Source organism: Labeo rohita, chromosome 17, assembly GCF_022985175.1.
Source record: "Labeo rohita strain BAU-BD-2019 chromosome 17, IGBB_LRoh.1.0, whole genome shotgun sequence".
Lineage (NCBI taxonomy): Eukaryota > Metazoa > Chordata > Actinopteri > Cypriniformes > Cyprinidae > Labeo > Labeo rohita.
The window spans coordinates 30,575,476-30,717,111 of NC_066885.1; the positions used below are offsets into that span (position 1 = coordinate 30,575,476).

Genomic DNA, 141,636 nt, shown 5'->3' on the forward strand with positions numbered 1-141,636 from the left:
CTATATGTCATAACAAAATCATAACATAAATAGCATCATAACAAGAAATAGTTTAATAGCTATGATACTGGGTTTGAAATCAAATGTTTGCATAGTTATGACAGAAAACACTAGCATCTAACAATGCCTTGGGAAAAACAATCTTAAGAAATAAAGTTTAGGCATAAACCCAAATAGGAAATAAAACAGTTATTGAATAAGCATGTGTCCTATACTGTGTCCTAAACTCCTGAAACATTGGTGTCTCATTTTAGAGCAGTCAATGCAATTTATGAAGGAAAGTCAATTAAATCTGTAAGTGGGAGTGGGTGTGTGTGGAAAAATTCAGATGTAATCCCCTTTGTAATCACTGGCATTTTTCAAAAGTAACTGTAATTTAATTACACATTTTTTCTCAGTAACTGTAACTAATTACAATTATATTTATTTTGTAATTAAATTATGTAATTCTGTTACATGTAACTAGTTACTCCCCAACACTGATCATTAGTCAGTTAGCTGATGATACTTGTCTTTTTCTTAAAAATGAAAGTTTCACAAGTTGCCTTAAATTAACTTAATTTTTTTTCCAAAGGTTTAGTAGTAAGCTCCAACAAAAGTGAAATTTTGTATGTACACGATTCAAACTGTTTATGGTATGAAAGTTAAATGTCATGTAAAATATAGGGGTTGATATCTGCAGATCAGATTCAGATGGTCTCCATCATAATTTTCAGCCAAGGCATAATATTAAAAAGATTTTATGTTGCTGGCTGCAGAGAGACATGACAATTTATGGGAGAATCCTGTTAACTAAGGCAGAGGGCATATCACGCCTAGTTTATCCTGCTTTTTTCCTTTATGTTGATCCAAAAACTATTAAATCTATTAACTCTCGGCTATTCCGCTTTATTTGGGAAAATAAGTCAGAATGTGTTCAAAGGAAAGTTATGATAAGAAATTATAAGGATGGTGGTCTTAACACATTAGATCTTGAAGCCATTAACTAGACTTTCAAAATGAACTGGTTTAAGCATTGTTTATCTAATAATGAGTTACCCTGGTTTTGGATTCCTAACCTTATCTTCAAATGTGGCCTTAAATTGATATTGTCCTGTAAGTGTAGTAAGTTACCTATCAAACTCTCAAATTTTCATAAACAAGCCCTAGAATCCTGGAAGATTGCTTTTAAACACAACTTCTCCCTGCACATGTGTATTATTTGGAACAATGAAAATACATTGTCTGGTAACAAATCGCTTTTTTTAATTGATTGGGTGAATCTTTTTTTTTTTTTTTTTTTTCTGATTTATTCAGTGCTCATGGGGCCCTTCTTTCCTTTCCTGAATTTGTGTTTATAAAAGGTGTAACAATCAGAGATTTTAATAAGGTGATTAAAAGTATACCTGTCAGTTTGAAAACTTTGTTTAGAGCTCATTTATGTTATGGCTGTGTAAACAACCATTTGCATTCAGTGGAGTTCATGTATTAGATAAAAATGCAATAATGTGTTTAACAGAAATGCCCTTTCTTCAACTCCAGGATGCCCCACTAAAGCACAATCTAAATGGAGAATGTGTTATCTGGACTATGATTTGAAAAAAATTATGGACCTTTCCTCACTTTTTATTGCAAGTAAAATTAAAGAACTCCATTTCAAAATTGTTCATAGATACTACCCTTGTAATTTATTCTTCATTGTGCTCATTTTGTAATACTGATGAAGAATCTATTCTACATCTGTTTTGTCATTGCCCATTTTCCAAGTCTTTTTGGTCAAGAGTTACCATATTAATATCTTTCTGCTGTAACAAAATGATAGAAATGAAAGAATCCTTTTTTTTTTTTTTTTTTTTTTTTTTTTTTTTGTCTGACTTTCATTCTAAAGAAAGTAATCTTGAACATACTGTATTATTGCTTTGACTTCAGGTTAAATTTCACCTTCATAAAGCCAGAACCTTTCATTGTAAACCTAACTTTAGATTGTTTTTATCTGATTTAAAGTCTCTTTTTGCTTCTTTTAGGAATGTGCCCAAACATTTGAACCTTTTAACATTCTTGAGTCTGCTGTACAGCATCTTTGAGGCGTTTCATTTCCCCTTATTTATAATATATTAGGTTTCGTGAAGCTCTCATAACTGCATGTGATGGTGTCCGTATGCCCCCTGTTACATCTTTACTACTGTAATATTTGAATTTGCAATAAAAAAAAAATAAAAAAGCAGGTCGCGCACATCCGCCATGTTTGTAGTTTTTAACGGTTTAGTCGTGTTTGTAGTTCTGGGCTGAATTCTTCGCCAAAGCGCAATGGATTGTGGGCAACGTTAGAGTGTGCACGGATCCACACTTTTGACCTGAAATAGTAGACCATCCGGGGACTTTTGGCATACTCTTTTCAGGGTTGGTGTTTCAGTATTAGTGTGCAAACTTTATAGTCCTGATATGAAACAGGTGATAGCTAAAAACGAGTTCCTAGGCAGAGGGAACCTGGGAAATGGAGTAAGGGAAATGGGTGAGCGGTAGGTAATAGGAATGGAGTGCCCTCTAGCGGAACACTCAAGCTGGTGATCGTAACAATAGCGAATGCCCAACTCTAAAATAGGAGCTTCTTAGGCGCGTTTGTAGTTAAATTTATGCAAGAAAAAAGTAACTAAAATGTATAACTAGAGCATGAATATAATAGGCTAAGAAACAATGAAAAAAAAATAAATAAATAAATAAAAATAAAAAAGGAAACATTAGGACATGTTATCTGTACAACTGGGAGAGTCTATATATATATATATATATATATATATATATATAGGTTTTTTTTCTGTTGATACATGTAGTATGTAGTGCAGTTGTGCAGATAACATTTATCAGTCCTCACTTTCTAGAGCAGTAGAGCAACACAAATATTCGACTTAAGCTGCTCTTTAACCTCATTGTCTTCGTGCAATAGGTCAAAGGTCGAACTAATGTTTATTCTGTTCCTCATTGCTTAAGGTAATAAAAAAAATACATTTGCCAACAACTCGACAGGTTTTACTTCACTTTGAACTTCAGAAGCAAAGTATCAAATCTTTTAGGTATTAATAACAACGATTCGACATATGTCCACCATTTCCAACATTATCATTTCAATCAGACTTTTCCTGACATTTTATTTATTTATATTAATTTATTTACACAAAACTACCAATGTCTTGTCTATTAAGATCGTGGTTCACTGTCGAGGACAAAGAAAATATTAACTGAATTATATTTTCCAGTGTCTTCTAAATTGTTCATACCATGTTACATTAAGTCACGTATCATGTAACATTCTTATTGCTTTCTATTTAGAAATAACAACGCGTTTAGTATTGTAAATTTAATACTGTGTGTTAACAAGGGCCCCTAATTGTTAAATATATGTATTAGATTGTAAGCGGAGTTTGCCAAACATAGCACTTGTCATTTGTTATACAAATTACTTAGTTTGTCTAAGGGATTTAAATTCTGTAGAATTAAAGATTTTTATGTAATGTCAAAAGATAAAACACTTTTCTGCTTACCTACATTCACTTAATCTAGATTGGCTGATTCCATAAAAAGTTAACATAAATCACACAGTACAAAACCACTGTTGAAAAAGGTTCACATTTTATTCTGTTATCTAACTGTTATCTTTAATCCAGTGCTGTTGTGCTTGATGGAGTACTACACTGGATAGGGTGGCCAGTTAATTTACATCCAACATCCAGTGGAAAGCTGGAAGATGATATCACTGTTTTCTTAGAGCTGCCTTATAGATGAATTTAAATAATTTCATAATTGGTGGACTTCATATATTTTTCAGACCGAACTGAATCAACAATGAACTGATTTCAGCTGAATAATGACTGTTTACTATTATCTTTTTAGAGGTGCTTTACAGCAGAATTTAATTTTGTTTGCATCGCCGAAGCACTATTTTCTTTATTTTTGTGTGTATAACTGTAAAGATTCTTTTAAACTATCTTTATTGTATAATGTGCTATATAAATAAAGGTCTTGACAACTATTTTCTATTGAATGAGTGTTCACACTGGTCACTGAGTACAAGAGAGGTGAGGGGGTGGAAAGAGATTATCTGTTCAAGAATGCAAGTCAGTTTTTGTGCTGAGTGCAGACTTTGTCTATGCTGCATTTTGGGCATTAGGAAAATAAATACATTTTTATGACTGGAGTTTAACAGTTACAAAAAATATAACAGCAGCTTAATGAATTTAATAAGCAATTTAATAACTTGTAGTCTAGTGACTAAGCCTCGAGCACAAATCTATGTTATTCGTATAAGTGCTTTATAGTGTTCGATTTATTTATTTATTTATTCACTGACAAAAAAAAAAAAATACATTTGCCAACAACTCAACGACAGGTTTTTACTTTACTTTGAACTTCAGAAGCAAAGTATCAAATCTTTTAGGTCTTAATGCCCACGATTCGACATATGTCCACCATTTCCAACATTATCATATCAATCACACTTTTCCTGACATTTAATCTTTAACCTTTTAAAAATCTGACGAAACACAGGTCTGATGTGTATCTTCCAGCCTTGACACGTCATCACAAGTCTCGGCCAATAGAAATGTAGGCGTGAGAGTGTTCACGCATCCGATTGGTCAAAAGTTTCTGTTTCAACACGGACGCAATATAAATGTCAACATTGACGTTGTAAGCATGAATAAGAAACTCAAATAAGAGAAGACAGGAGACTCATTTAAGTCCGGAAGACGAACAGTTCACGTGGCGTGGTAATTCAATATGGTGGACAGTGTTTACCGTACACGCTCTCTCGGTGTAGGTGTAGTTGGTCTTCCTGATCAGTATGCCGACGGTAAAGCAGCGAAAGTGTGGCAGCTGTACATCGGAGACACTCGGAGCAGGACAGAGGAGTACAAGAGCTGGGTGCTGTCCCTGTTAAGAAAACATGAGGTTCAGAAAGTGCTGGATGTAGCCTGCGGAACAGGGTATGATCTAAATTAAATAATAATTATAGTAATAACTTCTAAGATTCAAAGATTTTTATGGCTGCACAAATAATTTAGCCTTATGGAGTTTAGTCCAGACTGGTTGCTTTGTGGTTCACCTAACGCCACCTCTCAGAAATCTGAGTCATGTGGTTGGTCTGAGTCATTGTAGCTGAACTGCACAAAAGCTGTGTTGCAGCAAGAGTTATGTCTGCTTGTGTTATTTGTGTCTGGCAGGGTGTGTGTGTGTGTGTGTGTGTGTGTGTGTGTGTGTGTGTGTAGACAGATAGATAGATAGATAGATAGATAGATAGATAGATAGATACTGGCATTTATATTTGACTGCCAAAAATCTGTGTACCGTCATGATTTTATTTTAAAAATATGTTTTGTATGGCATAAAGAGGTAATAAGTCATACCTCTGCAAAAAATAAATAAATGGATAAAAACTGGATTTATTTGTGGTGAGGTAGTGACAGACAGTTCAGATTTTTGTACAATATATGACCCACTTAAACATCTGCTCCCTGCCAATGAAACATGGACACACTAACTTGTCTAATAATATCTGCTGCTGCTGGCCAGTGCTGTGTAGTAGCTGTATTTGGGGGAGTGTCTTTATGCACAATTGTTAACTCGGCATAACTAACAAGACCTGTTTTCCATTTAGATGAACTCCAACCCAGACATTTTATTTTCCACACAGGGATGTCTGTAGCAGATATTTAACCACACACCAATTTAAACAGTAAATTATATGTTTAAAGTCAGCATGAAATGAACTTATCCGACTTTTCTTCTCTAATGCGATGTATATCCAAATTAAAAGATCTTCTAGTACAAGAAATATAGGTCGGGACCTTATTTATTGAATTTAAAAAAGTTGTTTTGCAAACTAAATGGAGGCAGATCTGAATGCAAGTTTGCAGTTAGATGTGGAGTAAGAAGTTGCTGGAGGGGAGGGACTGAAACTCATCTAGCCATTGGACGTTCTTATTTCCCAGCCTTCACACCAGTATATATGTCAGAAAATAAATTTTGTTACAAGGGGAATACAAGAGAACGTAAAAAAAAAAAAAAAAAAGAAGAAGAAAACAAGAAAAGAAAAATATTTCTTTGAATAAATTATAATAAATACTGCAACATTCTATTAAAAATGCCTATTATGATTTAATGGTGTCAGTACTCTTTCAGTGAAAAACTGCAAAGCTCAATATGTGTAACAGAAGAGAAAGACTTGACAAATACATGCATCAATCTGTTTTCTGCTTTTATTAAATGTATGCTTTAAATTAAAACTTTTTTTTTTTGCATGCAATTTAATGTAAAATGTAGAACTGCCAAGGATTGTGAGTTTCCTTAAAATTGATTAAATATTCCCACCATTATATATATTTAGCTTTATTCCATTTTGTCATTATAACTGTGTCATTCTGTTCTCTTTATTTCAGTTATCCCTACAGCCCTGACAGCCCTAAAAAGTAGAATAAATAAATAAATAAATAAACCTGACTCTAAATAAATCTCTGCATCTAGGTGTGCTGAAAGTTGTCAAGTTATAATAGGTAGAACAAAAACATTGTTATTTAGGCAATTCATGAAAGTGCTTTAGAGCATTTAGAGCAGGGGTTCTCAAATAGTTTAGATAGAATGGAATAGATTATAGATTAGTCAATAGATTAGAGTATGTGAATATTAAAGCACAAAAAGACTGCTATCTGAATTTCTCTGTGTGAATGAATGGCACAGTTTCTCTACTACACATACTGAAGTATACGTGATACTCATGAAGTTTTTAGCATTTGCTGTGTCACTATATAAGGACATGAACATCATCTCCAGAGCTGCTCTGAGAGTCACTTCACTAGCATTTCACCATTTCATTTGATAAAGCACTTGTATAATTGTATCACAAAGAATTTCAAATGTGTGCATGACAACCTGTCAAAATAATAAAATGTTTTACTATAGTACAGTAGAATGCTCAAGTTAATAAAGTTAATAAATAAATAAATAATACAATTATTAAAATGATACTTTAAAGAAATAATTAACATAATAATTTTTCTTTTGTTTTGCCAAAAAATAAAGTATAATGGACCCTTTTTACATTTCTGTGTTTCTCAGAAGCAGAAGTCATCATAGTTGGATTAACTTCTGTAGAGGTGAACAGGAGACTACATCCAATATATAGTTTTTGCATATCCATTTGATCAAATAGCAAAAGAAAAACACACAGCTTTCAAAAAGAGTTAAAAATAGAGAGAGATTGATATAAGAACAATGTAAAATATAGTCACTCCCAAAGCTGCTGTATTAGAAACACCCTTAGAGTAGCTTTAACTATTTGTTTGTAGTTTCATCCAAAGGTAATATAATATGGAGTATAGTGTTATAAGTGTATAAGTGTGATTATTATTATTATTATTATTATTATTATTATTATTATTTTTTTTTTTTTTTTTTTTTTTTAAATGGAAAAAAAAAATAAAAGCTTGTACAAACAGGATCTACGATACTGGTTATCTTTAAAATGCATGAACACAGTCTGTGCAAAGGGTCTAGTGATAAATTTTGATTTGATTACCACTGTTTTTATAATAAATTTGTATTAAATCATAAATGTAAAGAAAAAATGAATTTAAATTATAAAACAAAATTTCAAAAAATGAAACATTTCATAGATGTAAAAATTATCAATTGTTAAGTAGGTAAAATTGTATGAATTAAATTAATTAGCCATGCTTTTTGGTTTACTTGGAAGAAAAAAAAGTGGAACAAAAGTGGAGCAACCAGTATTTACAAACAACCAACAGTTCCAGCATTGAACTCCATTCAGTTTAGTGTTTCTCAAATACACTTGCTTGTACATTGATGAAATTACTGCATTAACGTTTTTAATGTATTAGTTGCCTCAGAAATCAGAAATTCTTAAGAATCTAGTCAGTAATGGTGTAGTGTTTCACTGAATGCAAGGTTGCCCTGTATAAATAAATAAATAAATATTAAAATACAAAACTTAAAAAAAGTACTTATGATCGACAATACTCTTTTGAGCAACTAAGCATCTGGTGGTTAAACCATGGCATTACATATGGATATTATTTTTCTAGCCACCAGATGCCTCTAATTTTCTTCTTTGCATTGGAATTCATAAAACCTTTTTTTTCTGTATTTTAACCTTAAATACTACATTAATTGTAGTATAAATAATAAACATGTTAGAAAAAAAATGTCTTAAATGGCCATTAATGGATCAGAATTATTGCCTAAATATTATTTCAAACCAAAACTCTTTTCATAATAATAAATAAATATATAATTGATCTAAAATACAATACATTTATTTAGTTAATAAAATATTACACGTAAGGTGTCTGGTCATCTTTGACCACCAAGGAGTTGTGTGACCCAAGTAAGGAATACCTGTGGGTTAAACTCAAAAAGAAAAAAAAAAAAAAAAAAAAAAAACATTTTATTGTTGTCTCTTTATCACTCCTCAGAATAAAATGCTAAAGAGTTGTAATCAATACACATTAAGATTTTTCCAGAAATTGCTGCATATAGATCCCCATATGCAAATAAACAGGTTGTTTTTTATATATATATATATATAATTACTCTGGTCAATACCACCAAGAAAGACCAATATATTCCTCTAATATGAGTTGTTGTTTTTTTGTTTGTTTGTTTTTTATAAGGGTGGATTCCATCATGTTGGTAGAAGAGGGATTCAAGGTGGTTAGTGTGGATGCCAGTGACAAAATGCTCAAATATGCTCTTAAAGAGAGATGGGAGAGGAGAAAAGAACCCGCCTTCGATAACTGGGGTAAGGGGAGATTTTACTGTTATGCGAGAATCAGCTAAATGTTTCTTCATGGTCTGGTCTTTTTATTTCAGTAATTGAGGAGGCCAACTGGCTAACATTACCAGATGATGTTAAAAAACCTGGAGATGGGTTTGATGCAGTGATCTGTCTGGGCAATTCGTTTGCTCATTTACCAGACTTCAAAGGTAAGAATACCAAAGCAAAATAGCTTATTTCTACGAATTTATCAATTAAACTACTTTCTCATATCTCACAGGGGACCAGAGTGATCAGAAGCTTGCCTTACAAAACATAGCCAGCATGGTGAAACCTGGAGGGATCCTAATCATTGACCACCGTAATTATGATTACATCCTTGAGACTGGCCAAGCACCCCAAGGAAAGAATATTTACTATAAGGTAGTTATAGGCCCACTGAGGTGTGCTGACCTAATTTGCAGTGAAACAGAAAGTTGAGGCAAGACATGTTGCGTGTGTTACCCTTTTGTAAAAATAGCCAATAGTGTTTCATTTACATTACAGCCACAGTTTGAAAAATGTGTTTAATAGATTACTCCTTTAGGCCCTGTTTACATCTGGTATTAATTTTTTTGTCGATCTGACCACTAGTGTTGTTTTTGGCAGCCTGTTTTAATTTTAGTTTTAGTCTAGTCTTTGTATAAAGCTGTCATTTTAGTTTTTATTAGTTTTAGTCACGTTCATACTCTTTTATTTTCGTCTAGTTTTAGTCGAGGAAAACTGATGACATTTTAGTCTAGTTTTAGTCGACAAAAACTGATGACATTATTCTAGTTTTAGTCAATGAAAATTGTATTTTAGTCTATTTTTAGTAATGCACTTCTATTTAACCCAGTCAATATAGTATAAGTACCTAGTAGTATAGTCAAGATACAAATATGCGCACGTGATTGGTGTGTGTCAGACGGTGAACACAAAACTTTCCCTGGAGTCTGCCATTGCAAAGCAATTTCCCTGAAGCATTGGCTCTGATCTGTCATATGGCCTATCAGGGCTTAAACGGATCGCAGTCGATCCGTGATGCGTACGGACCAGGTCAAAACCCCACCGTTCAGCATGTGATTTCGCAGGTTAATTTGCCAATTTACACGTTCAAGCTATTTAAAACCACAAGAAGAATTAACGAAACAGAACTCGATTCGTTACTTGCCCGCTGTTCTCGCATACACCCGAAGCAAACACAACGACGTGTTTCAGACAGAGCGGCATACCGAGTTGATTCCTCTTTCACCTCTCCCTGCGTTTAAGATGCATACGCATGGGAGTTTGCGGTTACGTCGCTATATTGGAAGTATTTCTGTTTTAAACCATGAAGGCGAGCCAATGGATATCAAACTTTGTGCAATAGTTATGCCGGTGAACGTCTTAACTTCAGTTTTAACTTTACAATTCACTATATAGAAAGTGAAAGTAAAAAATAACTGACAGAGTTTTCTAACACTGCAATACGGCGCATATTCTCTCAGACACGAATCTACTTCAACATGTGCTGATAACGGTACATAACTGTCTAATAGTCTTAATAATTGTAATTTCAGGCCTATAATCCCCCCGGTTCGCGAGTGGGGCTTGAGGAAGTGACGTCGCCTGCGTCTGCGCAGTGCGACTTGATGCAACCCACTTCAGAAATACTGCAAAATAATAATAATAATAACGCGACTAAACAAACCGAAATAACGTTATAACATTTCGTTTCGTCTCGTTTTGGTCAACGAAAATAAAGAGACATTTTAGCATAGTTTTTATTTTGTAAACCACATTTAGTCTCGTTTTTATTGCATTATACATTTAATTATAGTCATCGGCTGCGTCCGAAAGCCTAGTCAGCTGACTTGCTGCCTCGGTGCCTTATCAGGCAGTGACTTCGAAGGCTGCGAAGGAAACTCTAGAAACAGTTTCAGACAGACTTCAGAGGCAGCAGAACGTGACGCCGTTGCTAGGTTACCTAACCGTTAAGTTGTAGATTTTGTAGAGAAACAATCTTATACAGCTATATATAAATGCTTAAATAATACATGAAGACCTCAATGTCATTACCCAACGAAGGTCTGTGTGTCGGAGAGGACGACTGAGAATGCCAGCTACTTTTTGCTTGAAAAAATAAAAGCACTGATGCAAGTAATATTGCAGAACAGGTCATTGTTATTAGTGGCTGTTTCGTTATTATTGGTAGTATATTTTAAATATTATTCTTATTCACTACTCATTTGAACCCTTTTAACATTTTACTAAATACTATTATTACAAAAAAATATTATTATGCTTTTTACACTATTACGATTCATAAAGTATATCATGGTCAAGATCTCATCTATTATTTAAAGTAACAAGTTTAATTTCACCAGAATATCTTTATTTATATAGCCTATATGGCGCACACGCACAGGATTGTGGGAAATCGAAGGCAGCGAAGGATACATCTATGCTGCCTTCAAAATTCCATCAGAAGAAGGTACCTCCGGAGACAGGAAGTGAAGCAGAATTAGAATTCAGACATGCCTTGATGCCTTCCTGCCTTGGAATGCAGCATTTTAGAGCTTTCGGACGCAGCCGTCACACGACCAGCATTTACGTTGCGTCTCGTCTTGTTTTCGTCTCGTGATAAAGGTTCGTTGACGACGATATTTAGTCACAATTTTCGTTGACGAAAGCAACACTACTGACCACAAGTGGGCAACACTAAAGACAGGTGTAAATGCATTAGACCAGATTGCTTTAGTAGTCTACACACTCATATGGTCATGTGTTCGAACAGCCATTAAAGTTGACGTTCTCTTGATTTGTGCCTGTGTCAAAGTCTAGAAATTATGATGAAATATGAAAAAAATCAGGGCTTGTTTTTCAGAGTGACCTGAAACAGGACATCTCCACTTCAGTGCTGTGGGTTAATAGCAAGCCTCATATGATCACACTGGACTACACTCTGGTACTGCCTCAACCAGAGGACGTTCAGACTCCGCCTGATACAAGGTACTGTGACCGCCTGATACAAGGTACTCTGGTGGGGTCAACTTTTGAGTAGTGATTAGGATGTAATTATAGATTACTCTATAGATTATTAACTAGAACATGGATGTACAAAAAATCAGAAGGGGGCAAACACTTTTTCACCGTACTGTATGTTAGGGTTATCACGATACCATACAGCACTATACCAGGATAAGTATTGCGATACAAAAAGATATTACAGTACTGTCCTGAATAAACTATTTCACACAACAGGAGTTTATATATACTCTACAAGACAAAATAATAACTGAATGTATAAAATTTACCCTGTTAAAAAATGTCCATACCCCTGAATCTTAATATTTCTTAATGAAAATAACATGCAATTTTCATGATTCCTCTTATTTTGTTAAAATATTAACATTTTGCATGTTCGGCAAGGGGTATGTAAACTTATGAGCACAACTGTGTGTGTGTGTGTGTGTGTGTGTGTGTTTAACTATAGTTGTGCAGTAAAATTTACTTTTCTCAGGGGGTCAGTAACAAATGTAGCAGTCTGTATCTGGTGTGACCACTAGACTACAGTGTATTTCATCCTCATGGACTCCACCAGATTAGTCGGTTCTTGCTTTAAGATGTTACCCCACTCTTCCACCAAGACACAGCTGCCCTTCCTGTATCCCTGTATCACTGTCTTAGGCATCTTACTTTATATACATCAAAGTTTATTGTTTAAGATCCTGGACATTTTATTCTGGTCAGCAGAAAGTTCCCTTTACTGTCCTACTGGCCTGTTTAATTAAATTAACACTTCATTATTTTTTTCATTTCATTCTTTAACATTAGATAGCTTGGTAATATTAATTTTTAAATACATTTTTATTTATTTATTTTTCTCAGAATGTTTGCATGATTCAGTATTTCGTTCTTTTTTTTTTAATAATTTAACTTGTCCACTTGTGTAACCACAACATGATTTTTGTAACCTTTTCTTTCTTAACCATCTGGTTAAAGAAATCTCTGTTCCAAGTGTGAGGTCCGCTCAAAAAGGCAAAAATGCATTCTGTGTGAATAGTCTCTCAGGACTAGCAATGACGGTAGGGCTTGGATTTGATTCCATCAAGGAGAAGCGATCCAGTAAGGAGCTAATAGTGTTTGGAAACTTGCTTCATTTCTGCGAATAGGTTCATAAGTTTCAGTGAACTGGTTTCAGAAATGATTCAGCAGGGTTTTTTTGCTGTTGTTTTTTTTTTGTTGTTTTTGTTTTTTTTTAACTCATGTAATGATATTCACCACATCACTTAGAGTACATTTCTAATAACTCAGTGTTATGGTATGTCATGCTGAAGCATTCAGATATTGCCACATGTGAACTAATAGCTGATTCTCACGTTCACTGATTCAGTGGTGTTTGTTGTCACCATTTTATTCTGTTGTCCTGCATGTTGAACTCGACCAAAATGTAGGCTTCTGACACATATTGTGTATACAATATTGGACAAATTTCCTAAATGAAGGCACACATTAGAATTATTGGTCTAAAAAAGTAATTTGGTGTTACATGGTGAAAATGATATGCTGTACACAGTGAAAACTTTTGAGTGGCACTTAAACTACACAAAGAGATAAAAGATGCATGGTGTGGCCTCTCAGTTGAAAGATTTAGGTACAAAATGACAATACTAGGTCATTTTGTGCATATGGTTAGTCCAACACCTCACTGATGCCTATGTTCCATTCCAATTTTCCAGTATCTCATACTCACACAAGAAGGGAATAAATTTATAATTTATAAATTTCTACTTTAATCTTAATTAAATCATTTTAAATCTCATAAGAATAAATATTAAGAAGTTTTTGATTAAAGATCAAAGATTAAAGATTCATAAAGATTTTTTTTTTGTTTGTTTTTTGCGGTGCGGGTACAGGTCTGGGAATCACTAGGCATAGACGGATTGCAGGTCCAATAGTTAAGACTATATAGACTCAATTCAATACCCACTGATAGGCTGTTTTCAAATGCTCTCAGCATGTTTGTGTTCATGCTCTGTAGTCTGAAGACTGTAAAAAAAAAGGTTTCTATTTGCAACGCGATGTGCAGCATTGTAGCCAATTGCGTTACATCTGAAGTAAATGACAGCTTGATCATAAAGGAAGCATTCCCTGATGTCTGTATATAATCTGTTCACATTTTGAGTAAAAGTGTATTTACAATTTTTAATAAAAGTTTTGTTTTTCATTCTGCTAGGAGGACCAGCTGCCGCATATACAGCTTAGAGTGAATGTGCTAAAATGACTGATGTAGTAGATTTAATGTGTGTGCGGTTATAGTCTTTGTCAAACTGGCCAGGTCAGGTACAGAATTAAATTAGTGCTGCTGTCGGATAAGGGGATGGGTGTTCTGCAAGTGCAGGTTTACCACATGGGACTTGTGCAGGACTCTGCTCTAAAAAAACCCGAAGAAAGATGCCTATGGTCCCTACTTACCTATACTTACATATAGCAACGCTGTACCACAGTGGAATTGACATAACGTATTTCGCCATTGGGATTTTTTATAGATAGTGGCATCAATAATATGATTGCAGTTATTTATTTATTTGAAGCGTTTATTGTAGTATAGTTGTATTTATGTATAAACAACCCATTATTATTTCTATACAGCAGTATTCTACAGAAAGGCCAATAGGAAGAGTGCTGAAGTACAGGGGTTGGACATTGAAACTGAAACACTGGACAATATATATTATCGGCCGATAATCCCTTGGGGATGTTTGATCGGCGTCTCTAAAAAGGCTGATCTCATAAACCGATCTAAAGCTGATTACGCACCTGCCGTGAGAGGTTTGGTACGAGATGCAGTGGCATGCTCAGGCACTGTTCAGCACGGGTAAAACAATTATAATGCTGAAGGTGAGGTACAATTCATATTTCTTCATTAAAATAACTTAAGTAATTCGAAAACCTTATGTGAGCTGTAATTTCACAAACAGCGCAAGTGAATGACCGCCCAATATACTGTTTGAGGTTTTATGGCTATATTTGTGCAGCCTGGTGGCTAATCTTCACTGATTGCACATTCTGCCAGTAAGAGCAGAGTGTGAAGTTTGACTATGTGCACCCAATGGTTCAAACATTGTACCCGAAGGAGGTGCCATGTATCAGGATGATAATGCACTAATACACACAGCAAGACTGGTGACAGAGTGGTTTGATGAACATGAAACTGAAGTTGAACATCTCCCATGGCCTGCACAGTCACCAGATCTGAATATTATTTAGCCACTTTGGGGTGTTTTGGAGGAGCGAGTCAGGAAACAGCAACAGCATAATGTAGTGACCTGGCCACTGTTCTGCAAGAGGAGAATGGCTCAAAATCCCTCTGGCTACTGTGCAGGACTTGTATTTGTTATTTCCAAGACAAAATGTTGTTGTATTGGCCGCAAAAGGAGGCGCAACACCATACTAATTGTGTTCTAAAAACAGGTGTTTCAGTTTCATTGTATGCGTTAGCCTTCAGTGAAGGTTAAATGATAGGGATCTACTTAGTTTTGGATTGCATGAGTTCAGAGTATACAAATCTAATGTAAAAAAAAAAAATAATAAATAAAAAAATAGAAAAATTAAATAGAAAAGAAAATAATAAAATCTGTTTTGTTTTGTATTATGTAAGTAAGTGTTCATGTAATAACTTATTTGAAAAAATATTTCATGGTTAGAACATACCATAGAGGGGTGTATATATAATATATATATATATATATATATATATATATAGATATATGTGTGTATGTGTATACATATATATATATATATATATATATATATATATATATATATATATATATATATATATATATATATATATATATATACATACATACACTACCGGGGTCAGTTTGGGGTCAGTACATTTTTTTTTTTTTTTTTTTTTTTTTTTAAGAAATTAATACTTTTATTCACCAAGGATGTATTAAGTTAATAATTAAAAGTTTATTAAAAGTTAATAATAAATAATTTACATTGTTATAAAATATTTATATTTTGAATAAACACTGTACTTTTTAAACTTGTTATTCATGAAAGAATCCTGAAAAAAAAATCACAGGTTCCAAAAAATATTTGGCAGCACAACTGTTGATATTATCCAACATTGATCATTCTAATAATAAATCCGCATATTAGAATGATTTCTGAAGGATCATGTGACACTTAAGACTGGAGTAACAGCTGATAAAAATTCAGCTTTTTATCACAGGAATAAATTCTATTTTAAGGTATGTTAAAATAAGAAACATTTTATATTGTAAAAACATTTTGCAATATTACTGTTTTTTTTCTATATTTTTAATCAAATAAATGCAGCCTTGATGAGCATAAGAGACTTCTTTAAAGACTATCACAAGTCTTACTGACCCCAAACTTTTGAACGGTAGTGTATATATATATATATATATATATATATATATATATATATATATATATTATGTATATATTTATGTATATGTATGCATGTATGTGTGTATATGTATGTGTATATATATATATATATATATATATATATATATATATATATATATATGTATATGTATGTGTGTGTGTGAATCTCACAATGAATCTTTTATTTACTTTGCATCTACACTTAATAATGAGATGATTTGTGCTGAGCACAACACCTGAACAAAATCTCTGGTGATTTGAGCAGTGAGTGGATTCTAACATAAATGACTCTGAATAGCTGTTGGGTTCAAGAAATCAACAAATGCGTCTGTGATTAGCTCCATCGCTCTACGCTGAAAAACACATTGAAATAGCAATCAATCTGAAGAGTGCAAACCATAATGTACTAAATAGTTTGCCAAGTCTGCAATTAAATGATATCATTACAGCTTTAACTGAGGGTGCTATTGATTTTGTTTAGTGAAGTTTTGTTTAGTGAAGTGGGAAAAAAAGAAGTGCTTGTACTCCATGCCCCAATTAACATGCTGACACTTTGACTCTGAGTACTGGCAACATGTCAGAAGTGCCGGTACGCACGAAAAAGTGCCAGTACGCAGAACGCTAAAATACAGAAGTGCCAGTACTGCGTACTGGTGCGTACCGGCCCACTTCAAGCACTGATTTCGTTTAAAAAAGTTTGCTTCCAGAACAAAAATTTACAGATAATTTACTCACCCCCTTGTCATCCAAGATATTCATGTCTTTCTTTCTTCAGTCGATAAGAAATTATGTTTCTTGAGGAAAACATTTCAGAAATTATCTCCATTTAGTGGACTTCAATGGTGCCCCAAAGTTTGAACTTCTAAAATGCAGTTTAAATGCAGCTTCAAATGGCTCTTAACAATCCCAGCCGAGGAAGAAGGGTCTTATCCTGCAAAACAGTCTGTCATTTTAGAAACAAATTGACAATTTATATACTTTTTAACTTCAAAAGCTCGTCTTTTCTAAGTCAGTTTTTTTCTGGTTCAAAATGGTCAATACAGTTAGGGTATGTCCCATCTCATTTTCTTCCCCAACATCAAAATCGCCGTACATCGCTACAGAAGTACTGACCCAGTGTTTACAAAGTGAAGATACAAAGAAGATCAAACTCCCTCTACAAAAAAAAAAAAAGGTAAAACAGCGATGTAGGACGATTTTGACATTGAAGAAGAAAACGAGATGGGAGTTTTCCGACATACCCTAACTGTATTGACCTGGATTGCACAGATTATGCATGTGCATTGCAGAGACAAGACACAATGAGCATTTGAGGTTAAAAAGTACATAAATTGTCAATTTGTTTAGAAAATGACTGATTGTTTCACTAGATAAGACCTTTCTTCCTCAGCTGGGATCATTTAGAGCGATTTGAAGCTGCATTTAAACTGCATTTTGGAAGTTCACACTTCGGGGTACCAACCATTGAAGTCCACTATATGGAGAACATTCCTAAAAATGTTTTCCTCAAGAAACATACAGTACAGTGCAAAAGTTTTAGGCCACTAGTATTTTCACCAGCTTAAAAATGGTTTAAAGTAAGTTATTTCTATCTTTTGCTGTAGCGTGTCAGTAAAAAATATCGGTTTACATTTCCAAACATTCTGTTTGCCATTAATTGTAATAATCTAGTGAGATTTTTGTTTGCACAAGGAGTCTGACGACAGCCAGTGCTCCACACTGATCTAATCTCATCATCATCCAGTCTTCCTGGAATGACATGAAGACACAGAACAAACTGAAACAGAGTAAATCCAGAAGAACTGTGGCAACGTCTCCAAGATGCTTCAAACGACCTTTCTGCAAAGCTACCTGAAAAAATTTGCGCAAGTGCACCTAGGGCAAAAGCTGCTGTAAACGCAAAGAATGGTCGCACCAAATGTTGATTTTATTTAGTTAATAGAAGGTAATTGATAAAGAAAATCTATTTATGACAGCATCCTCATTTTACAGCATTTTTACACAAGTGCCTACAACTTTTAACAGTGCTGCAGCTTTGCAGGTAGGTTTCTTGAAGCATCCTGGAGACTTTGTCACAGTTCTTCTGGATTTAGTCTGTCTGAGTTTGTTCTGTTTCTCCATGTCATTCCAGACAGACTGGATGATGATGAGATCAGATCTCTGTGCAGAGCACTCGCTGTTGTCAGACTCCTTGTGCAAACAAAAATCTCACTGGATTATTACGATTAATGGCAAAATGAATGTTTGGAAATGTAATCTGATATTTCCTGCTGACACACAATACAGCAAAAGACCGATTTTAACTGACTTTAAACCATTTTTTAGCTGATGAAAATACTAGTGGCCTAAGACTTTTGCACAGTACTGTAGTTCTTATTGACTAAAGAAATAAAGACATGAATGACCTCCCAATATATTGTTTGAGGTTTCATGGCTATATTTGTGCAGCCTGGTGGTTAATCTTCACTGATTGCACATTCTGCCAGTAAGAGCAGAGTGTGAAGTTTGACTGTGTGCACCCAATGGTTCAAACATTGAACCCCAAAGGAGGTGCCATGTATCAGGATGATAATGCACTAACATGAACACCTTGAATGACCAGGGGGTGAGTAAATTATCTGTACATTTTTGTTCTGGAAGTGAACTTCTTCTTTAAGGGTGCTTAGCACCCTTTAGCACATCTGTAGAACCGGGGCTTATCAGAAGAAGAAGAATATTAAATCGCATAAATAGCATTTCAGTATTTTTCAAGCCAACATCATAATAAAAAGATAAAGCCTTAAATTTATAAACAATTTGTTCGATGACTAATCAGATTTTGTGTGCTATGGGGCCACTAGTATGTGTAAAATAGTCTGTAGTTATAATACTTGTGGATTTGTAATTAATATGTTGCCCACCCAGTACACCCAGAATCATGACTTATTAGATGTTAGACACAACTAGATGCTTAACGGTTCTATTGATACCCACTACTTGAGTTTTTTTTTTTATTATTATTATTGAACTCTTGCTATTTTAAATGAAATAAGTGTTGTGGGTGTGTAGGTGTGTATGTGTGTATCAGGAATTGATTATACATGATGTTATTAAGATGTTTTCTTTTCTGTCTTGTAGTAAATTCCGCCTGTCATACTACCCCCATCGTTTGGACAGTTTTAAGGAGATTTTAAGAGCATCGTTTTTTGGAAAATGCGAGCACAATGTGTATGGAGACTTCAAGCAATACACCCCAGGGCAAGGAGAGGTTCCCTGTTATTTCATTCATGTGGTTAAAAAGACTACCTAAAGTCACATTGTGTTCTGCCATTTTATTTCATCTTCACATGGAAAATTGATTGGGGAAATTGGTCTGTGCAAACAACTTGACTAGGGCTTGCATGACAATACAAATGCAGGGAGTTCTTTTAGTTCTTTTGCTTTATTTTTTTTTTATTTTTATTTTTTCCCCTTAGGTGGGGGATTTCATACATAATGTATCTTATTTGAACTGGTACATGCTCTTCTTCTAATTATTTCCCTCTGCTTAAATTGAATGAATATATTTTCTCTTTTTATTTACTCTTTCATATTACACATTGTTAAGCATGAACATTTTACATGTACATTGTGTTTGAGTTCACAGAGCACACAAAATGTGTTTTTGTGTTCCACTCTGCTGCTTCATTTGTTTTTGTTTTTTCTATGTAAACATGCACTAGAAAGATGTCTTTGTCCATTGACCCACAAGTCAAAATAAAAAGTAATGCATAAACAATCTCTTTATCAACCCTGAATAAAGCATTGTGGAATATGCTATGTATTATAAACAGATAAGTAAGGAATATAGCAATGGTTATGACACAAATCCGCAGGTACAGCTATTCTATTCAGAGTAACAGCACTAATAGCACAAACTAGCACTAATGAATCGCTCGTTTTTCTAAAGTAAAACTGTCCAACAGCAACATCAAGTAAAGTTACAGCGAGAGCGCGCGTCTCTCTTGCTATTGCCTAAGGCAATAAATAAAATGTATTATTTAAATGGTTACCACCTTGAGTTATTATTTTGGAATAAATGTAAAAAGCTTAAAAACACTAAACTGGTGAGATTTATATATGTGACCCTGGACGACAAAACCAGTCTTAAGTGGCTGGGGTATATTTGTAGCAATAGCCAAACATACATTGTATGGGTCAAAATTATTGATTTTTCTTTTATGGCAAAAATCATTAGGAAATTAACTAAAGATCATGTTCCATGAAGATATTTTGTGAAATTCCTACTGTAAATATATGAAAAAAACTGACCCTTATGACTGGTTTTGTGATCCAGGGTCACATATGGTTTCAATAAATAGAATAACCTATTATTACTTTTTAAATTTAAAATACAGTGGTGGCCAAAATTATTATAACACTAGCATTTTCACCAGCTAAAAAATGGTTTTAAATCAGTTATTACTTTCGTTTGCTGTAGTGTGTCTAAACTGATGAGATTTATATTTGGTTTTAATAAACAGAATAACCTTTTATTACATTGTCAATGTAAATATACAGTGGTGGCCAAAATTATTAGAACACTAGTATTTTCACCAGTTAAAAATAGTTTTAAATCAGTTATTTCTATCTTTTGCTGTAGTGTGTCAGTAGGAAATGTCAGTTTACATTTCCAAACATTAATTTTGCCATTAATTGTAATAATGCAGTTAGATTTTTGTTTGCACAAGGAGTCTGAAAACAACCAGTGCTCCACACAGAGATCTGATCGCATAATCATCCAGGGGTGCGTTTCCCAAAACCAACTATGGTTGCAAGTTCTGTCGTTACCAATAGAGTTCAATGGACCTAACCACCATAGTTAGCTAACCATGCTTTTGGGAAACGCACCCCAGGCTGTCTGTAATGACATGAAGAATCAGAACAAACTGAGACAGACTAAGTCCAGAAGAACTGTGGCAACGTCTGCAAGATGCTTCAAGAGACCTATTTGCAAAACTACCTAAAAACTATGTGCAAGTGTACCTAGGGCAAAAGCTGCAGGTAGGTTTCTTCAAGCATCTTGGAGAAGTTGCCACAGCTCTTCTGGATTTAATCTGTTTCAGTTTGTTCTGTTTATTTAGTGTTAGAGAGTCAAATGTTTTTTGTTTTTTCTAAATAAATAAAAAAGAAAACAAATAGATAAAAAGTATTAGAATAGAGAGGGCTAGAGTTAGAGGGTCAAATAAAGATATAAAGATGAAAGAGATGTGTCGTTTTTGTCATATTTTGAAGATGGCTGAGATGACTTGGATTGAGTTGATTATATATATATATATATATATTAGGGCTAGTAAGCGATTAAATTTAAAGGCTTATATAAAACCTTTTATAAACTACAATAACATTAAACTTATTTCATATTTTCTCTAAACCTTCTTGGATAATTAGATTTGGCCAAATTAAAGATTTGTTGTATGTTGTGTGCTGCTACTGAAAAAAAAATGTAGGAACACCTTCTGATCAAATTAACCTTCCCTTTATAAGGCGATTTCTGACTTCTTGAATTTTTTTTTTTTGTTTGTTTTTTACTTTTGTTGTGCCATTTTTACATTAAAATAATATGATACAATCAGGAAGAATAAGTTACCAGTCAAATGAAATCAGCATCAACATTTCATCTTTGCATGTCACAGAAGAGCACAAATGTGGCATTAAGGAATATTTACATATTTTTTTACAAGATTCAGAGTTGGCATTAATGCATAATGTTATTAGATTAATGACACTTGTCTTAGTTCATCGCGACAGTGCCGGCCTGTAGGCCCTATGGTGAATGAAAATGGGACCCACTAGTGTAAAAAACTGTCATAGAAATTTGATGACTGAAGAGAAAGCACATAAAATTACTGTTTCAATATGTAAGTGTGAATGTGTATTAACTGTAACACATTCAACAAACATATATTTAAAAATATTTAAACAAATTATAAAAAAAAAACATAGGAGCACAAGTGAGCTTGAATAAATAGATACACGTGAAACAAATAAATGAAATATAAATGAAGTATACACAAAAACTAAATGGAATAAACAGAGCATAAACAAAATAAACATAGGCCTACTAATATTTATAAATGTTAAGAAATGTAGGCTATTCTGCTTGTTCTTAAGGACTGATTGATGATCACAAGAAAAATTTGCATTAGACATTGGATCCAGGTCTGTAATTATAACATTGTAACATGCTAAATGTGGCTATTTTTTTTTTCCTTATATGACTCTATGAGTCTGTCTGTGATCATGGGCATCATTGCATGTATAAAACAAGCATTAAATATTATGTATATAGCAGTCAAAACATCTTTTTTTCCAGCTAATGAAAGATATTGGGTCCCACTTTATATTAGGTGGCCTTAACGCTATGTACTTACATTTACATTAATCTTTTGATAAAATGCACTTATTGTGTACATAAATGTTGTTACATTGTACTTATATTTTTTTTAAAATACCTGCATGTAATTAAATCTGTAATTAATTTCTGTAATTACATTTATTAATTACACTGTTGACCCATCCCTTACACCTTAACCCACCCTTAAACCTACCCATACCACCAAACCTGTCCCTAACCTCTTACCCGAACCCCACCTCAGTAGCAGCAAAAATGTTTTGCAATACAACATGAAAACAATAAGTACATAGTAGTTATAATTTTATGTAAATACATAATAGTTAACGCCACCTAATATAAGGTGTGACCAGATATTGTTTGGATTCCATTTCTACCACAACTTCACTTTAATCTCCCTATCATTCTTTCATTTCAAATAATTTAAAAATAGCATTAATGTGTAACAAGACTTCATTTCAAGAGACTATTCTGAGTGGCAATATTAAGTGAATTCCAAAATCTGAACCGTAACAACAAAATCTAAACTGTAACAAGAAAGGATCTGACTAGCTTTGTCTTTATTTACCAAAAATGATAAAGAACACTAAGTTTGTTGTGCCTGTTTGTAGGGCTGCACAATTTGGCCAAAATGTCATTATCAATTAGGGCTGGGCGATATGGCCAAAAAATTATCACAATATTTTTTAAAGGCAGATTTTTGCTACAATGTGAAAGTTGTCAAAAACTAGATGGTTAAATTTGGCTTTAAAATATTCTTTATGGTCAGAACATGACAAACACATATTTTTATTTAATTCTTCACACTTTTTCCAGTCATTTTTCCTTAACAAAATAAATAAATTAAATATATATAAAACTGAAAAAAAGATTTATGTTCATTAGCAAAATCAGTAATATCTGTAAAAACTGTAGCAACCTCATTTTTATATGGTGAAATTTAATTATTCTGACTGTTTGTGTTTTTTTTTTTTTAATTAACCATTGCTCTACCATAATATCATCCATAGATCATGATAATAACAGTTAAAACCACAATAATACCAAAACATTCTAAATACATTTAGTATAAATGCATAAACGCTATTTCATCACAAAAAATACTTTTACTTATACAATACATTTAATACATGTCTACATTAATAATGTAATAAATTCGACACAAATACTGTGCAGTTAGTGCTACTATAATAAATCTATGGTAAATGATGGCGATTTGTTGATTAAAAAGCCTTCTGACTGAATCGTTGCGCACAGTGTTTTTCCTGTTTGTCAGTGTTGTTTCATCTGGCTATAAACCAAGTCATTTATGCTCTTCACTGATTTAAGCGCTTCACATTGGCACTGTTTAGAGTTGTTGCTAATGTAGCTAAATAAAAACATTAGACACAACATAATGATCATTATTGATATATTTTACAGAAAACTGCAGCATGGCCTGTTAACATGCAGGAGGCCGAACTATAAATGTTTAGAAAGGTATAAGGATTTATTATAAATTATGATAAAAAAAAATATTTGACAAAACAAATAATAATAAAAAAAAAAATCTTATGTTTTGTCAGAAAATTTTATGCATTCACTACACTGGAGGAAAAACTTAGAGAGAAGTAGTATTATTAAGCGTCATATTATTCAAGATGGAAAGAAAAGCATAAATAATTAACTGAATAATAAATAACTGAATTCAACCTCATGATAAACATAGGGTATGTAATATGTTAAACTGCCATCACACAACAGCCAACAGCGTTTCCCAGTTTTTCAGTCAAGTTGTTTAACATTTAACCGCTAGAGGTCGCTGTACATCTGAAAACGCCAACAGGCAGGCCATGGGCATCGCTAGACCTAATTTGCTGGGGCACGTGCCACAGTAAAAATCTGCTGTAAATCAAGTGTAAGTTATAATTTACTTTATTTGTCAGTGTATTCATTTAGATTGATAATCCCGAAATAAAGAAATTAATCTATATGTAACAACTGAATCAACGCTTGTAAAAGCAACGCAGTTTAACCGAAGACAAACTGGCCCATGCTCGCAGAAAATGCAGAAGTGTTAGCATGCAGTTGAGGTGGGCTATGAAAAAAATGACAAAACCAGTGTTCGAACGCGGGCTGGTACGCACCTGTACGCCGTAGTAGCACTTTTATTTCTCATGCTGCCCTGTGCCCTGCCAATTTCCCCCCAGCCCCTGAACGCCATTTCCCTCGCGCATCGGGCCACTGAGCAAAGGTACGTCCAAACTACGTCATTTCAACGTCTTTGAAATGACATCCCCTGAAAAGCCACTTTTAAAAATAAAGGTGCTTTAAAAGGTTCTTCACAGCGATGCCATAGAAGAACCATTTGTGGTTCCAAAAAGAAACATTCAGTCAAAGGTAACCCATGTGCTAGTGGACAGGGCTCCATACAGCAGAGAGTCTGGTGAGGCAGGTGGAACTGGAACAGATACAACATCTGTTTCTCTGTTTTCACGAACTGCCCTGAAAACCCAATTGAAATATGAAAAATGATTATAAATACAGCTTTACAATCCTCATGTTGGCCTCTGTGGTGAACATATAATCAGAAAATACCGCCAGACTGATATTTAGTCTTTAGTGAATCATTTCAAAGAGTGTTTTAAAAAAATATTTTTAATTTTTAGCCACTTAATTTCACAGGCTCGCGTGAGGGTCTGGGATCCACGACAAAGTCTAATTTACTATAAAAACAAACACTTCACACAAGATGAAGTTGTGAAACTCACATTATTGTGAAGTTTTAGTGACGAATTTAAACAACTAAAAGGGGTCAACATAAATTTACCCTTAGACTAACTTGGACCACCTCATGTGCAAATTAACCAACAGGGAGATATCTACCTTATTTTTCCCATAAGAGTGGGTGCAGCCATTTGTAATTTTTTGTGTCTGGCTTACGGTCTCATCCATTCCAGCTATATTTAGCTGCACAAAAAGCTTGTTTTGCTGCTTGATATTGCAAACTGGTGTGTCTTACCATATTATTTTAATGTATTATCTTAATTATGAACACACTGGTTTGTAGTGCAAACTGTTTTACCATTTACAAAAATCACCCATAGACATCAATTGAAGACTATAAAAATATTGATTTTTGTTACATAATTTGTCCGTAAATCTGAAGGGGTGACACCACAGCACATTCACGATGGAGGAAAAATAGACACGACCCCCACCCCCAACGCCCCCCAAACCCATAAAACATATTCATAAGAAATGAAAAATTTACATGAGTGGCTCTCTCTTACATAATATGTCAAATAAAAATCAGCTACAACATAGAACACACACCGAAATGATGGAGGGACACCACAGCACATCCACAATGGAGAATAAATGCAAACATACATATATACACACACTAATACACACATATAACACCACATGCAGGTTTGACTGTAATCGTGTCATAATTGCAAAAAATGCTATTTCAGTACAAAAAAAATGCTAAACTTTGACAAAGAGTCACTGTATATTATTGAAATAATGATTTTGTAGTCTTAACAGAGTTGCACTTGGATCAACCATTATTGGACTTGGATGCTGATCAACATCTTAGCCTCTTGGATTCTGCCTGGCTTAAGGTAGCTAATGCTACTGCTCCCCTGAAACCTCATAAGCAGAAATCAAAATCTGAACTGTGGAAAAATTCGGAGACCCATCTTTTAAGACAAATCTGTAGAAAGGCAGAACGAAAATGGAAAAAGGACAGGTTGCATATTTCCTTTCTATTATTTAAAGATTCTCTTACTTCTTACCAGTCTGCTGCTAAAAATACTGAACAGGACAGGAGACAAATAGAAGAGCCAAAATGCTTTACATTTCTTGAAATAATAATTTCTGGATTATTACATTCAAGGAGAGATGGCGAATGATTTGCAGATCCTGAAGAAGTTTCAATGCCCCGCATTAGAGGTCTTCACGGGTCCAAAAATTCATACCCGAACCCGAAGAGACCCGTAAATTTGTTGCACGGAACCGACCCGGACCCGTATTTAATTTGAAAGTGGGACCTGAACCCGTGCAGACCCGAGAAATGCCTTAAATTTACTACCCGGACCTGACGCAGACCCGATGGTTATTCGTAAATTGGACCCGAACCCGGCTGGGAAGACAGAGACCCGACTGCACCCGGTCGGCACATATTACACAGCAAAATGCTAACAAGTCAGTGAACAAGTTGCGAAAAAACTTTTTGACTTTGGGTGATCAATCCTCCTTGACACTAACATTTTCGTCCATGTTAGGCTGTTCCTGTCTCTTGCCGTTTGAAAGAATCTTCTTAATTTATATATTATTGCAGCTTGGAGCAGTTTTTTTTTTTTTTTTTTTTTTAAAAAGCGCACAGAACAAGAAGTGCATTACACTTTACTGCGTGAGCAGTGGTGTAGTGGTGTCTGGAGAAGTATACTCTTAATTTATTCAAGGTATTGTTTTCGTTATAATGTATTTATTCAAATTAGTAATCAACAATTAATTATCATGTTACCACTCTCGAGTTACATGCTCTCCCGCATGCAGGCGGCATTTGCTGTCACGAAGCAGGACGAAGCGGGCGCGGGCGCAATCATATTTCAAAGGAAGCCGGCGCCACGGTCTTGCTTTTATTGAGTATTTGCATTTATTCACGTGCAATTGGATAAGATATTATGTGGTCGACTGTCATGATGTTGGCTAATGCAATACACTACCGAATGATGCGCATCAGAGTGGATTTAGAAGTGGGTTGCACAAAGCCGACTTCACTGCACCGTCGTGCGTGTTCAATAGGTGCGTCTCTTCTTCAGTAAAAGAAAACAATGCAAAACATATGCTTAAAGCTCCACCTAGCTAATCTTATGAAGCTTAAAGGAGGAATTCACATGAGACAGCTTGGTACCGTCTCCTTGCAGTACTAGCGTTAACTTCGCGTCACGCATGTTTTTTTTTTTCCCACCTTATTTCCCGCTCACACTTTTCTCGTCCTAATTTGTTAAGTTGCAAGTTACAAAACACACGCAAAGTGCTGACCGACACTGATCACTGGCGGGTGCCGTGTTCTCCGATCGATTCGGGTATTACACACAAATGTTAAACAGACCCGGGACCCGAGGTAATAGACTGGGACCCGACCCGGACCCGACTGACCATTTAAAATATAGACCCGAACCCGTACGGGTCCCGGGTCGGGTCCCGGGTCCTCGGGTCTCGGGTCCTCCGTGAAGACCTCTACCCCGCATATTAATAGCAGTGTCCTGATGCTCGCAATTTATATACAGCATAATTACCCAATGATATAACTGTGAGAGAAAGTTTTATTTTTAGTTATGTATTGTATTTTCCTCCCATCTCATATTTATTCCCTTAGGAGTTCTGTAGATCACATCATTTTCTTTCCAAACATGGTATTGTGATGCGGCGGATTGCAGTGGGGAAAGGGGGAGAGCAATCACAATGCCGCCTCAACATCATGATGTCTATCAGTCATTGATGATGGAAGATGGCATCGTCTAACGGCCCAAGCCTAGTGGAAGAATTTAGATCATATTGAGTCCAAGCAAAGGATAATGGGAAATGTAGTCCATAGCTGCGTTTCCATTACCCTTTAAATTGGGCTAATATTAGTGTAGATGCCACTCTTCTTAGGATGCACTGAGTACATCGGGTGTTATGTGTTATGTTAAGTGTTCCTGGTTCTGGTTGACCTAATTAATGCAACCTAACAATCCTTTAATGGGTTTGAATTATAGAAATATGTTGGTGTGTTATGTGTAAGACAGGTTAAAGAGATGGGTCTTTAATCTAGATTTAAACTGACAGAGTGTGTCTGCGTCCCGAACAGTGTTAGGTAGATTGGTCCAGAGTTTGGGTGCTAAATGAAAAAATGATCTGCTGCCCGCGGTTGATTTTGATATTCTAGGTATTATCAAATTGCCAGAGTTTTGGGAACGCAGTGACGTGAGGGACTATAATGTGATAAGAGCTCGCTCAGGTACTGAGGAACTAAACCATTTAGGGCTTTATAAGTAATTAGCAAGATTTTAAAATCTATATGTCACGATTTAGCTCAAAGGGAAATGTATATAAATAATTACAATTAGTTATGCTCTTAGACTGTTACAATATACATAACTTTTTCAGTTCATGCTGTTATATTGGAACCTATGTTTAACCTTTTATAAATTTGTAATACAACAATACTTTTTATAAATTTGTAATCCAACAATTCCCCCTTTGAGAGTTCTAATAACTCTCACATAATACAAATTTAAACCTCCATAAATCCATTCTATAGCATATGTTTGTTAACATCAAGCCTCATCTTCCATTCATGTAACTTGAAATAGTTACAGGCACATATATCTTATTCTGTGGCTTGTCCTAGATTTAATTAGGTGTTACAGTTCTTCAGGCCTGTTGCACTTCGGTTCTTCCCTGGGCTACTCACTGGTCTGTGTGTGTCCTAGTCTGTCCCTGTAGTTGGTGTGCGAACAATCACTCCATCCTCTAATCAAACATCAGTCATAGCAAACATCATAACCCATAGAGGATAGGTGAGTGACTGGAGTGAGCTGTAGTATTGTTTTTGGCTGTGAGTGTATTTAACCAGAGTCCCCCATTGGGAGGAAGTCAACTTCCTTTTGTTCTATTTACAAAGAATCTTTTCATCTTTGTTGTAGATTACTGGGGTAATTAAGAACTCACAGCCTTAATAGTTAGCACCTCAGCAAGCTGCCGCACGAGTTTGGTGTAGTGGGAAGGGTCTGCTTCAGAGTTGCAAGCAGACTGAGTATGAGCTGATTTACACTGTTCAATTCTCTTACATTTTGTTTTTCCTACACTTTTTCATCCAGTGTCCAAGTTTACCACAGTATTTACAACTGCCCTCCCTCTTAGGACATTTACGTTTCTGTTGGTTCTTTGTGTTAACCTGAAAGGATGCTGCTGCAATCTTTACTCTTGCCTTGACAACAGAGTCTCTTTCCCAAGTAGCTAATGTGTCTAGGTTACTTCTGAGAGTTTTGTTAGACCAAGTTAGATCTAGGAATGGCAAGGCTTTTCTGTACTCAGCATCTGACCAGATGCGGAATAGCGGTCCTTTATCATCCAGTACCTTCTCTGGAGTGTCAGTTATTCCACTGTATGCTTCAGCTGACTGGCAAAATCTTTCAGTGTACTCATTTACAGTTTCATCTTTCTTCTGCATACAACTCGCAACCTTTGACCAATCCACTTTTGGTCCAACAATGTTCTTTAATTCTCTCAGAACTCCCTCTCTCAATTCATCTTTACTACCTTGTTTAAACTCAGAAGCATTTACTGCATTTTCAAAATCACTGAATTCAGACTCGGTCAAGATTTGGGATATTAGCTGGGTGACTTCAGTTAGAGACATATCATACAACCTCATCTTTTTAGACAACTCTCTCCTGAATTGAGAAAAATTTACATGCACTGATGGCAAACTCTCAGCAAGTCGTTCTATGGCTTCAGGGCTTAAGGTTGTACTGACCACTTGGACCTGCAGTATGGGGGTTGCCGACGAAACAGTGTTAACCCCTTCTGCCCTACTCTGAGCCTTTTGTCTTGCTCCACACACTTCAACTGCTATACATTTTTATCTCTTAATCCAGTATTGCTATTGTTCTCTAGTCTACAAAAAGACTGTAAGTCAGGATAGCTTTCATCTGACTATTGGTCTTTTGAATTACTTTTGGTTGAGGCCTTGTTATGACCCACCTTTTTAGTGAGACAGGACACTCTAGTTTGTAGTTGTTTGTTGTGTTCTTTTAATTTAGCAATACACTGAGCTTGTTCTTGTGCTAAGGATAAATTCTCTGTGGCAGCAGATAATGCCTTTAATGTTTTTCTTTCTGATACATGCCCCAAGTACCTTTTTGCATTCTTCAACTGACCATACTTTTTCTGGATCAATACCAAATGTCTTTGTTAAATCCATTCTGACTGACTCTGTCACTATTGAGTCCATGTGCTCTCCTAACAATGATTTGAACTCATTGTCTGTCCATAAAGGGCTAGCTAGTCCACCTTTCTCAGTTGTTGGAATCAACCTAGCATTCCTTCTCAACATTTTGTAATGTCTTTCTGACACAATACAGTTCTAACACCTCCCTGGCAAGCAGAGGATAAATTTGTTAACACAGAACAACTGTTGTTAACCTTCTCTGGCAAAGCAGAGGAAAACCTATTTAATACATATTATCATGTATTCAACCTTCTCTGGCAACGCAGAGGACAACATAAACTACTAGCACTTTACTCTAATCTTCTCTGCCTAAACAGAGGGTAACTGATATTAGCACATAATGCTAATCTTCTCTACCTGAATAGAGGATAACTAGTCTGTTAACCAAACCCTGTTTGTTAACACTTCTCTGGCAGCGCAGAGGGTAACCACATGTACTGGTCTATAGTGGTTCTTTGAATAGAGTAACACTCACCAAATCGTTGTTGAGCTAAAAAAAAGTTTCTGGAATTCAGTCTGGAACGATGTCTGGCAAGAAGCTCTATCCGGGTCACAGCACCAAAACTGTTGTAAATTTTTTTCTTAGAGACCAGGAGACGTTTTGGATATCTTGAAGCAGAGGTTTCTCTTTATTCAGATACTCGCTGCGTGGCGCTGCACAGTAGAGTATATAGGTTTCGAGGGGGAGGAGTACATAGAGGTGGAATCAATCTAAACAAAGCATGCAAATGCAGTATAGGAAATCAGCCCAGTAAAAGATTTTAAACCTGCCAGATGTTCAGGAACTGCATAAAGACAAAAGGTTACTGTCTCAGGGCCTGGGCTGCCTGCTCTTAGACTGTCACAATATGCATAACTTTTTCAGTTCATGTTGTTATATTGGAACCTAGCATAGGATCAACATATTTTAAACAGATTCTTAAAATTGTAATCCCACACCATACTGCACTTGTGATCGATATGATACCTCTTCATTCACTGCCACAGTAGATTCGATGGTCTGTAATTAATTAATTTGTTGGAGTCAATTTGTGTTTTTTTAATTAGAGGCTTCATAGCAACCAGTTTGAAGGTTTTTGGGACATATCCTAATGACAGTGACGAATTAATAATATTCAGAAGAGGACCTATGACATCTGGAAGCGAGTCTTTTAGTAGCCTAGATGGAATAGTGTCTAGCATACATGATGTTGGTTTAGATGAGTTTATACAATTCTTCCTCTCCTATAGTAGAGAAAGAGTGGAATTGTTCTATAGCGCACTATCTGATGCGATACTGTAATTGATGGCTGCATGGTGACAATTTTATCTCTAATAGTATCGATCTTGGAAGTGAAGTAGTTCATAAAGTCATTACTGCTATGTTGAAGAGCACAGTCAAAGCCTGTTGGTTCTTTATTTTTCGTTAACTTAGCCACTGTATTAAATAAATACCAAGGATTATGTTTGTTTTCTTCTAAAAGAGTCGAAAAGTAAGAAGATCTTGCAGTTTTTAACACTTTTCTATAGGATAGGGTACATTCACGCCAGGCGGTACGAAAAACCTCTAGTTTTTAATGCTTAGAAGCGGCCCTTTGCGCTCCAATACTGTAAAGATACACGCATACGCCTCCTTCAATTAAATATAATTAAGTACAAAATCTGTCAAAATACCACCAAAACCCGTTGCCATGCTCGCTGCAAAAATTACATAAGCAGGTAGACAAGGCAGGGCAGAAGACCACCGGCTCAGAGGAGGGAGCCGGAAGCCAGGGCGGAGCTGGCAAAAAAGGGAGCCAGGGTGGAGCCAAAGACCTCCAGGTCGGAGCTGAAGACCACCAGGGTGGAGAAGATGACCACCCGAGCAAAGCAGGCGAAAACCAAGGCAAAGGTGAAGACCACCAGGGTGGAGCTGAAGACCACCACAGCAGAGCAGATGGGTCCGTAGATCCCCATGGTGGTGCAGATGTCTACCAGGGTGGAGCTGATGGAGCTGAGGACCACTTCAGTGGAGTTGATGGTGCAGGAAACCACCAAGGCAGATCAGGCAGGACTGGAACAGAGAGCACAGAGAGGTTAACAATGGGATAACTTGACTGCACAGCATCTGAAATGGTGGTTTGGTCGTTCTAAAATGCCTGAGCAAAGTCTGTCATCAAAGCATTTCTGTATAATTGTCTCATACAACTGCGTTACCAAACAGTAGACATCCACCCCTGAAAGCAATGACAGCAGTTATCGTGTTTCATCTGCTCACTCTAAGGCGCAAGTAATTTATCATATATGAATTATATTTGCTTCTACTTTTCTTATCGATATTTAGTGCCATTTTATCAGGAAGTGATGATTTTGTTTTCTTTGACTAGTTCGATGGAAACAGTGCTTTATTTGCAAATGTTTTATGCAAATATTCCAGTTTTCGCATAAGTTAGATTTGCATCTTTGGATGGAAACATACCTATTGCAAGTCACCTTTATTTATATAGCACTTTTAACAATACAGATTCTGTCAAAGCAGCTTTACAGTATTAAACAGGAAAATAGTGTGTAATAATGCAAAATGACAACAGTAAACATTTAGACATTTACATTTAGACATTTAGCCATTTAGCTTTTAAGCGACTTATAAAAGAGGACAATGGAAGCAATCACAATCAAACAAAAGAGTAATAACATTTAAGTGCTATGACAAATCTCAGTAAGCCTAACACAGTACACAGTTCGGATTAGGTTGCACAGGTCATTCCACCAGGAGGGTACATTTAAAACAAAGTAAACACTCAATTTTCAGGTAAAGTTATTCATAATTGGTTCAGCGAAGTCATCATCCAGCTCAGTTCAGATCAAATAGAATCTGTGCAATCAAGTTAAAGATATCACTGGAAAATATGTGTCCCTAGCTAAGCAAGACAGAAGCAACTGCGGCAAGGGACCAAAACTCCATCGCTAACAGAAATGGAATTCCCATGTTTCATTTCACCTATTATGGATTCACCTGTAGCCAATCACACACACTATTTAACACCCACTCAAATCCTTCTCAGATCGTCGAGTACTGTTGCGTTTATCTCTCTCTTACCGATACTACTTTATGGAGCCTATTCCCTGTCCTAGTTTTGTCTAGTTCCTAGCTCTAGTCCTGTCTAGTCACGTTATGTTGCCCTACTGCCCGTTTCTTCTTTTCCTGATCTTCTGTCTGTCTTGGATTTATCTCTCGTCATGTCGTTTGGACTCTGTCTGCTCCTTGCCTGGATTAGTTTTGAATTGTCCAGTTAAAGCCATTTCTGAGTCCTCTGCCATGTCTGTCACAACTAAAGAGACTAATTCAAAACTGTGTGAATTCCCTACCTCGACCCTTGGGGCAATAGATTCTCTGTCTGTGTTTTAGCTCTGTCTGCTCCGCCGTGGAGGTTTTCTGCTCCGTGCTGGTGCCTCTGCTCTGTCTGCTCTGCCGTGTAGGTCTTTTGCTCTGTCTGCTCTGCCCTGGTGGGCTCCTGTTCCATCTGCTCTGCCCTGGTGGGCTTCTGCTCCATCTGCTCTGCCGTGGATATCTTCTGCTCCGTCTGCTTCACTGTGGTGGTCTTCTGCTCCATCTGCTCTGCCGTGGTGGTCTTCTGCTCCGTCTGCTCCGCCGTGGTGATCTTCGGCCTGGTGGTCTTCTGCTCCGTCTGCTCCACTGTGGTGGTAAAGTGCACACTCAATGTCTTCCTGGTGCTTGCGTTCTCTATTTTTCTGCGCAGATACCTGCAATTCTGAAGGACGGTGAGAGCGTCGGCGCAGTCGTCCTGCACACAGGGGTGAACGATATCAAGCTGCAGCAGATGGAGGTTCTGAAGAGGGACTTCAGCAGCCTGATCAAGGCGGTTCACAGCACGTTGTCCGCGATAAGGATCATCGTGTCAGGATCGCTTCCCACATATCGACGTGGCCACGAAAGGTTCAGTAGACTTCTTGCTCTAAATGAATGGTTATTGACATGGTGTAAAGAACAGAAATTGCTCTTTGTTAATAATTGAAATCTTTTCTGGGAACGTCCTAGGCTTTTCCGTGCTGATGGCCTGCACCCCAGCAGAGTCGGAGCAGAACTCCTGTAGGACAACATCTCCAGGACGCTATGCTCCATTTGACTAGTAAGCGAATTCTCAAATAACTACTATGACGGCTTTTGTTCTGAACCCTTAAATGATAGTACTTGCACTGTCCAATCTATAAAGACTGTGTCTGTTCCTTGAATAGTGAGGTCAAAACATAAACCTAATGAAGGATCTAGAAAAAATCTGATCGTGATTAAACCAGAAAAATGCAAAATAAATGAATAAAAACCATTTTTAAAGCTTGGGTTCCTGAACATTAGATCACTTGGACCCAAAGCAGTTATTGTGAATGAAATGATCACAGATAATAGTTTTGATGTACTCTGCTTAACTGAAACCTGGCTAAAACCTAATGATTATATTGGTCTAAATGGGTCTACTCCACCAAACTACTGTTACAAGCATTAGCCCCGTTAGATTGGTCGTGGCGGTGGTGTTGCAACAATATATAGTGATATTCTCAATGTAACTCAGAAAACAGGGTACAGTTCATTTGAAATGCTTTCGCTTAATGTTACTCTATCAGATATGCAAAAGAAATCTCTCCTATCTCTCGTTTTAGCTACTGTGTATAGACCTCCAGGGCCGTATACAGATTTCCTAAAAGAATTTGCAGAATTCCTTTCAGAAAATTTTGATAAAGCACTAATTGTCGATTTTAACATTCATGTTGATAATACAAATGATGTGTTAGGACTTGCATTTACTGGCATAATAAACTCTTTTGGAGTCAAGCAAAATGTCACCGGACCCACTCATCATTTTAATCATATGCTAGATATAATTATATTGCATGGAATTGATCTTACTGATATAGATATCGTACCTCAAAGCAATGATGTTTCTGACCATTTCCTTGTATTCCTTGTGTTGGGGAGTAACTAGTTACATGTAACGGAATTATGCAATTTAATTACAAAATAAATGTAATTGTAATTAGTTACAGTTACTGAGAAAAAATGTGTAATGAAATTACAGTTACTTTTGAAAATATAAATGATTACAAAGGGGGTTACTTCTGAACCTTTTCACATACACACACTTCTTTCATAAATTGCATTGACTGCTCTAAAATGAGACACCAGTGCTTCAGGAGTTTAGGACAGAATAGGACACATGCTTATTCAATATGTTTTAATTCCTATTTGGGTTGATGCATATACTTTAGTTTTTAAGATTGTTTTTTTCCAAGGCATTGTTAGATGCCAGTGTTTCCTGTCATAACTATCCAAACATTTGATTTTAAAACCAGTATCATAGCTATTAAACTATTTCTTATTATTTTAAATCAGTATTTAACCCCCGAATGATCTCAACGTAAATAAGAAGTGTTAAGTCTGAATTTGTGGTGGGTTTGCTTTAAATTAAATTATTACATGGCTCTGTGGAACACTTGATTCTGATTGGTCAGTCATGACATTCCAAGGTATGTTATTCCCTGATAACAACTGGTAAAAGCTAACACAGACTCATCCGGGCAACTTAAGTCGGCGGTACCTGCTTGATATTTTTTTCTTGGTGGAAGCTTTGCGTTTGGTTAGCTAATAAATTATTAAATCTCAATTCAATGTTATGTGTACAGTTTCTTGATTCTGTCAACTTACGGCTTGCTAGCAACTGATTTCTTTATGGAAGTTTTGCGTTCAAATATTTCAACTCAGATCAGTGTTTCGTGTCTAATTACTTTTGTGGCAATCAGCTGTGTAATAAGTGGGATAATGTACATCCATCCAGTTGTTATCGCAAAATATAGATGTATATTATCCCTTACTTATTATAATCTTAATTCAAGTGATGAAGGATTTTGAAAGTCTGACAGTAATCAGCGTTGAGTGCTACTGTAAGGTTAACTCTGCCTGGTTTAAATGTTTTAAAATGATTAACAGTTGAAAATATTAGAAATTTAGAAAAGTAATCAAATGTGATGTTACATTGTAATCTGTAACTAATACATTTCTAAAGTAACCTTCCCAACACTGTCTTTATCTTCATATTACAGACTCTCCTGATATTAAACATGCTTACAGATGTTTTTCTTTTTTTTTTCTAGTGATGTGATACCTGCACCACAGATGAATGCTACATGAATGCCACATGAAGACTGCCACCTGGACTACTGATGATGATTATTGTTTCTTGAATCCATGGAAAGAAGCAGCAATCACTTAAATATCAGGTATAATTTACTTGTTTCACTTGTTGAACAGAATCCAGAAAACAGTTTTCAGGAATGACACAAAGTCTGTTCACGTCTCTGTACATGTAACATGAACGTAGTCAATAATGTGTTTTTGACCTTCATTATGTATGTTTTGATTATACTGTGTTGTAAAATAAATAATCTATACAAATAATCTAAAACTCCATTCGTTGAATCTTCTACATTGTTTCTACCTGACAGTCCAGTCTCACTGATGGGCCATTAGAGGAGGGACTTTTGTCTCTCAGGTGTGAATCACTAAATATTCATGGCCGTTGTCACTCCCTCGCATATTCCCTTTCGATCACAAAACATGCCTTAGAAAATTTTAATCAATATATTGTTTTCTGTAAACACGTGAATGAGATGATTTTCAGATCATCCTGTAGAAAAAACTCTAGCCTACCACATTCAGTTCTCAAAAGTCTTGTGAACTAATGTTCTATATGTGTTTCATGGCCTTATTTCAGTGACTTAAAATTTTTGGTTTTTCACTAACCACGCATAACTGTTGTTTTCTCAAAAACACAAACATGTACATTAATGTTGCTTGCATATTATTGTAGCCAGGTTTGTGTTGATTACAATGTAATCAGACTTTAGCCATTAATATGTTTTTATGATACTGAAAAAAGCACAAATGTCAGGGCATGTCAAAACACCCTCAGACCCCAGAGGGTTAACTCTCTTACAAACCCTGACTGTTTGCCTCTACCCAGAATTGATGACTGTGTAGATCATGTGGGTTCTGCATGGTTTGTCAGTAAGTTTGATCTCCTGGAAGGGGATTGGCAAGTGCCTTTGACTTCCCGTGCTAAGGAACTATCTGATTTTGTTACACCTGATAATTTTTTTTACAGTATACTGTTATGCCCTTCGGAGTTCAAAATGCTCCTGCTACATTTCAGCAGTTAGTTAATAGAGTGTTGTCTGGGTTGACCGGATGTGAAGCTTACTTGGATGATATTGTTCTATACAGTTCTTCTTGGTCTGAACACCATGCACAAATTAGCGAACTTTTTGAGCGTTTGGTTAAGGTGAATTTAACTGTAAATCTTGCCAAAAAAGTGCAAATTTGGCAAGGCTACAGTGACGTATTTAGGGAAGGTGGTTGGTGGAGCGTGCGTAAAATCTAACAACGCAAAAGTTGAAGCTATCTGTAGTTTTCCCACTCCCACTACTTGGTGTGGGTTGCAATGCTTTCTTGGGATGGTGGGATACTATAGAGGGTTTTGTCGAAACTTTGCGGATGTAGTTTCCCCTCTAACGGATTTGTTGAGCCCAAAAAGGCCATTTGAATGGTCACAGCAGTGTCAGTGTGCCTTCGATAATGCTAAATCTCTTTTAGTGAATGCTCCCTTGTTGATGGCACCAAACTTTGAAAAATCATTCTTGCTTGCAGTTGATGCTAGCGCTTATGGTGCTGGAACTGTCCTTTTGCAAGAAGACAGTGGTGTTGGGTATATCTTCTTTACCTACTCTCTCTCTCTTCTTTAGTTATTGTTGTTTTGGGTTTTTTTTTTTTTTCCCTCAATCTCCCTCCTTTTCTCTCTAGTTTTTCTCTCTGATATCCTAGGGCCCAGGAGTCTGAGCGGGATTTATGGAGATGAGTATTAATGTTATTCTAAATTACAATATGGTATTATATTTAAATGGTTGTTTTTGTTGGTGTATACGTTTTCCTTGTTTTGTTTTGTTGGTTCTTTAGATAACCTCCTTTGGAGTGGGAGGTGTGATGACCCTGAAGTTTGTACAGATCCTATTGGGCAGAATGTGGCCGTTTCCAATTGGTCTATCCTATGTTAATTGTTAATTCGTAGCATATATAAGAGTGTGTGTGTTAACTGGGAGAAGACTCTGTGGAGATGGAGTCTCAGGAGTGGTTTGTGGTTCAATATGTAGCCTTTTGTTGACTCTCTAACTTTTGTGTTTTTCCTGTGCATTTCTTATAATATGTAGATCAAGTTTTTGTTGTGGTTATATTTATTTTGTTTATTTCTTTATTATCCCTAGACTTATTATTATTACTGACTGTTGTATTCGTTTAATTAAATAAAATAATCTGCATTGATTATTTTGGTTTGACCCCTTTTATGTTGCGGCTTCAAACGAGCAGGTCGTAACAGCGCTATAAAAATACATTTGAATTGAATTGAATTTTGTCCTGCTCAGGTGGTCTTCTGTAGAGCCCTGCACGGCCTTGTCTGACAGCTTATCAGAATTCTCAGCCCGAGTCTGACCCGAGCCCGTCTTTTTTCCCCCTTCTCCCAAAACAGCTTATACTACTGTTTTTAGCTATTAAAATAGTTCAGTTTTGAAAATAATGGCAAAGTGATTATATTTTGTTTAGTTTTTTATTAAGTTAATTTAGAAAAACATTTGAAACGTTTTATTAATTTTGCCTTAAAATAAAATCTATAGATATAAAACAGTTCAAGTATGAAACAATGTTAGTTTAAACGTTGGACCTAGGTAAATTAGGTGCATATCCAAACATTTGCGCGAAGAGTGAAAGCTAAAGTCACTTTGCGGGACAAGGAGGTGCCATCGCGATCACCTGCATTTTTTTCAGTGGAAACAATTTTAAATATTCTTTCATTTTGCTCATAAAGGTAAGAGTAATGCATCAATTGGAACTGCAAAGGACCTCAATCAGAACTCTATTTTTATTTGTGTGCACTCACAATATCAATGAAACATTGCAAACAGTGCTTTTATAACATAAAGAAAACAAACATGATGCGTTTTCTGTCATCTCAACAGGAGCGCTTGACAAAAATGAACTGAAACTCTGCGAATACATACCTCACAGACATGATAAATATATCTATAGAACGATTAAAAATATTTAATGAAATAAAACAAATCGAAAACAAAAAGTCTATCATTATATAATCTGTAAAATGCATTTCTCTCTAAAGGCGTGTCCAAAGAGGAGATGGCGAGTCAGGATCAGCAACTTCATCCCTGCAACACTGACTCAGAAAACACTAGTTTATTATTAAATAATTTAAAAATCCTTTACTAATCCCATACTTTTTCCTCCCCGACACATTCATGGTAATAACTTCTGCCTGTGCTTTGCAGCAAGGTTTAGCCTATTGTGTGCACTTGAACGCGGACCTGTTCCAGCTGCACTGAAGGTGTACTTGCTGCTACTGCTGCTGCTGCTGCTGCTGCTGGAGACACCAAATGCCTTCCGAACCAGTATCGAAAGTGAAAGTCGGTTTAGACGGTCGGTTTAGCTTCCTGACTGGGCCGCAGTTAGTCAAGTACAAACTCTGACTGTGCCATATTTCTAGAGAGAAGAGCAGCACCACCCCTGGAGGGATGAAGACCATCTTATTTCAACAGGTCAGGTCTGCCCCAAAAACTCTTCCAATTGTCTAGGAAACCCATGTTATTCTGTAGGCACCACTTAGACATCCAGCCATTGAGTGACCTCTGGAGGATCTAATGGGCAATCTCGCTGGAGATCTTGACAAAAGCATTAAAGGGCTATCAAAACTGCTAAATAACAGATTGGAGATTAAAATAAAAACAGATTTGTCTCATTTTAAATAAACACTGAAAACTGAGATGAAAAATTTACTTCAGCCATAAATTTACTTTTGCTACAGTTACATAAATGTTCAGCGACATCTTCAAAAGATTTTTGAATTTTGGCTGGGTTTTTTTTATATATAGTGTTGACATGGTAACTAGTAAATACTGTCATTTTTGTTATGCTAGCTAGCATTTCCTTTTTTCTCAATCTCCCTCCTTTTCTCTCTAGTTTTTCTCTCTGATATCCTAGGGCCCAGGAGTCTGAGAGTGAAGTGGAGCGGGATTTATGGAGATGAGTATTAATGTTATTCTAAATTACAATGTGTTATATAAATGTATATAAAATCATTGCTGTTTACAAATGCTTGCAAATAATTAAATGCATCTTGACCTGATGCAAACAACTGAAAGCACTGGAGTACCCTGCATGTTGAAATGTGACACTAAATGGGTTCCCTCTGCATTGAATAGCGATGTCAAGTGGCCCTGACCAAGCATCAATATGTGACGAGCTGGGAAAGAGAAAGTTGGCACAGAAGGCATCACAATCTTTGTCAAAATTTCCTGATACTTAAAATAAACCGTTATGGAAATTAGGGAAAAGGAAAGAGAAAAAAGGATGAAAATTACATAAATTTCAATGCTTTCAGAGCATTGCTTTCACAATCTGGACCCTGCCTGACTACGAATCTGCCATCTTAATAAAGCTTCATTTGGATCCTCAACTTGTTGTCAGTGTTACAGAATCATCAGCCACACCCGAATACAGCGGCATTATTCAGCAACCCATAACAAACATGAACCCAACTGACCAGCTACTACATCTGTGGCAAGGAGGCCTATCTATTGAGGAGTATGTTCATTAGTTCTGTGAGTTGTCATATCAAGTACCACTGTATGATGAAATTTTGTTTAAGGACTTGTTCCGCTTTTTCCGAACTTCTGTTGCAGAACCTCTCACAGTGGAAATATCCCCTCCAATTCCTTCCGAGACTGTGGCAGCAATCTTCCCCAAACTCTGTTTTGAACTCTCCCTGATTCCTGATGCCGTTGTTACGGCCGTGAGTGCCGTCTTTAAACTCTCTGTATCTATTAATGCTCCTGTTGCTACTGCTGCTACTGCTGCAGAACCTCCAGAGGTGGCAACATTCGCTGCAGAACCTCCGGTGGTGGTGGCATATGCTGCAGAACCTCCAGAGGTGGTGGCATTCGCTGCAGAACCTCCAGTGGTGGTGGTGTTGTCCGGTTCCACGCCTTTTAAGAGGGGGGTGCTCCCTTGTGAACGCTTTGTCAGTTCTGAGAAGGTCATGGAGATCATCAGTGGATCCCCTGTCATACCAGTCTCGGTCCTAGAAGCCAGTCTTTAACTCTTAGCCCTGCCTGTTACAGTCACTAAGACTGCCTCTGAATTCACTCATTACCCTGTCCCGGTCAAAGAGACCATTCCTGAATGCACCGTTTGCTCATTCCTGAATCCCCCGTTAGCCCTGTCATGGCTATGGTGGCTGTTGGTGAACACTCTGTCTGTCCTGTTATGGCTAAGAAGGCCAATTCTGAACTCTGTGATTGTCCTGTCCTGGCCAAGGAGGCATTTCCTGAACTCTTTATTTGCCCTGCTACAGCCAATAAGGCCGATCCCAAGTTCTCTGATTACCCTGTCATTTCCAAGGAGACTGAGCTCTTCACCTGTATCGTTATGGTTAGGAAGACCGTTTCTGAACTCTTAGTTTTTCTTGTCACAGCCATAAGGGCTGCCCCTGAAATTTCGTCCTGTCCTGAACTGACCTTGGAGTTCATCCTTGACCCAGCCACAGAAGCCGTCTGCGAACTCTATGACTGTTCTGTTACGGTCAAGGAGGTGCGGAGTGTGTTAGCTGAACAGTAACGCACTCACTGCATGACAGATGGTGGCAAATCTGTTAAGACTCCACGTTTATTTGTGTGCACTCACAATAACAACAAAACATTGTGCTTTTGTAAAATAACAGGATGCGCTTTCTGCCATCTCTGTGAACCTGGGCATGGAACTCCGAAGCTCAAGACTATAGCCTACTTTCCTTACAGATATGAAAACATATATAAAGAGAGCAAATTGTCTACTTTAAAATGAATAAAATCAAATGGAAAACAAATATTCTCAGATTATGTAATCCCTATTAAACGAGTCAGTGTCCCTAAATGTTTCCTAATTTCCTTGTGTTCCTTGTTTTTGACCTTAGATTATTTCCTTGTTTTTGATTGTTTTCTGCCTGTCCTTACCTTTGCCTGTTTATCGGATTACTCTTTTGGATTTGCCTTAGATATTACTGTTTTTCTGGTGTTTGACCCCGCCTGTCTGACTACGATCTTAATAAAAGCTGCATTTGGATCCTCAACTCTGTTGTCGTCACTCTTCTGATGTTACAATCATGGGCCACGGAAGCAAAATAAATGTGGGTGGGTCCTCCCCCCAAAATAATTAATAAACGGAATAGGCCACCTTGCTGGCAGGGGTTTTGTATATTACCTCTGCACACTAACATGACAACATTACAAAAGGCGACTGTTTAAACACGTTTCCAGTGGTGTAAATGGTTAGGTAAGTGAGTAACTAGTAACTAGTGTCGCAGCAGACCCAAGCTCTTCTTTTCACATCTCATTTTACATCCAAAAGACATTTGTTTTCAATAAATATAAACTTGAAGGAAATAATTGAAAAGATTGAATAAAGTATCAGGTTGGGTTAGGTGTATCTGAGCAGCAGATATGCTCAGATGCTTTGTTTACTTTGCTGTGTTTCGGGAGTGCAGCAAGCATTAATAACTAGTAAAAACACAAAATGGAGTTTAATTAACATGCAGTGTTGTAGTGCAGGGTATACCCAAGTATACTGCGTATACCCACTTCTTTATCAGTCAGCTTTGCGTATACCCACTTCTAAATCCCCTATGATGCACATCGTACAGTAGTATCCTGTATTAGCCAAAATCATAACAGTCCACCAGTACCTAATCAAATCACATGTGAATAAATGCAAATATTCCCTAAACACAACCATTAAAGAAAGCGATGCGGTCAGGACCGTGGCGCCCGCTTCCTTTTAAATATGTTTAATGATTGCGCCTGAAGCGCCTGATGCGCCAGCACCCACTCTGTCCAATCCTTCACCCCAGATGCTGCCTGTTTTTATGCATGAGCATAGAGCTTAATCTATTAGCACATTCGTAATGTGGAATGGATTTGACTGATGGCGCTCTAAAAAGTGCAGACATATTCATGGGTGGGTATGATATCATTGGTCTTCAAAAGTGGGTAGGTCCTGTCCCACCCACATTCAATGGTTTAGATGTCCATGGTTACAATTACATGTTTTCAGCACTTTTTATGTTTTTTTGTTGGTTCCAAGACATCTACGTTTAATTTAAAGTCATTTATAAAATGTGAAAAATTGGTTTACATTGATTCTACTTATGTATATGGTATTTAAAATAAACAAAGGTACAATATGCTGTTCTTTACAATTCAAATTTTCATTTTCTGTATAAAAAAGCACATTAAATATACACATTTCTGCCATACACTCCTGTTTTCTATTTATATAAAGTTCCAAATCCTTCCAAAATAGTCTTGAGTAAATACAGTGAAAAAGTGAAGCAAAATAGTTTATTTTTCTTGACCACAAAATTCACAGGTATATGAAATATTTAGCTTAAATCTTTCAAAAACATGCTTAGATAAATTCTATACTATCTAAGTATTTTGTAAGACAAAGTTTTAATTAATTTTGTTATTGATACAAAACTTATTTGGCAGTTTCCGTGCTTTAACCCAAGAGGGTCTATTTAAATCTCGCTGCAGGTAAGGACACAGAACAAAGAACATTCCTTATAATCTTGTTGCTACACTGTTGTTTTAAAACAAACATTATCAATATTTTTTTTTCCACAAGGATTATTCATGTTGATTTCCTCTAAAATACAGTTATTTAAAAGTAACATCACACTCTTTGGAATTGTGTCAAGAACAAAAGCAAATTCTCTTGGTTTAACTGGTTAATTTGAATTTTTGGAGAAATTCAGTATATGACAACAAATACCCGTGGGAATTAACTAATTATCTTACTAAAGTAACACCTTCATTGAACCAAGTATGATAAAATAAATATTTGTTTTTAAATAATATGTCATTGTTATTCTATATGATCAAATGACAATGTAAAAAAAAAAAATTAAAAATAATAATAATAAAACTTTAAAAATTAAATGCAGCAAGAACAAGAGGTATTACATATTCATGATCAAATTAACAGAGGAAAAAAAAGAAAAAAGATCAGCATGACATCAGAGCAACTTATTCTTTCAAACATACTGTTATTATTATTGTTGTTGTTGTTGTTGTTGTTATTATTAGTATAATTATTATTATTATTATTATTATTATTCAGAAGTGTAGTGCATTCAAACCGATCATTCAAATCGCGTTCCCATCATTTTTGTCCATTCTGGCACCTCATACAAATGATGCTCTAACATGATGTTTTAGTTCCGTGGTTTGGGAGCCTATCACTTCTTCGTCAATGGAGGACACGGTGTTTTAACACGACAACGTTATTATTCACATTAACCCCTTTTAGTATATTATTATTCATTGCTAAATACAGGGATTTTAATGTCCGTGGCAAATGCAAAACAGACGTTTCTCAATCCGGTAAGTCGTTTGGTTTATGAATTTATGACGAACAGATACAGATGAGCATACGATAATTACATGGGAAAACTGTTTTAATTTTTAAGCATTCTGTTTCGCTCATTATAACCTAGCTTGACAAATAATGCTGATGAATTGTGTTTTGAATGTTATGAACGTGATTTTTTTATTTTTATTTTTTTATCATTTTCATTAGACAATCCCCTTCACTGAGATTATACCGGGTGGTCTTCACCCAGGAGAGATGATTGTTATACAGGGATGTGTACATAATGATGCGGACAGGTAAAATCCACTAAATGCATCCTTTGGTTTATTCTCACGAAGTACATAAATGCATTATCAAGGTTGTATGTCCTTCTGTGACCCAGTGTGATTTGATGTTCATTGTAGTGAATACTGTTTGCCTGCTGCTTAAGGAACTGTCTGAATTTTCCACCCACACTTTAAAAACGTAAGAGCAGTCCAGTCATTCATTCAAATAAGTTTTAACATACAAAATCACTATAATTCACCTAAATGGTATATTATCATTTTAAAGGTTGTAGTAGGTTTTAGTGACTACATTAACTTACTACAGATGAGAATTTGCAGTACTTGATTATTTTAGGGGGGGAAAAATCTAATCAGTATAATTCAACTAAATGTTTTTTCATATTTCAAAGGTTGTCATCAACTTACTGCAGATAATATTTTTCTATTTATTCACATACCATACTACATTATTAGAGAATAATGGAAAGGAATGTCAATGTTATGACATTCTAGTTGCTGTAGTAAGAGCTAAACTAATCCTGCCTTCACAGCATGTCGTAATTACAGTAATTCTGAGATGACAACATGTGAAATTTTACTCATAGCTTTCCATGTTGTCGAACTCAAAGGTAGCACCTAAGTAGCACCAAAATTAACCTGGCGGTGGTCACGTGGTACATCTGTCACTGGTCCAAGTTGTAACTCTCAGAACATTCCAGTTCAGGAGCACATGAGGGCATTTGGCATTGATAGTGTTGCCATAGAAACACATTATTTAAGGTGTGTTCGACTTAACACAGTGCTGCGCAGATAGATAATATTCTGACTTGAAGCAGTGCATGCCGGTTAGAAATTTTGTCTGACTTGAGGCGTCACATGATTGTCACGTGTGATAGCGATTCAAGAGCAGCCGGCTGACTCAGTCGCTGCAGTTTCTCCAGTGCCAGAGATTTTCTTGCTATAGAGAGATGAGAGGGTTTTTATTACTTACTATTGGAGAAAGTGTAACGGCTTGGATCTTGGATCACGTGTCCCTTAATAACCAATCACATTACAGCCTTGACATCATTGAATTTCAGTCATAGTTGTGCGACATTCAATCGCCACGGGGCAAACCAAGATGGCAGCCTAAGTTTTGAATGCTTGCACTAAGTTTCTTTGTAGATGTTGCTAATACATTTGGTTATTACGATTTGGTGAATGCAAATGTTGATGTCTCGTCTCAGCCAAACAATTTACAATTTAATTAACAATTTAAAACACATTAAGCTGATTAACTGTCGCTCGGATACGATTGAGCAAAAAAATCTCAGACTTGAATAAAAAAAGTGGATGCTATGACGTCTGAGCTTAAGTCTGGCAGCAAAGGTGACGTGCCTAGATCAGCGTGTGGATCAACTTGAACAACCGATTAGCCAGATGCAAAGAAGAATGGATGGTCTAGAAACCTGCATGAGACGGAACAACCTGAAGCTCATAAGAATTCTAGAGGTGGCTGATGAAAACATCCGTCTTGAAGTCATCAGGATTTGTCAGGCTGTGTTTCCCAGCGAAAAGGAAAAACGTCCAGAATTCGTCAGTGTTGTTCATCATCTCGGAAAACCACAACAGGGCAGCAATGGTGGTAGGCCTAGAGATACCATAATCCAGTTTTCTATGCGCACCTACAGAGATGCCATTTGGAAGGCAGCCAAAAATTCTTCTTATCTACATGATAACTGTCTGCAATTTAGGGAGGACTTCTCGAAAGGAGACTGTGAAAGAAGAATGAAGTTATGCAGGTTCAAGAGGCTCGAGAGGCTGGAAAGATGTCTTATTTTGTCGGAGCCAGAGCCTTTGTACAAAGGGAAGTTGAAATTACTCTCACCAGCTGATTTAAAAGCATATGCCATTGTTTGCTTCATTCTGATCTGACTTTTAATCACTTGGAGCGTTAAGTTACGTGTTTATGTAACATGACAATTTTGCTGACTTTGTTTTGGTGGATGGAGCAGAAGCTTTATTGGTGTTACCAATAATATATGTTATTCTCTTTGGGTAAAGAGAAGCTTATTTGCACTCAGAAGACTTTATATGGAGCTACATCACATTGTTGACCTTTTTGCCAAACTCAGTTTCACATAACTACTTGTTTAAAATAGGTTATAAGTTTTTTATTGTTTTAGAGTTAGCTGTTTATGTCACTTTCTATTATTTCTTTGAATACCAGGAGTTTAAGAGAAAATGTTAAACTTAAGGCCTTGTTTTTGTTTACTCATTGGCTGAAATATTGATTAAAGGAAAGTTTGGGTATTGCCCAATAAATATCTCATTAAGAATAAAATAAAACAAAATTTAATTTAAGATACTGCACAATTTTTACCCTGCTTAACATTTTCGTACCAGATTTATTGAAGGTATAGATGTAAGTCGTTACATTCTGTTCATTATACCCAGAAACAGTACTTATATTTTATGGCCTTCCAATATACTATGAGACTATGGTGGGAGGTTTCTAGATTTATAAATGACAAAGTGATGTCCAACTTTCTTTAACTGTATGAACATGTAATATTTGGCTTTTTGAACTATGACAAGAAGTTGGAAAATGAGGCTTACATTATCAGTCTTTTGATCATACGTGAAGTTTCATATTCACCATTGTAAATTCAGAAACCTCTTTTTTTCTGTGGTACTTAAAGAATTATATATATATATATATATATATATATAGTTACGGTTGCTGGTGCTGGATGGAAGACAGGATACAACGTACGAAACAAATCTTATTTTAATTACTTTCAAGAGGAACAGGCAGGAACACAGAGCGATATCCACACACACTGAAACCTAAATCAACAATAAAGACCGACAGGGAACTCATGACAAAGATTTATAAAGGCAAACTAATAATGACAGACAGGTGAACCAGATAACGTTAACAAGGACTAAACCAAAGTAGACAGATCGACGGGGGGAGACAATGGGAGAAACCAAGAATACAAACAGACGGAACTGTGACATTACGCCCCCCTCCGAATAGGCGCGTCCTCGCACCGTAGAAAACAAAACAAAACAGACAAGAGGGGCGAAAAAACAGCAGAAAGACAGAGTTCATGTGGGAGGAGGCTTCGGCGGAGGACGGAACCCCGGGAGGGGGACAAAAAACAGAGAAATAAGGGCAAAAAACAAAGTCCAAGGCGGTGACGATGGTGGGAGGAGCCAGGGAGGAAACAGGAGGGACCCAGAGCAGGAGGAACCTAGCAGGACCCAGAACGCAGCCATGATGACCCACAGTGGAGCCGATGGAGGGAGGAGCCATGGTGGAAGAAGGGCTGACGACTCCATGGGGCCGACCGACGGAGGCGGAGCCGCTGGCGGAGGAGCCCGAGGCGGAGATGGAGAGCCGAAGATCCAGGGCGACACCGAGGATCCGGAGGGCCAAGGCGGAGCCCTAGGCTCTGGCGACCAAGCCGTAGGCGGAGATCCGGAGGTCCGCTGCGGAGCCGGAGCGACAGAGGATGGAGGCTGTGCCGGAGGGAGGGAGGAGTCCTTAGGAGCCGGTGGGACGGAGTGACGAGGCGCAGCCGGAGGAACAGAGTCCTGAGGTGACGGAGGGTTGACGACCGACCAGAGCGGAGCCGGAAAGACGAGGGAGCCCGGTGGAGCTGGTGGACCGATGGGCGACGATGGAGACGAGGGTGCTGAGAGCCGTGGTGGAGCCGCAGGGTCGGAGGGCCGAGGCGGAGTTCTGGACTCTGAGGCTGGAGGCGGAGATGAGGGATCCTCCAGCCCTGACACCGATGGAAGCTGGCAGACCCGCGGCGAGCCCACTGCACAGGTGGTGGGCTGAGGGTGAGCAGAGGGGCTGTCAGGGGACAGCGGTGAGCAGACAGACGTTGACATAGGCAGAAGAGGGAGGGTGGGTGGGGATTCCATACAGGCATGCATAACGTGACAGGTAGATATTTCTGTAAAGAAGTCTATTAAATCCCCAGAGTCATTTTCTAGAACTTCCATAGAAAAATCAATTAAGTCCCCAGAGTTTTCTTCCAGCTCACCCCCAGCGGTGGTGCAGTGGGCAGGGCTCTCCATAGCCCTCTCTTGCTCCACGCAGCACTCCACCGTCACGAATGTAGTGGCCGGCTCTCGCACCTGGTCAGATGTGTTAGGCTCTGGCTCTGTCGCTCTTGGCTCTGGCTCTTCATCTGCGGTGGGCTCGGGCTCAAACTCCGCTTGTCGGGGTGATGGTTGGCTGGGTTCTGGGTCTGGAGTGGGGATGACGTCCTCCTCGATGATGTCGATGGTCCACGACGATCCACAGGACGCCAGCACCCACTCGATGTACTCCGGCAGGCTCTCTTGAGGACCCTCCTCAGATAGCAGCGCCTTGGTGGTGGTGTTAAGTCCAATGTAGTAGAACTTGCATAGGCTGCTATCCGGAAAGTGGGAGTGTTCTGCCAGGAAGATGTAATCACGGGTGTGATCCTCAAGAGAGCGTTCCCCCTGCTTCAGGAGGATGAGGAGAACGGTAGGATCCATAAATATAAACAAAAAACAAAAACACTGAGGGAAAAACGGAAAAATAAACACAGGGGAAGATGCCGGGAAAAAACTGTATAGGTCGGTCTTTCTGTTACGGTTGCTGGTGCTGGATGGAAGACAGGATACAACATACGAAACAAATCTTATTTTAATTACTTTCAAGAGGAACAGGCAGGAACACAGAGCGATATCCACACACACTGAAACCTAAATCAACAATATAGACCGACCAGGAACTCATGACGAAGACAGATTTATAAAGGCAAACTAATAATGACAGACAGGTGAACCAGATAACGTTAACAAGGACTAAACCAAAGTAGACAGATCGACGGGGGGAGACAATGGGAGAAACCAAGAATACAAACAGACAGAACTGTGACATATATGTGTGTGTAAGCATCATTAAGGATATTACAAACAAAAAAGCTATAAAAAACTGTGTATTTGTTTGGTACATTTAAGTTATTGTGATTTAGCAAGGCCTTTCATTATTTTATTATATATATATTATTTTAAACAGCATAATCTTTTGGTTTCACAGGAATGTAATTTTTTTAAGGAATTCTAAGTATGATAAAAGCAAACCATGTTCATTAAGCAACTGACTAATGGTAAATATTCCATTGTCATAGCATGACTGATTAAAGATAGATTTTGTTTGTACAAGATATCTCTATTATTCCACAGAAAATACAGATGTGGTGTGAAATTGTGCTTACAGATTAACTGCCAAGCCAGTAGAGCCTGCTTATGAAAACTAGTCAATTTGATTGGGATTTTATCAACAGATAAATTACATTTTAAAGAAAATAAAGTAAATTAATACCACCTAAAGAACTAAACAATAAAATTGGGCAATATATGCCACATATTATCTTTATGTTTAATGTACTCAATTATCCATTTTATCTTAAATACCTCATTGAGGTCTGTAAAATTTAACACTTCAAGGTCCCCGAATTCTTTACTATTATTTAAAATATCCTTTTGTAAGTAGTGAGCTTTTTTTTCCAAATTAAATAATTGAGTATCTTATCCAAATCCTTAACAATATTCTTTGGAACTTCCATTGACATTGATACAGATCTTGAAATCCCTTCTACCTTTGACAGTAAAATACATCCAAATAAGGACAAATCTCTCATTAACCACATATTATATCTGTTTTTAATCTTCTCAACAATAGGCACCCTTGTCTTATCCCACAGCCCATATTAAATCTCAGACAAGTGCCATGAAACAATTGGACTGAACTATTACAACCATTATAAAGAGTTTGAATTGCTTTTTGAAAAAAACATACCAAAGCCAAATATATATATATATAACTTTGAACATAAAATAATGCTAAATAGTATCAAAGGCTTTATAACATTTGATAAATAATATTAAACTATCATCTGAAATCAAATGTCTGTAGTCAATTAAATCAAGAAATAATCTAATATTTTTTCCAATATAGCGTCCTTTCAAAAAACCTGATTGTTCTTCATCAGTTATCATATTTAAACCTTTTTTAAGTCTTTTTGCAAAAATATGTGAATAAATTTTAGTCTCATTGTTTAACAAACTAATTTTCTAAGGTCTCCAATTTTCTAAGTAAAATTTATCTTTGGTAGGTTTTGGTGTAAGTGTAATTACTCCTTTTTTTTTAGTGATGCCGGAAGTTCTTTAAAATCAACTGATTCTTTAAAAAGAACAAGTAAAAAGGGTGCAAGAACATTACAAAAAGTTTTATAAAACTCTGTCAACCTGTCTTTTCCAAGAGACTTAAATCACATGAATTTCTGAAATCTGTAGTGATCTTATTAATATTGTCAGATAAGTTGCTAAGAAATAACTCTATTAGTGGGTTGATACAGAGAGCTATATAATTTGCTGTAGAATTGAAATACAAAGTTAGATACATCCTTAGGGTTCTCATTAGTAGCACCATTTATTACTAATTTGTTTACAGAGGTTATTTCCTGATCTCTTTTTTCTAAACTGAAAATTTTTTGTTTTTTTCTCCTACTTCCATCCATTTTTGTCTCGACCTAACAAATGCTCCTCTAGCTTTCTATTCATAAATGTTGTCTAAATCATTCTGTAATGTTGTGAGTTTTAATAAATCATTGCTTGACATATTTTGGTTATTTCTGCATGTAATAGAGATAATCTCACTAATTATCTTGTTCTCATTTTCTTTTTTTTTTTCTTGTAATAGATTTTTCACAGGATATCGCCAGTTTTCATATTTCATATTTCATATTTTTGATTTGAGCACAAAAATTATCATGTTTCAACAAACTATTATTTAATTTCCAATATCCTCTCTTAAACTTATTTTTCTGACTACCGAGAAAGTTTACTTTAATTGATATGCATTTGTGATCAGTTAAAATAGACGGTTCAATAGTCACAAATTGTACTTTATCTTTTATATGCTCTGAAATAAGCCAGAAATCAATGTGATTGCAGAGATTTGTCCCTATTACTCCAAGTATACGTAAGAGAATATATATCCAAATGTCAATTAAATTTAACCTTAAACCAGCGTTGCTTAATTCATTTATGTTGTTGTCAACTTTAGAGGGCCATCTATCCTGTTTTCTGTCAGAAACAGTGTTGAAGTCGCCACCCCAAATTACTTCAGCAGAAGTGAATTTTGAGTGTAAATGATTAATATGACTCTCAATATCTTGAAAGTTTAGTCCATTCATTTTTTGTTTTTTGTTTTTTTTATTGTTGGTGGTGTAAATGTTTATGATGATAAATCTCACCTGACTTATTACCTTCCCTGAAAACTTATCCTTTAAAATAGCGACACCTGCTGTTCTATTTGAAACACCAAAAGAAAACCAAATGTCACAACCCCACTGACTTTTCCAAAAAGATACATCATCTTTGCAGGCATGAGTTTCTTGAATGTAACAAAAATTGGCTTCTTTACCTTTACAAAACAGAAACAGAGCTTTTCTTTTTAGCATGTCTCATATACCCCTGGCATTAACGGAAAATATTGTTATTGACATAAACAATAGAACAATAGAGAACAAAAACCTTAATAGAACACTTAAGTGAACAGTGATGGAATTAAGGTTGAAAGTGTTGAGAGTGTATAAAGATCAAAGATCAGTCACAGTCCTGAGATCCTATTTGCTTTAATTTAAGTAAGAAAATAAAATGAAAATGTCTCATAGGCCTAATATCACATAATACTTGGATAGCCTATTATTAATGAAGAGGATGAGAAAAGAAAAAAAAATACTTTTCACATTTTAAAAGAATTATAATCTAGTAAAACAAATAGAATTTCTGTGTTACAGTAATTTCGGATTCACAACCCATATTAGAAAAAACAGTGACTTAAGTCTTGATTTCTTTACCAACAACTATTGCCTTGATTCCAACAAGGAAGGCCCTTTTGCTTTCTTTCCATGTTTGTCGATTGATGGCCGAAAGAGATTCCGCAGAATTCCAATTCAGAAATGCACTTCTGGTTTGCTTCATTTTTGCTTTTTAAAATCTTCGTTCTCCTTCTGGATGTCGAAAATTTCTGAATGCACCACTTCCAGCGCTTCCTTTAACAAGTTGATGCTTTTCGAATTCTCTTTTACCATGTCTTTTATTTCTTCGGATGACTGTCTGATTATTTGAATGATGCTTTGCTGTACCTGGCTTAATGTCAAGTCATCCATTGCATCACCGTTGGCATGCTTTTTCAGCGGAGGTGCTTTGGATGGTGTATTTGGAGTTGAGTCTGAACAAAACTCCAGGTTTTAGCAATGACTATTCTGAACACCTCTGATTGACCACTGCATTCCAAACTCAACAGAGTTGTCTGTGATTGGTTATAATGGTTCATAATCCGGTTCATAATCCACCATAGGGAAATAACGAGAAGAATATCGGAGTGCAGTAAATGGTAAAACAGTTTGCACTACAAACCAGTGTGTTCATAGTTAAGATAATACATTAAAATAAAATGGTAAGACACAACAGTTTGCAATATTAAGCAGCAAAACAAGCTTTTTGTGCAGCTAAAAATAGCTGGAAGTGGATGAGACCGGAAGCCAGACACCAAAAATTTACAAACGGCTGCACCCACTCTTATGGGAAAAATAAGGTGGATATAGGCTACATTACGTTTCGCACTGTTTTTTCACCCTTGTTTATCTGTTAACTAAATCAAATATATTTCAAGTATTTATTCCTTGTGTGTATGTATGTACTGCAGATACCATAGAGTTTCCTGTAATGCAGAGCTGGAGAGCTGCTGTAAATAACAATAGCATCATTATTTAGCTCGATAATTTTAAGTTTAACTTTAAGTACGAGTCTTTAAGTGTCTCTTTATGTGAGTATTAATATATGTAATGTGTTAAAATAGACAATATTGTCCCTCTATTTTAACTGGACAGTAATAACATTCAGTTATGTCTAGCAACTTGACAAATGTTTTTTTTACAGTTTTTCTCGATTGCTAACACACAAATCATAAAACAATTCCCAATTTTCTCACAACTATAAACACAATCTCAAAACTACACACCAGCTTGTGCAAACTTCAAACCTCCAGGTCAAAGTCAAACATTTTAGTCAAAAACACATTCTCTTTTGTCAGACTCAAACTTTGGCTGCCTGTTACAGTATGTAGCATAAATAGAGAGGTGCAGATACAGTAAAATTCAGCAATATACTTTAAGAAAAGTTTACTTTCATTACACTACTGTAAAGTGATCTCACAGCATATGACAAGCACTAGAAGAGAAAAGTTCAAAGACCAAACAACTGAATATACAGTAAACACACAATGAAATATACTGTCAGTTACTGTACAGCAATAAATAAAATAAAATAAATTAAATAAACAAATAAATAAATATATACATACATACTGTACATAAATTCAGCATCCTCTGGCAAGTTACGTTACAGTATTGATAATATCCTTATTTGTTGTACTTTAGCAGTTTCTTAGTCTTTAACAAAAGACTTCTCTGCCACCCCTAGACAGTCGGCTCTCAGTTCTGCACAAATACAGTATATGTAAGGACTACTTGGCTACAAATCAGTTGAACAGTTATGAGTTTGAGGGTGTGTGCTTCAATATTTACAGTACAGACAACAGTAAAAGTTCTATCATCTGAAGTACTGCTACTATGTACTGTACACTTAAAGAGTTATTTAGTATAATTTTGCCAGAAAAAGTTTTAGAATTTTTTATCATATGTTAATGTAAAAAATCTTGTGTTTGTTTGCTGGTTTTTATTGCATTTGCTATACTTGTTTTTTAAATTGTTTTTGTCATGAAAATAGCCTAAGATGCTGACATGGCATTAAATAAAAATATACTACTACTGCTTAGGGATGTAACGGTATGAACATTTCTGATCACGATTACAGTGACCAAAATTATCGGTTATCAGTATTAACACAGTATTGTTAAAATGTACTGGAAATGTTCAAAAAGTACTGACACATAATCACTTCAAGTTTTATATTTAAAATCAACAAACAACAAATAAAATGACTTTGTATGCATAATCACTAAAACAACAACAGTAGCCTACAAATTATGTCCAGCTTTTAAATGACAACATAACTTACAACAGTTTAACTAATAGTATGTTCAAATATTGAATGTAAATTTTCAAATAAAGCTGTAACAATTTTATAAAAAGATAAACCTCACACTTCAGCCTTTAAATATTGCAAAGTGAAACATACAGACTGCAAATACATTAGTTACCAAGTAATACACACATTCTTTCTGTGAGGGTTGCTAAATAAAATGATTTAATAAATACCTGTTTACAATAAGCACTTATTTATGCGTACACAGGACAATGTTGAGTGAGGGCGCACACGTAATATCTGAGGGAGCGCAGACCCTCTCACACAATAGTGCACTCTTGACATTTACCATGTAAATAACGACAAAAACTACATCAAATGAACTATGAAAACGACAATGAAGTCGTAAAAGCTGTAGTGCATGTCCTGTAGGTACATCATTAAAAATGAAAATGTGAACAAAATCTGATCTATCTAATGCACTTTGGGAGTTAAAAATTAAGAGCTCCAACCCATGTTCTTATCTAAGAAATCTACTAAGAAAAAGACAGGGAATTGACTTGCACCTAAACTTTAAAAGCGTACTCAACCCTCTTTTTTTTGTGATATACTGTGTCGGTCTAAATTACATTCATACTGTTGTTTTAGGAACCCAAACAATATAGAATATATTATTATTTTTGCTTTACACTACAGTAAGGAAATTACAATACTTCTTTCCTAATTTCTACACTTGAAAGAGATATTTTGAATCTTCAGACTGTGCTGACACAAAGTTATGGATTTTGTGTTGATAGACAAAACCATTTTTGTATAGCAATGCAAATTTGAGCCATGTCTCTGAGACTTTATCTTTGCAAAGCTTTAACATATGGATGCCAAGCTTTGTGTGTGCCATTGTCACCTCACAATGAATATACCACATCAAATTGACAACAGTGCCACCTATTGGTCAAAAGTGATAACCTATTAAATCTAGCTAATTACTAACAGTTGTTTTTATGATTTTTCACCCATTGTGACTAAAATTATATTAAAATGGCCTCAATTACTCATTGCTTCAGTTGCTCTGATGTTTGCTGCCTTACTTGCCTAGTGCTTGGCCCCGTAATTATTACAGCTATATTAATTTTAATTATTATACCTACCCTTTAATGTTGTTTTGCACTATTCTCATTTTATCAAATGCTTTGACTGTACAGAGAACACAACATACACACAAACACAGAGGGAAGAAGGGAGGGAGGGATAGAGACAACACAACAAGAGACAGAGAAGACAGAGTAGAGAACTTCCCAGCAAGTTTTAAGTAGTTCCATATCCTGTGGAGTTAACGTCAACATTGCTCATTTGCTGAGCCAGAGTAGTGGTGCGATGAGTAGTGGTTAGTGGATATGAATTATTATTATTTTTATTTATTTATTTATTTTTTTTTTTTTTTTGCTGGATTCGCTTGACCATTAGTAGGGTGAAATTCCATCCTGTTGTAACATCCTGAACAAGTGATTTTTGCTTCTGTCTACATGCAACTTGCTGTTCCATTAACTCCTGAGCGTTTAAAGGACTATGCTAAAAGTGCCCGACAATCATGCAGCATTTGGCTAGAGCACTTTCAAATTTACTGCTGAGAATGAAAACCATGACATTTTGTTGTAATATGTGGGCTGTGCAGAGCAGGTGTTTAAATGGAAATAGTCTTGTGGCAGCAACCTATCCAAATAACTAAAATAACTAAATAATCGTTATCTTATCACTTATAGATCTAGTTATTTTCCCACAAATAACACACCTCTGTAATTTACATTGTTGAGGCCCTGTAGAGTGTTTCAGTAGAGTGTTTTACTTTTAAGTGATATGTCAAATAGTAATAATAATGATAATAACAATAATAAAATGTTTTATATAGCACCTTTCAAACATAAAATGCAACTCAAAGTGCTTTACAACAATAAAAAAAAAAAAACATATATAGTGTTACAAGTGAGGCTTCAACACCAGAGGGAACCCTCACCATTTAAGGGTATTGACTAAGTCTAGAACTTCAATTGGAGCTGCCATGTCGCAAAGAGGGAAAAACATAGAGCGGATTCACTGAATTATCCATTTAGATAGATAACCTTATTATTGATCACTTATATGCTTCAGCCTCTGCGACTAATTATGGACCCATGCAGCTCGGATATACTCATTTAACACCTGAAGAACAAGAACAACGATTGCAACATCATCTCTGCATGTACTGTGGAAAGCCGGCCATCTCAAAACATTATGCCCCATTCATCCACCCAAACCGAATCCTAGATCGGTGAGTTCTTGTTCTCATTTCATCCAATCTAACTTTAGTTTCAGGATTCCTATAATTCTAACCATCAGAGATAAAAAGATTTTCACAACTGCCTTGGTAGATTCAGGAGCTGCTGGTAATTTCATTTTTGCTGAATTCCCTCAACAACATGATTTAAAGTTAGCTCATTGTGACTCTCGTTTGGCAGTAGAAGCGTTAGATGGCTGACTCCTTGGAAGGGGTAAAATTGCCCACATTATGGAAGAAATCTATCTGCAGATGGGAGCACTGCATCACCAGAAAATCAGATTCTATATTATCCTTTCACCCAGTCTTACCTTGGCTATGCAATCACAACCCTCAGATCTCCTGGAGGGAAGGACAAATCACTCGTTGGGATGACACTTGTCACGAGTGTCTGTCTAACTCCTATCACTCACCTTCCATTACAATCAGTCATCCTCACTTAACAGAACCCAGATATTCCAGGCCTACCCAAGGAATACTCCAACCTCACTGAAGTCAAAGCTTCTCAGTTACCACCTCATTGCTCTAGTGACTGCTCATTCGAACTACTTTCGGGTATCAAACCCCCTAATGGTAGAATTTTCCCATTATCTCAGCCTAAATCAGAAACTATGAAAGCCTACATTAAGGAAGAGTTAGATAAAGGTTTCATCAGACCTTCAACCTCACCAGCCTCAGCCGGATTCTTCTTTGCGAAGAGGGATGGATGTCTTCGACCCTGTATTGATTACCGCGGACTCAATGATATAACTGTCAAGTTCAGGTACCCTTTACCTTTAGTAAACAGCTCCATCAGGCCAAATACTTCACTAAGCTTGACTTGCGCAATTCCTACAACTTGATCCGAATTAAAGAGGGAGATGAATGGAAAACAGCATTTTCTATTTTCACTGGCCACTATGAGTACTTAGTTATGCCCTTTTGGCCTCTCCAACAGTCCTTCAGTCTTTCAATGGTTCATCAGCGATGTGTTCCGTGACATGCTGGACCAATTGGTAATTGTTTACATCAGCGATATTTTGATCTATTCCAACACTCTACAGGAGCACATTCAACACATGAGAAGTACTGCCAGTACTGCAATGACAAAGCGCCCCAGCTCTCGTCTCTTCTGGACCTCTGAAGCTCTACAGGCTTTTCAAGAACTCAAGGAAAGATTTACATCAGCACCTACTCTTCATCATCCAGATCCCAGTATCCCATTCATCGTGGAGGTTGACGCCTCTAGCACAGGCATCGGAGCAGTACTATCCCAATGTCAAGGTGATCTGGCAAAAATGTTCCCATGTGCCTTCTATTCTAGATAACTGTCCTCAGCTGAACGGAATTACGATGTAGGCAATCTGTGGTCAATAAACTGCACATAGATCCTTACTCCACAGACTAGTCATTACATATACAACAATACAACACATTCAATAAAACTGTTTTTTTTTTTTCAGTGTTACCTACCCGAAGGCCAAGTTAAAACAATAAGTTTTCAACTTCCTTTTAAAAATAATGTGTGCTAGCTTCCCTAATATGTAAAGGTAATGTGTTCCATAGTTTTGGAAAATAATTTACAAAGGCTGCATTACCATTTTGAACTAGGAACCTCTAGTAAACCTGTGTTGGAAGATCTTAAAGTTCTTGATGGACTTGTAGTGGACAGCACATTCCAGGGCCCAGTTTATGGCAGGGGCCCTCCCTGACCACCATAGTGGACAGAGGTTTGCTACATTTTGATTGGATCTTGGGGAACTAACATAAGCAAACTGTCCAACGCCATCAGATAAAGATGCCAGGACAGCAGCCAGACATCTCTTAGAGCACAAGAAGACCACCTTTGGTACAAAGCCCGGGAAGGACAGGAAGGACAACTTCCTATTGGTCAAAATGCAGTTTGTGCCCTTCACCCACCTTGAGACTGATTCCTAAGGGTTTGGCCTGTGACCGACCATAAAAATTCCTTAGGACCTCCAGATGCAGCAGCAGTGGGTGAAATAAAGAGAGATCATTGAGATCCATCCAAATCCATTCATAACTGTTTTCAAACCTTAAAACTGATGCACACTACAACACACACATCTTATACTTATTCAGAGAAATAAGTATTCTATGTGACAGCTACGTGTAGTGCAACATCTTACACAAACTTACTGTTAATGGACGAATTAATGCATGCATGACAGTTCAATCTTTTCCCATCATTTAATTTAATGTGTTCGTAACATTGCCAAATGCATTCTGGTTATGGTTTGGAAAGTGATAAATGCACCGGTGAAACTTTAGTGACACTTTTCTAGCTTTGTGTTTGGACTATAAAAATAAATTCCACAGAAGGACAGAAGGGTGGGCCACCACGTGTCCCCCCACTCTGATGGAACCAGCCAATCACAGCATGGAAATGGAGAAGTGCCAAATTGCAATCTCCTCCTCATCGGAAAGGGATAAAGGTACCCTTCCAAAAGACACTCCTTGTTCTGAGTCTCAGTCCTGTAAGGGAAGAGACAGAAACAGATCAACCTTCGTTCTGAGTCTGCGGCCTGTCGAGGAAACACAAAGTTCTGAGTCTTCGGCCTGTCGATGAAACACACGTTCTGAGTCTGCCGCCCGTTAAGGAAAGGATTGTAACAGAACAACAACGAGTCTCCAGCCTGTTACAAGGAAGGCAGCAACAGAAACCAGTTCTGAGTCTGCCGCCCGTCAGGGTGAGACAATAGCAGATCACCTACGTTCTGAGTCTCCAGCCTGCAAAGGTGAGACAATAACAGATACCAAGTCCAAGTCTCCAGCTTATGAGTTTATGAGCTTATGAGTCTCTAGCCCAGAGAGGCAGAAGGCACACAGACATTCGCAACAAGGTTAGGCTCCGGCGAGCAAACCTTCACTTCAGGTACTTTTGCTTGCATGTTCCAAGCTAAGGACCTTCAGCACCTACTCCAGGGCCACATCTGCGTGTTCCAGATCTTAGGACCCTTGGTGCTCCAGGAGATCAGCATCTTACAGTGCTTCATCTTCAAGGCTGTCGAAACGGATTACTGCTCCTTTCCCCACTGTACTGCCACCAGCGCAACCAGTGGAAGAAGACGCCGCCACCGGACTGCTCATCAACCACAGCGAACATAAATATAATTTCCAAACCTCTTCCAGAGACTTTGGCATTGTTGTATATTATCAGTATATGATTTTCTAATTTACATTAGACATTATATAGCTGACGGCAGTTGATAACAAATCTTACACATATTTGTTTGATGCATAATAAGGTTCTTCACCTTATTTGTTTCAGAGTAACAACAGTTTATTTTTCCAGATGACGTAGCTCTCATAGCAACACCCAACATAATCACTTGCATTTTATGCATCTTATGCACTTTATTCATTTTTCATTCATGGTATTCATCTAGTAGTTGTTGATTATTCTTGTCTATCTTTTGTTAATAAAATTTATTTTATTACAAATTGTGTCTTCCTTGTGTTGATAATACAGAAGAGGTTCTACAAGTTAGAGATCCCATCAATCTTTCTTATGTGATGTACTTATAACCACACATTAATTGACGCGATCCAAGAATCATAACGTCAGCTGTGACATGAGTACCCATCACTACCCTATTTCACCTCCCTAGGTTGGCGAAAGTTAAATTCACTACCTTAATTGGCGTCCCTAGGTTGGCGAAAGCGAAATTTATTACAGAGTATAATTAACAAGATAACTAGCAATTTAATTAGGTCCATGCCCATTACAGGCTTTTTATGCACATAGGACTTTATAATCTATTCTAAATTTTATTGGAAGGCAATAAAATGTAGCTAGAACTGGTGTTAATTGCTCTCTTTTTTTTAGTTCTACTCAATAGCCAAGCTGTTTGGATAATCTGTAGTCGATTAATTGATTTTTGTGGAAGACCAGTAAAAAGTAAATTACAGTAGTCAAGTCTATTTGAAAAGGCATGATTTTTTTTTTTCTGCATCTTTCCGGTTTAAAAGAGGTTGAATTTTAACAGTGTTCCTTAAATGGAAAAATTATGATTTTATTACTTTATTAATGTGAGAATTAAAATCAGAGTTTAAAATTACATCAAGACTTGTGACCACTGGGAGAACCCAAGAAGTCAATTTAACTAAATTCTTATACACCATTTTTCTTTTTGTCTTAGGGCCCGCCAACAGATTATCAGTTTTAGCCTTGTTTAATTAAAAAAAAAATAATAAAAATAATTATTACTCATCCAATTATTCACTGACATAAGGTACGTTGTAATGTCATTTGGCTCCCATGTAATTTGGCTCAGCAGAAATATATAGCTGTATATCATCAGCATAACTGTGAAAACTTACATTGTGTTCCCTGATAATGTCACCAAGTGGCAGCATGTATAATGAAAATAATAAAGGACCAGACAGCTTCCTTGTGGAACTCCATAATGGCATTTATGTTTCTCAGACACATAATCTTCTAGCTGAACAGTGAAATCTTTCCCCTTAATAAAAGGATTCAAGGAATGATTTTATTCGTGTTGCAACCACCTTTACAAGTACTTTACTAATAAATGGAAGATTAGATATCGGTCTATAATTAGCCAGGACATTACTGTCCAAATTAGGCTTCTTCAGTACAGGTCTTACCACAGCAGTTTTAAAACCATCAAGAAAATAACCAATCTGCAAAGATGTATTTATGGTATATAAAACATGACTTGAGACACAATCAAACACCAGTTTAAAGAAAGCTGTAGGTACACCGTCGATTAATGGAGTAATTACATTCGTTAACAACTTTCTAAAGTTATGTTAATGTTATACAAGTAAATTGTCCCATAGTCACATCTCTTTTCCTGTTCATAACAGGACTTATCAAACATGTGAAGTTTGGGGCACATCAGGCATTTATACACACGATTCAGGCACACAGTGTCCGATCTCCACCTAAATTCTCATGTTTGGCAAGAGTCCTGTCCTAAACACATATCCAGGCATGCACATATTCAATCACAGTCATAACGCCGCCTGACAACAGGAAGTGACATGTTTTGCGCTGTAATGATATATGTGGAAGATATGCGTGTTGAGTGTGAGGGTGGGTGAGAGAGAGAGCTAGAGAGAGAGCGAGGGTCTATTTAAACTCTTTATGGTTTAAAGGTCTATTTATTTATATCTGTGTGAATTCAAGAAATGCCTTATTTCTTATTCTTCTCTGTTAGTTTTAGGGGACAAAAATAATTTTATATAATAAGGTTAATAATTATGTTAACTACTACATAAAAAGATCTAAAGATACATACATGTGGACTTATATTTTTTTTGTGCTGCAAATAATAATTTGACAGTCATTTGATACTGACCTATGACATCCTGTGACATGACATTCATCTGAATTTACATGATCTCATGAATGTGACTGTTGTGGTTTTCAATCATACTGGCAACAGCTGGCTGCAGTAAATGTGGCTTATTTAAATTACTTTCATTTAGTCCTTTGATGCTTACCTGCTCCAACTGCATACTGCCCACGGTGCACAGCTTCCCTATAGTTAGGGCCCGAGTACTAACTATAGGGAATTATTATTTTATTTTATTTATTTTTTCCACCTATCTGGGGATTTTGGGGGCCTTAACATGCTCAAAAACTCTTGGAAATCAGTACACACGTTGGAATGTGTGGCCATTAGGACGCTGCAGAGACTGGGACCTGGGTGTGGCACAGGGGCTCTATGGCGCCCCCTGGAACGCAGTCAGACAACTTGATGTATACCCCACACATACTTGCACATATACCTATGAAGTGCGCCTCAAGCTACGTTCCACATACATGTACGAAAATCGGTAAAAGCCAGAATCTGCGCATAAATCCCTTTAGAAATCCTGGTCAGGGGAAGATTGTACGTGTACGTGCATCTACACCCCGTCTCCTCCCCAAAATCACCATTTATGGGAGCTTACAATGCCTAGTTTTACTATGCATAACCTCATCTGCATACCATTTCAATGCATATTCCCATCTACGTGACACCGCGTTTAACACCGTCAAATGTACATAAAGGAAATATGAGATACAAAGTATTATTCCATTTGTGACATACACACTAATTTCTATTGCTAAAAAATATCCAGTATCCTTATGCTTTATAATAAATATATGAACATATCTATGAAAACAAAATGGTTTAAAATAGTTCTCAGATATATTTTAAAATAGTGTTGGTCTTTCTTTTACAGTGGCCAAATAGTATTTTGATTGTTTTAAACAATTCAAATCAAATCATTTATGCAGTTTTGCTGATAAGGTGACCTTCTATTTTTAACAGAAAAAGCCTATATATATTTCAGTGTAAATTTATCTGACACATTACCTACATATTACTATTTTAGTATTAGTATATTAGTATTAGTATTAAAAGTATTTTAAAAGTATTTTAAAAAGAAAATGTGCACATCTTACCATGTTCTTCAAGTTGTATCCTTCAAATACAGTGGTATTTTTCATAATGTTGTGGAGATGTCTTCACATGACATCAACACCTACGTGCAGCTGCGGTTGTACAGTAAGCTGTTATCATTGGACCTATTCAAACCAGAGACTGTTCGACCATCAAATCCAGCAGTGTCCGTCATAATATCGAAGTAAGTGCGCATCAGTGAGCATTGTTCTTGCTAAAAATATTTTCTGGTAAGATCTACAGTTTAGTTTAAATATTAATAATTGTGCACCTATAGCTCTACACGCTGTCATTAAAACGTAGCATGCCACAGGAAAAGTGATCGAGCATATCCACTATGTACAAATAAATAAATTTTTTAACTTCTGCGTAATGACTTTTTGTAATTTCAGTGCTTAGAGAGTGGAATATTTAATATAAACACATATCGAAATGAAGAGAGTTTAAAATCGTTTACTTCATTACTTTCTCACTCCAAAAGAGTACGCATGGTCTAGAATGTCTGTACAGTGCGTACATATTTACGCTAAGTTTATTTTTTATATATCCGGATATGTGCATGGAAAATTGCTTACGCATATTTATATGCCGATATTGTGCATGCGCAACATTTATAAATGAGACCCCCGGTGTAAATGCCCTTTGAAATGCTTTCTGGATGCATTTACATCCGACTGCAAACTGGACAAGTGTAAATGCATCTGATTGTTAAAACCAGATATGCAAATTTTACTCCACCCAAAATATTAAAATAATAAACATGTGAGAGCGTTTTATAGGCTATATGGCATTCAGATATGACAGTACTAATGCAACGCGCATCGCCGCGGATAAGTGGTCGAGTATCTCTTCAGCGAGCCGACACGCAAACTGCCACAAATGAAACTTAAAGTAAGTTGCAGATGCTCAACACACAAACATAACCTATATTTCCAGAGCTGATGTCGTGCTCTCTCCTTTTGCGGTCTTTGATCTTGAAATTAGCTGTTAATGAATAAAATGCAGTGCATATCTGTTGCTTTCATTGGCATGAACTCTGTTAAATTAGCATATAGTGTGGGAATTGAGAAATGGATTTATATCCATTTTGCATACACATTTATGTGACCAAGTGTAAACTGAAATGTTTAACTCATCGAATATGAATAATATGATATCATATCCGATCAGAGAAAATGCATGAAGTGACCAGGTGTAAACAGGCCCATATTATTCAGCAATACTGGATTGTCAAGTTGACTCCACTGACAGCATGGAGGAGCCAGGAAGGAGCTGGCAGTGTAGGTGACCAGGGTGGAGCAGGCTGGGCAGATGACCAAGGTGGATTACCACAGCTGTACAGACATTGCTGAAGATTTCCGCACCGGTGCAGATGACCACCACAGTAGAGAAGCCAAGACTGGTGACCCCCAGAGCTGAGAAGACAGAGCTGGAGACCACCACCGATCTGGCGCAGCTGGCAGAACTACAACAGAAAACACAGACAGGATGGTGATGGCCTCAGAGACCAAATATAGACAGGCAGGGGGTTCAAAATCTGCTTCCTTAGCCAAAGCAGGATTGGCAGAAAGTTCGGACATAACAGAGGCATCAGGGAACACAGAGTTCAGAAATATCAACCTCGGCTGTAACAGTGGCAAACAGGAAACAGAGGGTTCAGAAGAGAATGCCTCTGCGGCCTCGGGAGAAACAGGCGAGGTGGTGCATCCCAAACACACAAAATGGCGGTAGCCATCACAAGGAGAACAGAAAACAAAACAGCTACATCCAAGACAAATGGTGCTGCAGCTGGCGAACAAGAGAATGCCAAGACCAACAGGCTTGAGAGAGAAGCAGTCTGTTCACTTGAGAGCACGGAGACTGGCAAGCTTGAATGCGTGTCCAATGTGGCAGATCTGCCACTGACTTTGGCGTCAGCAGCTGGCATCACAAAGCCTTCGCTGACACACTTGTCAGAGGCAGATCTGACACACTGGTCACCGGACTTCTGTCAGAGCTAGGATCATATACCCCTCAAGAAATATTCAATGGGTGGATCCTCCTCCACTTCCCCCACAGTGAAAGGAGATACAAATGCAAAGAAGGCACAAAACAGAAAATAACAAAAGTCTACAAACACACAGAGAATACATGACGTGAGTGTTGTGTGTGTAAAAACAGAGCTATTGGCAAAATCTCATCTGTAAGTCATGCATCAAAGTGTGCCCTACCTACAGCCTTTAGAATATGAAAATTTTTTTTCTTAGAACATACTGATATTTTAACAAAGTGGGTGGAATTTTTACAAAATGCAAATTTCTGTTAACGTCTTTGAGATTTTGCATACCAGCAGGGCTGCCAGATCCTATTCCCAGAGTTCCGTTCCAACCATGCTTTAACACACTCGTTTGTAGGGATGTGACGAGATCTTGTGACGACATCCTTGCAAAACATTTTGCAGTGTTTACATTAAAGCTGCACAATTAATCCTTAAAATATCGAGATCTCGATTCAGACACCCACACGATCTTATTCCTGAATGACAACGATTTAGCTATGTCTGTTGTTTCACATTGTGAGTGTCAGTGGAGCATGAGAAGCACGTCTTGTCGCTGCCCATGGTAATGAATCAGAGGGTCAGGGTAAATGTGAATGCAGAAAGAGCAACACAAACAATCTTTTCAACCACAATAATCATTATTTCTGCGTTACAGACATTTACTTTTTTACTGGGCTACTTTTTCTGAGATTTCTGAGAGGTGTTTGTGTTGTGCATCATAGATGACAATGTCAGCGTCTGTTAATTTTAATTGTTGGAGAAAACTGGTGCTTTTGAGCTTTTTTGCGCTATTTTCATCTTCCTGGTTTAAAATGTACATTGTGCTGATGTCACAGTTTTTTTTTTTTTTTAATTATTATTATTATTAAGAACAATATGTCAACCAATGAGAAACAGTTGCAATATAAAATGACAAAATAATGAAAAAAAGAAAATTAAATAAAAATTACAATAACAAAACAAATGAAATATTAGACAGGGTTATAAAGTTAAACAAATCACATTGCATTCATAGTAAAAGATTAAACAGCTTACAGATTTTTACAGTTTTTAAAGCCTTCTTATTACACAAGTTAGAAATAGTCTTAAAGTAATGTTGTATTTCAACAAGCAAAACATGAAACAGTGGCTTCTGACAAGAAAAGCAGCGAACGATAGTCTGAAAATACCCTCCCCTTTTGCAAGTAATATTCTTCCCCTCAGAGATACTGTAAGTCTCTCTGCAACCATAAATTTAATTTTCTCTGTGTTTTATCAATAATAGGGGAGAAATTAGATGCACATCTGTCATTTTGATTTTTACATGAAGTGTTTCCTAAATAAGAAATCTTATCTTTAACTGGAATATTATTAATTGTGGATAGTTTACATTCTTTAATTGAAAGTAAATCGCATTTAGATAAATTTAAAAAAAGACCAGAAGCTTTAGAAAATTTTTCAACAATGCTGATTGCAAAAGGGACCCAAGAGGCATCTCTTAAAAAAAGAGCAGTATCATCTGCTGGCTGATCTTTATTTCTCTATCCGCAATGAGAATGCCTTTCAAGATACTTTTATTAATAAGATGTGAGAAAGCTGGGCGACAAGAAGGAAGAGATAAGGTGAGATAGGGCATTCTTGCCTGATACCCCTCTGAATGTTGAATCTGGCTGACATACCAAAACTAAATTTTAGTGAGCAGTTTCTATTTGCATAAAGTGTCTTGATGGCATTATAAAAAGAATCACCAAAACCGAATTTTCAAAGACAACGAAAAATAAAAGAATGCTCAACTGTATTGAATGCCTTGTAAAAGTCTAAAAAAAATGAAACTGTCTTCTGAAATCAAATCGGAATAATCAAGAATATCTAAAATGAATCTAATATTATTAGAAATATGCCTATTTTTAATAAAGCCAGACTGTGATTTATCGATTAAATAAATCATAATTTCCTGTAATCTTTGGGTAAAAATTTGAGCAAGTATTTTGTAATCAGTGTTAAGTAAACATATTGGACACCAGTTTTCAATAAGAAGTGGATCCATTTTAGCTTTTGGGATCAAAGTGATCACACCTTGTGTCAAGCTAGGAGGAAGAGCTGATTTCAGAAAGCTCTCTGCATAGACTTCTGCAAGGAATGGAGCTAAGGGTTCAGAGAATGTCTTATAAAATTCAGTTGTAATTCCATCATTCCCCGGAGACTTGTTAATTTTAAGATGATTAAAAAGAACAATAATTTCCTCAAGAGAGATAGGTTCTTCACAACGATTTTTGTCATCTATCTCTACAGAATTCAAATCAACTATTGAGTCTAAGAAAGAGAATGTGTCATCTTTATCAAGTTTAGAGGTATATAACAACTTATAAAAATTATAGCAATAATTTGAGATTGTCTTGAGGTCATCAGTAGTAATACCATCAACACTGAGTTTAGACATGCTTTTATAATTAGCATGAGACTTCTCTAATCTGAAGAAATAGGCAGAATTTTGTTCACCTTGCTCCATCCACCTCCTCCTAGATCGCACAAAGCACCTTCTGCTTTACATTTGTATATATTATCAACGTGGTTTTGTAAATTGCAAAGCAGAACAGTTTCATCATTTGAAAGATTTTCAGGGGGCCCCTGAGTGAGAGCAGCAATTTCACTAATAACCATCTCAGCTTTCCTAAGTTTAGCAAGCGCACTTCCATAGCTTCCCATAAATTTACCAATATCAAATTTTAATATCTCCCAATTATTACTAAAAGAACGTTCCCTTAAAGCTTATTCCCAATAATGGTTAATAAAATAATTAATTTTAAGCTTAACAGTATCATGAGTTAACAGAGAGCTATTTAATTTCAAGTATGATGTTTTAATATGAATTAAAGTGTTTACAGAGATCTTAATTTTAATATAGATAGCCTTATAATCAGTTAGGGTTAGTTTTGGAAGGATATCAACTGAAGTGTTTTGAATATCAAAAGATTTAGAGATTAGCCAAAAATTTATACGAGAGAAACGAGAGGCAGCTTTATTGCTCCACGTAAAAAGTTTAGTATAAGGGAATTTCGTCCTCCAGACATCGGTCACATCAAGTCTCTCCATTAATTGTTTCAATTTTGAATTGAGTGATGAGGGCCGGCCTGGTGGCCATTTATCAAGAGCACTGTCAATAGCAATATTGAAATCCCCCCCATGACAAGTAGAGAAGTTGGGAACTTATTTAACCAGTTTAGCAATCTACTTTCTATGTAATCAAGAAAAAATTTATTTTCAGACCTTGAGTTGAATCCATAAATGTTGACCATAATAATAACAGTTGAGTTCACATCAATGATATTACACCCTTTAAATGCATTCCTTAGAGTAGTAACTCCTGCAGAGCGTTCAGTTCCATGGGAAAAACAAAGTTCATTACCCCGTTCTGATCACCAACAGAAGAATGGGATTCTTGGAAAAAACAAAAATCAGGCTTCAGCTGTTTCGCAAATAAAAGTAAAGCTTTTATTTTTACATTATGTCGTATACCCCTGACATTTAAAGAAAACAAAGACAACAGTGTCAAAAACAAATAATTACAGGCCTATAAAAGGAATAATTGAAAAAACACCTTAAGATAAAAAGTTATATACGCAAAGAGAACTCCCGAACTCTGCATTTAAAGTGTAAGTCAATATTAAGTGAACCAGCTTATCATAAAACATCTTAAGTTCCAGGCAAAAGGAACTGAACTATATTCAAAAGGATATTAAGGCACAAGAACCAAAGTGTGTTGGCAGATCTGCAACAAGACCTCCTGGATCAACCATATTCAAGTCGACAATCTTCAAAGATAGCCATCAAGGTGGAAGAACAATTTCTTTGCCTTCCACAAATGCTCGAGCTCTGACATAATAAGCCTTCTTTCCAGCATCTCTTGCACTTTTAACTGCAGGCCGTAATTTTTACCTCTGCTCTCTGTCTTCCTCACACATTTTGTCTTTTTCAGTTGAATAAAAGACTATTTTCCCTATTCATTTCATCATTGAGGATTTCTTAAGAAAAGTTTAAAAATTTTGTCTCGTCTCGTTCTCGTGAACCCAGTCTCATGTCTCATCTCATCTTGTGGGATAAGTGTCTAGTCACACCCCTACTCGTTTGTAATTGTAAGTGTTCCTAAACATCTAAATTTGCTGGCTCAGTTGTATTTGTTTAGGTTTGGAACTGTTTTTTTGTTTTAAGGTAGACCTCCAGGAACAGGACTAGGCACATCTGGTGTGTACAGTGCCATTGTTTGAAAATGTTTTTTAGATGTATATTAGGCCCCTTGGCCATATAACCAAAGATTATATAGTAATAACAATGATAATAAATATCAGTCTATATTTAAAAAAAAAGTTTTTAAATGTTTTCAAAATGCTTCTTATTCTACCAAACAAAAAAACAAAAACAAAACGAGTGCCAAAAACATTCTATTTTGTTATAGGTTGTCATTTCTTTCAGTGTAATACCCAATGTGCTTCCATAGGTTTCAGTTTGATTTGACATGTGGCTGCAGCACAAAGCCACGCGCGGACATTGCCTTTCACTTCAATCCCCGCTTCAGCAGCTCTCCACAGATCGTGTGCAACTCATTACAACATGAAAACTGGGGAAGAGAGGAAAATATTGACCTCATGCCATTTAAACGAGGAGCATCTTTTGAGACCATCATCTTGGTACTCTGTGATGTTTTTAAAGTAAGTATAAATCATATCACAGGTAGAAACAAACCTGGTTAACAACCTTTGGCCTGTCTGGTTTGAAGCATTTTAACCCATAGATTAATTTTTAGTAGTAGTTTTGTTGTAATACAAGTACTTTCTGAGAGAAATTTTAGATTTGTCAAGTGACAGGAATTTGACTCATTTACTTTTGTAGGTAGCAGTTAATGGTGTCCACATTTTGGAGTATAAACACAGAATTCCTCTTGAGATGGTCGACACGTTTTCAGTCTCTGGAAAAGTAGAACTCTATGCAATTGGCTTTATCCCTGACTCAGTAAGTGACATACACTACTAGTCTATACACAACTGATGTTCACAATCAGATTTTTACGATTATGAAAATAGTAAATTCAGTCAAGCGTGTCCAAGCTTCTGATTGTTAAATCAGCTTCATCATTTATGTTGTTGTAAAGGGTAAATAATATGCATTTCAACTTTGCAATTACATATTTTCTCTTTTTGCACAGGCAGTATTTTCGAAATCAGGAGACCTAGTAAGTTCAACATCCCTTCAGCTGAACTCAACAATTGATTTGCATAATTTATTTTTTCATATTAAAGGAGAACTCTACTTCCAGAACAAAATTTTACAAACAATTTACTCAATCCCTTGTCATCCATGATGTTCATGTATTTCTTTCTTCAATTGTATAGAAATTATGTTTTTATGTTAAAAAAATTATGTTTTTATGTTTTTATGTTTTATGAATTATGTTTTTTTCTGAACGCAGAAAGCGTCTCAGGATACGTATGTAGCCATGGTTCCCTGAGAAGGGAATGAGACACTGCATCCTCTAGAGGTCGCTATGGGGAAACGCCTCAGCGTGACCGGTGTCTTGAAGCATACATCTAAACACAATAATAACATTGGCCGGCGACAGCCTATGACACCACTACCAGCACGACCACAGTATAAAGGGGCGCCGGGAGAACACGTCAGCCGCTTCTTTATTTGAAGCTTGCGTCCGAAGCATGGCGAGGATCCTAGAGGATGCAGTGTCTCGTTCCCTTCTCATGGGAACGAGACCATGGTTACATACGTAACCTGAGACATTCCCTTTCGAGGGTCACCGAACTGCGTCCTCTAGAGGTCGCTATGGGGAACATTATGCCCACTCTGCCATGCTGAGGGGAGTACATGCCAGGCTCATGCCGAGCACTAAGTACCAACTCTACCAAGCTAAGAGTTGCCCCAAGGACACCTAGACGGCTGTCAGTGACATTATCCCCTTCGGCCAAAGGCCTGAGCTGCATACCTCTACTTTCCTGTTAGGGGTCTGATATCCTAGACCCAGGGTAGAGCTCAAAGGTTTGGAATCAGAAGAAGAGGCGATACAGCCAAGCACCTAGTAGGTAACTAGGCCCTGGCCTGTCACCCAGGGGCTACTGCCAGCTCTACATGAGCTTGCTCAAGGAATTGTCTCAACAAATCCTTGGTAGCAACACCCTGTTTAAGTCGGCATTACTGAGGATACATAGAGTAGAGTGGGGCCCAAGGGAATTGGGGCCTGAACCAACTCCAAAGAATGGGAATGAGGTCGAGCGCATAACCCATAAAATACAGGTTTTTAGAAAAGAACACAAGATGCTTAATGTGTGTCCTTACCATAGCTTGGATTTTAGCAAGTGCATAGAGACTAGCGTGTGCACTTACCACAACATGGATTTTAGAAAGTGCACAGAGATTAGCATAATTCTGCATGTACAGAAAGCTTGTCACGGAGCTCTGGGGAGCGGAGAATTTAACCCTCAAGAAGAGAGGAAATTCTGAACGACCCTCTGAAGTGGAGAAGCATAGCCGTGTTCCCCATAAAATAGTCTAGGGGGAAGGCTGGATAAGGTCAGACCCCCTGACATTGCTGTGGAACCCACAGAGCAGGCAATTAAACTCTTCAGGATAAGAGAGAAACCCAGGCACTCAGAAGGGGGGCAGCATGCTCATAGGTGATCCCCTAGGGTGAGGAAAGCACTGCTAAGCTCATTCAGCAAAGCGAACAACTAAACGGGGACAGAGAGCCTAACTACCAAAGTGACCCTCCATGGTGAGGGGAGCAATGCTAACTCGATCATAAAGCAGCCTACCAGGGAGGCAGAAAGTGCCCCAACAACCTGGCATGACTGCTAACCGGAGCTCTAGAGGGCGGAGGCTCAGCTCTCAAAAATGGAGAGGAACTCAAACGCTCAGTTTTGGCAGCATCGGGTTCATGTGTGACCCTCTAGGGTGAGGGGAGCACTGCAAAGCTCACCAGCCAGAGAGCAACTTAACAGGGAGGCATTGAGTGGCCTAACAGACTAAGGTTGCTGACTCACAGAGCTCTGGGAGTGGAAAATCAACTCTCAGAACGAGAGGAAATTCAGGTGCTCAGAAGGGAGCAGCATGCTCATAAGTGACTCTCTATGGTGAAGGAAGAAATGCTAGCTTGACTAAGAAGCAAGGGACCAACCTAACAGGGAGGCAGAGAGAGGCCTACCAGCCTGAGGTTGCTGACTCACAGAGCTCTGGTGAGTGGAGAACTCAGCTCTCAGAATGAGGGGGAATTCAGACGCTCAGTTTTAGGAGTGGCGTGCTCATAGGTAACCCTCTAGAGTGAGGGGAGCACTGCAAGCTCAACCATCAAGAGAGCAACCTAACAGGAAGGCAAGAGGGGCTTAACGACCTGAGGTTGCTGCTCAACGGAGCTCCAGGGAGTGCAGGGCCCGGTGGGAGGAGTTTTCAGATGCTCAACCGGGAACGGTAAGCTCAAAGATAACCCTCTAGGGTGAGGGGAGCATTTCCAGGCAAACAGGACGAGCCTATTCAACTCGGTATGGTTGCATAAGTGTTCCTGGGAGCAGCAATCTCAGCCCACAGGCTGAGGTGTTCCTTACGACTCAAACTGGGAATGGGAGGTGCATAGCTAGCCCTCGCAGTGAGGGGAGCACACCTTAGCTCGACCAGAAGGCAGTCCATACATATCTGAGGAGCTACCGCTCCTCAGAGCGAAAGCACTCAGGAAGAAAACATCTCTCACTCGCACCTCCGAGAAAGCAGTGTACTCGAGCCCACTCCACGGAGAGGCGATTCACTGGTTCGACCGTAAGAGCAGTGTGGAGTTAGGAGTGGAGCCCCTCAACACCTCAGCAGGAGAAGCTCACATGATAGTTCATGATGGTTAAGTGGATGACTCACATCTCAGAAACCCCCTCGAGGCAAGACATGAGTAGCACATCCTGGCTGGGGCAGCTTCTGCCAACACTTGAGCATGGAGAGAAAGGGCTCTCAGAGTGCATATAATGTGATTATCCACATCCTGTAGTTCATTAGGGAATTTTTGAAAAGGAAAAAATATCCCGTCAGGTCCTTCCCATGAACTGCCCTATGAACTGCGAATCTTGGGCAAAGGGAAGGAATTACACTACAACCGCAATGCACAGCATGTATTCAGCTCCCACAAGAGCTAAACACACTCCGCCCACACGCTAGATTCTTCGGAAATCAAGCGAGAATAGAGCCGCCGCCATGAATGCGTCGCTAAGGCACTCATGCAAACTCGAGTACTAACACGGGTAAATAGTGAAACACTCAACTCCCGTCTCAGTAGTCTCACGAATGCATCACAATGAGCACAAGCCGTCTCCTAGTGAGTTGAGCACGTTCAATTCATGCTTATTTATCACGAGAAACAAGCAATGAAATCTTCACTATACACACACAACGCGCGAGCCGTGTGAAACAGCAGGTAACAGAGCATGCCTATTTCCCGTGAGAAACAAGCAATTAATGCTACGAGCGCATTCAATTCCCTCGAGAGCCGAATGCGCTTGCTCTTCACCACACACACAGAACATGCGAGCCGCGTCAGCCGGGTATCAGAGCATGAATGCAAGGAGCGCAATCAACTCCCTGGAGAGCCGAATGCGCCTGCTCTTCACCACAAACACACAGCTCGCAAACCGTGTGAATTGCGGGTATCAGAGCATGCTTAAGTAATGAATACTACAGTCGCATTCAACTTCCTCGGGAGTCGAACGCGCCTGCTCTTTATCACACACACACAGCCCGCAAACCGTGGGAATAGCAGGTATCAGAGCATGCTTAAGTAATGAATACTACAGGCGCACTCAACTCCCTCGGGAGCCGAACGCGCCTGCTCTTCACCACACACACACAGCCCGCAAACCATGTGGACTGCGGGTATCAGAGCATGCTTAGTAACAAATACTACAGGCGCATTCAACTCCCTTGGGAGCCGAATGCACCTGCTCTTCACCACACACAACACACGAACCGCGTGAGAACTGCGGGTATTAGAATGAGCTTTAAGCAAAGAATGCCTCCGCGAGAACATGCACTCCTAGTCGTGCTTAGCTTTTGCTAACATAAAACAAATGGTCAGTGAAGACGAAGAAGAGGCTGACGTGTTCTCCCAGTGCCCCTTTATACTGTGGTCGTGCTGGTATTGACGTCATACGCTGTTGCCGGCCAATGTTACTGTCGTGTTTAGATGTATGCTTCAAGACGAGAAGGTCCTGGCTGCAGCCTGCAGAACGGGGTGGAGCTGCATGTGGGGCAGGGCTACATGTGTCGCCCCGCCCACAAATTATATCATTGGTTAATGACGCCAACGGCCTCAGCAGGATTTTATTTCCACTCGTTTGTCGCCGCGTTGGTGAGTAGTTGAGCTACGAGTTTTGTCTTATTTGATTAGTTGTAATGTTTGATTGCAAAATGTTGTTCAAATCCTACTCTGGGTTTTATGGTAATGGGAGGCGTGGCTGCTTGAAAGGATTCTATGACAGTATAGAGGATATGGACTCCTGTTTTATGTGCCATTGCTAGAATGCCTGTGGAATGTAGTAGAAGGGAGAATCAATGTTAACCCAAAATGTTTGTGTGTGTTGGTCTTGTTTTTTATCCTGGAGGGAACTTTCCTGTTTACAGAGGTGTCTACGTCATTACATGTCATTAGCCAACTGAACCATTTATTAATATCTCATGTAGATAATTAACGAATTTATAATATATTGTTTAATATTTTATATGTAACAGCCCCGCCCCACATGCAGCCCCGCCCCGTTCTGCAGGCTGCAGCCGGGTATACTTGTTCAAGACACCGGTCACGCTGAGGCGTCCTCTAGAGGACGCTGTTTGATATTCCCTTTGGAAAGGATCACTGGGTTCAGCGCAGCGGCAAAAGTTCAACTAATTTAAACTTCACGCCAGTGGTGTTATTTTGGTCAATGTAGCAGCAACAAACTGTCCTCGCGCAGCGCAAGCCACTGAAATGAATGGGTTTCATAGCGCAGCGCTTTCCGCATTTGGTGTGAAAGCCGCTTCAGTCAGTGTGCGAATGCCGAGTTCTCTTTCGTTTCTAATAGGTTCTGTTATTGCTACACACATGCTCATCTTGGAGACTATTCATGTAAATAAAGTAAGTTTTGTCTTAAGTAAAGTGGAGTGTTAACTTGCCTTCAGTAAGCTTGAGAATGTTTTACTGATATAAGTTGATTAGTTTTTGCTGTATTGAATTTTTTTTTTTTTTCTAGCTTCAAAGAAAAATAATTTTCTAACATCTTTGCAGCAATAGTTTTTATGGGTCCAAAACCACCTTGGGTATGCATGATTTTCTAATAATACAATGGGCCATCATCAGTTATTCCTTATACAATGTAATTTATTGTAATTAATGTAACTATAAATGCATTCAACAATAAAACAGGTTGACATTGCGTTTTTCTAGTTGCAAAGGTTACAACTTGGTCCTGGTCCTTGGTTTAGCTCCAACTTGCCTCAACACACCTGCCAGGGGGTTTCTAGTATGCCTAGTAAGAACTTGATTAGCTGGTTCAGGTGTGTCTAATTGGGGCTGGAGCTAAAATCTGTAGGACACCTCCCTCCAGGACTGAGTTTGGGCCCCCCTCGGTTAAAACAATGTTAAGATTCTGACAAACAGTAGTGTTTCCTTGGACTCGGATTTGACTCAAGCTCGGCCCTTATTTGGGACTTGGACTCGTCTTGGACTTGATTGGTTAAAGACTTGGACTTGACTCAGACTCGACTTAGGTGGACTCAAACCCAACACTAGTAAATTATTTGTAAATTGTTGTTCTGGAAGTGGAGTTCTTCTTTAATATGATGATTCATTAATATTATGAAAACATGACTCACTACATATGCGGTGTCATTTTGCAGAGCATACCTTACAAGGGCAGTTTACTTAGAGGAGTCATTCCAGGGCAGCATATAACAATCAAAGGGCACATCAGCTTATTCCCTCACAGGTAGTTACCAAGCTTATATTTTGTACAGTTTTGCCCTTTTAATTGACACCTTTAATTATCTTATTTTGTCTCTTTTTAAGTTTCACTGTTAACCTGAGGTGTAGCCAATCCAACAACATTGCCCTGCACCTGAACTCACACATCAAATCTGGCATGCTTATTAGGAACTCTCTTCTCAGCCAGTCATGGGGCCCAGAAGAGCGTGAACTGCAATACTTTCCCTTTTCAGCTGGAAACTACTTTGAGGTACCTCCAACCTACGCTACCAATGTAGACTACGTAGACCTATGTCACTGCAAGAGCACTGTTTTACATAACCATGGTGAACTGTCTTGAGGAAAAATGTCATATATATTAAGAGACAGGTATATATATTGAGGTTATGTGGAAAGGTTAGAACTTGTGATTTAAAAACATTTTGCTCTTCTTTTTTCTTTTCTTTTTTTCCTGAAATCTTGTCCTCTTCTGGGCAACATCCTGCAACATTATATTTACATTTACATTTAGCAAACACTTTAACAAAAGCAACTTTCAAATGAGGACAACCAAAATCATCAAAAGAGCAATGATATGCAAGTGATATGGCAAATCTCAGCCTAATGCAGTACACATTTTTTTTTTTTTTTTTTTTTTTTTTTTGTTAATTATATAATAAATGAAAAGAAAACAGATAGAATAGAAAAAAAAAATAGAACAAGATAGTGTTATAGGCCTTTTTTGTTAATTATATAATAAAAAAAGAAACAAATAAATAGAATACAAAAAGAATAGAGAAGCTATTTTTTTCTTCTTTTTTTTAAGAAAACAAGCAGTTAGAAAGTGAATAGAAGGCAAGTCTTAAAGGGTCAAGCTTTTTTACAGAATAGAATTAGAATAGAGTGCTAGAGTTAGAGGGTCAAATAAAGATGGAAGAGATGATTATTAGCTGTTTCTTGAAGATGGCTAAGGACTCTGATCAATTGGGCAGGTCATTCCACCAGGAGGGAACAGTTAATGTAAAAGTCAGTGAAAGTGATTTTGTGCCTCTTTGGGATGCCACAGTAATGCGCCGTTCACTTGCAGAATGCAAACTTCTATAGGGCACATAAGTCTGAAGTAGTGATTTCAGGTAATGGGGTGCAGAGCCAGTGGTGTTTTTTTAGACAAACATTAATGTCTTAAATTTTATGCAAGCAGCTCTTGGTAGCTTGGTAGTCTCAGTGCAGATTGATGAAGAGAGGTGTGATGTGAGTGTGAGAGGTGGGTTCTTTTTGGCTCATTAAAAATTTATCTTGCAGAATCCAGATATAATTCAGAATTTATCTTGCATTCTTGCTTTCTGGATTAATTGTAAAGGTTTTATTTACTGGCTGGAAGACCTACCAAGAGAGCATTGCAATAGTCCAGCTTGGACAGAACAAGAGCTTGAACAAGGATTTGTGAAGCATGTTTCGAAAGAAAGGGCCTAACCTTCCTGATGTTGAATAAAGCAAATCTGCAGGACTGCGCAGTTTTAGCAATGTGGTCTGAGAAAGTCAGCTGATCATCAATCATAACTCCAAGGTTTCTGGCTGTTTTTGAAGGACTTATGGTTGATGTGCCTAATTGGATGGAGAAATTGTGATGAAAGGTTAACAAAAATAGGTTAACAAAAAACAATTATTTAACAAACAATCCAACAGACCCCCTTACCCAAAAAACAGACTGGGTGCTGGGATGTCTATGAACAACCCTCAGGCCTCTGGTTACCATGGTAACCAGGACACCTCAGCCAGACCAGATAAACTTTATGACTTGAAAGTATGTAGAGAGAATCTCCCTCCTACTTAATAACCAGTAAAACAGACACATACTATAATAGGACATGACTTCTTTCATTAACCTATAGTAAAAACTCTAAATGAACATGCACATCCTCAAAACATTGTGTGTATCATCACTGTTTGTATAGTGTTTTTTTTTTTTTTTTTGTATTGTTGAATTGCATACAGATTTATACATGCATTATGATAGAATCACTAGTTAATATAACCTCACCTATGCCATGTTTGGTATCTACAAATTTGTGTTTTGATGATCTAAATGGGTGCATATTATATGTTGGTACCTATGCAACATATTAGTGATTTTTTTTTTTTTTTTGCAGTTTTTGCAGTTTTTGCATCCCAATCCAGTCACATATGCAAAATGCCATGTTCGAAGACAAAGAGTCGTAAACTTTCCCTCCAAAAGTTAAAGTCACTATTGGCTCATTGACCCCCGGAGGTATGACCTCCACAGATGTTAAAAGGCCTCACATCTATGACCCGCCTAGCTTTTCTTTTTAGTCTCTTCGCTCATTACCTTCCCGCCTTCCGCTTCATCTGCTGGTGGCTAAGTCCCAGGGCTGCCACAGCTGTGCCCGGCAGCCCTCAACTACAGCCATGTCTCCACTTTATTCAAATGGCTGATTCATTCAGGAATGAAGTAACTTTATAAATGGGCCGTTGAATCATTGATTCACATGATTCGTTCAATTGGCGAATTCATTTAGAAACTAAACACCACTATGTTGGTTGGAGACGCGCAACAATTCTGCTATGCCTTCAAAGGTAATATGTAACCTGCAAAATTTAGCAAAAACAATATAGTGTTTAAAATGTCACAATATCAACTTATTTACTAAACTGTTGCATAAAAATCACATTTAAGCTCATGATAGGGACAAAATCAGGACTCGTGTCATATTTCTCTTGCTGCCCATGTGATATTGTGTGATATGTAATGTATATAATTATGAGACAAAACACATACAGCAGCATTTTTTTTTTTTTTTTTTTTTTTTTTTTTTTTTTTTTGCATCAGTATCTTTAAATTTAGGGCACAACTGCATTTACGGAGCTGTATATAATACATTGCAGTACCTTTGAAAGTCATCCACGGGCCGCACTTCGAACACCTCTGTCTTACATGCTTACAGCAGCTTGTTGTGGATGTATTGGCAGTAGCAAATCTCTGTACTTGCTCTGCAGCAGGAGCAGCATAGCAGATCTATTTCACCAAGACCACAGCGAACGTAGTTCCAGGCAGCTCTTGACAGATTATTCTCCATGGTTTTGCTACAAAATAACGTTTTATTATGTACAGAAAGCACATACTCTATTTCTCCCACTTTCTCTCCCTTACAGACGCACACACATACAGTTTGCACAAACGTTAACATATGCGCTAATGTTGCTAGCGCTGCTCTGATGATTATGAACATAAAAACTACATGATGTTTCTTACAAGCGAGTTAACAACAGCACTGTTCCTGAAGAAAATTAACTGAAAGTTTTAGTCTTAATAGAGATGCTGCTGCCGATCACTTTTAAGAGAGGTAAGACTCAGAGAGGTAATTCACAAGCCTAATCTTTCTCTTTCTCTCTCCCTCTCTGTCTCTCTCTCTTTCTGTCTGTCTGTCCTGCCTGTCTGTCTTTCTAAACGTCATTATTAACTGCATTAGTCTGCTGTTAAAGGCTCAAGCATCATTAACTTGGTCTAAAATGACGTTTTGGAATTTGCACTGGAGGCATTGGATGAGCTGCGTAAGAAATGGATCCTACTCACAACAGCGTCTTAATGACAAAATACAGACAAATGCCTTGAAATATATCATTTGATCGATGTCTTAAGGTGTACCGTAGTATAAGCGGAACAATTGACTTTGTTCCGTTGAATTCTTCAAAAATAATGCACAACCGAGGTGTGCACACTCTGCTTCATGGCCGCATCACCACCTCAGGTGTGCATTATTTTCTAAGAATTTAAGGGCCCGTCGTCAATTATTTCTTATGTAATGATCAGTCCACTAAAGGCAAGTTGTGAAGAACCCACGTGCAGTTTAACATAAACGAAATAGGAGAGCACGGGGCACGTGGGGTTAGTTGTAACACACGTGGTTTAAATATTTCTACTCATGCTAACATAACCAAATTTACAGTATTAACTAGTTGCCATAGCAACACTGTACAGAGAAAAAAGTGGGCCGAAATTCAAATGCCTTTTGAAGATATTGCTGAATATTTATTTTACCATAGTAAAAGTACATTTCTGGCTGAAGTAAATTTTTCATCTCAGTTTTTAGTATTCATTTAAAATGAGACAAATCTGCTATTATTTTAATCTCCAATGTGTTATTTATCAGTTTAGATAGTTTATTAATGCTTCGCAAACCAGCAGAAGACACTAACCAGTTTTAAATTCCAGCCGCACGGAAACATTGTAACACTTGCATTACAATCTGCCCAGCTATTATTAAACTATGTTATTCTATGACATTAGCGAAGTAATTTTCACTATTTACTTTTATGGATTTTAATAGAAACCACAAGAAACAGGTGAATAAAGACTGAGAATCAATGTTTGATGTTTAGAAATTATTATTTCAAGATACGTAAAGCATTTTGCCTCCCCTGCTGACAAAAACAGCTAAAACCAACTTAGGCTGGTTGGCTGGTTTAAGCTGGAAGTAGCTGGTTTTAGCTGGTCTCTCAGCCTGGGCAGGCTGGTTTTAGCTGGAAGTAGCTGGTTTTAGCTGGTCTCCCAGCCTGGGCAGGCTGGTTTTAGCTGGTTTAAGATGGAAGTAGCTGGTTTTAGCTGGTCTCACAGACTGGCCAGGCTGGTTTTAGCTGGTTTAAGCTGGAAGTAGCTGGTTTTAGCTGTTCTCCCAGCCTGGCCAGGCTGGTTTTAGCTGGTTTAAGCTGGAAGTAGCTGGTTTTAGCTGGTCTCCCAGCCTGGCCAGGCTGGTTTTAGCTGGTTTTAGCTGGAAGTAGCTGGTTTTAGCTGGTCTCCCAACCTGACCAAGCTGGTGTCCATTTGACCTAATTACAAATGAATCAGTTTGTTTCACTTACTGACAAGGTTCAATTCAAGGTAAGTTTAGTATCATAATCAGGTAGGCTAGATGATACATCTTAAATTATTCTAGTTGTTAATGATAATATGTCTGAGAAGAGTCTAAAACAAAATTATTAAGTGGTTTCACAAATAAATTATAGTATAAAGTATAGCATAAAATCAAGCTAGCACTCAAAAATCAGCACAGAACTCAAATCAGATTTAATTATTGTCTGAAGAAATACATTCACCATAGTTGTATAACCAATTACAATCAGCTGTTTTATTTTTAACAAGTGTTTCAGTATAGAATAGACTTTTACACAAAACATAAATGAAACAAACACAGTCTTTATATAACAATCACCTGCAATTAACAAACACTAGGAGAAAAAATATACAATATCTTTAACAAGAAATGCTTAAAGCATAATCTGATCATGTGGGTCGCGTGGTGGTTTGAGCAAAAGTACAGCATAATGCTGTAAATTTCAAATCTACAGAGGCGGGATTTTCTTCAACGGTCGACATTCGGGAGGGCAATAAGTACGATTCACAACTGTGGTAAGTGATTTATTTCATTTATTTTGGTAACTGCAGTAGTATGTTGGTGTCTACTTTCGCAGTATTCGCAGATTAACGAATCCTCCGTCCGCGGGGCGCGAGGGAGACTTTAAGCAGCGCGGTCGCTGAAGGATTTCAAACATTCACCGGCCTCATAGCGGCTATAGGCGGAAAACCTCTGGGTTCCAACGGTAGTAATAGACTCTATGCACGAACGATGCTGACGTATTTCCGGTAGAATCTCGGCCAGCCCATTTACTTCCGCATAGCGCATTCTATAGCGAAATATACTAGCGGCAAAACTCTTTCATAAGATTAATTTGACAGCGATTTATAATTTAAGTATTACAATATAGTATTATATAGTTATACATTATAGTAATTACCAGAATGGCCCATTAGTGAAAGCTTGGGCAAAGGATTAGAGACAGGAAAACATTTGTTGAAGATTGATGATTTTAGATTTATTTTCGTAATAAATAATATAAACGTATATTTTATACAATGTTGTCTGCACTGCAGGAATGTAAACTTTTAAATATAATAAATAGTTTCAATACAATACTGTAAACATGTAACTATATATAACTTTGAACAGATGCAATGCAGTAATGTAAACATAAATATAACTGAACATTTATAATGCAGAAATGCAAATATAAATAACTTTGATGCAGTGTTAAACTTTTCATGTACGGTGATGTTGTGTAAATACAATATTAAATGATTATTTGTGTTCGTTTTTTATTATTATTATTATTATTATTTTGGTGTGTGTGTGTTTTCTACACCTGTAGGCATTGAAATGAAAATAAATTGAAACCAAACCAGTAGGTGGCAGCAAAAGGCTGTTTAAATACGTGAGTTCAACAGATTCGTTCAAACAGCTGATTCATTCAGAAACGAGGCAAGCAACTGCCTTTATGAATGGATTACTGAATCACTGACTCATTTGATTCGTTAAAAAGCGTGGATTTATTCAGTAACAAAACGCTGTGTTGCACGGACACACAAAACAGTTCTGATGTGGCTGCACAAGCAACATCTGGCACAACACAAGTCGATCGGTGCATCTCTATTTAAAACCTTAACTTTGCTTAGCTAAAGTCTTGATTGTCTTGACTGAAGTCCTCCTACTCCCAAACTATGCGGCTTCTCTGACTTCCTCATCGACCTGAAACATGTCGCCCTCACGCAGATCGCTCCTGTCACCTGAGCCTTACTAAAAACAGATATTATTTATAGTTAGTAACGTTCATAAAGTAAAATCCATAATGTATATTAATAAAAAAAAATCACATAAGATGCAATGTACATAAAATGTAACTAGATAGATATATAAATAAATACATACATACATACATGCAAAGACATAAACTGTGAGAAACGAAGATGGCTAGAATCGATATTCGTATAACATTAACTTATAGCATGACAATACTCGCCCTCAAAATTGTCGATGTAATTCTAAATATATCATTTGAAGCCCTTCCCTTTCTCACTGCTGAGCTGATTGCCTCACGATACGATTAACGTCATTTACATTTATGCAGGGAAGCTCTTGTAAACAGCGAGTAAAGTATGTAAGTATCTTCTCCTGCTCCAGTTTCACACAGTTATAACCAATAGCGAAAACGGCTTCCGGTGCTGCACCGGATGTAACTGAGCGGACTGAGACCAAACGCGGAAGTGATCGTGCATAGAGTCAATTACACGCTTCATTGACAACAGTTGTAATTCACGGGAACGTCCTGTTGTTAAGCACACTGTCTCGTGATTATTTTATGATGTAAATCAAATTTGCACGGGCAATCATCTGTTAAAACGGGCGCCGAAATGAAACGCGTGACGTTACTAAAGGCTTGCAACTCACGGTCATCCCGCTCACGGAGGATCAGTGTATGTCACGTAAACTCTGAACGGTGCTGTTAAAGCGGTTAACGTAAGCAGCGAGTTGTGCGAGAACCTTTGATAACTTGCTAATTCACTTATTGTTTGATTGTATTGCTTTTTGCTAACTTTGGTTTAAAGAATGAGTTAATTCAGCCCATCTTCCTGTCTGGCCTTTTCGCAGCATATATTCACTTCGGAGTAACCTTACCAGGAGACAGACAGAGATTTTGAGTTCCTTCAAAGGTAACTTAATGGTTGCATTCCAAGAATTTGAATACCTGCATTTTACATGTAGATATGTTATTAGATGTTTCTCAACTCCAGAAGAGAGACTATTTATTAAGGGAGAATGATTCAGATGTCTCAAAAGCTAAAACTAATGTGAATTACATATTGTCTGTTTCCTGACTGATTTGTAGATTTAAGAGGAACAAAGAAGTTGAAAGGAAAAGTGCCATCTAAAACAACAGGGCAACTGGAACAGAAGAAACCAGTTGAAGTGAACCCAAGTTGCCACTCTTCTTTGCAAAGTGAATGATTTTCAGTGGAATTTCTGAAATGTAAGACATACACACATCTCCTTTTTTCTTTTATTATATTCTTTTATTATCTACACAATAATAATTCAATAATTTGGGATTAGTACGATTTTTTATTATGAAATAAGTCTCTTCTGTTCATCAAAGCTGCATTTAATTGATCAAAAATACAGAAAATTAATTGAAAAATTAAAAAAGTTAATTTTGTGAAATGTTATTGCAATTTAAAATATTGGGGTTTTTTTTTTTTGTAAGTCTTTCCATTACTCCAGTGTCACATGATCTTTTAGAAATCATTGTAATATGCTGATTTATTATCAGTTTTAGAATAGAAACAGTTGTGCTGCTTTATATATATATATATATATATATATATATATATTATTTAAGTTTTTTTTTTTTGTTTTGTGTGTGTGTGTTTTTTTTGTTTTGTCAAGTGTGTTAAACTGAAATTGATAGTAAAGACTTCTATTGTTAGATAAGATTTCTATTTTCTGTTTTCTATTTGTTGGGAGGTAATTGTTGAGGTAAATTATCTTTATTTTAGCAATAAAAGGAACAACTATCAGGGGCATGTTTCTAAATTATTGTAGGCTATGTCTGGAAAAAAAGGAAAATGTGCAACAGAGACATGACACTGTAATTTGCTTTTTTAAGTAGTTTTACTTATTGAAAATTCACACATTAATAGTCTAAATTATTTCTTTTTTAAGTCTGTTTCAGTGACCGGCGGAAACAAAAGGAGCCTGAAAGAAGAGAGAGAGAGAGAGAAGAGGGAGAAACAAGTGGGGCCTTACATATCCCAAAAAATACAAGATGTAATAAAAAAGAAAAGAAAAATGAAAATGCATAATATGTTTGGAATTCTGTTATTGTTCATCTTCACCATTAATTGTTAATATAGTTTTAGAATTGTAATCATTCCGTTTTGTAAACATTTGTTAGAATATAATTTTTTTTTTCAGGGGCTGTAAGTTCAAATAAAACTTATTTTAATGGTTCCTTGTGGTCCTTCAGATTATTAAAAGTAAACTTGGAATTATTTATATGATTTGTCGCAACACCCCTTTACAGGAAAATTGGGGCAGACACTATGTAATCAATCGATCAATCGATCGATCAAGCAGACATTTTGACCAGCTAAGACCAGCCTGGCTGACAAGCTAAAACCAGCTAAGACCCGCCAGGCTGACCAGCTAAAACCAGCTAAGACCAGCCTGACCAGCTAAAACCAGCTTGACCAGCTAAAAAAAGTGGTCAAAACCCCTCTAAAACCGGCTTGAAAAACCAGCTATGACCAGGCTGGGAGACCAACTTGACCAGTTTAAGCTGGTTTAAGATGTTTTTTTCAGCAGGGTCGTGTGTCTCGTGTTCTATGAGAGAGCTGTGTTTGGAGGAAGGGGAGTGTTTTTCTGAATGTGTTTCATCCATTTGCGCACATTGTCTTGAACTGTAGAGCTGTACAGCGCCCTCCACAAATATTGGCACCCTTGGTAAATATGAGTAAATATGAGGTAAATCTGCATTGTTTATCCTTTTGACCTTTCATTTAAAAAAATCACAAAATTCTAATCTGTCACTGAAGTAAAACAACTGAACATTGGGGAGATAATTTCATGATGAAATAAATGTTTTTCGCTAATGCATGTTGGCAATAATTATTGGCACCCTTAGAAATTCTTAAGAGTAAAATATCTCTGAAGTATATTCCCATTCATATTTACATTTTTAGCACACCAGGATGACTAGGAGCATGAAACTGTCCAGCAATGACTTCCACAGGATTATAAATATGTGGAACGCAAAGGTCAAATTTCCTTAAAGGGGTCATTGAATGCAAAGTTCACTTTTATGTGTTGTTTGAACATTAATGTGTGATAGCAGTGTATGTACACATCTACCCTATAATGATAAAAATCCATGCAGTGGTTTTTAATTAATCTGTAAAAATAATACCCCCTTTTTCAAATCGAGCCATTCTCAGATGCCAGTCGGTGTGGTGTCACACCTACAGAGGCGCCTCCCATGATAGTTGATTGACATGAGCATCTTACCTCAGAATCATCCCCCACAAGAAGTAAACCAAAGAATATAGTTCTGATTGTTGATCTTATAGTTCTCTCAAACAAGATTGTTGAGCTTCACAAAATAGAAAGTGTCTCTAAGGAAAGAGATAAAGCATTGAAAATCTGTATTCTGCATTCTGGTAAGAAAGATTTCATTCTCTCTCCTTTTCATCATGGCAAGCACTAGTAAGATGTTTAAGAAGTGCGTGGATCCGTCTCCTCATTTCTTGACACCTGATGACACGCACAATCTTTGCGTCTGTTGTTTGGGTGAAGAGCACGCACGCAATGTCCTCGAGGGGGCAATCTGCGTGCACTGTGTTCTCGTCTGTCTCTCTTTTCGAGGAAGGAGGGACAGCTGTCTGCTCCCTGTGATTCAGGATCCTGAAAATGAGCTCATGGGGATCGCAGGTGGATCTGGCCGAAGAGTTAAAAAAGGGACTTTTCCTTTCACGCTCACCGGCCGAGGGCGAGGATAAGCTGCTGGCTGACAATGATGCTATTTCCCTGACATCATCTGATCCAGCAATTAGTGCTCTGTTGGGTCCTACCCAAGAAGAGCAGGAGATGTCAGAGGGTGAAGAAGCTAAGGCTAAACCCTCTCTAATCTCTTGCCCTGTGTACGATGAGCTGTTGGAGGTTATGGACCATGCCACAGCGAGGCTTGACTTGCCGTGGAAGCGGACTAGAAAGGTGGTGCCACGGGGTCGTCTCGACGAACGCTATCTTTCCGACCATAGCCTCCCAGCTCAGGTGAGTCTTCCATTTCTTCCTTGGCCATATCCCCTTAAAGGAATATCTTCTGTTTCCAAGCTTCGAGCTCTAATAATGTCAATGACAGCTGTCACTTTGCCATGCCAAACAGGAGGTTGCGAAGTATTGTTTTGCCTGTGCGGACTCTACCAAGCGTTTTCCCTGTTTCATGCCTTGTTATTTTTCCATGGTTCTTGTTTTATTTCATAATCATAGTATTTGCCTTGTTTCACTGCCATAGTTTTTGCCTTGTCCCATAGCCTTGTTTATTTGTTACTTTGGACTGCCTTGGATTTTGACCTTTTGCCTGTTTCTTGGATTACGCTTTTGTCTTGCCTTGGATATCACTGTTTGTTGGAGAACGACCCTACGTGTCTGACTACGATCTGTACAATAAAGCTCGCACTTGGATATATCCACGCTTCTGACGAGTCTCGTTACAGAATACTTTGCCTACCACAGATCCAGCAGCTTTCTGAAAACAGATCAACCATGAACCCAGCATCATGCCTCGTTCGACTCTGTCAAGGTAACCAGTCCATTGAGGAATATGTCATTGACTTTTGTGAACTAAGTCACTTGGTGGACTTTAAAGAAAGTTTCCTCAAGGACATTTTTTACTTTGGTTTGTGTAAGGACATTTCAAGTAGGATGCCAGGTCATCACCCTCACTGGTCCTTGGTATGTTACATAGACTTTGCCTTGCTCCTGAGTGGTTCTGCGTTTACTGTGGGGATCACTGATGAGAGACCCTGCTATCCTCCAGTATCTGCCACACCCAAGTGCGTACATGTTATGTCTGGAATCGTTAACATCGTGCCAGAGTCCTCTCGTGCCATGCCTGCCAAGCCTGCTCATGCCATGTTAAGCAAACGAGAGACCTCTCACACCAAGCCTGCCAAGCCAAAGCCAGTTCACGCTATACCACCCAAACCAAAGCCTGCTCACATCACGTCCTCCAAGCCATAGCCTGCACACGTCACGTCTGCCAAGCCACAGCCTGCACTTGTCACATCTGCCAAGCCATAGCCTGCACACGTCACGTCTGCCAAGCCACAGCCTGCACTTGTCACATCTGCCAAGCCATAGCCTACACTCGTCACGTCTGCCAAGCCACAGCCTCCACTCGTCACGTCTGCCAAGCCACAGCCTGCCGCTCCAGGGCCTGCTCACGCCATGCCTGCCACTCCAGGGCCTGTTCACGCCATGCCTGCTGCTCCAGGGCCTGCTGCTCCAGGGCCTGCTCACGCCATGCCTGTCGCTCCAGGGCCTGCTCACATCATGGCCGCCCTTTCAGAGTCTGCATCTGTCAAGGCTGCCTTCCCACAGCCAGCTCACTAGATGGCCGCCATCCCCAATCCAGTTCACAGGATGGCCGCCATCCCAGAGCCAGTTCACAAGATTGCCGCTGTCCCAGAGCCAGTTCACAAGATGACTAATCCTCTAATGTCAAATCAAGTCAGAGCTGCACTTTCAGTGCCAAGTCAAGTTACAGCTGTGTTTTCTGAGTCAAGCCAAGTTACAGCTGTTGTTCCTGAGTAAAGCCAAGTTACAGCTGTTATTCCTGAGTCAAGCCAAGTTACAGCTGTTGTTCCTGAGTCAAGTCACGTTACAGCTGTTGTTCCTGAGTCAAGTCAAGTTACAGCTGGGTTGTCTATGTTAAGCCAAACCATCTCAGCTGACCTCAGGTGACCTCCTAGAGCCTCATCACGTCTCAGCTAATTGTCTAGAGCCTCGTCACGTCTCAGCTGACCCCCAGAGCCCACGCTCCCAAGCCACGCAAAGCCCACGCTCCCAAGCCACGCAGAGCCCACGCTCCCAAGCCATGCAGTCTTGACACTCTCTAACCTCACAGCCTCCACACCCTCAAGCCCGGCAGGCATCCCACTGTCTACTGTGCTGCCTGTAATGGCGGTCACCATCTTGAGCATGTGGGCTACACACTGCACTCCTGAGTCCTCGTCTGTCAATGAGTCTGCTCCAGAGGCCTCATCTGACCACAAGTCTGCTCCAGAGGCCTCGTCTGACCACAAGTCTGCTCCAGAGGCCTCGTCTGACCACAAGTCTGCTCCAGAGGCCTCGTCTGACCACAAGTCTGCTCCAGTGGCCTCGTCTGACCAGAAGTCTGTGCTAGTGGCCTCTCCTGTCCACGAATTTGCGCCAGTGCCTCCTGAGGTGTCAGCGTATGCTGTAGAACCTTCCAAGGAGAGGGTGTCAATTCATGAACTCACTGTCTCGTCTGTCCAAGAGTCTACTCCAGAGATCTCATCTGACCATGAGTCTGCGCCAATGCCCCCAGAGGTGGCAGCTTCGGCTGCAGAACCTCCTAAGGGGTGGCATCCTCCTATGAGCTCTCTGCCCATCATGTCACGGCCAAGGAGGCCTATCATGAATTCTCTGCCTGTTCCTGTCCATGAACTCTCTGTTCTGCTGTGGGGATTCCTGCTTTCCTCTGCTCTGCTGTGGTGGTCGTCTGCTTCACTGTTTAAATCTTCAGACTCATCAGTTCCATTGTGGGGATCTTCGCCATGCCTCCCTGCTCTGCCTGCTCTGCCTGTCCCGCCATGGCTCCCTGCTCTCCCTGCTCTGCCTGCCCCGCCATGGCTCCCTGCTCTACCTGCTCCACCATGGCTCCAGGCTCCTTAGAATCTAACATGGTGGACTTCTGCTCCAATTCTTCATGGCCCAGGTCCTCCGGTGTTCCACTGTCTGCCACTGCTCCACGGCCCAGGTCCTCCAGTGCTTCACTGTCTACCACTGGTCCACGGCCCAGGTCTTCCAGTGCTTCACAGTCTGTCTATGCTCCACGATCCAGGTCCACTTCCTTTGCATGGACCTGGTCTGCCGTCCTACCCTCTGTTCCCCCACCCTCTTGGACTGTTGTTTCCTAAGCGCCAGGAGTCGCTCCTAGAGGGGGGGATTCTGTAATGCCACGCCAGCAGAGGGAGCCCTTACCCATGGACTGACTGTTACCGCTCCCTCTGCTGCTTCTATGGTTGCTTCCTGTTTGGCAGCCATAAAAGGAGGGCCATGCCAAACAGGAGTTTGTGAAGTATTGTTTTGCCTGTGCGGACTCTACCAAGCGTTTTCCCAGTTTCATGCCTTGTTATTTTTCCATGGTTCTTGTTTTATTTCATAGTCATAGTTTTTGCTTTGTTTCACTGCCATAGTTTTTGCCTTGTTCCATTGCCTTGTTTATTTGTTACTTTGGCCTGCTCTCTTGGATTTTGAAACATTTCCTTAAACAGTTTTTGGGAGGGGGCAGTAGGCAGCAAGCTGTGGTGGCCAAGGAGATTGACTACGGATTTCAGCATGCCCTACACTGACGATCACACGCCTAGTGTTTGTAGTGTCTTTTAATCTTGAGTCTCATTCTGTTACTCCAAAGTCTCATCCCAACATGGCCACCATTCCAGAGTCTCATCCTGTCATTGCTGCCAGCCCAGAACCTCTCCACAAGATGGCTGCCAATTATACCAATGTCTACAGTTGTCATACACGCATGTGTTCCTGACCAACATAAACATTGCACTAGAAGCTAGTAAGGCAATGCCCAGGCAGCTGAGATAGATGTCCAGTGTGGCGGACCCACCACTGATGTCAGTTCGAGTGGCAGCCATCCCGGTGACTTCAGCGTTCTCAAGAACAGCTATCTCAGAAGTTCAGTCCGCTCAGTCCTGCATTGGCACCAGTGTCACATTCAAAGAGTCCATCTCTGAACTCGCAGCCTGCCTTTTCATGGCAAAGGAGGCCATCTCTAAGCTCTCCACCTGTCCTGTCACATTTAAAGAGCCATATTTGAACTTGCAGCCTGCCTTTTCATGGCAAAGGAGGATATCTCTAAGCTCATCACCTGTTCTGAAGCAGTTCTCAGCCTGCATTGTCACAAGCAAGGCTGCCATTCCTGACCTCTCTTCTTACCCTGTCATGGCCAAATATGTCGTTTTTGAACTGTCTGCCTGTCCTGTTTTGGCCGCAGAGACCATTGTTAAACTCTATGTCCTCTCTATTGCAGTCCTGCCTGATCCGTCCATCCATCCATCCCTCTGCCTGTTCTTCTTCTGCTTCACTACCCTCCTGGACTTTTGTTTTGTGTAAGGAGCATATGGAAGCTGCTTCTTAGGAGGAAAGGGGGTTATGTCACAATCCCTGTCTGTGTTTCTTGTGTCTCTGTTCAAGGACTCTTAGTTTGTAGCTCTGTCTCTGTGCCTTGTTCCCCGCCTCTTCGTCATCAATCTCTGCCTCATTTGCTCAGCTTTACAGCATTACAGCAAGAAGTGGTGATGTGTTCTACAGGCACCCTTTTATACTAATTTTCACAGTAGTAGTGATGTCATAGGCTGTCACTGGGCAATGTCAAGTTCATTGTCAGGTTTAGACATGCTTCAGACACTGGTCAATCACAAGGCATTCCCCATAGTGCCCTTTAATGGATACGGTTCAAATTCCCATTTTAAAGGATGAGAGGGATTCGAAAGAAGTAGAAACATAACTGGAATCGTTCCTTATACCATTCTTAGAACAATTTTGCACAATGGTGGAAAAGCAGCTATGGTTTTTCCAACAGCTTGTATCACATTTTTCGCTTTCCAGTTGCCGGGTGTTGTGCCCAATTTACACTCCCTACAAAATTATTACTCCCTAACCTCATTGAAGCTTCTACCTGATTATTTGTATCCATTTTTATATGAGAAAAAAGTTTATTAATTGATTAAAAAAAATAATAATAACTATTAAAAAAAAAAGTAAAGTAAAAAGTGTTTGGTAAATTGATGGCATTCAAATTACCAGCATGCAACATCCCAGTTATATTGTCAGTTACTAAGTCATGACCAATTACCAAAGAGTACCAATAAATAACATAACTCGTATGTTGTGTGTTAGCTGGGTTGCTACCCCAAAAACAGCAAGCAAAAATATATCGTAATTCATGGAAACCAGTACAAAGAAAGTCAGTATTCAGTCTTTCATTTAGTCACTAAAGATTGATTGAAACAGCAGCATCTCACCTAATATGAATCTGTAAGTTTAACTATTTTAAGAGTAGTGACATTACTACCTTATGTCATGTAGCATTTCATTTTCAAAACTATTTTATTGATAAAGACATGAGACAGCACTGACAAAAAGGCTGAGTTTAAACTGCAAGTCTTAATGCACCGATTCAATTTTTTGACCATATCCATTTTTTTTTTTTGAACCACCTGTTTACATTCACTTTAGACACAACAGATATCCGATATCTGTGTTCACATTAATTCCTGCTTAAAATTATTGTCAGTGATCTTTGTCTTTTAAAGTTTACTTTGCACATGGTGGACCCTCAGGTTTTGAATGGCCATGCTATTAAAATTATTAATATAATTCATGTCATTCATGTATGTTTTGCAGCATAAAATCTTACTGAACGAATAAGGACAGGAAATCATCAGTAATTTTCATTATAATCTACAGCTTGTAGGAGGTAGAATTCTTTAGTGAAATAAAATAGCTCCCAGATGATATTTATTTTAATGAATTTAAATAAATTAACGAAAGAGAGAGAGAGAACTCATGAGCAAGTGTAAAGCTTGTGAACAAGTGAGTTATAACCTCATTGCTGAGAAATATAATGTAGCTTTTAATGGCGAAGCATTTGTATGTATAAAATTCACAGGGCAGATGTTTAAAACCAGCTCCTGAATGTTCTTTTTATTACTTTTATGAAGTTTCCATCTCAATAAAATGCGAGCACATACAGCAAGCCGGCATTGAAATACCATCTTTATGGCCAAGCATGTTGCCCTTACATTGGGAGTTGGGGAATTGGACATGTGTGTTTAGATGTAGGTCAGATGTCCAGATATCAGAAATGTATCTGGTTAAAATCAAGTGGGGAAGTGGGAAGTGGCCCAGATCGGATGCGAAAAAATGAGCTTTTATGCAGATTTTTGTGTTTACGCGTGTGCAACAAATTCTGATCTGTGTCAAATGTGAGCAAAAAAATCAGATTTTTTTGTGCCAGTATAAATGCAGCCTAAATTTCTGTGTGTATTTGTGAGTGTGTGTACAGTATAAAAAGAGAGTGGGAGAAAATATGATAGACAAAATGTAATTTTGTGGGAAAAATATGGAAACACTATATATTTTTTTTAATCCTATTGTTTGTTATATTTATCTGCTTCACTCTCAGAAAAAAAGGTACAGTCGCTTGGGCAGTACCCTAAGGTACAAAAGTGAAAAGGTACATCTTTGTACCTTACCTTCCCCTAAACAGTACATATTAGTACCTTAAAGGTACATTTTAGTATTTTAAAAGTACATATTTGTACCTTTTCACTTTGTACCTTAGGGTACCGCCCCAGCGACAGAACTGTACCTTTTTTTCAGACAGTGCTGGTCAGTGTCATTTGTAGGTTTGATTCTTTTGCTGTTGCAGGTAACCCATAGTAAAAGTTATTTCATTGTGCCCCTTGGATGTGTGAGCATAGCAAGAGCCTAGAATGCCTTTGCATAAATCTGGCCTTGTCCAGAACTGGCCCAATTAGAGGTGCTGATGTAAACACATGTTTGGATTCTTTCATCCCTGAAGAAAGAACATCCCCAAACATGCCACCTTTTTTCTACATTCTGTCAGATAAAACATGCTAAGTTTTTAAGGTTTGTAAAACCAATCCCACAATCCAAAGGAACGTAATAAAGTGCCACTGAAGATTTCAAGCTAATGTTCTGTTTTTGTTCAACAACATCAGACCACATTGTTGACATGTTCAAGTATATTTAAGACATTTCAATGATGTTTCTAACATTTTTTACCATCTTTTAACGTGGCATGCTAGTAACACGATTCTATCATGTTTTAACATGTTATTGAAATTTTGTTAGCATGTTTTACCATGTTGCTAATACTATTTTATATAAAGCTAAATAAGTTTCACTTTGTTCACTGTAACGAAGTGCCAGTGAAGATTTCAAACTAATGTGCAATTTGTGTAGGATTCAATTAACTAATTTTTACTTTTTTTTTTGTTTGTTTGTTTTTCTGGATTCTGTCAGACTGTTACTATATTTCTCTTCTTGGGGAAGCATCATATATTTCTAAAACTCGAAAACACTAAACTTTTTTTTTTTTTTTTTTTTTTTTTTTTTTTGCTTCATCTTGTCAGATGATCATCCTATGTCAGCTTCATCAGTTTAGGATAGCAGTTAACGGATCCCACCTACTGGATTATAAGCACAGAGTGCAGGACTTGAGCTCCATTGATCAGCTGGAGATTCTGGGTGATGTGGAACTGCAAAATGTTCAGCTGTGGTGAGATGGAAAGCAATATCAGGATATTTACATTTTTCCTCACTTCTCTTTCCTGTGCTCATCAGCATGCATGATTTTAAAGAACTGTTATGATGTTTCAAGTAAATAAAACCAATGTATTACAGTGACAAATGTAAGTTGTTAACAATGTAAGTTATTAACTATTAACACTTAACATGAAGGGCTTATTATCAGAACCCATTTTTTTTCTAATCCAGGTGTAGCCTCTGAATCCAATAAAAACAAGGAAGAAAACCGAAAGCATTACATCAGAAATTGTTGATTTAACACATTTATTTGCTTGCTTGCTCTATCATTATTCAGTTATACTGTGGGCTGCATTCTAGGGCTACATAATTGGATTTTTTCTCTTGATTTCTCTTGATTTCTGTTGATTTTTCTTAGATTAAGTCAATTAACTTAATTCTTAATTATTAACAGCATTTTCATCTATGGGTATCAATTGGTAGTAATATGATAACAATGATTACAGATTTTCCTAGAAATCTGTGACAAGGACATGTTGGTGAAAAGTTTTCAATAATTGATGGGCAATAATTATATTAATCCTTTATCTTTAATTGTTTTAACCTTTTTTGCAATTATGTTTACCCAGCTGGTTCCAAAGTGATTTTAAGTGGATATTCTAATTGATGTCAAGTTCATACAAGTGTAGTTCATTACATTAGTAAATGACTTATCTTCAGTAAATGTGACAAAAGTTATCCAAATACTTCTAGTTTTAATTTTGTATAGGTTATCTATTGTTTTATTGTTTAAAATTGAACAGATGTCTTTGTGAAATGTTTGGTTAGAAAAGTGTAATGTAATAACATTTATGCATTAAATGTGGCTTAAATTCCACAGAATATTTATTGTATGATTCTTGTATGACTGAGTTTTAGGTGCACAAAGACTGTTATAGCACTATGGAGTAACAAGGTCTTTTATACAAAATGACTGCTGTAAACAAAAGCTAAAAGGCTCATCAACTAACTTCAGTAGGAACTAAAGAAATTAATTATGCCAAAGAACAAATAACCAGTCAACAACAGTTGCATTGATGTGTTATTTTATTGGGTTGTGCAAGACAAAATAGCAGGTTTTATGGTAACCAAGGACTTTTAATAATTAAATATCCTAATTAAGAGTAATTTAAAATGAATAATTTCCATAATTACAATCCAAACTTTTTTTGTTCTCTACAGTTTAAAAAAAGCTCTTAAGCCGGGGTCACACTACAGGATTTTTAGCCCAATTTTGCCCTGATTTTCCCCTCCCGAGAGTCAGATATTATAATCTATAATATCTTATAATTATAATTAAGAAAGGATTTTAAAACGGGATTATCACAGGTATGATTACATCAGTACTTTCACAACAGCCAATGCATGACCGCAAAACAGCTGCTGTACGGTCCATGGGATAATGGAGATGGAGTAAACTGCTTCTTACTTTTTTGTAGTAACACTGTCTGTATAATATGTTGAAACATACCACAACCGCATGGAGTAAGAAAAGCTCTGGAGTGAAATCGTCTTAGTTCCCTCTCAAGGGAACTCGAACTGCGTCAGTAACGACACTGAAGCATGAATGAAACTATTCCAATCCTGATTGGCATTGCGTCATGACGTACCATGTGACGGCATACTTTGAAGCTACAAAAGGGCCCCAACAGTCAGCTTTTTGCTCTTCAGCAAGTGCTCAGGGTCTTGTTTAGCTTTGTTGTCTACACTTCAAAAAAAAAAAGAAAGGAAAAGAATGGCGAGTGGTCAGTTCAAGCAGTGCGTGCATCCCTGCCCAAGGTTTTTAATAGGTGGGGACACACATCACCTGTGTGTTCATTATTTGGGAGCGCAGCACGTCCGGGCAGCTCTCGAGGGTGGCGGCCTGTGTGCACTGTGAGGCACTGCCGATCAGAGTGCTGCTCTCCTGCCTGGCCGTGTTCGATGAGGCCGGCCAGGCTCGCGCGCCCCAGTTCGGGTCCTTGGCAATTTAAATTGTGGGGCTCGCAGATGGATCTGTCAGGAGGGCTCGAGACTGCCGCGGCACATTCTCAGTTCCGATGTTCTTACTCCCCCGCGCGGAAGCCCACCCGGTGGCTTCTTCCGCACAGGAGAAGAACCCGATGTTTGAGCTGTCTGATTCTGAGAAAATAGACGTGCTCAGCATCGACGCGGGTGAAATCATGGAGAGCTTGCCACTGCAATCACACACACATGAGGAGCTTGTTGATGTGTTGACTCATGCTGTGGCCAAACTTAATATTAACTGGCCACAAGAAAGGCAGGAAGTGCAAGTGGCAAATTGGATGAGCGCTTCCTCCAGCACAGGTCTTAGCCTCAACGCTGGGGTTTGCCATTTTTCCTGACTTACACAATGAGTTGTAAAAGTCATGGAATAAACCATACTCTGCACGACTGTCTAACCCTCCTGTGTTAGACTATAGTAACATTTTAGGAGCGTGTGAGTGTGGTTATGGGACAATGCCTTGGGTGGAGGAGGCTTTGGCCAGCTACCTCTCTCCTGGCGCTGCGTCGTCTCTTAAAGCCCACCAAAGCTGCCCACCAAAACTTGCCGTACTACATCTTCTTTGGTGGGCAGGGCTTATATGGCAGCTGGCCACGCTGGTGCATGCCTGCATACAATGGTGCTTATGCAGGCATACCAGGTGGATATTTTAAAGGGTCTGGCTGAGGGCGAGGGACAAACTCCAGAAGACTTAGCAGAGCTGCATAGAGCCGCAGATTTGTCTCTCTGTGTCACCAAGGAGACGGCCCGTGTCGTCGGCCGCTCCATTAAAAAAAAAAAAACGGTCCCAGGCGTCATCAAGCTCTTCGTACCGGCAGGTACAAAAAGAAGGTGTCACCTCTAGAGCCCCTCCTCAGGGAGCTTCGCAACAGAGGCGACCCTCTCGCCCGACACCCGCCAAGCCAAAGGTCGATTTGAGGACCGTCCTTCTGGCGAGGAAGGCTTTGGGGAAGACGTCCTAGCTTTCACAGAGCCTCTGAGGGTTGCCTCCGCCCCGGGATGGAGCGCTCAAGGTCGTTTCCACCACGGAACCCTCAAGAAATCGATGTGGGAATCCCGCCATCCAGTACATTTCGGGCCACAACAATTTCCGGGCTAAGTACCTAGAGGCTTGCCTTGTGTGGTTGGGGTGATCGAGACCATGCTCAGTTCCAGGGCTCCCTCCATGAGGAGATTGTACAGCCTCAAGTGGAATGTGTTTTCCAGATGGTGTAGAGAGTGTGGGTTGGACCCAGTTAACTGCCCGGTGGCTTCAGTGCTGGAGTTCCTCCAAGATCACTTTGCTGGTCTTACCCCGTCCACACTAAAGGTGTACGTGGCTGCCATTGCAGCTTTCCACGCTCCTTTAGATGTTGGGCCTCTGGGGAGACAGTGGGGGACAGACAGTCACTACTCAAGACAGTGGGGGATCTCCAGGCCTTGGCTAACTCACGACCTGCCTGGAGTTTGCTCCTGGAAGAGTTAAGGCCATTTTACCCCATGTGTCGGCGGAAGAAAAGAAGCTTCATCTGCTCTGCCCTGTCAATAACATCTTTATTCAGAAGTCCTCTCATTGGAGGAGGTCAGAACAGTTATTGGTGTGCTTTGGATCACCCAAGAAGGGATTTCCTGCTTCCAAGCAGATGATTAGTAATTGGATTATTTAGGCTATTGCCTTGGTCTATCAGGTGCGTGGTTTGCTTTCACCTGTGGCCCAACACACTACAGGATTTTTAAAATCCTAACCGATTAGAAAATATGCTTGCAGCGCACACATAAGGAGAATCTTTGTAAGATTATCTTCCCTGAAATCTTAAACATGCACACACTACAAGATTTGAAAATTGTGGCGCATCACACACTACAGGATATTACTAAGATTATCATGAAGGAGGGAGCGCCTCACGTGATCTTACGCAACAGATTACTAACTAATGTTTACGAATGTTAGTTAACTGTTACATGCTTTAACTGTTTTATATCTATAGATTTACTTTAGGCAGGTCGTGATTTGAGAAGGCAAAACTGATTAAACATAGTATATGATCAGCTCACTGTCTGCCGCTGACCGCTTGGTCGTTAATTTAAAAAAACAAAAACTTATATTTAACAAACAAAAAAATGCTCCAAACGTTTTTCTAAATTAACTTAATTAAAACCCAAAACAAAATATAATCACTTTGCCATTAGATACAAAACTGAACTATTTTAATTGCTAAAACAGTAGTATATAAGCTGTTTTGGGAGAAGGGGAAAAAAGATGGGCTCGGGTCGGACTCGGGCCGCATGGAGCATTGCTTTCCTTGCTCCATGCGGTTGTTGTATGTTTTCAACATATTATACAGACAGTGTTACTACAAAAAAATAAGAAGCAGTTTACTCCATCTCCACTATCCAATGGACCATACAGCAGCTGTTTTGCGGTCGGCATTGGGTGTTGTGAAAGTACTGACGTAATCATAGCGGTGATCATCCCGATTTAAAATCCTGGATATCAAACATGTTTGATATGATCGGGGTGGCCCCGATTTGTGTGAGAGCAGATCGGGAGGCGTAAGATTCGTGAGATCTGTGAATGTCTCACATTACCAGATAATCCGTGCCAAACATCAGGACAGATCGAGGTGCTCGACAAGATTTTTGCTCCGATTCTCGGGAGGGCAAAATCGGGCTAAAAATCCTGTAGTGTGAGGCCGGCTTTAAGGGCTATACTAGAGGCATGGCGTCCACTAGGGCCCTCCTGTCAGGAGTCCCTTTGCAGGAGATCTGCGATGCGGCTGGGTCGCATACCTTTATCAGGTTTTACAGTCTGCACCTCCCCTCCACGCCAGGTGCACAAGTCAAAAACCTATTATAAGATAATGGGGTTAAAGCAAAAAAAAAAAATCCTGAGCCTGAACTTTTTTCCCATTGGGGGAGGGGGTTGCGGGGGTGGGCACATATGCAGGGTTATTTGCCAAACGAAAGAAAAGAACATTATTTGAATTATTTTGCTTGAAACTAACTAGTAACGTTTCTGCCATTGCCATTAGTCCTTGACAGGCTCAGACTGAAACTCTTTTGCTCAAAAGAAATAATAGTAAATTACATACTAGGAAATTAATATAAAACATGAAAAATATACAAAGACAGTTCACTACAGAAAATGTCTCGGTTACTTATGGTAACCCTCGTTCCCTGATGGAGGGAACGGAGACGTTGACGTCCTCCATCAGGGAACGAGGGTTACCATATGTAACAGAGACTGCGATGTTGTGTCGAGTGTATGACACTAGAGGTCCCTTTACTACAAGCCACAACTGCTGGACTGCGTCACGTGTAAACAAGGGCGCAGATATCAACAAGCCAACATGTGGAATAAATGCACCTCACCACTTTGTGACCTTCCAGCACCCAAAAACTTGACCTGCTCTCTCACTGGAGAGCTGCCATAAGTCAGAGGTCCTTAGCTATTTTTCTACTGTGTAAAAAACAGTAGAAAAACAGCTGAGAATCTTGGCAAGAACACTGGGACAGTGGCTGTTCCTCCCCAAGGAAAGAAAGCCACTATGGAGATCACATCCTACCCGAAGGGGAGGTAATGTGAATAACCACCTAAGGACTCACAGAGAGAGTGCTACATAGGGAGGATTCTGAGGTGGGCTCCACATAAGGAGAGGCTACCGAAACTCAGAACCTAGAGACAGAGCCTGTCTCAGGGAAAACACCACATCCCAAGGGAATTTAAGGGAAAATATACACATGGGGCCGCATGAGGAGACACTACATGTGGAGCACCAACCCAATACAGTGTTCACATGTGGCAACCTACCCTGTATTGGGTTCTAATAGCAAGTTCCTTCGCCGAGCTTGGCTACGTGAAATGTGCTAGACTGATGGAAGGAGTAGTTCGGGGTTCACCTGGGGAACTTACTGAGGAAGGAGGATCTTCCTCAGAGGAATGTGCCAGGGAGGGATTGATGATAGGTACACAAGCTCCAAGAACCAGGATCTGTTGGGTCAAAACAGGGCTACCAGAAGAATCTGTTCTACATATGAGTTCGCCCTGAATGTGAGTGGCACACAGAGGCTTGAGCCTGCTGGCTCCAGAGCAGGAGATGGCGGGCCAGTTTAAGCATGGCCGCCATTTTAGCGTCCGCCTCCAACTGAGAATCAGCCCCCCGCAGACGCCTGCTCAGCAGAAGCCTCAGTTTCAAATGGCTCATGCCCTCCTAGCGATGCTGCCCATTCTGCCCGTTTAGGAGCAGAATGGGCAGCGAATAAGAAATCAAGATGTGCTGAGACAGACTATCAAAGGTCAAATCAGGTCTGCAGGGTTTTCACCCAGCGGAAACTTCTTTCGCTTGCTATTGCTCCCCATCAACACACATCGCAGCGGCCTCATACCCGGAAGTAGAAGGACCGGAACAGGAAGCAGTCGAGGTGAGCCGCAGCTTCACGTAAGAGCATGTGACTCATGAGCAGAGCGTGCCCATGGTCATGTTCTCGCAAGCAAAACATGAACCATCAACGAGCGCTGCATCAGCGTGAGCATAGCCCAACACTGAACTTTTATTGTGTCAATCATTTGGGGAGGTAAGCCACAACCAGAAGGGCACAGAAAGAAAAGGCATGTTAATCAACACACAATCCCAACCACGCCAGCTCTTTTAGAGAAACTACTCTTTTAAGAGGAAGATTTGCTCTTCAAGATCGCCGTTGAAGCATCCAGGGGAACTCTCACAACACTTATCCGTGTTTGAGAAGGGAGAGACTGCCAACTTCACTGGCCTTTTCTCAATATTGTCAAAAGTGTTTGGGCTACTGTTCAGTTCAATTAACAACAACAAAAACATTCAAATGTGCCAAGAGCTGGTAACTTAAACAGGGTTCGTACAGATACTGAAAAATGAAATTCTGCAAAAATGTTTTTCTTACTTAGATTTTTTGTCTTGTTTCCAGCCAAAATAAATATGATATGCTAGAGAAAGTAAATAAGTTGAAAAATTCTAGGGCTGCAATTTTTTCTGAACTGGTTTCAGGTCATATGAGAATGTCTGAGAAATTGTATCATACATATTATCTTAAAAGAGACAAATAAAACTGCCATGAAATGTCATATAATAATCATTTCAAATATGATTCTATAATCATTTCAAAGATTTCTTTTTAAATATTTACATTTTTAATTATATAAAACTATAGTAACAGAGCACCATACAACTTGATTGATGCTGATTGATTGATTGATTGATTGATTTCTTATACTGCAGGACCATCTAGTGGACAACATTAGTATTACATCTTCAAAATGACTTTTTCGCTATACAAAGATTTTAGAAGTTTGAGTTTTGCACAGAACATCCTCAAAAAAAAACAAAAAAAACAAAACAAAACAAAACAAAAAAAACAATAGGGTTCCAGCACCTTTGGTGCTTGAGCCCCTAATAAACATTAAAGTTTGTGTGCTGTGCTTGCACACTGTCTGCATGTTTTTTACAGTGTGATAACCTAAGTAAAAGTAAACAGAATGCTTTCCATTTACACATTAAGATTATTATGCCACAATTAGAATTTGAGTTAAGCACACAAATGAGACCTACATTAAATCATTATCCAGAAGTTTATAATTTACATTAAAGCTTTAATTTGTGGCTCGCATGGCAGTAAATAATATGACGATATGATCAATACAGAGATTTTATAAAAACATTAAAAACAAGCAGGCCTATAACATAACCTATTAAAAACTCAAAAAACGCAATGCGGAAAACATGGATGGAAACGTGGAATCCGGTCATAAAAACAGAATTTACTGTATAACGCCACTGAATTTGTCAGACTTTGGATGAATAAATTTAGAAGTAGATTATTACACTTGAATCAAATTGCGATATGAACTAGTATATGTAAATATTGGAGAAGGGTCTGGCTGCAGACTTGCACTCTCAGGCTTGTACTCTCAGACACCAGCGCTTCCGCAAGTGACGTCACTTGCAGTCTTTTTTATTTTATTTAATTAATTAATTTATTTTTTAATTGAATCTATTTGATTCAATTATTTGAAAATATTTGAAAAATATATTGAGAATAAATTAAGTGGTATGCACAATTGTGCTATAGATGATAGAATGGAATAGAATAAAGTGAGATGCAGGGATGTATTAGGATGGAGAGGAAATGATTAAAACTAAACGATTTAAACAATTAAAACTAATTTAGTACCATAACATACAGGGTCCTGCAAGTCATCTGTAGGAGATAAAGACAAGAACTGCAAGTCTGTGGCCACAGAACAGCAGAATATGCTGTCCTGAAGCGTTTTCCTTCCTTAGAAAACCATAAACACTTAATATGGCTTAATGTATTAAAATATCAAATTCAATATACAGTTTATTAATATAATGCATATGTATATAGTGTTCTCCTCCGCAAAACATGGCATATGTGGCATAACGAACTAAGATAATAAAGACCAAACTCAAAATGACCTTCTTCATTAATAAAATATAATATGTACAGACAAGCAGGTGAGCCCAGAATAAACATAACGCTTAAAGTTTTGCGTTTTCCCATAGAATAAACTATATGGCCCAGGGGCGGCATTTCCGTATGGCAGAATATGACAATTGCCATGGCCTAGCCCAATCAGATGTGCTATGGAAATCTATGGCAAGCCATTTAGGAAATAATACATGTGTATTGTGTGATTATGGATTGGTTCACTGGCTGAATGTATGGTTTAATCACAAACGCATTTGTTTATAATGCATCGGTATAATCAGACATATATTGTTTAGATACATCGGCCTGATCACATGTACATAGGTTTGCTCCTGTATACGTTGGTTTGTTTAAGTAAACATTGGGCTCCTCAAACATGCAATGGTTTCCTCAAGTATATATTGGTTGAGATAAATCGGTTTCCTCAAGTATACACTGGTTTCTTCAAGTATAAATTGGTTTGTGTATATATTGTTTTCTTCAAGTATATTATGGTTTAAGATACATTGGTTGGCTCAGGTATACATTGGTTTGTTCAACTGTATACTACCAGTTTACTTGAGCTTATATTGTTTTTTCTTTCGATTATATATTGGCTTAGATACATCTGTTTCCTCAACTATGTACTGGTTAGTATATATTGGTTTATTCAAGTATATATTGGTTTAGATCCATTGGTTTTCTCAACTATGTATTGGTTAGTATATATTGGTTTGTTTAAGAATATATTGGTTTAGATATATCGGTTTCCTCAAGTTTTGGTCCCCACGGTCAAGTGAGTCACCATCTGCAAACACCTGGTCAAGACAGCCGGCACCTGGATTTTACTCTACGTCTGTAAAATACGGTACGGATACCTGGAGTGGCCAAAACACTCACGCATATTTATATATATATTTCGGCGGTTATTAATTAAATGTGCCCAAATCCAAGAAAAAACTGTTACAAAAATATTAATATTGCACAATATAAAAGGTATAGTCATATTACAGTTGAATATATTTTACTGTGGAGTTTCTATTTAGCACTCTCTATTCTTATTCTATTTTATCTGTTTGTTTTATTGTTTTACTTAAAAAGAAAAAGAGCCTCCAACAACACTAGCATTCTCTATTCTTTGGCTATTCTATATACTGTGACAGACGCCTCCGGACTCATCAGCGTCGCCCTGGCAACAAACGTCATTCACCTGCACGTCCTCACCGCGGGCTGATCGGTCACAGCTGTCAGTCATCAACTCTCTGCCATAAAGACAGCACGCGCTGAACGTGAGACAGACTCCGGTCTCAAGCCGTATGCACCGCTTGACTAACGTATCTCTCTGTTCCCCCAGACAGCAGCGAGTGACCGACAGCCCACCTTTCGTTTGGAGCACGTTTGGACACCCACTGACTGGAGTTGAGCACCGAAGATCATTGTTCACGCCAAGCACTGTTCACCGGCTTCACTTGTTTCTTTCATTGTAAATAAAATCCACCCTCCGGGGAATTGTTTCACTGAGCCAGCCTTGTCGTGTGATTCTTCACCCCGTGACAGTGCTGGAGAATGCGGGCAGATTTGTGAAGAATCACCGGCAAGTTCACCGTTCACCCCCTAATTTTTTTTTCTGTTCTTGTGCACTACAGACAGCGGGAGAACGGCGCGCTCGATCCACCATGGAGGAAGTGTTACAACGCCTCGCTGAAGTAAGCATCCGCCACCATCAAATTGTTGAACACCTGGCCACCCGTCAGGGTCGGACAGAGGATGAAGTCGCGGCGATCCGCATCTCCGCCGCCCAGCGTATTCCGTTACCTGATCCCCACGCTCAAGCAACCCGCCTGTTGCCGAAGATGACGGCTGATGACGATGTGGAAGCCTATCTGCAAGTCTTCGAAAACACCGCCACCCGTGAGGGATGGCCACTGGAGGACTGGGCATTGGCGCTGGCACCGCTCCTCACCGGGGAGGCGCAACGAGCCTACTTTTCACTTCCGCTGACGGTTGCAGAAAACTATGACAAAGTCAAACGTGAAATCTTGGCAAGACTTGGTCTCTCACCCATATGCGCAGCCCAACAATTCCACAAGTGGGAATTTAAACCTCGCGTGCCAGCCCGTGCCCAGGCAGCTGAACTCAGCCGCATCGCACAACATTGGCTTCTAGAGGGGAATCCCACCGCAGCCCAAGTCGCGGAGCGGGTGGTCGTCGATTGCCTCCTCCGCGCCCTACCCCGATCCCACCGACAAGCGGTGGGAATGAGGAACCCCATCAGCACCCTGGAGTTTGTGGAGGCGATCGAGCTGGCGGATGCCGTCCATCAGCGCGAGGCAGGAGATCGAGGGCCGCCGTTTCCTCGGAGGGTGGTCCAGGAACGACGCCCGTTGGAGGGCACCTCGCGACCAGTCAGCAGGCCGCCGGTTCCCTCACCCCTCAACTGGTTTCACCCCCTTTGAGCTCCTGTTCGGCCGCCAACCTCGAGGGCTCCTAGACGTCGCCAAGGAAGCTTGGGAGTAGCAGCCTGCCCCTCATCGCACGGTTGTCGAACATATCCGCCAGATGAGGGAACGGATTGATCGAGTGATGCCATTAGTCCGGGAACATCTCTGCAAAGCCCACCAAGCGCAGTAACGCCACTATAACAGGGCAGCCCAACCACGAGAGTTCCAGCCAGGAGACCGCATCATGGCCCTGGTCCCCAGCTCCGCCTGTAAGTTCCTGGCCTCCTGGCAGGGTCCATACACAGTGCTAGAAAAACTCGGTCCCGTCACGTATCGTGTGAGACAACCTGGAAAGAGGCAGACGGAGCAGCTATACCATATAAACCTCCTGAAGAAGTGGGTGGGGACTCGGGATCAGCTCGCCGCCCTCAGTCTCACCGAACCCGTGGTTGTTGATGTCAACCCACACCTCTCGGCTGCCCAAAAGATGAAGCTGCAGAACCTGGTCAGTCAGTTCGGGGTTGTGTTCTCCTCTCAGCCCGGGCAGACCAACGTTGTCCAGCATGACATCAGAACCCCTCCTGGAGTCATCGTTAGGCAACGGCCCTACCAAGTCCCGGAGGCTCGTCAGCAAGCTATTGAGGAGGAAGTCCAACAAATGCTAAAGTTGGGGGTAATTGAACCATCCCGGAGTCCCTGGTCCAGCCCCATTGTAATGGTACCAAAGCCGGATGGCAGCCTCCACTTCTGCAACGACTTCCGCCGCCTGAATGAAGTCTCCGAGTTCAATGGCTACCCCATGCCTCGGGTTGACAAACTGCTGGACCGCCTGGGGAAGGCCCGGTACATCACGACGCTGGACCTTACAAAGGGCTACTGGCAGGTACCACTATCTGAATCCGCTAAACCAAAAACTGCTTTTTCCACCCCCAGTGGCCACTGGCAGTACCGGACTCTCACCTTCGGCCTCCACGGGGCCCCCGCGACGTTCCATCGGATGATGGATATCGTCTTGCGGCCCCACCAGGCCTATGCGGCCGCTTATCTGGACGACGTGGTGGTCCACTCCGAGGCATGGGAGGAACATCTGGATCGTCTGCGGAGGGTGCTCTCGGAGCTCCGGCGGGCTGGACTCACCGCCAACCCCCGCAAATGCCACCTAGCGTTCTCCGAGGCCAAGTACCTGGGCTTCCAAGTCGGACGGGGCCTCATCCGTCCCCAAGAGAAGAAGGTTGAAGCTGTCCGCAATGCTCCCAGGCCTCAAACGAAGTCCCAGGTACGTGCTTTTTTGGGGTTGGCGGGGTATTACCGTTGTTTTATCCCCAACTTCTCCTCTTTAGCTGCCCCTCTGACAGACCTGACCAGGAAGGGGCAGCCGGAAAAGGTATGCTGGACGACCGGGGCAGAAGAAGTGTTCGCCCAGATCAAGACGGCACTCATGTCCTCGCCCATACTCCACGCCCCGGATTTTTGCTGCCCCTTCCTGCTGCAAACGGATGCCTCCGACACAGGACTGGGAGCTGTCCTGTCCCAAATCCAGGAGGGTGAGGAGCATCCCGTAATTTACATCAGCAGAAAGCTGTCCTCGGCCGAGAGAAGGTACGCTACCGTCGAGAAGGAAGCCCTCAAGTGGGCAGTCCTGGAGCTGAGATACTACCTCCTAAGTTTACCTTGGTAACCGACCACGCGCCCCTACAGTGGATGGCCCGCGCCAAAGACGGATGCCTCCGGACTCATCAGCGTCGCGCTGGCAACAAACGTCATTCACCTGCACGTCACCGTGGGCTGATCGGTCACAGCTGTCAGTCATCAACTCTCTGCCATAAAGACAGCACGCGCTGAATGTGAGACAGACTCCGGTCTCGAGCTGTATGCACCGCTTGACTAACGTATCTCTCTGTTCCCCCAGACAGCAGCGAGTGACCGACAGCCCACCTTTCGTTTGGAGTACGTTTGAACACCCACTGACTGGAGTTGAGCACCGAAGATCACCGTTCATGCCAAGCACCGTTCACCGGCTTCACTTGTTTCTTTCATTGTAAATAAAATCCACCCTCCAGGGAATTGTTTCACTGAGCCAGCCTTGTCGTGTGATTCTTCACCCCGTGACAATACTTATTCTGTTTTTTTATTATTATAAATAATGACCCTTTTTGCATTGTAACACATTAATCATTTCCTGGTTTTTCTACAGGCACTATTAAAATTCCTCCAGAGGTGAAATGAAGTTTGCCATAAAATCTTATTCAGGGTGACCGTAACTCTGTGTCAGGTTTCATTGGGTTTTCTTTTACAGTTTGGGAGAAAATTAAGGGCAAAATCTGTCATAATACATTTTAACAGTGGTTCCCAATCACATTCCTGGAGGCCCCCCAACACTGCACATTTTGCATCTCTCCTTTCTCTGACACACCCATTTCAGGTCTTGGAGTCTCTACTAATGAGCTGATGATCTGAATCAAGTGTGTTTACAGTTTTTTTTTAACTGCTTACACACATTTTCAAAACTTTGCCTCTTTTTTTTTCAAAACTTTACAACACACAAATCTAAGAATTGCACACACAAAATGTAAAATGCCTCACATCTCTTGCAAAATGAAGCACTGCATTCAAAATATTACAAACACGTCTCAAAAGCAAACATTTGTCTTACATTGGAAATACCTTTGCCATAATATTATATTTTTGCATATATCATATACACACAGTTATTCAAAACCTAAAGCTCTTCTTTCATGAGCTCCTATGTATATTTCTGTACAAGAATGAAAGTAATTGGCAGAAAAATTCAGTAAACAAGAAAGCAAGATTGAAACCAAGATTTTTATTTGTTTATTTTTTTTTATTATTTTTTTACTGCAAGCATTTGTGGTTGTGAATAAAGCATTACACAGTACAAAAGAAAAGAAATACACTACCAGTCAAAAGTTTTCGAACAGTAAGATATTGTTTTTTAAAGAAGTCTCTTCTGCTCACCAAGCCTGCATTTATTTGATCCAATACAATATACAATATAGAGCAAATACAATATATATTTTTTTAATTATTCTTACTATTTAAAATAATTGTTTTATATTTGAATAAATTTAAAATGTTAAAAACAGCTCAGTAGAATTTTTTTCAGGTTTCTTTGATGAATAGGAAGTTCAGAATAACAGCATTTATCTGAAATAGAAATCTTTTGTAACATTATAAATGTCTTTATCCTTACTTTTGATCACTTTAAAGCGTCTTTAAATAAAATTATTAATTTCTATAATTTTTTTTCCCCCAGAAAATAAAAACACTGACTCCAAGCTTTTGAATGGTGTATAATGTTACAAAAGCTTTTTATTTCAGACCAATGCTGAACTTCATCTGTTGATTCATCAAAGAATCCTGAAAAAATTTACTCAACTATTTTAAATATTTATAATAATAATAACTGTTTCTTGAACAGCATACTAGAATAATTTCTGAAGCATCATGTGACACTGAAGACTGGAGTAATGATGCTGTAAATTTAGCTTTTTGTATATATTACAATATATTACTTTTAAGATATATTCAGCTATAAAGCAGTTATTTTAAAAAGTAAAAATATTTTACAATATCACTGCTTTTGCTGTATTTTGGATCACATTAATGCAGGCTTGGAATTACCAAAAAAAAAAAAAAAAAACATAATTTTGAAAATGGTGATTATTCCAAGGCCTATTCTAAAACCATGATTGGTTGGTGTTAAGTAAAGCAATGAGTGTTTGCACAAGTGAGGTGTTAGTGTGAGGCACTGACGAATTAGTGTGGCATTTTGATTGGTTGTGTTTGAAAAAGAAAATCAAGATACTTCCTGTTAGATTCTTGTGTGTTACATAAAGAATTGTGTGTTGTGTTTTGCAAAAAGTGTTTTATGAAATTGAAAACTGAGTCAAAGGCTGAGAATTAGTGTATGGTTTTGCAGATTTGGTGTGTGGTTCTGGTGTTTGAGTGTCAGGTTTTAGAAATTGTGTGACAAGTAAAGATTTTGTGTGTAAGCAGCTGAAAAAAACTGTAATTAAGGAGACATGGAAAACATGCATTGGGGGAACCATTGCATTATAACACTGACCATTTCTTGATTTTTAGACAGGTATTTTTAAAATTCTTCAGAGGTCAAATCAATTAAAAAAAAAGCTAAAGGTTTTCGACAACATTTCTCATTATTTTCTAATATTTATAGATGACAAACAAAGTAAATGCTTTAATTGTTAATTGGTCATGTAGATAAAAGGCCCTATAAATGACCTTTGTGATCTAAGCTGTCATAGCAAGTCAGAAAAGTAATTGTGTGTTTTAATGTGTTGGTTGCTTTTCTCAAAACAAGGAGAGAGCACATTCCAGTACGAAAACATGTAATTCTATTCTATTCAAGTTTCACATGTGGGCCTACTTTAAATCATGTAATGTTTCACATAATAATATTGATTAACAACTTAATAAACCACTCGAAAGATATATATTGAAGCAGAAGTGGATTCCAGAATCCACCCCTTTAGAATCATTAAATAATCACATCAGAAATATAAGAAATTACAAACCAAAACAAAGGGGTTAAAAAAAAGGTCTGAAAATGAAAAGAAAAAATAATAAATAAATAAATAAATTGCTTTAAAATAAAAAAAAAAGTTTGCTATAGCAAAACAGTTAACTACATTACACACATCATTCAAAACTAACAGCTCTTTTGTTTAATTGGGAAACATTGCCATTTAAATGCCACACTCATTTACTGATGATCTACACAAAGTGATCATGTTTTATATCATTTGTTTACTTTAAAATCAAAACTCAGTGTTTGGAGTAAGACATTATTTGTAATTTTTCACCATTGCGACCTTCATAAAATATATATTTTTATATATAAAATATAATTTTAGAGTTACTGATTTTGGTCACTTAGCTTTTTCTGTAAGAGCTGTTTTATGGCACATGGTATTATATTGATGTTTTTATTTTCTAATTTGTTTTGGTACTCTCCTGCCCAGGGACAGCAGATGAAATTTAGTTATGTAGCTAATTCTGGGGCAGTTTTTTTTTTTTTTTTTTTTTTACTGTCTACTGTCCCTGCCAAACAATGAATTAATATAAATAAATAAATAAATAACTTTGACTCCGTTTTCAATTTTATACAACACTTTTTGCAAAACACAAAAATTTAACAGGAAGTATCTTGATTTCCTTTTTCAAAATGCAACACTAATTCATCAGTGCCTCACATTAATCCTCAATTGTACAAGTGCTCATTGCTTTACTTAACACCAACCAATCATGGCTTTAGAATAGACCTTGGAATATGTTTTGGAATAATCACCGTTTTTAAAATTATGTTTAATATACATGGTTAATATTACACACTACCAGTCAAAAGGTTTTGAACAGTAAGATTTTTAATGTTTGTTTGTTTTTTTTTTATTTATTTATTCTCTTCTGCTCACCAAGCCTGCATTTATGTGATCCAAAATACACCAAAAGTAGAAATACTCCAGTCTTTAGTGCCACATGATCCTTAAGAAACCATTCTACGTAATATGCTGTTCAAGAAACATTTTTTATTATTATTATTATAAATATCTAAAACAGTTGAGTACTTTTTTTTCAGGATTCTTTGATGAATCGAAAGATATAAAGAATAAAAAAGCTTTTGTAACATTATACACTATATACCATTCAAAAGCTTGGAGTCAGTATTTTTTCCAGGGAAAGAAATTAAAGAAATGAATACTTTTATTTAGCAATGATGCTTTAAATTGATCAAAAGTGATGATAAAGATGTTAATAATGTTTCAAAAGAATTATATTTCAGATAAATGCTGTTCTTCTGAACTTTCTATTCATTAAAGAACCTACTCAGCTGTTTTCAACATAATAATAATAATAATAATAATAATAATAATAAATGTTTTTTGAGCAGCAAAATGAAAGAAGAGCTTTAGGTTTTGAATACCTGTGTGTATAGGATATATCCAAAAATATAATATTAAGGCATAGGTGTTTGCAACATATGACAAATGTTTTCTTTTGAGATGTGTTTGTGATATTTTGAATGCATTGCTTCATTTTGCAAGAAATGTAATGCATTTTGCATTTTGTATGTGCAAATCTTGGATTTGTGTGTAAAGTTTATAAAAAATAAAGGCAATGTTTTGAGAATGTGTGTAAGCAGTTGAAAAAAAAACTGTAAATGATAAATGAATAAATGATGATGGTCAGTGTTATAATGTGACAGAATTTGGTTTTAATTTTCTCCCAAACCCAAATTAATACTTTTATTTAGCAATTATGATATAAATTGATCAAAAGTGATGATAAAGATGCTTATAATGTTACAAAAGATTTCTATTTCCGATAAATGCTGTTCTTCTGAACTTTCTATTCATCAAAGAAACCTAAAAAAATATATATACTCAGCTGTTTTCAACATAATAATAATGTTTTTTGAGAAGTAAATCAGAATATTAGAATGATTTCTGAAGGATCATGTGACTGGAGTAATGATGCTAAAAATTCAGCTTTCAGATCACAGGAATAAATTAAATTTTAAAATATATTCAAATATAAAACAGTTATTTTAAATAGTTTTTGCTGTACTTTGGATCAAATAAATGCAGGCTTGGTGAGCAGAAGAGACTCTTTGTAATATAAGAGATTGTAATATAACTATATCTTTTATGTTGTGCAATATTAATACTTTTGTAATATATATATATATATTTTCTTGTTTTTGCGCATATTTAAATAGTAACCGCCTAAATAGACGTCTTTGTGAGCTTTTTGGCCACTCCAGGTTATATGTACCGTAATTCCGCTAACAGATGTGCAGTAACATCCAGGTGATGGCTGACTTGACCATGGGGACCAATATATATTCGAGCAAACCGATGCAGCTAAACCAATATATACTTGAATAAACCAATATGTACAATGCATAGTTGAGGAAACCAATGCATCTAAACCAGTATATACTTGAATAAACCAATATATACTAATCAATACATAGTTGAGGAAACCGATATATCTAAACCAATATATTCTTGAAGAAACCAATATATACAGACTAATATATATTCACACAATACACATGTATTATTTCCTGAATGGCTTGCCATACTTTTGGAACGCAGTTAACGCCCCTATAATTTAAGTTATGAGGGCAAATTTGTTCTTTAATATTTTAACATATTTTTTAATACTTATAGCATTTGATAGTTAAGCAATATCATGCAAGCTGCTTGAGCTTGATCGTGAATATGGTAGGCTATTTTGTTGTTGTTGTTGTTGTTGTTTTGTTTTGTTTTTTAAAGTTCAACAACCAGGAAATTAATATAGCCTAATGAGTTACATTTTGGACACAATACTGTCCGTTTTTGTTTCACCAACACAAATAGAACAAAGCTGGAACAGAACTGCTGAGTGACTTAAAACAACGTTTCGTACTTGCATGAATCCCTGTTTTAAATGAATCATTCATTTACGACAGGGTTGGGCTGCCACCTACTGGCGGTTTTAGACAGGACAAAACCAGCCATGATTCCAGGACAATTGCATACTCAGCAAAATGTATCGCCTTATTAAGTTCGTTAATTCAACATAATATCGCAATTTTATTTCTTTCCCAATGTCTGAACAAAAAAAAAAAAAATTAAAATAGTAAAAAAAAATAATAATAAAAATTTTTAAACACATTTTATCAAGAATATGGACTAGTCTGTTAATTAGCATATATATGTAGCTCAAAAATTTGCATGCACATAATAAACCAAAATGAGATGAAATCATTTTTTTTTTAAAGCAACCATTTGCATGTCTTCTTTGCTTTTAAGTATTTCAAGACTATAAAACTGTACATTAATCTAGTGATTGCACGTTATTTAAAAAAAAAAAAAAAACATATCCAAGCTGTCATCTCACTTTTATGGTCATTCTGACACAATCAAAATGCTATTAATTCATACTTAAGGGGCTTTTATTTTGAAGTGCATCACCGCAGGCGGGATTTAGAAAGGGAAATGGGTGTAATCGCGAATCTGTAAGAATGCAATTGTAGAGCTCTTTAACTGGATTTCTCACTAATAAGAATTGAATTAGAGAGCTCTGTAATTGCATTTTTACTAGTAAAAACTGAATTAGAGAGCTCTCTAATATGCATTGTTACTAGTAAGAACTGAACTGTAGAGCTCTTTAACTGAATTATTACTAGTAAGAATACAATTGCAGAGCTCTCTAATTCAGTTAGAGAGCTCTCTAATTCAATTCTTACTAGTAAGAATTGCATTAAAGAGCTCTCTAAATGGCATTGTTACTAGTAAGAATTGAGTAGTAGAGCTCTCTTAATGAATTCTTACTAGTAAGCATATAATTGCAGAGCTCTCTATTCAATTAGAGAGCTCTATAATTCAGATCTTACTAGTAAAAATACAATTGCAGAGCTCTCTAACTAAATTAGAGAGCTCTATTGTAACTAGTAACTTGTAACTGTAACTTCTTCAGCTCCTCCACCACACACAGTGCTTCTACAGTAGCTAAGACGTACAGAAGTACAGTAAATATAAAATACAGTTTACATACACCTTCTACAATCTACAAAATTGTAATTATTTTACCATTATTAACACAGTATTAAGAATTAAGTGTATGTAAACTTTTGAACTGGGTCATTTAACTTTCCACCAGCAAAAATCACGTTTAAAAGCCTCAATTACACAACGATGAATTAAACTGCATTAATACCCCCTAAATCTACTAATTTAGTGAGGAATAATCTAATAATAATCTGTTTTTAATGCATACGGTAATTTAATTCACTGCTCTGATAATGTAATGTTACAGTTTTGTTCTATAAAGGTCTTTCCTTGTAAAGGTCGATCACAGCGGTCTCTTCTGCTGCATCTCTATGGCGCTGAGAAGTATTAGCGCTTACTTCCGGGAACTATTGAGCGCCTCCACGATCCGCTGTTGTGCCCATTTTCGACCACCGCCATATTATTACCCCCTCTCATTCAAATTGCTACCTGATTGCCTAATCCTAACCCCACCCCTAATCCTAACACCATTGCTGTAAAAAACTGGTCCATTGGAGCTGTCGCAACTCTCTCTCTAAACGGCTCTGGGTCCACTCAAGGATACGTGTCACGCTTTGCCTCCGCTAAACGTGTAAATGACACGCATGTATGAAGCTGGAATTACCACTGGACCAACAACAGAGGCGATAATTTCCCCAGTGCCAACAACTCCACACAGACCAAAGAAAAGCGATAACAGCAGTGTTGGGGGTAACGCATTACAAGTAACGCAAGTTACGTAATATTATTACTTTTTCCAAGTAACTAATAAAGTAACGCATTACTTTTTAATTGACAGGAAAATATCTGAGTTACTTTTTTCAAATAAGTAATGCCAGTTACTTTTCCCCCCATTTATTGATTAAAAGCTCTCCTTTCCCTATGTTGAGAGAAATCGGGAGTAAGATGTTAGTTTTAGAATAAATGTGAACATGCATTAATTCATCTCACTCACAAAAAACAGATTCAGTATTGCTCAAAATGAATAAAAACAGTGAAATTCAACTCAGAATATGACGTAAACCTGCAATAATTAAATATGTTAAATAATACAAATATCTTTTAAGCATTTAATACCATTTTATTAACCAATGTCTTTGCTGCCGACCTTCAATGATCCAATTCATCCATACTAATAAGCAAAAACGACCCAAGATAATCTAACATTAGTTTTCCTTTTTTTATATTGCTGAAGAGTTGATATTTTTTCTTATGCAGTCTACTGTACAGACGTGAATTCACTTTTCTCAAAGCCTGAGGGTTTTGGTGTGAAAAGGTTTTTACATTTGCCAAATTAACAGTAACTCAATATTGTAATGCATTACTTTCAAAAGTAACTTTCCCCAACACTGGTTAACAAATGGATTTTGATGACTTCAAGACGCATACAGGTAGGGTTTCCACCCGTCTCGTCAAATAGTCAATCCTTCTGTATTTATGAATGTTATTATGAATTTCATATTTGCCTGTGGTGGGAAAGAGATCATGTAAAAAGTCCACACACCATATTTTTACCATGGTAAATGTCATGTGTAGTCAGTCCCTTACGAAAATTAACCTGGTTTTGAACCATACTATAGCAAAGTAGCCTACTTGAATTAAGAAAAAAAACTATAGTAATTTAAAGTAAATACTGTAGTGTTTTTGAACAAGAGTATATTAAAGTAGCCTATTTGAATTAATTTGTTGTGGAAATTCTATAGTTGCTGTGGTAATATAACAATTATAGTAATATAAACAATTTACCCAATACTGTACTAAGTTTTTTACAATATTCTACTATAATGCACTACAGTTTACTGTAGTAAAAACGAAAGTATACTACAGTATTTATTACAGTTTATCAGTTCGCTATACTGCGGTATGCTATAGCATTAAATAACAAAATGTTGTGAATGTATACTATAATACACTAGCCATTTCTGATTTAAATTGGATTATAATTTCAGTATCTGAAGCAAAACAAGAATGGCCTGAATTATGCTACATAAAACACCTGCGCCAAACCACACATGAAAGATAACTTACTCCAGTAATCAGGCGCTGTTTGACGGGCTTTTTATTTATTTATTTCATTTTATTTTTTTTATTTTTTTTTTTTATTATTATTTTTTTTTTTTTTTTTTTTTTTTTTTTTTGTGTGCACGCTTCAAATGTAAGCGCATGTCAGAACAGCATGCGAATTAAATATTAAATGTTTAAGCGGGAAGGTTTAAAGCACATGCAAATAATGTACTTGTGTGATTGCAAATAAGTGCAGCGTTTAGTGAGTGGAATTCTGCTGCTGAGTAAACATTTGGTGTGAATGTATGTCGCGTGAGACAGAGGCGCCAGAACTGCAACTCATAGAATGTACGCTGTAGCCCGATAGGCTTACTTTATTTCTTCAATAATAGCAGATTGTAGGGATATTTTAATCGCCCATATTCAAAAATGTTCATATCACACACCACTAATTGAATTGCAGTGCAAATCCTGAACAGAGATTGGTTGAAAGAAAACGGAGCAAAAACCGGGCGGTTCCGAGTTCCAGCGGAGCACAATGTGAGTGATTGACGGCTAATATCTAAAATCTGCAGTAAAGCTAAAAATGTGAAGATTAAGTTTAATTGGTTATGTAAACTAATCTTGGATAGAAAGGCATAAATGTTCCCAAATATATTTTGAGGTTGCGCAGATTAAAATCCCGGAGCATATGCGACCAATACAGTCACAATTTCGAGCCCTGTATTTGTAGTTAAAGCACTGTAACAACAACAATTACCACGTTTTTACCTCAGTAACTGTGTTTTTACTGTATGCTATTTGTGAAGCACAGTAACCACAATGCTTGCATTTAATATCTTTTTGTGAAGTGATTGTAATTCAATATGTCTTGCAGTTACATCAGATCACATACTTCACAACAACCTGTAATCCAACAGTTCTTTTAAGAAGCCATCTCTTGTAAAAGTCTCCTGTAAAATTCTGACCAATTCTGTCAGAAATTTGAACTCGAAGCTCCCAATACTAATCTTGAAGAAGTAGCCAAGGAGGCTGAACAAATCCTTCCTTTGTTCAACCCTTCACAGGTAATGTTAATCACATTTAGTTAGAACCAATTTGCTTTAACCCACTGGTTGTGTTCGGGTCAAATTGACCCGGAAAAGATTTTCTTTTTCCAGAAAATACTAGTTAATGTTATCGCATTGGACTCAAACTTACTGACTTTGTTCACACAGGGTATAAGTACTTCTCAGAATTTTTTGTGGGTTTTATTTCACCTATGGTGTTCCTGGTCAAAATGACTCCAAACAACTGCTTATAAATCTCTTATTATGCTATATTTTCACCAAATATTGGATTCATTCTTTTTGTCAACTTGTTTTCTTTCATTTAGGACTGGTTTTGTGTTTCTATTTACATCTGATTAATCGTAGGCCTCATTTACCCAAAAGTAAGCACCTAATTTTTTGAGTAAAAAAAAAAGCATTTTTTGTGAATAATTTTCTCAATATGAAATAAAAAAATGTATAAAAAATTGCACTGTTTCTAATACTAGTGTGCTTTAATGTTTAATCAGGAAGTTTGCTTTTAAATGTTTTGATTTTGTACAAAATTGCACAAAGTCACACTCGTCAAAAATGGCCAGCCATTGAAAGATAAGAAGATAACAAAAAACAGGATCTTTATTTTGAAATGATTTTATTTTCTGAAAAGGGGCACAAAGTAACACTTATGCTGTTCCTGTTAAATCTGACCATCATGACATACAAAGAAAGAACATATTAAGATTATTTACATTATAACATTTCATGGAACAACAAACCAAAACTGTTATATTTTATATATCCTGCACACTGACACTGTCAAACACAGATAATATCATGAAACAACAAGATGAAGCTCTCTCTGTGCTAAAGCATTTATTTGTAAACTTTCGTCTACTCTGTGAGAACACGAAAGCCTCAAAACCTAGGCTAAAGACAAGGCAGTTTGAGCATGTGAGTGTGTGAGAGGTTTATCACAGAGAGAGTTATCATAAAAGCATATTGCATGCAGTTCAAGGTAGGATGAAATAGATATTATACTCGCAATATATTATGTATTTTATGTGTTAATGATAACTTTCCTTACAGTCCTTCTTCTCAAATATTTTGTGTGTGTGTGAGATAACATGAGTATACATGCATCTATACATGCACAGGTCCGAGGCCTTTATGTTTGCAAGCACAAAATGCTCCTGAACGCTAGTTGTTTCTCTTACTTTTATTCTTCCCCATTCACTTTCAATGGCTGGCGATTTTTGACAAGTGTGATTTTCTGCAATTTTGTACAGTTTTGCCTACTTTCGGATAAATGAAGCCTACGATTAATCGGATGCAAATAGAAACACAAAACCAGTCCTAAATGAAAGAAAACAAGTTGGCTAAAAGATGGAATCCAATATTTGGTGACGTAGTGAGAGACGTAGTGAGAGATTTATAAGCATTTGTTTGGAGTCCAGTCATTTTTGACTGGGAACACCACAAGTGTGACTTTTTGCAATTTTGTACAAAATAAAAGCATTTAAAAGCAGACCTCCTGATTAAAAATTAAAGCACATTAGTGTAAGAAATCGTGCAAATTTTTAGAAATTTTTATCTCATATTGTAAAAATTATTCATAAAAATTATTTTTTTCACTCAGAAAACAAGGTACCTTCTCTCAGAAAAATGAGGCCTACAATTAATTGGATGTGAACTGAAACACAAAACCAGTCCTAAATGAAAGAAAACAAGTTGACAAAAAGAATGAATCCAATCTTTGTGATAATATAGCATAATGAGAGATTTATAAGCAGTTATTTGGAGTCCGGTCACACCACAAGTGTGACAGAAATCCGAACACAACTAGAGGGTTAATGAACACATCTTTATTTTACGTGTTAATGATAACTTTCCTCACAGTCCTTCTTCTCAAATATTTTGGTCACAAATCATTTTTAACACATTGTCTCAACATGTATATATTTCTCTTTTTTTCAGCTGAAAATGAAGACCAAAGAAAGGCTTGTCATGGGATTTGAATTCGACCATCTTGTGCGCTTGTGGAGAAGACCAAAAGTTGCCAAGGCAAACACTTCCAGTGGTACATCTGTGTTGGTCTAAGCACCTTGAACATTACTGCAGTTACATTTAGAAAAGCATGTGAAAAATATCACAAAATGTGATATTTCTTAAACATTGGTTTACATATCCCATGGCCCCATCAGGAAGGACCCCCGGAAAAGTCTCATGTCGAAGTAGTAATAATTCATACAATATACCAAGTCAGCAAATTTGCATGATATTGTACAAGCATACTTGTAAAAAATTCTACAACTTTTACTCTACAACTTTTAATTGGCCATTGCCTCAACTCATGCAGATTGTGCACATTGTACGTTTTCAGAGTGTTAATATCATGAAGTTTATTTTAAGTCCATTGTATTCTTTATTAACCTTTACAAATTGGCGCAGCAGTATGTGATATCGGTCCACATCTCACAGTCTGGCTTTCTTTCCATGTTGATTTTTATTGGACACATCTGTCTAAGAAGCAAAAGTCTGGAAATGCTAGTTTAACTTGTCACGTGACAAATCAGATCATTTGGCCAAATCAGATCACTTAAAGCTGCTCACGCCAAGAGCAAGAACTATAATGATAACTATTTTAGCTATTTATTTTTCACACCAACAGACAATAGCGTTGTTGCGAATTAGCTCAAACGGGAAAATGTATATACATCATTACAATTAATTATGATTAATTACAATTATTTATATTAGCTGCCAGTAGTGACTGTAGCAGAATTAAATTTCCATCAACTAATCTCTTCGTCCAGTGCACATTCAGTATAATTTCATATCAGCTTGGCCACAGAAAATAACTTTCTTAAAGTACTATTGTATTAGAGTATGTAGCTCGGAAATCAGAAAGGGACATTAATTTTACAAGGCAGAATCGGAATCAAAACTCATGTAATTTGTGCACAAGAGATTTATTAATGAAGGGCTAACACATAACTAATCTAAACAAACAAACAAAATCACACATACATGGCGGAAGGGTAAGTGAGAAGCCATTAGAGAGACAAGAAAAAGAGTCAGTGAAATCAGACCTGAGTGAAATCATCAGTGCCGTGTAACGAATTAGCTCAAAAGGGAAATGTATATAAATAATTACAATTAATTATGATTAATTACAATTATTTATATCAGTTGCCAGTAGTAACTCTAGCAGAATTAATTTTCCATCAACTAATCTGTTCGTCCAGCAAACATTCAGTATAATTTTTATATCAACTCTAAAAAATGATATTTTCTTGGCCACAGAAAATAACTTTCTTAAAGTAGTATTGAATTAGAGCATGTAGCTCGAATCGGAATTGTAAAGGGACATTAATTTACAAGGCAGAATCAGCATCAAAACTCATGTAATTTGTCCAAAAGAGTTTTATTAACGAAGGACTAACACATAACTAACCTAAACAAACAAACATGAAATCACTCATACATGGGGGAAGCGTCAGTGAAAAGCCATTAGAGGGACAAGAAAATGAACCTATGAAAAGAGTCAGTTAACCACCTGAGTGAAACCATCAGTGCTGTCTATGGCTTATACTAAACCTCTGTTTTGTTTAGTTAAATGTACGATACTTGCATTGCCTTGGTCGTTGAACAAGTGTCCGAATGCAGTCTCGAGTTAAAAGTCTTGATGGTTTGGAGCAGTGGTGGTTTTGGAATCGCAATCACGTTCTTCCGGGTCCGAAGAGTGATGAACTCCAAAGATGTTCTGACTTGATGGTGATTGGGAGTTTCTTCCCATGTGAAAAGTGAAGAAGAATCAAGGGCTGAGAGGGACCCAGCTAAAATCCTATGATCTTTAGGGAATGGAAAGACAAGGCTGCAAGGCCTGGCGTAAGCTTAGGGAAGTCCCAAAGAGTTCTAGCTCATCTTCTTAGGTTCTAAAAGAACCACTGAATGATTGAGGCGAGTCACTCATGTGAGATGAATGAAGAAACTAAAAAGAAAACGCACAAAACTTGGTGGTCTAGAGCCACAGCTCTATATGTTGGGGCCTGCATTTAAGGTTTCTGGAGGCTACACCTCCAGGAGGTCCAAGAGCCAATGGTGACTTTCACTTTTGGAGGGAAAGTTTACAACTCTTTGTGAGCGTGGTATTTTGCATATGTAATTTGATTGGGTGTTGATGCAAAAACTACTAAGGTTTCTTAAAACACTAATATGTTGCATGGGTATCAACGGATAATATTCACCATCTTTTAGATAATCAAAATACGAATTCAAAGAGACCAAACATGGCATAGGTGACTTATACTACTAGTTCTCTATCATAACAAATGCATATAACAGTATACAATGAAAAACACAAAAATACAAGGCAGTAATACTATACACAATGACCTGGGCCTATGTGTGATAGGAAGGTCAAAGACAGGTTTGTCTGTAAATGAATAAAAGAAGTCATTTCCTATAGCAGTATGTTTCTGTTTTACAGAGATTTAAGTAGGGGAAGATTGTCTCTACATACTTGTAGGTCGTAAAGTTTAACTGGCTGAGGTGGGCCATTGGAGACCTCCCGGCAACTAGTGTTGTGGATTGAGTGAGAGAGTCTGTGATTATTTGTCGATTTATTGAATAATTGATTTGGTAAATCGAATAAACAATTGTGTGTCTGATTGGCCCAAACACTACAGCCGTCTACAGCTTAACCAAAACTTCTGTTTTGTTTAGTTAAATGTACGATACTTGCATTGCCTTGGTTGTACAAGCGTTCGAATGCAGTTGCGGATGAAAGTCTTGATGGTTTCAAGGTTTGGATTCGCGATCACGTTCCTTCGGGTCTGAAGAGTGATGAACTCCAAAGATGTTCTGACTCGATGGTGACAGGGAATTTCTTGAAGGAGAACAAAGAGCTGAGAGAGAGAGGCTCAGCTGAAATCCTGTGATCCTTGGGGAATGGAAAGACAAGGCCACAAGGCATGGCACAAGCTTAGGTAAGTCCCAAAGAGTCCTAGCCCATCTTCCTCATCCTCTTAGGTTCTAAAAGAACCACTGACTGACTGAGGTGAGTCATTAATGTGAGACGAGTGAAGAAACTAACAAAGAAAACACGCAGAAGAGAGCAACGTCTGGTTGAGGACATTTCCATGAGGATGAATTCCAGGGTTGAGTGAAAATGAACTCCAGTGTTATTAGTCTGGCTCTTTGTGGTCAAGAGCCACAGCTCTATACATTGGGGCGTGACGGGCATGCCCTGTGCAATCTCAAACTCCCCGTGAGTTCTTTCACACGAGCAGCAATCAGAAGATTTTGCAGAAGAGAGAGAAGGAACTGTGCGTGAGCCCTTTAAAGTCTGGGAAGAGCCATGCCTGTCAGGATGAGGTTGACCAATGAGAAAGGCTGAATTCCCAAGCGGGAGGTTGGAAATATTGTGGGATTTTATGACCTTTTGTCTGAGAGCATGGTATTTTGCATATGTAAAATGCCTGTGGAAAGAACGGGTGTTGCAAGGTGTTTGCAAGGTGTTGATGCAAAAACTACTAAGGGTCCTGAAAACACTAATATGTTGCATAGGTATCAACATATAATATACACCATCTTTTAGATCATCAAAATAGGAATTCAAAGAGACCAAACATGGCATACTACACTAGAGATCTATCATAACAAATGCATACAACAGAATACAATGAAACACGCAAAATACAAGGCAGTAATACTATACACAATGACCTGGGGCTATGTGTGATAGGAAGGTCAAAAATAGTTTGTGATTGAATAAAAGTAGTCATTTCCAGTGTTCAGATTTAGGGGGGGGGCTGGGGGGGTCCCGGACCTCCCATAAGCATTAAAGGTTCATTAGTTCCTGAATGAATCAACCGTTTAAATGATTCGGTTCAATCGCAATGACTCACTTATTAACTGTGACTTACTGACACCTACTGGTAGTTGTAATTCCACATTTAATTTTTTTTTTAATAATTGGAAATATCAACATTCAATGTTTTAGGATTAAAGTATTAAACAGTTTTCATGCATTTGTAACTGCAGGTTAAATGCATCAGTGTCCTGCATTAAACAGTGGGTAAATACATGTAAATGCCAATTCAGATGCAGTGTTTGTGTTTCCTCTATATTGAAAAGATGAATTTTGTTGATAATGATTTTATTTGTGTGATAACAGCCTAAAATGTTTTATTATTCTTAGTGAATTTATTGATTAAATATAATAACGTAACGCAAAAGATAATAAAAGATAATGCACACTTTCAGAAAAAATAATGGCTTTACAAAGGTTAAAAAATGCCCCCAAAAGGTAAAAATCACTTTAAACTTGTTTGCGTAGTGATTGTTTGGTACACCTAATTCACTGATCATCGTAAAATAAGCTTTTATCTTAGAATTGGGTTTTCTCAATAATAACAAGGACAAGACAAAAATATGAATCATATTTGTATAAGGTTTTTTTGTGTGTGTGTGGGGGGGGGGGGACCCCCAAGAACTTTGACACAATTCGAACACTGGTCACTTCATATAGCAGTATATTTCTGTTTTTAGAGAGATTTAAGTGGGGGAAGATTCTCTCTACATACTTGTAGGTTGTAAAGTTTATCTGATCTGGCCGAGGTATCCTGGTTGCCATGGTGCCGGTTGCACCAGCTAGACGTAAAAAAAACTGAGTGTAAGCACTACGCTGGGTTTTCCAACGTCCAACGTCAAATATTTACACCTGTTGCACCAGCTAAAACTACGATAAGGCGCAACTACGCCCGGCGTAGACAATGCACGTCCACGCAAACACATTCTCCAGCAGTGATAGCTGAGGCGATACCCACGCTGCAATGGCTACAGCTACTAATATAAAACTGAATTGCTCAAGACATCAGCCACCGCAAAATAATTTAATTAATGAAATATTTCCTAACATGTCCGCGTTTTTGTATCTGAGGTCTCCCTGCACATTCCCATGACATATTTCTTCAGACTAACACTAAAAATAAAGGCGACAGGTTAAGTAAAATATAATGAATGTAATACAATGCTCTCTAGAGTTATTTTTTTCTAGCTATCGAGTTTATGTACAATGAATGTCTTTCCTGAGGTAAATGTGAATTTACGTGACAATTGTGCATTTTAGCCTCTTGACGTCTTTCTGTGGTTGAAAAACCACATTTATAAATTGTAGATTTGACAAAATTTGAAAGCTGATACTTTATTTTTGATTAAAAAGTAAACACAAAACTTACTGCGATTATTGGATGGCAGGAACGCTGCAAATGATGAGAGGAATTAAAGACGTTAAATATTTCCAAGCATTTACTGTCCAAACAATATGTTGAATAGAAATATTAAGGGAATACTTTAAGACAGTTATATGCCGTTATCAGCATGGTAAAGTAGATTCGTCTCTCGTTATCTTTGAGAGAATTTGTGCCGTTAATGCAGTGTTAGCCGTAGTTTCTTTTTTTACTTTCACTCCTATAACTCTTGCGCAAAGTTTGCGCGTTGCTAGCCTGTGTTGCTTGACCCCTCCCCCATAATAATTGTTTATAGGCCACATTATTCTGCCCGAAAAGACCATAAACATTAAAGTTGCGTCTGCAATAATTAATTAAAAACTAATCATGTCCGAGTAAATCGTGACTTTTCACTTTATGTCTACCTTTGACTAGGCGTAAGATTTAGTCTCAGACGTACCACTACGCCGAGATGGTGCAACGGGTATAAATTGTACGCACGACTTAAAGGGCATTTTACGTCCAGCCTAGTCTTAGTCAGCCAGTGTTGTGGATTGTGTGAGGGAGTCTGTGATTATTTGTTCATTTATTGAATAACTAATTTAGCAAATCAAATGAACAATTGTGTGTCTGACTGGCCCAAACACTACAACGTTCTGTTTATTGTAAGTGCATGCTGAAGTTACGTTGTCTGCCATTTCAGTGCTCAAGCTCTTATGATTGTCTGTCAGTGTTTTTATTGTTCATCATCTGAATTTTTTTTTCTGAAAGAGATTCCAGCGATATTGTTTCTCTGTCATTTAGTGTCATTTATTGTCCTTGGAGTGAAGAGGCCTTGAATGAGGAATGAACATGGTCTACTTATGCCCAAACAGAAAAGACAGAGAGCTGGAAAGTTGCACATTTCCATTGGTATGTCTGTATTCAAGCAATGCAGTTATATGGTACAGCATTTAATGTTGATCTCTCAAAAGATTTCATTTCAGCATGTGTATAATTTTTCACATACACATCTTTTTTATAGCCCTTAGATTGAGCCAGTCAACTATGCAATCATCTTTGGAATTTGAGCAGGAAATGATTGAATATGGTGAGTACTGACACCTGGCACCTATTCACCAACACTATTTCTCTGGAGTTATTGCTGACTTATTGTTTTGTCTATTTGTTTGAAAGAGGATGAAGCCAGTTGATGAAGAGATTATATGATTCAATTCAATGGCCACCAAGTGCAGCACTGCAGCCTGAACCCATCAGTTATCTGCTGTGAAGACTGCATTTGAGAACAACTCTACTGTGACAGCTCAGATGTTAAACTTCACAACTGATCAACTGCAAGATAGTTGTGGAGGGATTCTTTTGGCCCATACTCCAACAACCTCCAAAAGGAATCAATACAACAATTATGGTGAGTGCAGCAATTATGAATAAAATACTATATGTTGTTTATTGATTTACCACATCCTAAATACTTGTTTTGTCTCTCCAGGACATATACACCAGGTGGTGTGTGAGGAGGACCATCAGAGACTCCAGCCACCCGAGCCATGGAGTGCTCTCACCGTTATCATCAGGCAGATGTTATCGTAGAACCTTCACCAGCACACTGCAAGAGAAATTCTTTCCACAGGCAGTCAAAATGAACTGAACTTAACTCCACACACAGCACACCAGCTTCATATGTACTGCGCTCTTACACTGACTGGACTGACTGTTGTATTAGGATGTGAGTCTATATATTTAAATCTAGACCCAACCCAGCTAGCAGAGAACATTCCCAGAACTTTAGCATTCTGTACATGTTTGGTAATATGTCTTAAAGAAATGTAATGTTTACATTAAATGTAATGTTTAAAGAATGTTTTAAGGAAGAAAAACAAATCAAATTCAAATTTCAAATAACGTTCTTATAATGTTAAATGTAAACAGTGATATCACATTTTAACTGTAACATTTCAAGGAAGTTTTGGGAATGTTTTTGAGGTAACAGATTATACAATATTCTTAATAAAACATTGACACAATGTTTCATGATAACTAAAAAAGAACATCTCAGCCACATTAGGAAAACATTATAAGGATATCATTGAGGTCTGAGATACCGGAATGTTTTTATAAAACATTGTCATAATGTGACGTGTTAGAGTTATAACATTTTAACTGCATCATTTTGAGGATGTTTTGAGGATGTTCTTTAGGTAACAGAATAGACAATATTCTTAATAAAACACTTACACAATGTCTCGTGGTAACAAATGAAGGACATTATCTCAACCACATTAGAAAAACATTACAAGGATCCCCGCTAAAAATGTTTCACGTTCAGGGAATGTTTTCAGCGGCAAGTTTTATTTTAGTTCCCAGAATGTTTTGCTAAAAGGTAGTATAACATTCTCTAAAAACATTCTAAAAATGTTTATTGATAATATTGTTAGAACATTATCCTCTAACATAGCTTCCCATCACAGTAGATGTGGACTTACAATTGCTCAGATGTCAAATTTTGGTTGAAAGTGAAAACCCAACCTTTGTTTGATGCCAGCGTCATTAAATAACTCCAAAAACAGCATTATCAGCTTCACTTATTATAAACCAGATTATTCTGTCTTACATTTACACAAGTTCTTATTGAGATTAACAGTTTAGATGTTGATGTCTGTTTAAAAGTAATAGTTTAGTTTGATGGCAATAAGTGTTTGCTTTAGTTGGGCAATTTGACTTTCATCTCAGCTTTTTTTTAAGCTGCTCTAACTATGTTTGTTATGGTGAAAGCAGCAAGAGAAAATGTGATCCAATGATGGCTACTGCTGATATTAACAATATCATATAGAGATCTGATCAACTGATCTCATCTAGAGTTTAATCTATGCAGCTAGTTTTATATTAGTGAATACAGCAATGCATTACAACAGCATAAGATCCAGTGGTCCTTTAATTTGATGAGCTGTATTTCTATCCACACTTTTCAAAACACATTGTTTACAAACCATTTGAAACTATGAATGCTTAGACACTAAGAAGTGTATGAATTTCAACAATGGTGACATGCTTCATGCTGCAGTGCATTCTGGGAGCCATGGATGAGTTTTGTATGATGCACCCAGAATGCATTGCAGCAGGAAGTGTGTCACCAATGTTGAGATTCATACACCGATTCTTGATGTTTTGTTTTTAAATCCAGATCACTACTGGTGCCAACCTGATGACACTTTCTGTTTTTGTTATAACAAACATAGTAACAGCAACTAGAGAAAACCAGCTGAAAAAACAAGTCAAATTACCCAACTAAAGCAAATGCTTATCACCATAACGGTGACAACATCTAAAACAGTTATTATCAATAAGACCTTTTGTAAATGTATGATAGAAATAAAGTAAATCTGCTTTATTCACTGTAAAATCTAATTAGTTGGGCTTACTTAAAAAAAAGCATGGAAACCGATTGCCTTGAAATAGGAAATAGAAATAGTATGTTGTACTGACAAATACTTAGTATAGATTACTTACACAAGAGTTCTAGTCACTAAAAAAGATCTGTAGGGGGTACTTAATCCTTTACCTTAGATTTACTCTTGACTTAGTATAGCTACTACCAGACTCCCAGAGTGCATTACAGCATGAATAAATTATGCAATTCCTTTGTTTTACCGTTGTTAACCCAAATATTAAAGGATTATAGCTACCCAATTAAAAGCTTTTCAAAGTGTCTATGAAAGACAATGAATTTGTAAAAGTTCATTAAACAACATAAAAAAATGCACTAACCAATGATTTGATTAGAAAATACATCACCTTCTAAAAAGATCCCATTTTTTGATTGATGTTATAATTAAATCATTAGGTTATAAATTTGTCATGTTGATTAATGATCTTTTACAGCTTTACTCTTCACCATAAGAAGTTTTTAACTGGGTGGATACAATCTTTTAACATTTGGGGTGGTGAGCGTGAATCACAACAATGGTAACAACTAAGTTTTATTGTTATGATCTATCAGTAACCATTTTATTAGCTTTTTATGTTTGTTTTTTGTTGTGCTACTACTGACACAAGACAGCAAATACAGAAAACAGCAGTAAAGCAAAGCAATTGCATAATTTATTCATGTCACAATGCACTCTGGGAGTCGGTGAGTAGCTATACTAAGTCAAGAGTAAACCTAAAGTAAAGAATTAAGTACCACCAACAGTTTTTTGTTAGTTACTACAACTCTTGTGTAAGTGAACTATACTAAGTAAGCATTTGTCAGTTTAACATACTTCCCCTATTACACTTTACTAAGTAAAGTCTAACTAACTACATTTTACAGTGTGCCTTGAAAGTACTTGTAACAATGAGATCTAGTGAGTATAGCAAAAAAGTAAAGGTAACTAATTATATCTAAGTAAGGTAAACTATTGGATTTTACAGTGGTAGAAGTGAAACTGGTAATATTGTTTTTGGAGTTATTTAATTAAATTTGAGCTTCATCAAACAAAGGCTGAGTTTTTACTTTCAACCAAATGTTTTTAGAGAACGTTATCCTACTTTCCAGGAGAATATTCTGGGAACTAAAATAAAATTGCCAATGAAAACATTACTAGAACATAGCATATTGTGCTCGGAACAATCGTAGAACAAAAAAAATTGTTAGCTGGGAAAACACATCTGTTTAGCTGTGCATTTACTGAATCAGCATTGTGCTATGTCCGAACTGATTGCACTGGATTTTTGTATAATCATTTTTATTCTTAAATGTTTTAATTAATTTAACATCAATTTAAAATCTTTTTTTTTGTTAGAGCCTTCTAGGAACGCCAATAGTGATTTTAGGCATCTCAGCTCATGAAACCAAGGCATGCTTGGAAACGCTCTAAAACGTCTTTTCTCAGTCAGAAAACGAAAGTTCATGCAGTTTCATGAATAAAGCTGACCCACATTAAAAATGTTTCACATGCATGAAAGGAATGTTATTTACAATGCAGAAAGACACTTCTTGATGTGTTAGAAGTTTTTTGCATATCATTTTTAGTTAGAGCCTCAGTTCATAAAACGCTTAGTTACAGCCTTCTGGGATCGCCAAAAATGTTTTTAGGCATCTCAGCTCAAGAAACCAAGGCATGCTTGGAAACGCTCTAAAACGTCTTTTCTCAGTCAGAAAACGCTAGTTCATGCAGTTTCATGAATAAAGCTGACCCACATTAAAAATGTTTCACATGCATGAAAGGAATGTTATTTACAATGCAGAAAGACACTTCTTGATGTGTTAGAAGTTTTTTGCATATGAAATTTAGTTAGAGCTTCAGTTCATAAAACGCTTAGTTAGAGCCTTCTAGGAACGCCAATAGTGATTTTAGGCATCTCAGCTCATGAAACCAAGGCATGCTTGGAAACGCTCTAAAACGTCTTTTCTCAGTCAGAAAACGAAAGTTCATGCAGTTTCATGAATAAAGCTGACCCATATTAAAAATGTTTCACATGCATGAAAGGAATGTTATTTACAATGCAGAAAGACACTTCTTGATGTGTTAGAAGTTTTTTGCATATCATTTTTAGTTAGAGCCTCAGTTCATAAAACGCTTAGTTACAGCCTTCTGGGATCGCCAAAAAAGTTTTTAGGCATCTCAGCTCAAGAAACCAAGACATGCTTGGAAACGCTCTAAAAAGTCTTTTCTAAGTCAGAAAACGCTAGTTCATGCAGTTTAATGAATAAAGCTGACCCACATTAAAAATGTTTCACATGCATGAAAGGAATGTTATTTACAATGCAGAAAGACACTTCTTGATGTGTTAGAAGTTTTTTGCATATCATTTTTAGTTAGAGCCTCAGTTCATAAAACGCTTAGTTAGAGCCTTCTAGGAACGCCAAAAATGATTTTTAGGCATCTCAGCTCATGAAACCAAGGCATGCTTGGAAACGCTCTAAAACGTCTTTTCTCAGTCAGAAAACGAAAGTTCATGAAGTTTCATGAATAAAGCTGACCCACATTAAAAATGTTTCACATGTTTCACATGCTGAAAGGAATGTTATTTACAATGCAGAAAGACACTTCTTGATGTGTTAGAAGTTTTTGCATATCAAATTTAGTTAGAGCTTCAGTTCATAAAACGCTTAGTTAGAGCCTTCTAGGAACGCCAAAAAGTGATTTTAGGCATCTCAGCTCATGAAACCAAGGCATGCTTGGAAACGCTCTAAAACGTCTTTTCTCAGTCAGAAAACGCTAGTTCATGCAGTTTCATGAATAAAGCTGACCCACATTAAAAATGTTTCACATGAATGAAAGGAATGTTATTTACAATGCAGAAAGACACTTCTTGATGTGTTAGAAGTTTTTTGCATATCATTTTTTTTAGAGAGAGCTCAGTTCATAAAACGCTTAGTTACAGCCTTCTGGGATCGCCAAAAATGTTTTTAGGCATCTCAGCTCAAGAAACCAAGGCATGCTTGGAAACGCTCTAAAACGTCTTTTCTCAGTCAGAAAACGCTAGTTCATGCAGTTTTTCATGAATAAAGCTGACCCACCCATATAAAAATGTTTCACATGCATGAAAGGAATGTTATTTACAATGCAGAAAGACACTTCTTGATGTGTTAGAAGTTTTTTGCATATGAAATTTAGTTAGAGCTTCAGTTCATAAAACGCTTAGTTAGAGCCTTCTAGGAACGCCAATAGTGATTTTAGGCATCCTAGCTCATGAAACCAAGGCATGCTTGGAAACGCTCTAAAACGTCTTTTCTCAGTCAGAAAACGAAAGTTCATGTAGTTTCATGAAAAAAACTGACCCAAATTAAAATGTTTCACATGCATGAAAGGAATGTTATTTACAATGCAGAAAGACACTTCTTGATGTGTTAGAAGTTTTTTGCATATTTCATTTTTAGTTAGAGCCTCAGTTCATAAAACGCTTAGTTACAGCTTAAAACGCTAGAGCCTTCTAGGAACGCCAAAAATGATTTTAGGCATCTCAGCTCATGAAACCAAGGCATGCTTGGAAACGCTCTAAAATCTCAGTCAGAAAAGTCAGAAAACGCTAGCTGATGCAGTTTCATGAATAAAGCTGACCCACATTAAAAATGTTTCACATGCATGAAAGGAATGTTATTTACAATGCAGAAAGACACTTCTTGATGTGTTAGAAGTTTTTTGCATATCATTTTAGTTAGAGCCTCAGTTCATAAAACGCTTAGTTAGAGCCTTCTAGGAACGCCAAAAATGTTTTTAGGCATCTCAGCTCATGAAACCAAGGCATGCTTGGAAACGCTCTAAAACGTCTTTTCTCAGTCAGAAAACGCTAGTTCATGCAGTTTCATGAATAAAGCTGACCCACATTAAAAATGTTTCACATGCATGAAAGGAATGTTATTTACAATGCAGAAAGACACTTCTTGATGTGTTAGAAGTTTTTTGCATATCGTATTTAGTTAGAGCTTCAGTTCATAAAACGATTAGTTAGAGCCTTCTAGGAACGCCAATAGTGATTTTAGGCATCTCAGCTCAATGAAACCAAAGCATGCTTGGAAACGCTCTAAAACGTCTTTTCTCAGTCAGAAAACGAAAGTTCATGCAGTTTCATGAATAAAGCTGACCCACATTAAAAATGTTTCACATGCATGAAAGGAATGTTATTTACAATGCAGAAAGACACTTCTTGATGTGTTAGAAGTTTTTTGCATATCATTTTTTAGTTAGAGCCTCAGTTCATAAAACGCTTAGTTACAGCCTTCTGGGATCGCCAAAAAAGTTTTTAGGCATCTCAGCTCAAGAAACCAAGGCATGCTTGGAAACGCTCTAAAACGTCTTTTCTCAGTCAGAAAACGCTAGCTGATGCAGTTTCATGAATAAAGCTGACCCATATTAAAAATGTTTCACATGCATGAAAGGAATGTTATTTACAATGCAGAAAGACACTTCTTGATGTGTTAGAAGTTTTTTGCATATGAAATTTAGTTAGAGCTTCAGTTCATAAAACGCTTAGTTAGAGCCTTCTAGGAACGCCAATAGTGATTTTAGGCATCTCAGCTCATGAAACCAAGGCATGCTTGGAAACGCTCTAAAACGTCTTTTCTCAGTCAGAAAACGCTAGCTGATGCAGTTTCATGAATAAAGCTGACCCATATTAAAAATGTTTCACATGCATGAAAGGAATGTTATTTACAATGCAGAAAGACACTTCTTGATGTGTTAGAAGTTTTTTGCATATCATTTTTAGTTAGAGACTCAGTTCATAAAACGCTTAGTTACAGCCTTCTGGAACGCCAAAAATTTTTTAGGCATCTCAGCTCAAAAACCAAGCATGCTTGGAAACGCTTAAAACGTCTTTTCTCAGTCAGAAAACGCATGCAGTTTCATGAATAAAGCTGACCCACATTAAAAATGTTTCATGCATGAAAGAAATGGAGAAAGACACTTTGATGATGTTTAAGTTTTTTTGCATATCATTTTTAGTTAGAGCCTCAGTTCATTTAGTTAGCCTTCTAGGAACAAAAAAAGTTATTTTTAGGCATCTCAGCTCAAGAAACCAAGGCATGCTTGGAAACGCTCTAAAACGTCTTTTCTCAGTCAGAAAACGCTAGTTCATGCAGTTTCATGAATAAAGCTGACCCACATTAAAAATGTTTCACATGCATGAAAGGAATGTTATTTACAATGCAGAAAGACACTTCTTGATGTGTTAGAAGTTTTTTGCATATGAAATTTAGTTAGAGCTTCAGTTCATAAAACGCTTAGTTAGAGCCTTCTAGGAACGCCAAAAAAAAAATTTTAGGCATCTCAGCTCATGAAACCAAGGCATGCTTGGAAACGCTCTAAAACGTCTTTTCTCAGTCAGAAAACGCTAGTTCATGCAGTTTCATGAAAAAAACTGACCCAAATTAAAAATGTTTCAAAAATGTTTGCATGAAAGGAATGTTATTTACAATGCAGAAAGACACTTCTTGATGTGTTAGAAGTTTTTTACATATTCTTGATTTAGTTAGAGCTTCAGTTCATAAAACGCTTAGTTAGTTAGCCCTTCTAGGAACGCCAATAGTGATTTTAGGCAATCTCAGCTCATGAAACCAAGGCATGCTTGGAAACGCTCTAAAACGTCTTTTCTCAGTCAGAAAACGAAAGTTCATGTAGTTTCATGAAAAAAACTGACCCAAATTAAAATGTTTCACATGCATGAAAGGAATGTTATTTACAATGCAGAAAGACACTTCTTGATGTGTTAGAAGTTTTATATATTTCATATTAAGATAGAGCCTCTGTTCATAAAACGCTTAGCTAGAGCCTTCTAGGAACGCCAATAGTGATTTTAGGCAACTCAGCTTATGAAACCAAAGCATGCTTGGAAACGCTCTAAAACGTCTTTTCTCAGTCAGAAAACGAATGCAGTTTCATGAATAAAGCTGACCCACATTAAAAATGTTTCACATGAATGAAAGGAATGTTATTTACAATGAGAAAGACACTTCTTGATGTGTTAGAAGTTTTTTATATCAAATTTATTAATTTAAAACGCTTTAGTTAGAGCCTGATTTTAGTTCATAAAAACCAAGCTTTGGAGTTAAAGCCTCCAAAAATTTTTTAGGCATAGAAAAGGAATGTTTCACATGCATAAAGGAATGTTATTTACAATGCAGAAAGACACTTCTTGATGTGTTAGAAGTTTTTTGCATATTAAAAATTTTCAGTTAAAGCCTTTTACAGGCTTGAGTTTAGAAGTTTTTTTGCAGCCTTTAGTTAGAAACCAAAAAACGCTTAGTTAGAGCCTTCTAGGATCGCAAAAGTGCTCAAGAAAGCTCAAGAAACCAACGCATGCTTGGAAACGCTCTAAAACGTCTTTTCTCAGTCAGAAAACGCTAGCTGATGCAGTTTCATGAATAAAGCTGACCCATATTAAAAATGTTTCACATGCATGAAAGGAATGTTATTTACAATGCAGAAAGACACTTCTTGATGTGTTAGAAGTTTTTTTTTGCATATTTTTAGTTAGAGCCTCAGTTCATAAAACGCTTAGTTACAGCCTTCTGGGATCGCCAAAAAAGTTTTTAGGCATCTCAGCTCAAGAAACCAAGACATGCTTGGAAACGCTCTAAAAAGTCTTTTCTAAGTCAGAAAACGCTAGTTCATGCAGTTTAATGAATAAAGCTGACCCACATTAAAAATGTTTCACATGCATGAAAGGAATGTTATTTACAATGCAGAAAGACACTTCTTGATGTGTTAGAAGTTTTTTGCATATCGTATTTAGTTAGAGCTTCAGTTCATAAAACGCTTAGTTAGAGCCTTCTAGGAACGCCAATAGTGATTTTAGGCATCTCAGCTCATGAAACCAAGGCATGCTTGGAAACGCTCTAAAACGTCTTTTCTCAGTCAGAAAACGCTAGTTCATGCAGTTTCATGAATAAAGCTGACCCATATTAAAAATGTTTCACATGCATGAAAGGAATGTTATTTACAATGCAGAAAGACACTTCTTGATGTGTTAGAAGTTTTTGCATATGAAATTTAGTTAGAGCCTCAGTTCATAAAACGCTTAGTTAGAGCCTTCTAGGAACGCCAATAAAGATTTTTAGGCATCAGCTCATGAAACGAAAACGAAAGTTCATGAGTTTCATAAAAAAAACTGACCCAAATTAAAATGTTTCACATGCATGAAAGGAATGTTATTTACAATGCAGAAAGACACTTCTTGATGTGTTAGAAGTTTTTTGCATATCATTTTTAGTTAGAGCCTCAGTTCATAAAACGCTTAGTTAGCAGCTAGGATCGCCAAAAATGATTTTAGGCATCTCAGCTCATGAAACCAAGGCATGCTTGGAAAACGCTCTAAAACGTCTTTTCTCAGTCAGAAAACGCTAGTTCATGCAGTTTCATGAATAAAGCTGACCCATATTAAAAATGTTTCACATGCATGAAAGGAATGTTATTTACAATGCAGAAAGACACTTCTTGATGTGTTAGAAGTTTTTTGCATATGAAATTTAGTTAGAGCCTCAGTTCATAAAACGCTTAGTATGTTTTTTTTAGGCATCTCAGCTCAGATAACCAAGGCATGCTTTTAGGCATCTCAGCTCAAAAACCAAGGCATGCTTGGAAACGCTCTAAAACGTCTTTTCTCAGTCAGAAAACGCTAGTTCATGCAGTTTCATGAATAAAAAAACCCCATATTAAAAATGTTTCACATGCATGAAAGGAATGTTATTTACAATGCAGAAAGACACTTCTTGATGTGTTAGAAGTTTTTGCATATCAAATTTAGTTAGAGCCTCAGTTCATAAAACGCTTTTAGAGCCTTTAGGGAGTTTTTTGTGATTTTAGGCATCTCAGCTCAGAAACCAAGTTCATGCTTGGAAACGCTCTAAAACGTCTTTTCTCAGTCAGAAAACGCCATGCAGTTTCATGCAGTTTCAGGAAAAGCTGATGACCCATGTTTAAAAATGTTTCACATGCATGAAAGGAATGTTATTTACAATGCAGAAAGACACTGCTTGATGTTTAGAAGTTTTTCATATCAAATTTAGTTAGAGCTTCAGTTCATAAAAACGCTTAGTTAGAGCCTTCTAGGAACGCAGCCAAAGTGATTTTAGGCATCTCAGCTCATGAAACCAAGGCATGCTTGGAAACGCTTCCTCAGTCTTTTCTCAGTCAGAAAACGCTAAGTTTCATGAATCATCAAACCATGACCCATATTAAAAATGTTTCACATGCATGAAAGGAATGTTATTTACAATGCAGAAAGACACTTCTTGATGTGTTAGAAGTTTTTTGCATATCATTTTTAGTTAGAGCCTCAGTTCATAAAACGCTTAGTTAGAGCCTTCTAGGAATGCCAAAAAGATTTTAGGCATCTCAGCTCATGAAACCAAGGCATGCTTGGAAACGCTCTAAAACGTCTTTTCTCAGTCAGAAAACGCTAGTTCATGCAGTTTCATGAATAAAATGCTGAAGAGGACCCATATTAAAATGTTTCACATGCATGAAAGGAATGTTATTTACAATGCAGAAAGACACTTCTTGATGTGTTAGAAGTTTTTGCATATCAAATTTAGTTAGAGCCTCAGTTCATAAAACGCTTAGTCATAGCCCTTCTAGGAACGCCAAAAATGTTTTTAGGCATCTCAGCTCATGAAACCAAGGCATGCTTGGAAACGCTCTAAAACGTCTTTTCTCAGTCAGAAAACGCTAGTTCATGCAGTTTCATGAATAAAGCTGACCCACATTAAAAATTTCACATGCATGAAAGGAATGTTATTTACAATGCAGAAAGACACTTCTTGATGTGTTAGAAGTTTTTGCATATCAAATTTAGTTAGAGCCTCAGTTCATAAAACGCTTAGTTAGAGCCTTCTAGGAACGCCAATAGTGATTTTAGGCATCTCAGCTCATGAAACCAAGGCATGCTTGGAAACGCTCTAAAACGTCTTTTCTCAGTCAGAAAACGCTAGTTCATGCAGTTTCATGAATAAAGCTGACCCACTAAAAATGTTTCACATGCATGAAAGGAATGAAAGGAATGTTATTTACAATGCAGAAAGACACTTCTTGATGTGTTAGAAGTTTTAGCATATTTCTGAAATTTAGTTAGAGCTTCAGTTCATAAAACGCTTAGTTAGAGCCTTCTAGAAACGCCAATAAAAATGATTTTAGGCATCTCAGCTCATGAAACCAAGGCATGCTTGGAAACGCTCTAAAACGTCTTTTCTCAGTCAGAAAACGCTAGTTTCATGCATGCAGTTTCATGAATAAAGCTGACCCACATTAAAAAATGTTTCACATGCATGAAAGGAATGTTATTTACAATGCAGAAAGACACTTCTTGATGTGTTAGAAGTTTTTTGCATATCATTTTAGTTAGAGCCTCAGTTCATAAAACGCTTAGTTAGAGCCTTCTAGGATCGCCAAAAATGATTTGAATTTTAGCATCTCAGCTCAAGAAACCAAGGCATGCTTGGAAACGCTCTAAAACGTCTTTTCTCAGTCAGAAAACGCTAGTTCATGCAGTTTCATGAATAAAGCTGACCCACATTAAAAATGTTTCACATGCATGAAAGGAATGTTATTTACAATGCAGAAAGACACTTCTTGATGTGTTAGAAGTTTTTTGCATATCAAATTTAGTTAGAGCCTCAGTTCATAAAACGCTTAGTTAGAGCCTTCTAGGAACGCCAATAGTGATTTTAGGCATCTCAGCTCATGAAACCAAGGCATGCTTGGAAACGCTCTAAAACGTCTTTTCTCAGTCAGAAAACGAAAGTTCATGAAGTTTCATGAATAAAGCTGACCCACATTAAAAATGTTTCACATGCATGAAAGGAATGTTATTTACAATGCAGAAAGACACTTCTTGATGTGTTAGAAGTTTTTTGCATATCATTTTTAGTTAGAGCCTCAGTTCATAAAACGCTTAGTTAGAGCCTTCTAGGAACGCCAATAGTGATTTTAGGCATCTCAGCTCATGAAACCAAGGCATGCTTGGAAACGCTCTAAAACGTCTTTTCTCAGTCAGAAAACGCTAGTTCATGCAGTTTCATGAATAAAGCTGACCCACATTAAAAATGTTTCACATGCATGAAAGGAATGTTATTTACAATGCAGAAAGACACTTCTTGATGTGTTAGAAGTTTTTTGCATATCAAATTTAGTTAGAGCCTCAGTTCATAAAACGCTTAGTTAGAGCCTTCTAGGAACGCCAATAGTGATTTTAGGCATCTCAGCTCATGAAACCAAGGCATGCTTGGAAACGCTCTAAAACGTCTTTTCTCAGTCAGAAAACGCTAGTTCATGCAGTTTCATGAATAAAGCTGACCCATATTAAAAATGTTTCACATGCATGAAAGGAATGTTATTTACAATGCAGAAAGACACTTCTTGATGTGTTAGAAGTTTTTTGCATATGAAATTTAGTTAGAGCTTCAGTTCATAAAAAAGCTTAGTTAGAGCCTTCTAGGAACGCCAATAATGATTTTAGGCATCTCAGCTCATGAAACCAAGGCATGCTTGGAAACGCTCTAAAACGTCTTTTCTCAGTCAGAAAACGCTAGTTCATGCAGTTTCATGAATAAAGCTGACCCATATTAAAAATGTTTCACATGCATGAAAGGAATGTTATTTACAATGCAGAAAGACACTTCTTGATGTGTTAGAAGTTTTATATATTTCATATTAAGTTAGAGCCTCTGTTCATAAAACGCTTAGTTAGAGCCTTCTAGGAACGCCAATAGTGATTTTAGGCATCTCAGCTCATGAAACCAAGGCATGCTTGGAAACGCTCTAAAACGTCTTTTCTCAGTCAGAAAACGAAAGTTCATGAAGTTTCATGAATAAAGCTGACCCAAATTAAAAATGTTTCACATGAATGAAAGGAATGTTATTTACAATGCAGAAAGACACTTCTTGATGTGTTAGAAGTTTTTTGCATATCATTTTTAGTTAGAGCCTCAGTTCATAAAACGCTTAGTTAGAGCCTTCTAGGAACGCCAATAGTGATTTTAGGCATCTCAGCTCATGAAACCAAGGCATGCTTGGAAACGCTCTAAAACGTCTTTTCTCAGTCAGAAAACGCTAGTTCATGCAGTTTCATGAATAAAGCTGACCCACATTAAAAATGTTTCACATGCATGAAAGGAATGTTATTTACAATGCAGAAAGACACTTCTTGATGTGTTAGAAGTTTTTTGCATATGAAATTTAGTTAGAGCTTCAGTTCATAAAACGCTTAGTTAGAGCCTTCTAGGAACGCCAATAGTGATTTTAGGCATCCTAGCTCATGAAACCAAGGCATGCTTGGAAACGCTCTAAAACGTCTTTTCTCAGTCAGAAAACGAAAGTTCATGAAGTTTCATGAAAAAAAACTGACCCATATTAAAAATGTTTCACATGCATGAAAGGAATGTTATTTACAATGCAGAAAGACACTTCTTGATGTGTTAGAAGTTTTTTGCATATGAAATTTTTAGTTAGAGCCTCAGTTCATAAAACGCTTAGTTAGAGCCTTCTAGGAACGCCAATAGTGATTTTAGGCATCTCAGCTCATGAAACCAAGGCATGCTTGGAAACGCTCTAAAACGTCTTTTCTCAGTCAGAAAACGAAAGTTCATGAAGTTTCATGAATAAAGCTGACCCATATTAAAAATGTTTCACATGCATGAAAGGAATGTTATTTACAATGCAGAAAGACACTTCTTGATGTGTTAGAAGTTTTTTGCATATGAAATTTAGTTAGAGCTCAGTTCATAAAACGCTTAGTTAGAGCCTTCTAGGAACGCCAATAATGATTTTAGGCATCTCAGCTCATGAAACCAAGGCATGCTTGGAAACGCTCTAAAACGTCTTTTCTCAGTCAGAAAACGCTAGTTCATGAAGTTTCATGAATAAAGCTGACCCATATTAAAAATGTTTCACATGCATGAAAGGAATGTTATTTACAATGCAGAAAGACACTTCTTGATGTGTTAGAAGTTTTTTGCATATCAAATTTAGTTAGAGCCTCAGTTCATAAAACGCTTAGTTAGAGCCTTCTAGGAACGCCAAAAATGTTTTTAGGCATCTCAGCTCATGAAACCAAGGCATGCTTGGAAACGCTCTAAAACGTCTTTTCTCAGTCAGAAAACGCTAGTTCATGCAGTTTCATGAATAAAGCTGACCCATATTAAAAATGTTTCACATGCATGAAAGGAATGTTATTTACAATGCAGAAAGACACTTCTTGATGTGTTAGAAGTTTTTTGCATATGAAATTTAGTTAGAGCTTCAGTTCATAAAACGCTTAGTTAGAGCCTTCTAGGAACGCCAATAGTGATTTTAGGCATCTCAGCTCATGAAACCAAGGCATGCTTGGAAACGCTCTAAAACGTCTTTTCTCAGTCAGAAAACGAAAGTTCATGAAGTTTCATGAATAAAGCTGACCCATATTAAAAAAAATGTTTCACATGCATGAAAGGAATGTTATTTACAATGCAGAAAGACACTTCTTGATGTGTTAGAAGTTTTATATATATCAAATTTAGTTAGAGCTTCAGTTCATAAAACGCTTAGTTAGAGCCTTCTAGGAACGCCAATAGTGATTTTAGGCATCTCAGCTCATGAAACCAAGGCATGCTTGGAAACGCTCTAAAACGTCTTTTCTCAGTCAGAAAACGAAAGTTCATGAAGTTTCATGAATAAAGCTGACCCATATTAAAAATGTTTCACATGCATGAAAGGAATGTTATTTACAATGCAGAAAGACACTTCTTGATGTGTTAGAAGTTTTTGCATATCAAATTTAGTTAGAGCCTCAGTTCATAAAACGCTTAGTTACAGCCTTCTAGGATCGCCAAAAATGTTTTTAGGCATCTCAGCTCAAGAAACCAAGGCATGCTTGGAAACGCTCTAAAACGTCTTTTCTCAGTCAGAAAACGCTAGTTCATGCAGTTTCATGAATAAAGCTGACCCATATTAAAAATGTTTCACATGCATGAAAGGAATGTTATTTACAATGCAGAAAGACACTTCTTGATGTGTTAGAAGTTTTTGCATATCATATTTTAGTTAGAGCTTCAGTTCATAAAACGCTTAGTTAGAGCCTTCTAGGAACGCCAATAGTGATTTTAGGCATCCTAGCTCATGAAACCAAGGCATGCTTGGAAACGCTCTAAAACGTCTTTTCTCAGTCAGAAAACGCTAGTTCATGTAGTTTCATGAAAAAAACTGACCCAAATTAAAATGTTTCACATGCATGAAAGGAATGTTATTTACAATGCAGAAAGACACTTCTTGATGTGTTAGAAGTTTTTTGCATATGAAATTTAGTTAGAGCCTCAGTTCATAAAACGCTTAGTTAGAGCC

General features: G+C 37.6%; 2 protein-coding genes and 2 long non-coding RNA genes across 4 annotated transcripts; all 4 read left to right on the forward strand.

The window, feature by feature from the left end:
• The first annotated feature begins 4,652 nt into the window (after positions 1–4,652).
• On the forward strand, positions 4,653–19,952 carry gnmt (glycine N-methyltransferase). The gene is made up of 6 exons (XM_051133134.1): positions 4,653–4,958; positions 8,661–8,788; positions 8,860–8,973; positions 9,045–9,187; positions 11,652–11,776; positions 19,313–19,952. Exons 1-6 carry the CDS (start codon positions 4,753–4,755, stop codon positions 19,482–19,484), a joined length of 888 nt encoding a protein of 295 aa, XP_050989091.1. The 5' UTR covers positions 4,653–4,752; the 3' UTR covers positions 19,485–19,952.
• Positions 19,953–44,887: 24,935 nt separating this feature from the next.
• Positions 44,888–95,938, forward strand: lgals8b (galectin 8b). The gene is made up of 9 exons (XM_051133490.1): positions 44,888–45,063; positions 45,260–45,348; positions 70,650–70,860; positions 71,042–71,161; positions 71,355–71,381; positions 77,060–77,148; positions 77,229–77,394; positions 94,945–95,090; positions 95,309–95,938. Exons 1-9 carry the CDS (start codon positions 45,025–45,027, stop codon positions 95,319–95,321), a joined length of 900 nt encoding a protein of 299 aa, XP_050989447.1. The 5' UTR covers positions 44,888–45,024; the 3' UTR covers positions 95,322–95,938.
• Positions 82,996–85,854, forward strand: LOC127179770 (uncharacterized). Its single transcript, XR_007829548.1, has 3 exons — positions 82,996–84,684; positions 84,861–85,001; positions 85,694–85,854. It is a non-coding gene; the product is annotated as an uncharacterized LOC127179770 (long non-coding RNA).
• A 29,503-nt stretch (positions 95,939–125,441) lies between the features above and the next one.
• LOC127180079 (uncharacterized) lies at positions 125,442–127,849 on the forward strand. The gene is made up of 4 exons (XR_007829583.1): positions 125,442–125,755; positions 125,868–125,933; positions 126,020–126,251; positions 126,333–127,849. It is a non-coding gene; the product is annotated as an uncharacterized LOC127180079 (long non-coding RNA).
• Positions 127,850–141,636: the final 13,787 nt, after the last annotated feature.

Coding starts and splice junctions, on each gene's coding strand:
- lgals8b (XM_051133490.1), top strand. CDS start 45,025: ATGTCCGTGGCAAATGCAAAACAGACGTTTCTCAATCCG. Junction 45,064..45,259: donor AACAGACGTTTCTCAATCCG/GTAAGTCGTTTG, acceptor CATTTTCATTAG/ACAATCCCCTTCACTGAGAT. Junction 77,395..94,944: donor CAGCTGGAAACTACTTTGAG/GTACCTCCAACC, acceptor TCATCTTGTCAG/ATGATCATCCTATGTCAGCT.
- gnmt (XM_051133134.1), top strand. CDS start 4,753: ATGGTGGACAGTGTTTACCGTACACGCTCTCTCGGTGTAGGTGTAGTT. Junction 4,959..8,660: donor GATGTAGCCTGCGGAACAGG/GTATGATCTAAA, acceptor GTTTTTTATAAG/GGTGGATTCCATCATGTTGG. Junction 11,777..19,312: donor CAGACTCCGCCTGATACAAG/GTACTGTGACCG, acceptor TCTGTCTTGTAG/TAAATTCCGCCTGTCATACT.